Raw genomic sequence first — 124,335 nt, forward strand, 5'->3', positions numbered from 1 at the left:
GGTGTCGTGGTAAAAAAATTTCTATAGGCTTGGTAATTCAAACATGGAATCACAGAATGTTAGAGCTGAGATGATCTTAGAAATAATAAAGTCCCATGATTCTCAAGTCAAGGAGATTTAAAATAAAATGCAGATTTTCCAGTTTAATCCCCAGAAGTTAGGACCCCCTAGCCCTAAGGTGGAGGAACAACTGATACAGTCCAAATAATTTATTTTGCCAATGAAAAAACTGAAGTGCAGAGAGAGGCTAACTAGAGACACACAGCAAGTTAATGGTTAAACTTAGGTTGATATGCATTTATTTTGATTTCTCCTGAATTCTTTTGCATTTATTTGAACAACAGAATTGATTACAATGTATGCGTGAAGCTTTTCCTAGGATTTGGAGATAAGATTCCTGAAACAGGATCCCTGCTCTTAAGGAGCTCCCAACCTAGTGAGAGGACATGGTATGTGAAATAGCAATTTCACTATGGTGTGGATGAATTCTGAACAAGGACTTACCAAACTCCTGTGTGAGTCACACCCTATTCCTTGAGAGAGTGTGCAGGCTGCAAGACAGTCTCAGTTCTGCTGGCATGGAGCTTTGGTTCTCGTTGGGGGAGAAGTTTATAAAACAAGATATTTTCCAGACAGTAGTGTGCGCTAAGACAAAGTAATATAACATGAGTAATAAGAGAGCTCGTTGCTGGCTGGTGCAGTGGTGAATAGAGAGGAGCAATGTCATTATGTACATGGTCAGTGGTGGTCTCTCTGGGGATGAAACACAAGATAAATCATGAGGGAGCCATATCGGGTCATACGGGGTTTTGCATCTGATGCTTAGGAATGGACTTTTTATTTAGTGGGCAGTGGGGCTGGTGAGGTTATCAGCACAGAAAGGACATCCTCAGGCTTGATTTTTAGGAAGGTGCTTCCAGTGGCCGGAGATGGGGAGATTGTCCCTTCAGGGGCTTTGTGGGCAAAGAAAGGGTGAGCAGGGGGTGGGGGGAGGTAGACCACATCTGAAAGGCAGTTGCTTATCCTAGGCCCTTGTTCCTAGACAACAGTCTTGGAAAGAAGAGCTACCCATTGTCACCAGTGGGGATAAGTGATGCAGTGACTCTGGTCCCCGTCCGTGGCACTCTAGGTCCTCCATCATCTCATGAAGCCCTTTCTTGGCTGAGCACACCCTCCTCTCAGTGGGTCAGCATCCAAGTGGAAACATCCTGTACTTCTGGCCCCACCTGGGTACACCGGTCTGGAGAGACCTCGCAGAGTGTACGACTCGGTCCGCCTCTGTCCAAGACAATGTCTCTGTGGTTTTTGGGGTTTGTCTTTTCCCGCCTCCTCAGAGAAGTTGGTCCACACATCCTCTTCTCACTCTCACTTGCATTTGGCCTGCTACCCTGCCGGCTCATTCCCCTGGATTCGCTTATGGAATCAAGGCAGCACAGGAGGAAACGCCTCCCCGTCTTGTCTTCCGTGTGCAGTGTAGCCTGGGGAGGGTGTGGCTCTTCCCCACTCCCCACCTTCCTTCCCGAATCGCTCGTCTCCATCACCTTAAACCCTCTGCACGTGCTGGTCTGATCTATCAGTGGCCAGACCTGATGGAAACTAAGTCCTTCTTGTGCCCGACTTCTCTGCTTAGTGTCAGGGTGGTCTTTCTGTTCTGTTTCTTCTCTTCCCTTTGGGTTTATCCTTTTGAATTTTCCCTTGGCCCTGACTCACCCTTCCAGGCTGGTGTTCCTCCGGGAAGTCTATCTGCTGTCTCCTCGCAGCCTCCTGACTTCTCTCGCTGGAACTCTCCCCTGTGGATCCCCAAAGGCACCTCAAGCTCAATGTTTCTGTTAGAGAAACATACTTGTTGATCATTTATAAATATTAAAATTACTCCTTTCTGCATCTGAAGATGTTGGAGACATGGAGTGCTGTGTGTGTGTGTGTGTGTGTGTGTGTGTGTGTGTGTGTGTGTAAATGTTTGGAGATGAAGAATTTTATAAGTTGAGGACAGTAAAGTATTTATTTATGGTTAAAGATGGAGGTTCCTGAAGAGAATGGTCCTGGGAAAGTCTGGGTGGAAGGAGCGGCTGCAGGAATGGCCAGTGAGCACAGGGGGCAGTGAAGAGAGGAGTGTGCGTGATGGTTAGATTGTGTGTGTGGGCGCTGAGAGAGAGAGAGACAGGCAGATAGAGACAGAGACAGAAGCAGAGGTTGAGAGAGAGAGAGGGAGAGATAGAGAGAGAGAGAGATTGATTTTTGTCAGCTGCCCAAGAAACAGAGATGTTCTGGGAAGAAGACTTTTAAGGAGAACGTTTAGAGGGACCATATGATAGTAAAATTTCTTTTTCTTTCTTTCTGTCTTTCTTTCTTTCTTTCGCTTTTTCTTTCTTTCTCTTTCTTTCTTTCTTTTTTCTTTCTTTCTTTCTTTCTTTTTTCGTTCTTTCTTTCTCTTTCTTCCCCTTCCTTTCCTTCTCCCTCCCTCCCTCCCTCTCTTTCTCTTTTTTCCTTGAACCACCATGAACACAGTCCAGGGTGACCTTCCCTCCCTTTTGTACTTCAGAGAATTGATAGAAACGCCATCCAGTGACAACTTTTCCTGTCTTATTTGGGGCACAAAGAGTAAAGCATCCTCTGTTCTCTAACAGTTACTACAAATTAGCAATGTGCAGACATTCTCAAGTTTACACACCAGCTACCGCACTAGTTTCCCTAATTGGGGAGAACCTGACATTTTCATTCAACATGGATGATCTTTTCAGGAAAACTTTCACTTAACTCTTTCCAAATTACCCATGAAAATGTACGTACTAGGTCAGAAACTTAGGAAAAGAAAAAGGATTCCATAAAGAAATGGCATCAAAAGACCACACCGTACGGAGTGTAGGTACAAGCAGTACCATGAGTCTGAGATGTCCTTCCTCCTTCAGTTGTGTAAGAAGTGACATATGCAGGACCTGCCACATGCTGTTGAAAATACCACTGTAGTGTGGGCATGTGAAGGCTTGTTGGGTAGGACCTGCCCTTTCAAAGCTTCCTGTGTGACTTGCGTTTTGATCACTGGTTCCGATTTCTTCATTTCCCATTTCTTGATTTACAGAAATGAAGATGATTCTCAGGGTGGAGCCCTGAATTACAATGTCCTCCACTCTGGCAACAGAACAAATGTCCTGAAGCAATGACAAGACCCAGCGAGAACAATGCTTTCCTTGAGCTGGGTATTTCTTTGGCTTATCGCAGGAGGGAAAATTAAAGGATTTAACACTTCAGGTAGGGGTTTTTCACTTTTCATGCTAACCTTATGAGTTTTATGGTCCAAGTTTAAAGTGACAGGTATTCTGGGATACATCGGCAGCAAGCATAATAATATAGAACATTTCCTTTCTACTTTTAAGATGGGGGTAGGAGGAGAAATTATTGGGGTGAACAGCTTTCAGTTGATACCAAGCATCCACGTGGAACCCAGTTACTATATCTGGGTGTTCAGTGGAAGCAGCTGAAGAGGAATTAAAGGTGGGTTGACATGTTTAACAGGAAACCTCCGTTGCTACTGGTGATGCTGAAGACCAGTGGGAGGGAATTAGAACATGAACTTCTTTTCCCCACAGAATGGGAACTGTGAAGGAGAAAGACACCCAAGGGAGCTTAATCCCTTGTGAAACCAAACTCTTTGTAAATATGTTAGAATTCCTCTAATGTGTTTCTGTGCTCCTTTGTTTATTGTGGTTTTCAGATTGCTCCACTGGAAAGCTTCTTAGGACATACTCTGCAAGGTGTGGGGAGGAGTTTGTCTTATTTTGTGATTTTCCAGAGCCACAGAAATCCCATTTCTACCACAGAAGTCAACTCTCGCCAACGCAAAGCTCTGAACACCTGCCCTGCAGTGGTAGTAAGAACCTATCTGATGTCCAATGGTACCTACAACCTCCAAACAGAGATCCACTAGTAGAAATTACACAAAACTATCCTCACGTGATCCAGGACAAGAGCACGCTTCATTTCTTGACCACAGAGATGAATAATGCTGGGTCATATATCTGTAGACCTAGGATTAGGTAAGTCCCAAGTACATTTCTATCTAAGTCCCAAGTACATTTCTATCTGAAAACATTACCAAATCCTTTACTATCTGGATATAACATCAGTGTTCACAGGACCTTGTTAACTTTCCTAGGAGCCCCAAGGATGAGACCTGTTGTGTCAAGATGATCTTAGAAGTTAAACCCAAGACAAATATGTCCTGTGGGAGCTCCATATCACATGAACAACTCCTTCTTCTTGGTAGCATGGGCTCCATTTATTGCCCCGGTCTCAGCCACCAAAGTGATACACAAAGTCCAGAGGTGACCTGGTACCAGGTAAGAATGACTTCACTGAAACTGATACCAGAGTTTAGTTGTTATGGTAGCATCTCCCTATGTAATTTATAGAAATGTGAGTCTGAATCTGAGCTCTAGAGCTTCCCAAAGACTGGCCTCACGCCTACAGAGAAGACCTGACTTTCAAAAGCAGTTTTCCCCTAGGTAGCCACAGAGTCCAATGTTCCAATTATTAGAACCCTCCTTTTGATCAGTGTCAGAAAATTTTCTAAAATTCAAGTCCATTACATGTGAGGTTAAGATATAAACTTATGAACACCCACTCATTCAGAAGACCAGATTTGTTCAATTTTACTGCCTTTGGAAAGCAAAGGGCATTGCTAGGGTGAAAGGAACACCCAACAAGCATGTCTTGAAGGGTTTCTGAAAGAAGGAGGAGACTGGAATACTTTCCAAAGAGGACACCTCTGGGAAGACAGTTAAGGCAAGCACCTGGTGGCCTGGGTGACAGGTGAGTCAGTGGGGAGGGAGGACAGTGCTAAGACAAAAAGGGAACAGGAATCAGGAAAAGACGAGTTTCAGAATGATTCTGAGTTATGAACCACATGTGAGTAAACTTCATAACAAAAACACTTCCATTGTATTTTATAGTTTTTCTAAGTCCTAACAGATATATAAATGCTGTGTAAGCATCTTTTCCAAAGTCTGGGAATGTCAGTTGACCCAGGGTGGTGGAATCTGGGAATAGAATTTAAATCACCTCCTACATTTGTAATAATTGGCTTTTTAAATATTTATTTATTTGGTAGTGTCGGGTCTTTGCTGCGGCAGGTGGGCTCCTCGGACAGGCTCACGGGCTCCTCAGTTGTGGCTCACCCCCTCCTTAGTTGTGGCATGTGAACTCTTAGTTGCGACATGCATGTGGGATCTAGTTCCTGGACCAGGGATCGAACCCAGGCCCACTGTATTGGGAGCATGGAGTCTTAACCACTGCGCCACCAGGGAAGTCCCTATGATAATTGTTTGAAGTTCAATACTTTGCTTTAAGAAATCATGCAAAACTTTAAATTTGACTTCCAAAGATATCTGTTTGTTAATATAAAAATATCATTTTAAATTGTCCCTGATCAAAGTCCAGAAAGTGGCCCATGTTTATCTGTCGGCTTTTTGTACCCCCAAACTTAGCAATCAGAGTCTCCTGGAGGTAAAATTACCAATGGGTGAGACAATATTTCCTCACTTGATTCTCTTGAGATTCAGTGACAACTGGTGTTATTATGTCCCTCGTAGAAAGAACTGTACAGGGAGGGTGAGTGTGTGCTTAAGGTCTCAATTTTATATTTTAAAATGACACAGAAAATGTGCTGCCCTCAATAAAATCCTAATTTAAGAAGCACCTTACTAATTGTTAGAGGAGTGCAATCAAAACTACAACGAGGCACCACCTCACACTGGTCAGAATGGCCATCGTCAAAACGTCTACAAATAACAAATGCTGGAGAGAGCGTGGAGAAAAGGGAACCCTCCACCCTGTGGATGGGCATGTAAATTGGTGCAGCCACTATGGAGAACAGTATGGAGGTTCCTTAAAAAACTACAAATAGAGTTGCCATATGATCCAGCAATCCCACTCTTGGGAAGGTCGGAAAAACCTCTAATTTGAAAAGACACATGCACCCCAATGTTCATTGCAGCACTATTTACAATAGCCAAGATATGGGAGCAACCTAAGTGTCCATCAACAGATGAGTGGATAAAGAAGGTGTGGTATATATATACACAATGGAATATTGCTGAGCCATAAAAAGAATGAAATATTGCCATTTGTAGCAACATGGATGGACCTAGAGATGATCATACTAAATGAAGTAAGTCAGACAAAGACAAATACCATATGATATCACTTATATGTGGAAGCTAAAATATGACACAAATGAACTTATCTACAACAAAGAAACAGACTCACAGACATAGAAAACAAACTTATGACTACCAAAGGGGAAAAGAGGGGAGGGATAAATTAGGAGTTTGGGATTAGTAGATACAAACTACTATATATAAAATAGATAGATGGCAAGATCCTACTGTATAGCACAGGGAACTATGCTGGAAAAGAATATGAAAAAAGGACATATATATATGTAAAGTGAATCATTGTGCTGTAAAGTAGAAACTAACACAACATAGTAAGTCAACATACTTCAATTAAAAAAAAAGAAACACGTTAATTTCATAACCTCTAAAATGAGGTTGGTAAGAATAGCCGATGGTTCTGTTCATTATTTTCAGTTCAGTCTTAAGAACAAAACTTCCCATGGTTCGAAAGTATTTGTAATCTGGGATGACAGATGCCTTACTACGTCAAGGTAGGCTGTTCCCAAACCAGGCTTGCCCCGTTATTTAAAATGAAAATGCATTTGAATTTTCAATGATGGTATCCCTGAAATGAAAGCTATTTTCACTTTCTGGTAAAGCACAGGCCACACGGTAGTCGCCAGCTTTCTGCATGTACTGCTCTTATGAACTAAACCCCGATGTTCTATGACATTCACAAAAGGAAGCTTTATTTCTCTTCTCTGGGGCCTCGACTGCAAATGTCAGGATGTGTTTAATGGTGACTAGGCATCTGTCTTAAAAGTAGGCAAAGAATAGCTGTTGTTAAAATTGTATCTTCCGACGGAGATTTGGACAGGTCATTCTTTAGGTTATGTTTCATGGATTGCATGAAATGCACGTGTGTGTACATGTGCTTACACACACACATGCACACACACAGACAGTATCCTGGAAAGTCACAGACCTCGTGGAAGTATCACTAAAAGTGATGACATTAGGCAGGAAATAATACCCAGTGTTCCTTTTCTTCATGCTAAACCACAGGTACTCAGGTGAAGCGTGGCTCACGCTTAAGATTATCTCAAAACCGACAACACTAACACTGGCTGAGAGGATGAAAACACGGTGGTACTGAATTCACATGAAACTGCTGACCAGGGGTGAACCTGCCAGTTGTATAGAACAACCAAGCGAAATAAATCCACGTGCTGTAGTCTCTGGGGGGGTTCCAAACTATTTTTAATAGACACCTCAAAAAATTTAGACTTGGAGATTCTTAACTGAAATATTGAACGATGAAGAAGTCAGAATAAAGGGAATTATCTGTTTTTCATTCTAATAATATTTTCCTAATTCATAAAAATATAATGGGAATTCCCTGGCGGTCCGGTGGTTAGGACTCTGCGCTTCCACTGCAGGGGGCACGGGTTCGATCCCTGGTCGGGGAGCTAAGATCCCGCAGCACAGCCAAAAATAAGTAAATTAATTAATTAAAATAAAAATATAATGAAAAATAGCTTTGGCATAAGCAGACTTCATCTTAGATGATATTACATTAATGGGAGGGCGTTTTTGGTTCTTTAGCTAAACGAATCTTTGACACCAGGCAGAATTATAACACAGGGCAGCGGGAGAGGCTCTTCTGCGAGGGTCTGGGGCATTGAGACATGGGTGCCTGTGACATGGCTGTGACGTCCTGGCAGTAAGACTGTACCTGAGTGACTTTTCCATTGGTGGTTTAAGTCACCCTCATTCACATGCCACAGTGCTGACATGGCTGCTGGGTCATCTCTGAACCCTGAGTTCCATGGAATTTTCGCACATAGACCTGCCACTTCTTCTCATTTCCTTTGGCCTCGTTCTCCTTGTCCCTGGCACCTGGTGGCATCCTGCGAGCCCAGGGACATGGAGAGCTGGTAAGTATGGTGAGACTTGCCAGACTAAAGGTTGATGCAATTCCTGGTAGGGAAGAGGTAAAAGTCATTTAGATTCGATTTTTGGAAGCTGTTTCCAAGGTCCATACATTGGCCCATTCGATTGTTCTCACTGTGAAATTTCAGAATCCTGGGCAACTTCCTGCGGTGTGTACAATGCTACAATCCACAGGTTGTCACATGTGTCAGTCCTCTGTGGGACTTACTGATGCTCTTTATACAGGATCACACTGATTGATGCTCCTGCTTCTGTATTTGGCTCTTGACTGTTTCACATCTGAGCAAAACAAAGAATTTCCTGTGTGGCCTCATTGGCACTTCTCTCTCCTACTAGGATCATTTGTGATTATGTTATTAGATCAGCTTCCCATCATTCTTGACACAGATTTCTTGCCCCTTATCTCTTTGATGTTTTGTTTGAGTTCCATCCCATAAAGTCTTGATGATACACACTAAGCCATACTTATCTTTTTATTGAAAAAAGTCAGGCCCACTTTGTAATCACTCATCCTCCCTATGGCCCAGCTGCAGCCTGGTTCCAACTCTGCATCCCCTCCTCTGCATTAATTTCTCATGTGCTTTACGACACACCTCCACTCCAATTTCTGTTCTTTGTATGGTATTACCATGTTCTCTCGAAATTTCATCTCTGAATTTTATCCCGTGCCCTGAAGCTTCCTTTTAAAATGTTCTTGATAGATGTTTAACCTTGTCAGTCCCACCTCTTGGCCTTGTTTTACTTCCTACCTGCAGCTGCCCAGCTCTGACCAGTTCTGACCCTCTTCTCAGCTCCTTGACAACCTACTGGAAATTCTTTCTTGGGCCACAGGAACCACACCAGAGACTTCGGGGAGGGGAATTTCTGCTTCTACGAGTCATCAAGCAAAGGGGAAGGGAAATTCCTCAATCAGAACATGAAACTCAGAATCAGAAGAACGTAGATACATTCTCAGGCCTCTCACGAGCTATATGGTATAGAACAAAACACAAACTTCAGAACCTCGGTTTTCTCATCTATATAATTTGGAAGACATAGAATCTGTGCAAACCAAGCCAAAGGATCCTTTTTTTCTTTTTAATCTGTTTTAAAGGGCAGTTATTTCCTTCTGCCTCATTTATTTATTTATTTATTTATTTATTTATTTATTTTTACTTTTGCTGTGTTGGGTCTTCGTTTCTGTGCGAGGGCTTTCTCCAGTTGCGGCGAGCCGGGGCCACTCTTCATCGCGGTGCGCGGGCCTCTCACTATCGCGGCCTCTCTTGTTGCGGAGCACAGGCTCCGGACGCGCAGGCTCAGTAGCTGTGGCTCACGGACCCAGTTGCTCCGCGGCATGTGGGATCCTTCCAGACCAGAACTCGAACCCGTGTCCCCTGCATTGGCAGGCAGATTCTCAACCACTGTGCCACCAGGGAAGCCCCCCAGAGAATCCTTTGAATGTTCATATGAGATACACACGAGAAATAACTTTGTAGTCTACATAGGTAATGAGTTCTTACTATTGATATTTTGTTATTTTTGTTGTTTATCTCTTTTCTTTTGACTGCAGTGGTGAAAGATATATTGCTAGTACTCTTAGTAGGAAATTGGAAAGCCAGGTGCTATCCAGAGGTTAGAGGATTAATGATTATAAGATTAATGATACACTGATACCACATCATTCAATAAATACTACTGTGTCCCTACCACTTCCTAGCCCCTAAAGATACAAGGGTGACTATGATAGTCTTTGCTTAAATTTACAAGAGTTTCCACAGTCACAAAAGAGCTGCCAGTCATTCTTCTAAAAATGTCTGATCATCTGACTCTTATGCTTCCAAACCTTTCTTCCAACTGACTTGCATTTATTCACCCCTTATTTACAAAGACCTTATTCTTGCTGGCCTGCTTGCTGTATCCTGGAGATACAAAGATCAAACACATCTACTCACATCAGCCCTTTCACCTTGGCCTTGTTTCCTACATACAGGCTTTGCTTCAGGTGTTCCTAAAATGTCAATTACTTTCTTCTTTCTTTTTTCTTTTTCAAATTCTTTTCCCATTTAGGTTGCCACATAATATTCAGCAGAGGTCCCTGTGCTATGCAGTAGGTCCTTGTTGGCATTGAGTGATTCCTGCATATACCCTTCAAGTCTCAGCTTAGACTGGGGGGAGAGTCCCTACTTTTCCTATGAGGCAGAGCCGCCTGGGTGTGCCGTACTCTGGCTTACTGCTCAGACATGCATCCTTAGGCTGAGAGCTCGCTCAGAGAGGGGATCTGTGTTTATTCCTTCCAGTGTGTCCAGGACCAGCTAAATGTCTTGGCACAAAGGCTGCCCTCGACAACTCACAGGAGGAGACATCCAAATGCATCATTACTAGAAAAGGGCTATCCTGGGCTTCCCTGGTGGCGCAGTGGTTGAGAGTCCGCCTGCCGATGCAGGGGACACGGGTTCGTGCCCCGGTCCGGGAGCATCCCACGTGCCGTAGAGCGGCTGGGTCCATGAGCCATGGCTGCTGAGCCTGCACATCCGGAGCCTGTGCTCCGCAACGGGAGAGGCCACAACGGTGAGAGGCCCGCGTACTGCAAAAAAAAAAAAAACTTCTCTCCGTGAGAACCACCCCTTGAGTTGGATGTGAAAACTGAGCAACAGCCTTCCCAGTGGGGAAAGGTGGTGGGAGACACGTTGATTGAGAGAGAACGTGGTTATGTAGGGAATGACGGGTGGGTAGAGGGGCAGAAGCAGGAAGTGAGTCGGGGAAGGAATGCCAAGATCAGGCTGTGAAGAATTTTAGCCTTTACCCTCAAGACAAAGGAGTGTCAATGAGAGACTCTAAGTAGGAGAGAGAAATGTTCATAACTGAATTTTAGTTCTCGCTCAACTTTGAGTCCACTAGGAGTTAAATAATTGTTCCGGAATCCCCGTCCTTCTTTGTCAAATTTAGATACATCTGCTTAGTTATTTACTTAATGTTTTCAATTTAACATTTTTTCTTTTATTCGAGTGAAATTTATTTAAAGAAGAAACTTTATGTAAGCCCAATACACAGAAAATCTATATCGATTTCCAGAAATATAAATATACATGTTTTTAAAAAATTCATTTAGGTATCGACCACTTAGACCACTATGAGTTTTCTAGAATCTAGGGGCCTGAATCACACTTTGGGCTTTACCAGGTTAAACAGCTCTTGCTGGGCTGTCTTCATCTCCACATGTCATTGTCTTTGAAAATGCTTCTCGTTTCAAGTAAGAATCTTACAGATATAGTTTTGAGCAGAATCTTTTACAGCTTGGTGGTATTATGTTCTGCGATGTCCTTATATCAGACTGACCTTCCCCCTTCCTTGGTTCAAATTTGTGAAGTTTCGCTATAGGTGAGCTTAATATTAATAGTAATTCTCTGGTTAAATTATTTCATTTTCTTGTCTCTTGGATTAGAATGGAAAACTACTCTCTGAAAAAAGGAGCAACCCAATTGAAGTGGATGACGTTTATGACTATCACCAGGGCACATACGTGTGTGATTACACTCAGTCAGATAATTCAAGTTTATGGACAGTCAGAGCTGTTGTTCGAGTAAAAACCATTGGTAAGTGAGGCTTTTGGTTTCAGTATTTGAGATGTCAACCCCAGTTACCCAGCGAAAGTTATCTTCTTTGGCTCAGTGATATTTTTCTGTGGTGAAGAAGGAGACACTCATAGCCTACAGTCATGTAAAGCCTGGAACGTTGGTGAACATCACTTTTCCATTAACCTAGATTCCATCCTCCAAGGAAGGCCTAGTTCTGGGTCATATTCAAGTTGTCACAGGTTGGGTTTTCTACACATTGATTCTGGTTTGTTTTGTGATAAATTAAAAAACAATATCAAAGGTTCATGTAAAGAAATAAACAAGATTAAAGATTTTACACATAAGAGATGATAAATTAAAAAACAATGCTAAATATTTCACACCCAGAAATAAGTAACACTCGTGTACCTATCACGAGCTTTAATAATGGTTTTTCCATCTCACGGTTTCTTTGTCGAAACAAAACAATACAGATACAACTCGAGGCCTTCCCACTTCCTCTCTTTGCAGATGTAGCCCACTCTTAGGTTATAATCCTTTCCATTTATGTTTTATGCTTTTTCTACATATGTATGTATCCATTAATAAAACAGAATATTGTTTCATGTTATAAAATGTGTTTTGTGTTATAAACACATGGTATTGTTCATAGACATTGTTTTGCTAATTTATACCCGCATCAGCAATGAACAGATTCCCATTATTCCCAAGTAATATTTGGTGGTTTCAGACCTTGGTGTCAAGTGGACTCTCTTCTTTTCATACCAATTTACGTTTCCCTGAGTACTAATGAAGTTGAATATCTTGCCATTTGTTTACTGGCCCATCGAGCTTATTCTTCTGTGACTTGTCTGTTTTTGGCCCAGGCTTTCCCTTGGGTCATTCTTATTAGATTTACAAGTGTAAAGCATGGATAAACTGTATGATGTAATCAATTTAAGCATGGCCTATATCAAAACATAACCGTACAGAATGGTTGACTCCACTCTTAGTAAATATAGTAATCAGTTTTACTTCCTCTTCTTTCATTGCAAGATACAAACCACATGGAGCACGCCGAGACCAAGTCAAATTCCCCTGCTTACTTCCGGGCCCTGGCACTCTGCAATACTTTAGACCTCATCGATTTAAATTTATTTGAGATTGTTGCTTGGATGAGGGGTTAGAAGGCAAATACCCAACTTGGACCACTTGCCCCTCCAGGCATGGTTTTGCTCTTTCCCTCGGGCGTGATAACTCACCCATCAAACTTTCAGTGGCAGAATCTGCTTTTCTCTCTCCCAGAGGATGCTTTGCAACCTCTGTCACATCTTTGTAAGTCTTCTCTGTCATCATTCCTGTCTTCCTCATTTACTCATTCGTTCTTTCATTTGTTCATTCTTACACCAGTATTTGTGGAACATGTGATATGTGTCAGGCACTGGGCTTGGTGCTAAGGTTGTAATAATGAGCGCCTGGACACTTTCTCTGGCCTCCCGGAACTTACCGTCTCGTGGGGCAGACAGAGAGGAAACAGGCTACTACAGTTCGGTGTGATGAGTGGAGAGAAAGGGGAGCAGCGGGGCATGTGGGGGACACACAAACCCAGACCTGGGTACCCCGAGGCTGGGTGAGAACTGAGGGGTGAGGACAAACTAGCCCAGTGAAGGTGGAAAAGATGCCGTTCCAGGCAGAGGGAGCAGCATAGTTAACATCCAGGAGATGAGAGACAGCATGGTGCTTTCCAGGGAGAAAGAGAAGGTCAGTTGAGGGTATCTGGAAGCAGAACAGACATCACACTGTTCAAGTCAGTTTGGACTTTATCCAAGGAAAAATGGGGAGCCATTGAGGGTTCTATGTGGGAGAGTGTCATGAATAGATCTGGATTTGAGATAGATCACTCTTATTATGTAGAACATGGGTTTGGGGGTGGGGCGACAAGGGAGACAGAGAGAAGAATTAGGAGGCTGCTGTGGGTCAAGGAGGCAACTGCGGATGGTGACCTGAACTAGGAGGGGCAGTAGGGATGGGGAGAAGAGAGCAAACTCCAGAAATACTTAGGAAGTTACACGTGAAACGCTTTGGGAATTGGGAGTGAAAAGAGGGAAAAGGAGGGGTACAGTATGAGAGCCAGGTTTTACGCTGGGCAACAAGGTGGACTTTCTATAACATATTGAGAGAAGATGGGATGGGATGGGGTTGGATGGGCTGGGATGGGATGGGATGGGAAGGGGTGGAATAGGATGGGATGGGATGGAAGTGGAAGGGGTAGGATGGGATACATAAGGGCTGGTGTAAGGCACGGGTGGGGGGAGCAGCACATCCGAATCATGTTCTAAAAAGATGTCTCTGGTCACTCTTTGAGTAGACTGAGCAGAGGTGATTAGAAATGGCTTTATGTGTGTGTCAACAGAACATGTTGATGGAGTTTATGTGCAAGAGGAAAGAAGGGAATCAATGACGGATTACTTTTCTGGCATGATGAGTTGGTAAACAGTGGCACCATGTAATGAGACAGAAAAAATACTGAAAGAGAAGCAGGTCTGAGGAAGAAATTCAGTGTTAAGCTTGAAAGGACTTTGATTCATCAAGTCACCATGACAAGTGTGTATTTGGATAAACTAGTCTGGGATACAGGCTACTACATCGGGAGATGTGAATGTGAGGGTGGCCGCCGACACGATATCTAAAGCCGAGGGAGAATGGGGTCATGTGGGGATGGAGTATAGAGAGGAGGGAGCCTAGAACATCCAGCACTGGGAGGCACGGGGGCGGAGAAGCATCTCCACAGGAGATGGAGAAGCGGTGTAAGAACAGAGAGTAGCAGCTATCCCAGGGCTCAGCGATAAAGTGTCCCAAGAAAGAGGGAGTGATGCATGGCCTCATATGGTGAAGCCTGTAAACTGCTCCTTGGATTTGGGAAGAGGGAGGTCATTATTTGCATCAGCAAGTGGGTATCAGTGGCAAGGTGGGGAGGGAGCAGTAAAGGAAGTGAAATTGATGACGTAGGCGAGAGAGCATTTTGAGGGCCAAGATCTTTCATAGGGAAGAGAGGCCTGGAGCGAGAGCTGCCCCACAAGGAGAGTAGGTGGAATGAAGACCACAAGGAGAGACCGGGGAGACGTGATACTCACAAGAGGCGCAGAGGAGGAGAAGCCCATAACGCTCAGGGGAGTGAGTAGAGACGGGAGAGGCGAGCCTCAGAGCACAGAAACGTGCACCCCGAAGAGGAGAGAAGAGCATGCCCAGCAGCATCCAATGCTACTGAGAGGGAAAGCAGATTAAAAACTCAGCCGTGGGCTTCCCTGGTGGCACAGTGGTTGGGAGTCCGCCTGCCGATGCAGGGGACACGGGTTCGTGCCCCGGTCCGGGAAGATCCCCCATGCCGCGGAGCGGCTGGGCCCATGAGCCATGGCCGCTGAGCCTGCGCATCTGGAGCCTGTGCTCTGCAACGGGAGGGGTGAGAGGCCCGCGTACCAAAAAAAAAAAAAAAAGCCGTGCCCAGTGGATTTAGGTGCAAGGAGGGTCACTGGTAACTTTGGCCAAAGCGGTTTCAGTGGAGTGATGGGGGCAGAAATCAGACTTCACGGGAGGGGAAGGGAGGGAGGAAACGAGCACACAGCGCTCTTTCAACAACTTGGCTGGGAAGGGAGGAGAATGAGTGGGGCAGGGGTAAAAGGTGAAGGGTTTTTTCCTCTTTTTTTTAAGATGGAGAGACTGAGAGTGGATAAATGCTGATGGGAAGGAGAGAGAGAGAGAGTCAAAGATACAGGAGGAAGATAATGTAATTGAGGGAAGGAGGTCCCTGAGAATTAAGAGAAGACAATTCCAGAAGAGAGGTGATGAAGTTTCCTTTCTTAGGAGATGGGACATCTTCAGGAAGGAGTTTGACAGTGGAGGCATAGGTGAAAGTTTGTGGCAGGAAGTTGAGGGATAAAATGATTCATGAAGGGCTGAGCTCACCTTTATTTTCAAACAAACCATGAACTTGAGGATGGAGGGAGGGGTGGGCTCCAATCTGGCTAACCTGTGCATTCTCTCAGGTGCGTCCTCCTTCCTGTGGGATTACTCAGCCGGATGTACCAGAAAACAATCTTGGAGGAGAAGATGGGGTGGGGTTTCACGTCTGCAATGGGCCCGCGGGGCTGGCCTGGAAGGAGGTTCCCCCGGGGCGGGTACGGATTTATCAAGGACTCACGTTTCGCTAGCACCTGCAACCTGATGTCACAGTCATTTCTGGAGGCGTGATTTTCACATGGAGACATGAGTCTCTAGCCTTGTACATTATGGATGAAATTTGTGAAGGAAGTTCCAAAACATTTAGATCAAACATTTAGAACATTTAGAAGTTCCAAAACATTTAGATCAAGTTCCAAAATATTTGTGACTGTGTGTTCAAATCTTCAGGAAGCAGGCCTTCAGATTTCCCAGTGCAAATAATAATTTTTGTTTTCATCTTTTAGTGAAAAACACTAATCTCAAACCAGATATTCTGGATCCCATCAAGGACACCCTGGAAGTAGAACTTGGTAAGGTGGGTGGTGTCATCACCCTTGAAGGGTACTTTGCTTCTGGGAGCAGGTCTAAGTGTGTTACAATGAAGAGCCTCGGGATTTCAAATTAAACAGAATTGGGGGTGAATCTAGACTCGGCCACTGACTAGGTTTGTGATCTTATACAGCTATTTAATCTTTTGAAGTCTCAGGTTATAAATCTGTAACTAGACAAAATAAAACTGACCTCGCAAGGTTGCCTTGAGAAATATGGGATGATGTATTGACATATTAGGTGACTTGTATGTTAGACATGATCAGTAGATTTTTTTTTTTTTTAAGATTCTTCCCTACTCCACCCCGGAACAGTGGGTTACACAGATTGGTTAGGTTCATTGATTAAATCTGTACATTTAATCAGTTAACCAACTTAGGTAGCATTAACCTTTACGAATACAGCGTTTGGTCTGGCCTTTAAGATAAATTGTAGGAGAATACTACAACCCTTGCTCAAATAAGTTGTATTCCAAATTAGTGTCTTCTTTGGGGTACAGGAGGAAAGTGACTTCCTGTGGTCCCCTTTGACTTTGTCAGCTTCAATTACATCTTCCCACATAGCCAAATAAGAGCTCTTCTCTTCAAAACCAAGTGCTGGTTGTTCCAATAAAATAAGTGTTCTTTTAAGTGCTAATAAGATATTTATCGTTGTAGAAAGAAAGGTAAAAGTAGATATTATGGTAAAAGACCACTGGGTGGCGGTTTCCTTTAAATGCTAATAAGATGTTTATCATTATAGAAAGAAATGTAAAAAGAGATATTATTAAATCACCACTAGGTGGCGGTAGCGGTGTATCCTGATTATGAAATAGAAATAACAGTACGGGCAAAATCACAAGAATGAAAGGAAGGAGGAAAGAAGCAGGGAAAACATTAATTAATTCAAAAATAGCCAAATTACACGAGGTACCAATGAATTTTAAAGTATTACTGTGGGGAAAGCATTATTAAGGTGCAAAGGTGAGTTTTCAAATGGAGTTCCTAAACATTTCACGTTTAAAATACTGAGTTTGAGGCAGAGCATATCTGGATACCCCTTACAGAGAAAACGGGCAGAAAGAGGGTAGCGTAGTTACATGCATGTCCGTCCGCAGTGTAGTGTTCAAAATACTCAGCTGAATATCTAAATACTTTCTTCTTTAAACTACATGCCGCCCAAACCTCAGGATTTTCATTTAATATGCAAGTACTAGTTAGTATTTCTTTACTGGCACCCTTGTACTACTTCAACAGCGGCGTCGGAAGACAGAGCTGGTCCCTGAAGCTGCTCATTTTCCTGGTGTTTATCCTTAAACCACATCAGAACCCGTAGTGCTGTGACCATGCCTATCTTCATTTGCAGAAATGTAGTAACAGGTTTGAGGTCTAAGAGCTGCCCAGTAGAGACAAACATCCCTGGTTTTACCTGTTTCCGAATGAGAGACAGACAGGTGGACGTTTGGCTTTGTCTGGTACACCTGTTTTACCTGCGAACCTGACTGCCTCAGGGAACAGTTTCCAGATGGTGTCTTCCTCCTGCACAGGACAAAGTGTTCTCACGGGCTTCCTTCCTGTGTTCTGTGGCCCCTTTTTTCAGGAAAGCCTTTAACTCTTAACTGCACGGCCCGATTTGGCTTCGAAATAAACTTTAAGCCTGTGATAAGATGGTACGTCAAAGATTCTGACCAGGAGTGGGAAGTCCCAACACCGGAGGGGAGAAGGTAAGAAGGAAATTAGCGAACTTATTCTTTGCAACTCACACTAAAAGCTTTCACCTTTAGAACCCCCTGAAATGTACACACAGAGCTGAACAAACAGATGGAGTTGGTGTGGCCACTAGCGCCAACTAGTCGTGCAAATAAGAGTATAGAAATGCAAAGCGTGAGTTAATTTTAAACTTGGGGGCCAAATGCAGTTTCACAGAGGGCCATAGAATGAAATATTTCTGTTGTGTTTTTTTTTAATTGCTATTTTTTATTTCATTTTTTATTTTTGGCCACACAGCTTGTGGGATCTTACTTCCCCGAACAGGGATTGAAACCAGGTCCTAGGTAGTGAAAGTACCGAGTCTTAACCACTGGACCACCGGGAAATTCCCCCCACCTTTTTCTAAAATAATCTTTTTATTTTATTTTTTACATTTTTTATCAGTTGTTTTAAAGTTCAATTTGTAGTAACAATTTGATGTGGCTGCTTTGCCCACCAAACTAACAAGCAGACATAACAACCCATGCTGCTTGGATAGACTTGGCACACGGAACGAACGGGAAAGGATTCTGCACCCTAGCCAGCCATTCTCCATTCCCCCCTGTGCCATCCATCCAGAGTGGGCCGAGTCAGGGCCCCAGTGTTGGGGTCCTTAACAGTCCGGAGCGTATGCAGAGAAAATGGCACAATAATAAGCGATCTGACCGAAAATATGAGAAATGAGGAATAGTTGATGCAATCCAACCTGGAAAAGGAGACCCAGAGGTGAGATAGCTGTCTTTTTTTTTTAGGTATATTTACAGCAGCTTTATTTACAATAGTCAAAAATTAAAACACAGTTACATTCATTCATACAATGGATTATTATTCAGCAATAAAAAGAACAAATTAACTAGAGAAGGAAAAACTAATCTAAGGTGAAAAAAATCAGAACTGTTATTCCTTCTGGTAGGCTAGGCGTTGGCTAGAAAGGGATACAAGAGAACTTTCTGGGAAGTTGGAAATGTTCTATACCCTAATAACCATTTGTCAAAAGTATACAGCTAGGGACTTCCCTGGTGGCCCAGTGGTTAAGACTCTACCTTCCGCTGCAGGGGCAAAGGTTCTATCCCTGGTCGGGGAACTAAGATCCCTCATGCCATGCATGAGGGAAAAGAAAAAGTATACACCTAGACATTGTGCACTTCAAGGTAGGTAAATATTACCAAAAAGAACCATATAATGACAATGGAGTAGGTTTAGGGAATTAGTGAAGGCTTAAATGATACAAAAATGGCAGGATATTGATAACTGAGGTATCATTTTATTGTTGTCTGCATATGTTAAACTATAACTTTTAAAGAAATTAAAGAAAGAAGAGATAGTCTTATATTTACCCAGACATTTGCCAATTACAGCCACCCTCGTTCTTTCCCGTAGATCTGATTACTGTTGTAATGTGGGATCTCTGTCTTGAAGTACTTGGAAGCTGTTAAGTTTTATGAGAAACTAGACTTAGTTTGCAACCCAGATTAGTGGGAAGAATTTACTGGGAAGACAGTTTGGCTCAATGGAAAGTAAAACTCTAGACATTTGGAGCTAGAGTCCCTCATTTTCCCAACGTCTGTTCCAAAGTAATAGCCTCTGTATTAAGCACTTCCTCCTGGTTTTCAAAACATTTCAACAGACTAATGTAATATCACTTTGAAGAGCATACATCATTTAAAAGATAAAGGATGGGTTTTGGTAACAGTAATCAAATTTAGAAAGAACTTCTAAGACAAGGGAACTCGTTGGGTCCCATATTAAGATGGCACTGCATCAAACTTGAAGGTAGTCAAGCATGGTAAAGGGAGAATGCACTGACTTTATATGCTCTCGGGTTTGAATCTCTGTTTTCCACCTATTTAGCAATGTGAACCTTAACCTCTGCGAGCCTCCACCATGCCATCTATCATCTATGGATACCAAACTTCACCCCTGGAAGGAGCAGCTACGGTAGAGGTGATATGCTTATCACAGCCTCTGGCAGGCAGGAAGCGTCCAGTGAATAAGAGTGGGTGTTGTAGGCTCCACACAAAACAGCCTAAAACATCATCCACAGAGACTATATTCTTTAATGGGAAGACAGACTGCAGACGGGCAACTTTAGAGAATCCAAACTGCCAATCAGTGCCGAGATTCACACTTGCTGGACAGGGCGGAATGACACAGGCCCAGGAATCACGCTGCCGCTTCCCAGCCGTGTGACCTTGGATTGTCACCCACCTTCTTGCCTGTTCTGAGCTGCTCAAGTCAGGACGACCACACCATTACCTGGTGCGGCTCCTGTGAGGATGGAGGAGATTTGATCCTCTCCTCCGCATTTAGCGCTCGGGGGACCAGAGGACCGTCTGATACACACAGCCCTCAGTAGAAGCTAGTTATTTCTAACATTCTTCTTAAATTGTTGTATCTATTCTCAAGGGGAATTCTTCGAGTAAGGAAGATCAGATGAGCCTCGCAAGTAATTATAGTCTAGCGTAAATGCTTAGAATGGTGCTTAGCTGATTCAATCATTTAATAAAAAACGAGCCACCTCTGAGCATCCTCTTTCTGGTATCTCCTTGTACTATCTGATCCCACAGCTCTTCTGAAAGCCAAACGGTTATCTACTTACACGTGTTCCAAAAACTGCAAATGGGCGTCAATCTGTGTTACTAAAGGGGTGTGGTATTTTCCCTCCTTTCCTAGTGTTAAATCCACCTTAAAGAATGAAGTCATCGAGCGTGTTGTCTTCCTGAAAGAAGTTACTCAGAGCGATCTTCGCAGGAAGTTCATCTGCTTTGCCCAGAACTCCATTGGGAACACTACCCAGTCCATCCAACTGAAAGAAAAGAAAGGAGGTGAGCCTGAAGGTGGCTGCAGAATGCATGCACCTGCTTTCACCTGGGAGGAGAGGAACTTTCCCAAGGAAGTAGCCACAGTGATGGTAGCCACTAACATGCTCTAGATGCCAGACAACATTCTAAGTCAGCAATGCGCTTGTGCTGTTTCATTCAGTACCTTGACCGAGGCCACACAACTAGTAAGTTTCACATTGGTGATCCAGAGCTGGTCCTCTTACGAATGTTCTGCATACGGGAGCTGTGTTCGTTCATTCATTCATTCACTCCTTAGTTCATTCACTTACTCATTCATTCATCCTACAAAGACCTACAGAGCATGCCCTATGTGGCAGGTATCGTACTAGGACCTAGCTCCCTTTCCTATTTTCCTCCCCTGGCTTCCAAATCCAGAGAATGTGATGGTCTGGTGTCAGAGAGTAAAGGAGAAAAAGAGGGGAGAAAGAGTATTCTTGTTCAGTTTAGGAGTGATATGTGTACATCACAGATCATAGCCTCTTAAAGCTAGAGAGGAAATTCCTGGTAAGGAATAGCTCTTAAATTTCTTTAAGAAGACGCTCAGAGATGAAGGTGATATCATCCATTCACTCAGTTAGTAGAGATGAGAGAACAAGCAGGTTCTGAATGCTTGTGAGGCTTAAATAAGACACATTTGGTGGGTGCTTCATAGAGGTGGGTCTAAGGCGCCACGTGTTAGGTACGGTGGAGGTGAGAAAGCCAGTCAGATGTGGCTCTGGGCTTCAGGGAGTTTAGACTTTAGTAGGGTCGATAACACGTGACAGTAGTTTACAGTATGCAATAAGAGGGACAGAAATGGGTTGTGTGGAAGTTTATAGGAGAAAACAATTTAAAAAACAAGTTTTTGTCAGTTTCCCAGCCACCCCAATCAGAAATGACCCATAACCCTGGGTTTTCTTGAGTTCATTTTATGGTAATTCCCTCAAGATGTGATTTAAGATGTGTCCAGATTCAAGAGAAATGTTTCCAGTAGATTTTGATAAAAAATAATAGGGCTGGAAAAGGTGCTGGGCTGGCCTGAATGGGGCCTTATAGGGGAGGTGGGTGTTGGAGGGGACGCGGCCCCTGTACCTGCTCACGGCCGCCGCGTCTCCACAGTGGTGTTCCTCTACATCCTCCTTGGCACCGTCATGGCCCTGGCAGGTGTGCTGACCGCAGGTGCGCTCTTCTACATGTACTGGATCGAAATAGTGCTGCTGTACCGAACCTACCAAAACAAGGATGAGACCCTCGGGGGTAAGATGACCCAACTCGCCTCGGAACTGACTTAGAGGGAGGGGCTTGAGAAATGGATGTTCCACGATGGAGAAAGTCATGACCCTCAGGGTCTGAGACCCTCCTGCAGGTCTGGCGGCTTCACACCTGGGAAGGGCTGGGAGCCCAGGGGAGAAACAAATTCTCTTCATCCCAGTTACTAGGAATCTTGCCAACGATGTTATTGTAGGGCACATTGGACTTGAAAATAACTCTCCACTCACCAACCTGAAGCAAGATGGCGGATGACTTACCATCTCCACGCCTTACTTTTCTCTTCTGTAAAGTAGGGTTGTGATCATAATCACAATGAATGCAATGTGGGCTCTTTGAGTTAAGACATATTGAGCATTTAGAACAGCATGTAGCACATGGTAGGCACTCAGTGATACCGGCTCCAGCTCTCATTACCTCTTGAGGACTGAGTGCACGCCAGGCTTATGTATCAGCTGCTGGAATCGTCACTGAAATCCTGCACGCCAGGCAGAGGCGTGAAGTCTGTGCCCCCAGTGGAACTGCTAGGGGATGCTAGAGGTTGGGATGGAACCCAGGCAGTTAGGTTTAGAGCCCTCATTAGCTATTGCCTCAGTTAACTTCTTCTGTAAAGTGAGGGGCTTGGGGATGTGGAAACGTCCCTAAAAGAGTGAGGTTCTGGAAAATACTAGCAGTGGCACTCTCCATGAAGTATCTGTCAGTTTTCCCATGAGACAGGTTAATAGTGTTTATTAACATTTGCTTCTTTAGACTAGAAGAGCTGCTGGTGTGTTTTTCTAGTCCCGGAAGGCTCAAAGGTTAGAACGCTGGCAGTTTTAGTGAATGATTCCATTGCTTGGAAAGAGCAGAATCCCTTCTGCTGGATTCCAGGGACAATTAAATACTTACCTAATTGGGATGCCCCTTTACACACACACCAGTGGTTTCCCCACACTAGGAACTCAGTGAAGAGCTGTCAGATCACTGGGAAAAAGGGCAGCACAGAAATGCATCAATCACACTTTTCTTTAGACCAATGATTGAGAATACACACTAGAAGCCCTTCAGCCGAGAGTATTTTGAGGTTATATTTTAAATAGCTTTTTAGAATTGAACAAATTATCTAATCACTGTCTTAATTGTTCTCCTAGACAACTTCATACTCCTTTTACTCAAATGCTATTTTTCTTAAGATTCTAGAGCTTGTACAGAAGACTCAATCTACTGTGAAACATCTTATTTTTTGGAGGGATGTTTTTTACCCTAATTTATTTTTTAATTGAAGTATAGTTGATTTACAATGTTGTGTTAGTTTCAGGTGTACAGCAAAGTGATTCAGTTTTATATATATAACTGGATTCTTTTCCGTTATAAGTTATTACAGAATACTGAGTAGAGGTCCCTGTGCTGTACAGTAGGCCCTTGTTGGTTGTCTGTTTTATATATAGCAGTGTGTATATGTTAATCCCAAACTGTGAAGTACTTTAAATGTGTCCTCTCTTGTTTGCACAGGCAACGTTTTAGTAATCTGACAGGGAGGCAGAACCCAGTTTTCAAGCACAGAGATTCATCACACTCTGTGGCCAGTCTAATGTTTTTCAGCAAAAAGACTGTTTCCTGTGACTCTCCCAAAATTTAGAGAGACCTAGGATGTCAGAATTGTGGAGATCGTCTAATTCTCCCACTCTCCAATATTATTACAAAAGAAATTTAACGTTTTCCGGTTATAGAAAAATCCCAGTTTGCTGGAGTGTCACAGGGATGTGGAAGAAATCAGGGTGACTACGGTGTGTCACACAGGAACTGCACAGCTTGTACCTGCTGGCCACGCCCCCTGAGCCGCCGCCTCCCCACCTGGGCAATGAGAAGTATCTTAGATGCACCTCCAGGACCTCGCTCTTTGGCATCCTCCTCTCTTGACGCCAGACCACCTCTGTTTCCCTCTTGCTTTTCTGTTTCTGACACTTCTGTTGCCTAAAGCCTCTTAGGTCCGTGTCGAGCAAACTGCCAAGCTGCATCACTGCTCTTTGCTACTTTGTAACAATACTATTTGTCGGGCATTGTGGAAAGTGCTGGAAGATGAGCCAGCTGTGTGCCACTCCAGAGCTCGTGGGTTAACTTTTGAGATTTTCTATGGCTTCCAGTTGGTTCTTTAGCACATCCCAGAGTCTATGTGCATTTATAATAGTTGAGTCAACAGAGGCACATGAGACCTTAAAAATACCCTAAAACAAGTTCCAAAATATAGTTTTCCATCTAAAAGGGAAAGGAATGCATATTATCTTGTGCCTGCCGTAAGTCAGTCACCAAATCCTTCATATACGTTATCCCAGGCAACCCTGACAGAAGCAAGACGGGGAGTTATCATTATCTCGTTTTACATCTGGGGATTCAAACACAGATACATGTGCTGTCAGCTCGCTCATGCACTGGGTCTCTGCAGTGCTTTGCTCACTGGGTATTATCACGCTTTGATGGAGCAGACTCCACTTTGATGTGTGACTAATGAGACAGCAACGCTGCAGATGCAAAAAGAGCTCAGAGGAACTCCTGAGAACATGTGATTGAATCAGAGAAGGCCCCAGCTGTTTGATCTGACGTCAGTGAAGGTGCAGGAGTGCCTCATCGATTAGACTCTGATTCTGGGTGGATAATCAATACCCCTCAGCAGTGAGATTCTGAAATGGACACAGATGCTGCTTTTCATTTAATAAATCAGTGCAGTAAGGATCCCAAATCTTAATTCTTATCCATTTACCATATGGTTCGAGTGTATGTAGGTATGCCACGAGAGTAAAAAATATGTCAATGGCTTGCATTCTTTTTTTTTTTTTTTTGCGGTACGCAGGCCTCTCACTGTTGTGGCCTCTCCCGTTGTGGAGCACAGGCTCCGGACGGACGCGCAGGCTCAGCGCCCTTGGCTCACGGGCCCAGCCGCTCCGCGGCATGTGGGATCCTCCCGGACCAGGGCACGAACCCACGTCCCCTGCATCGGCAGGCGGACTCTCAACCACTGCGCCACCAGGGAAGCCTCGTGTGGCTTGCATTCTTTATTGTGCTTCTTCCTCAGATAAAAAGGAGTTCGATGCTTTCATATCCTGTGGGAAATGGAGCTCTCTTGAGAGTGAGGCCACTTCATCTCTGAGTGAGGAAAACTTGGCTCTGAGTCTATTCCCTGAAGTTTTGGAAAACAAATATGGATACACCTTGTGTTTGCTTGAAAGAGACGTGGCCCCAGGAGGAGGTAAGTCCTGCACGCCAACAGAAAACGTAGCACAAGAAGGAGAGTTACGTGCAAGCACTCTCTACGTTGTCTTGTCATCTTTTCTGCTGGGCTATTTATCTTCTGGAAGGTTTCATGAGCTTAGAACTCCTGGGGCAACAACACAGAAAAATGTGTGTTGCAGAGACATGCTCCATCATCAAAAAAATCCATCTTCAATGGATATACATATATGTCTAACTGAACCACTTTGCTGTACACCTGAAACTAACACAACACTGTAAATCAACTATACCCCGATATAAAATTAAAATTTAAAATCAAAACAATTGCCACAGGAGGAAAATAATCCATCTTCAGGAAAAAACATTATTGGAGCACAGGGAGCCTTCCAGAATGAAGATCTCTTTTCTGGCTCCTCAACAGAAAGTTATCTCTTGTCCTCCCAAACGGGTGACCCCGCTGCTTTCTGGGACTGTGCCTGACACAAACTCAGGACTGGGTCCAGCAGACTCCCCAGGCCCGGGCCCAGTCCCGGGCACGATCAGATGTGCAGACCTCATCCTGTCCCGCTGATCTCCTCTGCCTGAGATGCGCCACCCAGGAGCCTGGGACATTCCATGCCCCTCTCTTATCCCAGCCAACCTTGTTCCAACGAGCTTTGCTCCTAGAGGAATTGGCAATTTGAGGAGACAGAACACAGGGAGGAATGTGAAACTGACAGTCACTAGACACTGGAACATATCTTCAGCTGTCCACAGAGTTGATTTAGGAGAAGTGATAAAGAAAACCAGGCTTCCTTTCCTCTGCCTCAGAGTGCCCATTGCGAGGAACCCGCTGGGTGGATCTGGGAGATTCAGGGTTATTGTGATTCAGGGTTTAACAGTAACAATGTCATGTAAACACTGATGTGTATAAAATTGATGACTAATGAGAACGTGCTGTATAAAAAAACAAACAAAAAGCGACTAAACTTTCTTTGGGTTATTTGTATGGAAATATGCTAATGTAAATGTTTCAGACATTACATGAAATTTCTAAAAATCTTATATGTTCTGGTATAATGTTATAGGTCATAATTCTAGTTATTACTTTAAAATGTATATCTCAGAAATAACTAAATTTCCTTGTCAATCGCATTATTATGAACTTTTATCAAATCTTTAACCGTGGTCATTAAAAAAAAAAAACAATAACGATGTCGAATAATTAAATCTTTTGTTTCCAGTGTATGCAGAAGACATTGTGAGCATTATTAAGAAAAGTAGAAGAGGAATATTTATCTTGAGCCCCAGCTATGTCAGCGGACCCAGTGTCTTTGAACTACAAGCAGCAGTGAACATTGCCTTGGAGGATCAAACACTGAAACTGATTTTAATTAAGTTCTCTTCCTTCCAAGAGCCGGAGTCTCTACCTCCTCTAGTGAAAAAAGCTCTCAGGGTTTTGCCCACTGTCACTTGGAGAGGCTTCAAATCAGTTCCTCCCAATTCCAGATTCTGGACCCAAATACGCTACCACATGCCTGTGAAAAGCTCTAAAGGATTCACGTGGAATCATCTCAGAATTATCCCAAGGATTTTTTCTCTAGAAAAGACTCAGTAAAACAGAAACTGCTGGGCGGCGCTCCCAGCCTAAAGGACGGTGAAATGGGCCCTGAGCTGCCTCCTCCTACACCCCTCCCGTCCTGTCCCTGGTGAGTAGAGCGAGACCCCGATGGACAGAGCACACGGCGTGGATCAGGCTGATATAGAATGGGAAGCGTTCTGCCAGCCCTGAGCAAGTGTGGCAGGCACTGGAATGACACGAAAACTATTGTGGGCGCCTCAGATTTCCTGGGCTAGACAGAGGGAGAGCGAATTCAGCCCACACGGCCCCTAAGATTTTCCTAGTGGTCTCAGCGGAATCAGCAGATACAGCCACTTGGCTTTGTGGCTATGGACTTGTCATGTCTTCTGTGTATTGTTCACATCACTTTATAGATCTTTGCAGTCAAATAAATATTATTTTATTAGAAACAAGTGATTTAAACTTTGCCTAAACCGTCTCTGTGAAGAAGACAGTTCTTATTCCGTGTTCACCCATTCACTGGAGCACAGAAAGCAAGTCGGAGAGGCAGAGACCAGGGGCCAAGGAGCAGACAGGGCCATGGTTCCTCTCTACCGTGTCCTTGTGAGAGCTAGAAGGAAGAGCCCCTTCCTCGGCACCCGTGTAGCCCTGAGCCAGGACACGGGGCTTGGGGAGAAGAGTGGGGCTAAGTTCAGCTCATCCTTGTTGCCTTGGCCTTTGCGCAGGGCATGAAGTACACAACCTTACTCTGGGCCATAGGAAGTAGGAACCAATTAGGCTAAAATGATTTGGAGGAGACAAGGAACAGACCAGCAGTTATGTGCAAAGTAGAAAGGCAGAAGCCGGGGCAAGAGTCTGGAAAATAAATGTCTACACTGGTTAAAAGACAGCAAGACTGGGGCTTGAACAGCGCTTAAGTCTGAGGCTTTGCCTCTCGAGGCTGGTGGTCCCCATGTGCTTCCTGACTATCTGGTCTCCTTGAGTTCCTCCTAAGTGATGGGCCTTAGGCCAGAGGACCAAGTAGCTGTTCCACGTAGACGAGGCTCCTTTCATTCTCACCAGTGTGTTTTCCTGACACAAGTTCAATGTGCAGTTGACATGGCGTTCTAGTCTCACATGAAGGTACAACACTCATGCTTCATCTTCCCCGATAGAAGGGCGCGATTTATTTGAGCAATAAAGAAAAGCGATTTCTGGACGCATTCACATTTAATGTGTCCCATCCGCTTGTCCGAACGTGATCCAGGTTTGGAGGGGCTCAGAGTCATTGCCATCTGGCCGCTGCTGGGTGCCTGTGTGAAAGGCTTTTGAGGTCTTTTTGTACAGGGACACCCACATCACAAAAACCACTGTGGTTTTGGCACCAAGCAACATCCTTGTTGGGAATTTCAGTGATAAAGTTAAAGATGAGTTAAAGGGTATAAATTATTCCCGGAGGAATTTTATTGTGGGAAAAGCTCATTGTAGGGTCTCAGAAGGGAAGGACCCACACTGTCATCGTGTCCTTGTGTTCTGGTGATGACTAGAAGCCCTGGTTTTCCTGCCAGCCACTCTCAGAGATCTAAGGCTCAGAAACCCCTTTGGGCCAGTGTGTCCAGATTTATTTTATTCTAAAATAAGGATGGCTGTAACTGATATATCCAGAGGTCCAGAGTGTTGTTCTTAGCTTAACCAAACTCAAGATGATCTCCAGATTTATGCACACACAAAAAAAAGAAACTCTCTGGGTCTATCTTTTACAGAATACACTCTTCCAGGTGAGTGGGTATGCTAATAATGACAAATTAACATTTAGGACAAGGGTTTATTTACCGTTCTTACGTGTAAATCAGTCAAAACAAAGCGGACAACCAAAACAAGTTTTCTATACACAGGAGACTGAGGGTACCTAAACAATGGATCTCAGTAGAATACAATGAGAAGGGATCATGGATTCCCACCACGCGTTCTAAACAAGGTGTCCGTATATTCTGATTCCGGCTTTACACTTGTTGTCCAGGTATAATTTTCATAGACCAAGTATAATTTCTTACTCTGAAAATGTATCCTACTTTGGACGGTGGTCGTCTTACCTCTAGTGCACATTGTAGAATAGTCCTTACTGGCCCTAGATGATGTCTCAGGCGATCTCACCAAGAGCTTTCCTGGTCTCTTGTGGGTTTTAGTACCCACATTTACTATCTATATCATTTCCGGATTGAAGCTCCAGGTAAGATGGAGTAAGCGCACAGCCCCCTGCCTCTCCCACTCATTGTAGCTATGAACCCTGAATAAAGTGCATATAAAAATCAGTTCGAGGATTTTGAAAAGTACATCAAAGCAGGAAGATTGGAGAAGACAAGAATTCAAAGTTCCACGATTTTATTTTCCTCCAACATCTCTTGGTTTAGACTCAGCACAGTCCAAAACCCAGGAGTGGACCTTAGTGTTAACACTAGTTCCAGAAGAAGCCCTCTCGTTCTGCCTTGAAGACTGGGAAAGGTGTTTCCTAACACTCCCGTATAGTTTCCTTTCTATATTCTCTTACTTCCTAGCCCCTGTGCAATCCCGTGTTGGCATCAGTGACACCAACAAAAGCAGAGAAAAGAGGGGTCCTCAAGAGCCTATATCTCTCTAGGAGGGAGAATTGTCCATTTTGATACAAGGAGCTGTGGTCTCAAGGTGTGGCAAATCTCTATTGATTTTTTTTTTTTTTTTGTCTCTCTTACTACTTGGCTGGGGAGGTGGAAGCAGTGGGGGGAAGTGCGCTGCAGGGTGGAGTACTTAACGCACCAGCACTCTTGCCAGAGAACTACAGAGAGGAAGACAAGAGACCTATAGAACCTGAAAGTACTCTGCAGAGTGCTGACAGAGAGGAGCTCAGGAAAGCAAACCCGTAAAGCTGCTTACAAACTCCAAGGCTCATCCCCAAGCTGCACGTGCATGAGTCTGACCCTAAATAGAATACCATAAACTCTGAGAATTAAACTATAGGATAGACTGCTCCCTGAGTTCCAGGGACAAGTCTAAATAGAACTGAAGGACAGTGAAATAGAACTGACATTGAAACCACAAGGCTGGTTAGAATTTTGGGCTTGAATCCAACTAGGTCAGTTGCCTGCTTAAACAAAAATAGCATCGTACATAGGATTTCAACAAGATCCAGAGTTGCATGACATAATATTTTAAATATTCGGGATACAATCCATTGAAAGCAAAATGTGATAACCTTTTCTGATGGAATTTTCGATGTAGGTAGGTGTGATATATAAGTCAAGTACAACATAAAAGGGACAGAGTAGGGGAACTTGTGCGGTGGTTAGGTAACTACATCCTACTTGAAATGGTAAAATATTGATTCTAAGAAAAAAGTGAAAGCATACTTTAATCCCTTGAGCAACCACTAAAACAAACAAACAAATGAAAAACAAGTATTGTTAAAACATAATAGATGAATTTAAATGGACTAATAAAAGTGTTTAAATAACCCAAAAGAAGAAAGGAAAAGGAAAATAGAGGAACAAATAACTGAGGAAATAAACAGAAATCAAACAATAAAATGGTAGACATAAACCCAAATATATTAATAATTATATCAAATGTTAAATGTATAAACATAGTAAGTAGAAGACCAAGATTATTAGAACACACTTTTTAAAATGACTCTATTTAAACTACATCCCTCTGTAATAAACACATTTCAAATATAATGATATAAGCAGGTTGAAAGTAAAAGGTTAGATATAAACATATTATAAACAATAATTAAAGGAATTTTAGAGTGCTTATATTAACATCAGCTTAAGGAGACTTCAGAGAAAAGGAAATTACCAGGGATAAAGATGATAAAAGGATGAATTTGCCAAGAAGACATAACAGTCTTCAATGTGTGTGCACCTAACATCAGAGTTTCAAAATACATGCAACAAAAACTGACAGAACTAAATGAAGAAATAGACAAATCCACAACAGATTCTCAAATAAATTCTCCCCAAATTGATTTAGAAGTTTAACATAATTTCCTTCAGTATCCAAGAAGAATTGTTTGTAGATCCAGGCAAACTGATTCTCAAATTTTAATGGAAAAGTAAATAACCTAAAATAAGCAAAGCAGGGACTTCCCTGGTGGCGCAGTGGTTAAGAATCTGCCTGCCAGTGCAGGAGATACGGGTTTCAGCCCTGGTCCGGGAAGATCCCACATGCCGCGGAGCAAGGAAGCCTGTGCGCCACAACTACTGAGCCTGCATTCTAGAGCCCCTGCGAGCCACAAATACTGAGCCCGTGTGTCACAAAAACTGAAGCCCTCATGCCACAACTACTGAAGCCCACGCGCCTAGAGCCCGTGCTCCGCAACAAGAGAAGCCACCGCAGTGAGAAGTCCGTGCACTGCAACAAAGAGTAGCCCCCGCTCGCCGCAACTAGAGAAAGCCCGCATGCAGCAACAAAGACCCAATGCAGCCAAAAACAAAAACAAATAAATAAATTTTTTTTAAAAATCAGAGCAATTTGCAAAAGAAAATAAAGTTGGAGGAATTACACTACCCAACTTTATAAATCAACATAAATTTACAGCAATCAAGACAATGCTATATTGGCTAAGTAATAGATCAATAAAACAAAATCAAGAGTGCAAAAATACACCCATACAGATATGGCCTGTTGAGTCTTGATAAAGTGTGAAAGGTAATTCAATGAAGAAAGGACAGAGTTTTAAACAAAGGGTGTTAAATAATTGGCCATCATATGCAATAAGATGAACTTGAAACCTTACACAAACATTGACTCGAAATGGACCATAGCTCTAGACGTAAAACTAAACCTATAAAAATTTTAGAAGAAAATATGACCTGAGTTTAGGCAGAGTTCTTAGATATGTCACCAAAAGCATGACCTATAAGGAAAAAGATTAGTAAATTGGATTTCAAAAAATTAAAAACATTTGTTATGAGAAAAATACTGTCAAAATAATGAAAAAACAAGCCTTAAACATGTAGAAAATATTTGAAAATCACATATCCAATGAAGGATTTGTAACTAGAATATGTAAAGATCTCTCTAAATTCAATAATAAAAAGCAAACTACCCAATTTAAAAAAAGGAGCAAAAAATTTGAATAGACAATTTACTAAAGAGGATACATGGATGGCAAATAAGCCCATAAAAAGATGTGCAGCATCAATGTCTATTAGGAAAACGTAAATTAAAATAGCCCCCCAAAAAAGAAAAAAAAATTGACAATACCAGATGCAGATGATGACATGGATACCTCGAGCTCTCATATATTCTCATGGAAAGCAAATGGTCCAGCCATTCTACAAAACAGCTTAACACCTCCTTACAGAGTGAAACATCCACTTACTATAGATTCCAGAAATCCCATTCCTAGATAACAGTCCCAGAGAAGTGAAAATTATGTTCACATACATACACATACTCTGTACATGAATGTTTATAGCAGCTCTGGTCAAAATCATCCCTATCTGGAAACAACTCAACGACCTTCAACTAGTGTGTATCAGTTTGGCTCCAATCAGGAGACAGAAACCGCACAGTAATTTTTAAAGGGAATCTTTAATATAAACAATTATTTGGCTATAAGAGAGTGAGTATAGAGATGTCAGTAGAACTCCAGAGTATCTTGGGGCTGAAGGAGAGTAGGGAGACAAACTTGGAAGGAGTCCCCTCCCCAAGTCTGGGGTTCAGACATTGTTAGAGAAGGTGAGATATTGCCCACTGAATGGCAAAGTTCTCTTAGTTGCCTGGGCCAGAGCTAGTCCACAGTTGCTAGAAAGCAGCTAGCAGACTCCCAGGACAGAGCAAGCCATGGCTGGTGGACGGACTCATGGCATGAATGGGGGCACGGCTGTGGGCATGAGGTCTGGAGCACCCGGGTCCGCATTGTGGGAGCTTCAGGGACCAAAGTTTTGGTGTGCAGGTGAGCCAAAGCCGCGGCAGGGGTGCAGGGGGGAATGCGGAGGGCCACGGGGGCCGGAGGCTTGGACTGCATGGTGTCCACGAGAGGCCAGGACTGCAAGGTGCCTAAGAGGTAATTTCCTCTGTGTGCACAGCTTGGGCAGGGCACCAACAGATGTCACGCACCCATGCTGCTGAATGATGGTGCAGCAACAGGAAGAATAACACAAAACACAGCAGCTGGAACCAGGAAGGCCCTCCTGCAAGGCCCCTCCAACTCCCTCCACTGATGGAGCTCAACGTTGTACTCACCGGAAGGGATAAATGCTTCAAAAATCCAGTCTATTCCATGGAGCAGATACTGAATGGTGAATTTGGGGCTCAGAGGTAATCAAGTGATACCAGGCATAGGGTGCATCAATCAATCAATAGTTGTACATGCAAAAATTAAACACTTCATAGAAATAAAAAAGAATGTACTACTGAGACACACAACAGCTTGGCTGAATCTCAAAGCATAAGGCTGAGTGAAAAACATCTAATTTCAAAAGGTTACATTTTTCCATTTATATGACATTTGCAGGAAGCCAAAACCGTGGCAGAGAAGAGATCTGTGGTTTCCAGGGGTTGGGGGTGGAGGAAGGTGTGAAAAGGGGACACACAAAAGGAGAGTGCAAGAAAGTAACCTGCCTTCCTTGGTGATGATGTGAATCTATATGTGTTCAAATTCATACAGCTGTGCACCAGAAAGGCCGATTTTGTTATATGTTAATTTTAAAATAAAAATTTTAAAAGACTACTTTAATCTAATATCAAAACTTTAATCTCCAGTCCAGTTCAAACTTCTCCTTTTACCCCAGCTTAGGTCCAACTGGCAATGGGACAGAGAGTGTGGTCTATTTTCCCCTCCTGTTCTACTTCCTCCTGTCTGCTTCGGCCTTTTCCTTCACTGTGTTTAGAGGGAGGAGAAAGGAGAAGGAGGAAAGAGTTTCTTTAACTCAGATGATGCTCTTTGAAATTCTCTCTTACTGGTGGAATGCCCTTTCTTCTACGTGATGCCAAACGCCTGGCTCCTTCTGTTTGAGGCATTCTTGTGGGTTCTTTGGACACCCTCCCCCAACCCCCAGATCCCACCAGGACCTCCACTGCTCCTGATGCACCTGACTCAGGTCATGCCTTCTCTGGATGCCCCTCATCTCCTACCCCATGCAGTGAAGCCCCTCATGGCCAGTTTTTCCACTGTGATTCACCCACCTCACGGAGAATCAGATGCCCACTTTCCCGCCGCTGCACCTACTGTTTCTCCTCTGCTCCAGCTGGTCTCCTACTTTCAATGATATCCTGCTGAGGGTCAGGCACCAGTCTGATCTTTGAATTCCAAAGGAAAATGAATTCTCAAGAATTTTGGGGGGGAGGTGGGATGAATTGGGAGATTAGGATTGATATACGTACACTACTATGTATAAAATAGATAACTAATGAGAACCTGCTGTAGAGCACAAGGAACTCTACTCAATGCTCTGTGGTGACCTAAATGGAAGGAAATCCAAAAAAGAGGGGTTATATGGATACATATAGCTGATTCACTCTGCTGTACAGCAGAAACTAACACAACACTGTAAAGCAACTGTACTCCAATAAAAAATGTTTTTTTAATTTTTTTAATTAAATTTAATTAAAAAAATTTTTGGCTGCATTGGGTCTTTGTTGCTGCGCGTGGGCTTTCTCTAGTTGCGGCGAGCGGGGGCTACTCTTCATTGAGGTGTGCGGGCTTCTCATTGCGGTGGCTTCTCTTGTTGAGGAGCACGGGCTCTAGGTGTGTGGGCTTCAGTAGCTGTGGTTCGTGGGCTTAATTGCTCCACAGCATGTGGGATCTTCCCAGACCAGGGCTCGAACCGGTGTCCCCTGCATTGGCAGGCAGATTCTTAACCACTGCACCGTGAGGAAAGCCCCTAAACTCCAATAAAAATTAATTTTAAAAAAAGAATCTTTTTTTACTCCTCTACATCCCAGTCCCACAGATGCTGTTGGGATGACACATCTTCAGCTCTGGGAACCTTCAGTCTTCCCAGCCAGCAGACAAGCCCCATCTCTATGAGTTCTTCTCTTGGAGTTCTCACACTTGCATTGAGTCACAGAAAATGGGATTCGTCAGTGGTTTACTAGCATGCAAGTGGGTTCCTTGAGGATGAATTGTGAAAAAAGGTCACAGCTATGCTTTTTCCACATCCATCTGTGTACTTGAAGCCCAATTAGAGGAGAAGGTTGGAAACCTCCTCTGGCCCGTGATATCGCCACATCTCACTAGCTTGTATCTGTCACTTCCACCTAACCAAAATGCCTGAATACCCACCAGCAACTCTCCTGGGCTAACAAAGGCAGCCTCTCCTTGGTGCCACCCACCATCGAGAGGATCAGTGCTCCTTGACATCCAATGTCAAAGCCACCCTAAGGGAATTGAGGAAAGAAAGAAAAGCAGGTGTAATTTCAGAGAGAAGAGAGGGAGAACCGACCTACTAGCCATTCTTAGTACCAGTGATGGTGGCAGTGGATTGGGGGGGGGGGAGGTGACGCTCCTGAAACAGAGAAGAAAGAGGGGGGAAAGTACAGATGCTAGCTCACCACATTAGTCTGGGTTCAGCTAACGTTATGACTCGTCTTCTGAGCATCTGTGACTGGCAATAATGTGTGTAGGTAGAGTAAGATGAAGCATTTCATTTTTAATCACCTGCTGTCTTATTTCCGTCATCCGTTTCATTCATTTAAGGGATGTTGTAGAAAAGAAATTGCTTAGGAACTATGGTGAATACAAAGGGATAGAAGGCTTCTGCCTATATAGAGTTCATAATCTCTTTGAAATAAAATGAATCTAAAATTCATCTGGTATCTAATATGTACTAAGCATTTCCCTCTCTGTCATGTTATGTCACTTGATCGTCACACCATCTTTAAGATAGTCATCATCACCATCACCACCATCATCACGATCACCACCACCACCACCAATATCACCATCACTACCACCACCATCATCACCACCACCACCATCACCACCACCACCATCACCACCACCACCATCACCACCACCACCATCACCACCACCACCATCACCACCACCACCATCACCACCACCACCATCACCACCACCACCATCACCACCACCACCATCACCACCACCACCATCACCACCACCACCATCACCACCACCACCATCACCACCACCACCATCACCACCACCACCATCACCACCACCACCATCACCACCACCACCATCACCACCACCACCATCACCACCACCACCATCACCACCACCACCATCACCACCACCACCATCACCACCACCACCATCACCACCACCACCATCACCACCACCACCATCACCACCACCACCATCACCACCACCACCATCACCACCACCACCATCACCACCACCACCATCACCACCACCACCATCACCACCACCACCATCACCACCACCACCATCACCACCACCACCATCACCACCACCACCATCACCACCACCACCATCACCACCACCACCACCATCACCACCATCACCACCACCACCACCATCACACCATTACCACCACCACCATCACCACCACCACCATTACCATCACCACCACCACCACCACCATCACCATCACCACCACCACCACCACCATTACCATCATCACTATCATCACCATCGCCGTCAATATTATCATCAATAAGGCAGCTGAAGCTTGGAGGTGTTTAGGACACAACCAGGATCGCACAACTTCAAGCTTCTCTCCTCTACACAATCCCTATTCCCTTAGGGAAGCAATCACATTAGAATTGTAAGACCATGACACTAGCCATACTCTGGAGTGAAGACCTGTTCCATTTCAAAGCCCACATTCATGCCCAGTCCCATCCACCTGCACCACCATGGTGCCTCTCCTCTCCTCCTCACAATGCGGAATCTCCCAGAGTTGGTTACACCCTTCTGCAACACCCTCTGAGCAGTAGTAGTTTGACTCTGGGAAACAGAGACAGAGCTTGGCTTTTCTGTCCTGAAAACAGGGTCAAAGCTCTTGACTTCACTCCAGCTCAGGATGCTGGCTTTCAGTTTAGGGGTATGATGTGCCAGACCTTGATCTGAGGTCATCCAACTTAATTGCTAGCTGTGGGCTTGGAAAGCAAGTCATGTTTCTGGACAGCACTGACCAATTCTCTATCATTGCTTTCTTCTTCTTCTTCTTTCTTCCTAAAAAAGGAATAAAATTCAGCCCCCCAAAAGTAACAAGAGCTCAGAGGCAAGCAACAAATACTTCAGTTCCAGAAGTTCTGTGCAGATACCTTCCAGTGAGGTCAATTATACCACATACTATGGGAAGGAAGAAAAGTTGTGCTGATCATTTTGTTTAAAACTATTCTTGGAGGGAGATGATTTTCCACTTCACCATGGGAAGGCACAGAACAGTCAGTTTTGCTCTTGTTTGTTCTGGAACTTTTCTAAGACAGAAGTTGCTTTGGGAAACTGAGGGTAAAAAGGAAAGAAAATCAACCTCCCAAAACTCTACTTCCAGCTGTGCACAGCTGAAGCCCTGGGTAATAGGTGATTCCCTGCTGGGCGCATCACCCCTTAATTAGTCTCATGAGGGTAGACCAGATTTGGTTGCTTAAATTATAAGGGATCCACTGGGGAGAGGATGTCATTCTCTCCCCACCACTGGACTCTGAGTAGACAGGTTTAGAAGAGCAGATGGCAAGGATCACAAGGGTTCTTGGGACCTGGCACCAAAGATGGTCTGAGCAAGCAAGGTTTCTCCTGCTAATACAGTTATCTGGATAATTAGACCAAAAGCTTCAGATAATTCAGTAGCTTCCTGCTGACCTGAAATTCCAGAATAATTCCTTTAATGCTCTGCTTTGCAAGTACAAGCTGAGCTTTTTCCTCCTTCATATTTCAAATCTCTTTTTCTATGTACAATTATAGTCAGGGAAGTGTCAGCAGTTCTGTGGTGCTCTGATGCCTCATGAATTGGTCTTTCCCAAGGAATTCAGTTAACCAATAATTATCATTTGGATCTTATTACCATGTAGACACATCAGGAAGTACTTGTTTCAATTAAACTATGAGGATTGAATTGAAAAGACACCTTCTTATCAATTGCCCTGACTGCTCCCCCAGATGTCTGCATCCTCTTGGTTCTAATCAGGGAATCCTGCACCACGTAAAATTTTTTTTTTTTTTTTTTTCGGTACGCGGGCGTCTCACTGTTGTGGCCTCTTCCGTTGCGGAGCACAGGCTCCGGACGCGCAGGCTCAGCAACCATGGCTCACGGGCCCAGCCGCTCCGCGGCATGTGGGATCCTCCCGGACCGGGGCACGAACCCGTGTCCCCTGCATCGGCAGGCGGACTCTCAACCACTGCGCCACCAGGGAAGCCCTCTCCATGTGCTTTGAGGTTATCTTTCATGACCAGTGATGAGCAGCATCATGTTATTTCATGCAAGAACCTGCAGCTCATCCTCCAGTTCTGACCCCTTGGGTTGCGGTATTGTATGTATATGTGGGGTGGGTTGTATCAATGTCTGCTGCAGGATCAAGCCCTCCATGGTCTTAGCCTGGCTGGACCCGAGGAGGCTATGGCTCTTCCTCCTGCTTCCAGGCCAATGTGAAGCCCCCCATTGCAAGGTGTACTATCAGGCTTCCACAGGTACTCCGTAAACACATCCGGAATATATCAAGTTAATGCCCTGTGGGACAAAGGTGGACCATCAACAGACGGGAGATAGTAAGGACCCTCCGGATAAATCCTTTCTCTTCTTCTGCATCTCCTGTAGAACTTTCTGAAGCATGGTGATTCCACAGGGCTTTCTGGAAGATGCCCCATGTGACCAAGGAACCAATTGCGTTTCCTTGTGAAGCTATGGCTGCTGAGTAATAACAAATGAACCCCCTTCTCTGTCCCACTTCCTAGTTTGTTAAAGGAGATTTATTGAGATACAGTTCACAATCTATACCACACGCCCATTTCAGGTATACAATTCAAATAGTTTTCAGTATACTTGCAGAGCTGTGGCAGCATCATCGCAAGTTTAGAATATTTTATCAACCCAAAGAAAACGTCACAGCCATGAACAGTGGCTCTCCATCCCCCACCTCCACTTCCCTCACCTCAGCCCTAGGCAACAACTAATCTACCTTCTGTCTCTTCAGATTTGCCTGTCTTGGACATGTCATACTAGAAGAGTCTTATGGTCTTTTGTGACTGGCTTCTTTCATTTATCATAATTTTTTCAAAATCATCCACATTGTAGCCTATATCAGCACTTCATTCCATTGTATAGATATTCCACATTTTACTTATCCATTCAACATTTGATAGGCATTTGGGTTGTTTCCACTATTTGGCTGTTGTGAATGGTGCTGCTAAAAATATTCGTGTACGAGTTTTTGACTGGATACATGTTTTCATTTTTCTTGGGTATATATTTATGAGTGGAATTGTTGGGTCATAGGTAACTCGGTGTTTAACGTTTAAGAAACAGCCAAACGGCACCATTTTAGATTTCCAATAGCACTTATTTCCACCACATCCTTGATCCTTGCCAGCACTGACAACACTGGTTATTACTTGTTTTCTGTTTGTTTGGTTGGCTTTCTTTGCCCAGTGTTCTAGTGAATGTGAAGGCTATCTCATTGCGGTTGTGATTTGTATTTCTGTATGTATCTCCCTTAGGACTAATGACGTTGAGTATATCTTTTTTTGAGAGATGTCTTTTCAGATCCTTTGTCCATTTTTAAATTGGATTATTTATCTTTTTATTATTGCATTGTAAGAGCTATTAATAGATTCAGAATACAAGTCTCTAATCAAATATGTGATTTGAAAGTATTTTTTTCCCATTCTGTGAGTTGTCTTTTTTCAATCCCTTGGTAGTATAGTGTTTTTTGTTTTTAAATTTTGATGAAGTCCAATTTATCTACTTTTTTCTTTTGTTGGTTATGGGTTTTGGTGTGTATATAAGAAAGTTTTGTCTAATCCAAGATCATCAAAATTTACTCCTGGTTTTTTCCTATTAATTTTAGGGTATAGCTCTTACATTTAGTCCATGATCCATTTTAAATTAATTTTTGTGTATGGTATTAAAAAGGAGTACATCTTTATTCTTTTATATGTGCATATTCAAGTTTTCCGGTGCCATTTGTTGAAAAAGTCTTTTTTTTTTTTACCTATCAAATTAATTGTCTTAGAACACTTGTCAGAAATCAATTGACCATACATATGAGGGTTTATTTCTGCTTTCTCAATTCTGTTCTATTTATCTATATGTACTTTCTGATGAAAGTGCCACATTATTCTAATTACTGTAGCTTTGTTGGTAGCAAGTTTTTGAAATTGGGAAGTATGAATCTTCCAACTTTGTTTTCTTGTTTCAATATTTTTTTGCCTCTTATAGGCACATTCCATATGAATTTCAGGACCAGTTTGTCAATTTCTAAAATAGAAAAAAGACGCCTAGGATTTTGATAGAGATTGTGTTGAATCTGTAGATCATTTGGGGGAGTATTGCCATGTTAACAATATTGTCTTTTGCCCCATGAACAAGGAGGTCTTTCCCTCCTTATCTGTGGTTTTCCTTTCTGTGGTTTTTGTTACCCTTGCTCAACCTTGGTTCAAAACTATTAAGTGGAAAATTCCAGAAATAAACAATTCATAAGTTTTAAATTGAGCGCTGTTGTAAGTAGCGTGAGGAAATCTTTAGTTGTCCTGCTCAACCCAGCTCAGGAAGTGAATCATCCTTTCTTCCAGTATATATATATCCTGCTGTTGGTCACTAAGTAGCCTTGTCTAGGTTATCGGATTGATCGTCCTGGTATTGCCTACAGTAATTGTGCTCAGGTAACCCTTATTTTGCTTAACAGTGACTCCAAAGTGCAAGAATAGTGATGCTGGCGATTCAGATATGCTAAAGAGAAGCCATGAAGTTCTTCCTTTAAGTGAGAAGGTGAAAGTTCTCAACTTAATAAGAAAGGAGAAAAAAAATCATATACTGAGGTGGCTAAGACCTACAGTAAAAATGAATCTTCTATCTGTGAAATTAGGAAGAAGGAAAAAGAAATTTGTCCTACTTTTGCTGTCACACCTCAAACTGTAAAAGTGCTTAGTTAAGAGGGAAAAAGGCATTAAATTGTACAATAAGATATTTTGAGAGAGAACACATTCACATAACTTTTATTACATTATATTGTTATACTTGTTCTATTTTATTATTAGTCATTGTTGTTAATCTCTTACTGTGCCTAATTTATAATTTAACTTTATCATAAGTAGGTATGTAAGGATAAAAACGCAGTATATATAGGGTTAGGTACCATCGGCTGTTTCAGGCATCCCGTGTGGGTCTTGGAATGTATCTTCCACAGATCAGAAGACTTCTACATTTAAATCTTCTTTGACTGCTTCCAACACTTTGTTTTTCAGAATACAAGTTTTACATCTCTTTTATTGAGAGTATTCTTAATAACTTTAGTTTTTGATGTTATTGTAAATGGCATTGCCTTTTCAATTTTATTCCGTTGTGTTCATTTTACTGTAAAATACAATTTACTTTGGTATGTGTCATATCTTGCAAATTTGCTAAACTTCTATATTAGATCTAACAGTATTTTAGTCAATTATTTAGGATTTTCTATATAAGAGGTCATGTCATATGTAAATAGAGATAGTTTTACTTTTCCCCTTCCCACTTGGACATCCTTCATTTGTCCATTGCCCTGGCTAGAACCTCTACTAGAATGTTGAACAGAAGTGACAAGATTGGACATTCTTATCTGGTTTCTGATCTTATGAGGAATTCATTTAGTCTTCATTATTAAGAATGATGTTGGCTGCAGATTTTTTATAGATGCCCTTTATCATATTGAGGAAGTTCCCTTTTATTCATAGTTTGTTGAGTATTCTTAAAATCAGTGTTAGATTTTGTCAAATGCCTTTGCCTAGTCTATTGAGATGGCCATGTGGTTTTGTCCTTTACTGAGATGATGTATTATATTAAATGACATTTGTATGTTAAAACAGCTTGCATTCCTGGGATTAATCCCACTTGATATAGGTTAGGTTTATAATTGCTATATCCTCTTGATGAACTGACCTTTTTATTTTTATAAAATGTCCCTCTTTATCTCTAGTAACAGTTTTTTCAATCTTCACGTTTATCTTCTCTGTTATTTGTATAGCCACTCTGGCTCTCTTACCATATTGCTTGCGTGGTGTACCATTGTGAACCCTTTTACAGTCAATCTACTTGTATCTTTGAATCTAAAACTGTATCTTCTGTAGACAGCATAGACTATCATTTTTATTATTGTTGCTAACAACTGGACATTTTAGTGATTCTTGATACTGATTCTCCCCCTCCCCTGCCTCCAGGTTTTGTTGTTGTTTGATTATCTGCTTATTTCTTTGTTTAGCAACTTGGATGAACTATTTCAGTAAAGTCTATTTCTCTACGCAGCCATTTTGCCCTCAGCCGGTAGAGCCTTGGCCATTCTCATAATCCCCTTGACCTCTTCCTCTCTCACCCAGGATGACAGTGAAACCAGGGTTCTCTTTTACTCTCACTGATCTCCCAATGAAGCTTCTATCTGGTCTGCTGTCTCTGTTGATATCACTCCGCACCCAGTAATTGCTAGCTGAATGATCTACTGTTTTCTACATGCCTTGGGTCAGAAATTGCTCCACAGTCCGATTCAGTTAAAATGCAGGGTAACTTTCACAGGAGTAGACTTTGAGGCCAGTCTTTGACACTTCTCTGACCCCACAATGGCTCTTCACAGCCATTTATTTCCATAGTTCTTCTTTTAAACTTCTAACTGGTCTACCCTTTCGTGTATAGATATCATGGAGCAGCCAGCTCTTCCTACTTGCTCACTACCTAAATGTCCATTGTTTTTGACAGTGCCCTTAGGCTCGAACTTCCCTACACTCTGTTCCAAATAAAGCAAGTTCCCTTAGTGGTACTTACGGAGTTCTCTGTTCTATGGGCTGCCTCCCACTTTAACAGAACCTCCATTCCACTGCTCTGAAAAGGGATACAGGAAGAGCGACCTGCTTCCCTTAGAGAGACACCCCTGCTTTATGAATCGGGTGCCGAACAGGGGCAGTAGCTCCGACTCTTCTCGGCTTGTCTCCCTTTGCACAGAAACTCAGCCCTATGAGGAAGACGGGGCGAGAGGGTTTGGGGCCCTTTATTCTTGGCCTGCCATGCCTGGGGTAGAATTGCAAGCCTGTGAGGAGGGGCTTCTAGAAGAGGAGATCTCTCAGCCGTACTTGCCTGCAGTAGAGCTTGTGCAACACATTTCTTGAAGCGGGGAAAGGGGGTTGATGACAAATACTGACAGCCTGGTTTTCTGGGTAGAAACAGTAGCCCTGGACAGGGAGCTGGGGTTACAAGGGAGCCCCACGCTCTTGGCTGTGCCCACCTAGAGTAGAGTTTTCCTCACACTGAGCTGGGAAGTAGGAGAAGGAAACAGTCCAGGACACAGACTCTTGCAGGTTTTACCAATATTTAGAAGATTGTCTTCAATTGCTGTATGCTCTCAGTACCATTTCCAGAGACTGAATGGTTGTTTTTGTTTTTTGTTTTTTTTTAATTTTTAACAGTTCTCACCAGTGATGGTTTTCCCACTAGGGAGAGCATCCAGGGCTCTCATGCTGTTATTCTGAAAGTGCTTTTCCCTTGCTTCTCTTTTTCTCTTACTCTTGCTGCCTTTGGTTTACAGAATTCACGTAATCTTTGTCGTACACTGTTTTGTAGGGAACCCGGATTAAGAAGGCACTTTAGAAAGAATATTCAGGCAGCTGTGTGAAAGTACTACTGCATAGGTGGAAGTGATACCAAGAGTTGACCAGGTTGACGAGAAAACCTCATCCTGGAAGAAGATAGCCGGATGCCACAGAATTCTAGTTTTTCTTCTATTACCCTCCCTATAGTGGCATCACTTATCTGACACCATCAGCTATCAATTGATTAAAACATGTTGTTGTGTATTCACAAAAATTCAGAAATTTAGAGCAGGAAAAGGATACCTGGTATAGCATCTTCATTGTAGAGATGACAAAATTGAGGCTTAAACAGGTAAAGTGACTTTCTCAAAGTCAGTCAGATAATGAATGCCTGAGGACGGAGGCTTCCTGGTGCTTAGTTTTGGTCTTTCCACAGAGCACCATGGGAAACGCTCTCTCTCTCTCATTTGTTTTTAGAAGAAACATAAAATAAAATTCAAATAAAAAGATAAAATATCTATTATAAAGAAGTTGTCCATTACAAGGTTATTCATGTAACATTTTCTGTAAAAAAAAATTGACCCAGTATAGTCATCATCTGTGGTCTCGCTTTAGTCATCATCACCTGATAGTCTCGCTTTAGTGACTGGATCTGGTCAATTTTAGAGGCAAACTGTGAAGGAAAGAGAAGAAAAAAAATCCAAATGTGAGCTTTTAATTCTATTGCCTTACTAAGAAGTTACGTCTAGAAGCTAGCTTTCCTCAACATTTTCCACCTCAATTTTCCAGTGATCTTCGCTGAGTGTGGGGCTGAAGTGGGAACCATCTACACGCACTAATATGAATGAAGAAAAAAGCTGCAAATCACCCTGCAGTTTGATATGGAATAGGTGTTGAGATGGTCTATGGATTATGAATAATAATTCTCCTTCTCTGTTGAGCATTGCGACAGAATTCTTATCCTCAGATAGAATAACAGATGTGATTAATAATAGAAACTAACATTTATTAAGCATCAGTTATATGCCAGATACTTTACTTGCTTTATCTCATTTAATGATCCTAGCCACTCGATGAGATAGATAGCATTATTCCGTTCCCTCTTTTTAGACAAGGACGCTTTGAAAGGTAAGTGACTTGGCTACAGTCATCTGGCCAGATGTAGAGGAAATAGGAATAGATTCATGGCATCCATCTCAAAATTCTTCCACAAACAGTCTGTTATACTGCTTCTTTTGAACAAATAGGCCGTAATAACACGATTCTTTAAAATGAAAAGTTTGGATGTGCCACAGAATTTTTCAAAACTGGTTTTTAGAGGTATTTCATGGAGCTTGTTCCTCTGCTTGTTCTTTTTTTTAAATACTGTGTAAAGTTTATGGAGCGCTAGAGCTTCGTGTTTTGAATTACTGTCCAGACATATTCTATGGTGCCGCCTCCTCCTTCCTCTTTTACAGTGACCACATGACACAGTTTTCCAGCACTGTTCTGGTTTCCAGCTGTGGTCTGGTATGATTATTAATAGGTCTCCTGTACTTTCAGAAGTGCCCTGGTTTGGATGAGAATTACGCGGGCATTCATCCTTGAACCGGTCAAGGTGTAGTATTGTGGCCGCCCACTAGGTGTCAGCAGTGTAACCCCCGCCAGAGAACTCAGGGAAAGCATTTCATTACAAAAGTCATATCTGAGCAAATAATTAAGTGTAGTTCAAGAGCTACCTGCAGCCTCGGCCATTCAAAACAAGTGAGGTAGCAGGGGGAGGAGAGAAGGACGGGGTGCAGAACAGGTAGCTCCTTTTCTAGGATCTGGAAAAGAGGGAGGAATTCTCTTCCTGGTTAGAAGGGCTCTAGTGACATCTGGAATGAGCACCGTGGTGCCCTTTTTAATTTTCACTCACGAAGCGAAACCAGTGTGCAGTGAGGTGAGGAAGCAGCTTTGAATGAAGAAGTATTTTTGCTTCATAGATTGCTCTTCAAATCACGGTCGGATGAAGGTCGCACAGGTAGTTCCCTGGGCTTTCTCAAGTCTATTGAATGACTAGATGCGTTTGGGCCAGAGACTGAGTTGCCTGAACACAAATACTTTAAAGGTGATTTTGAAAATATCTATACTCAGAACTCAGTGACGTGCTCGGACTCCTCCCGGAATGACCCACGGACTGTGCGTGTTTCACCTGTGACCCAGGTAGATGCTGCCGCTCTCTGGAAACCCTCCTCACTCCAGAAGTGCAGCACACAAAGGCACACACAGTAAGAGGAGCCCACAGCATGGGTTTTCAGACGCTTGTGCCTTTCGGTCCTTGGAATTGGTTGTTCTTCCTGGTGGCCCTCAAGTGTGGTGGAGCATCTTCTGATCTGAATGAATCCACAAATTCCTCTCCCCAGCATGAGCCTGATGTTCGGTTTGCTGCTGCCAGCTCTGAGCCAGCTGAGACGGTATCTGTTTTCGCACTGGATTACGACTATGTGCAAATTCCTTACGAGGTCACCCTCTGGATACTCCTAGCATCCCTTGCAAAAATAGGTAAGGCCCCAAACATCTACCTGGTTTTGGGAGTTGTTTTCCACGTGAGATAAGGTGTGTGAAAATGCCTTGTAGATGGTGAATTAAGTGGATTTTAACTCTTGTTGCTGTTACATAAAAAATTCTATTCCTGAGTCAAGGGAAAGTCATAACTGATTTTTGTCAAGCCGTTTAATACTTCAGGTTGTGTTTTGAAATTTAAGAACCTACTTCTGTGCTCTCGGTTCTTTTGATTTCCTCTCCTTTCAGGGTAACAACCATGTGACATTATTTGGCATCAAAAAATCTCAAGTTCTATGCTTTAAGAAATAGAGTAAAGTATGTCGAGCTTGGAATGACGCCCGCTGGAAATTTCAGGAACCATAGAATTATTCTTCTGTAAAATGTGCTTCTTTCATTCTCGGCCAAGGAACCATGGGCTTCATCAACGACGCGCATTGTTTATTCTTTAAAAGTGGCATGTGCTCCTTGAAAATTGACAGAAAGCAAGAAACAAGGCAACCAGAAGCAACTCGTATCACTCAGTGATGGGATATGGTGAGATAGAGATGGTATCTGTCAGTAAAATCTTTGTTTACACCTGAGTCAAATGGAACCAGTGAAGCACCCCTGGTTTCCTCTGTGACATAAAGTGGATTCAAGTTAATAGATGAAATTCTAACCAGGGTTCTTTGTGCCCAAACCAAAGTGATGGTTTCCACTCTGTGACCATTTAATTTCCAAGTTCACCCCCTTGTCTCCTTAGAAACAGCTTATTTCAGAGTGGGAAACTAATACGAATATCTTAATTGTCAAGCATAATGTCTCCTTTGCTTTAGTTATGAACTTTGTTATTTGAGTAGATAAGATTGCCTCATTGAAATAGACCCTATGAATCATGTTAGTGCTTGTTTATATGTTTCCTCTGGAACAGCTGTGAAATATGGGGTGAGCCATGAAATCGGGCGGTTAACTCCTTGGCATCAGGATACTGGGCTCTGTCTTTTCATCTAACTCCCTGCCCATGGATGTTGGGGGGCGCTGGCATATTCATTAGGTGCCCGTCATAACTGCTGTCCATTTTGAGCTCATAAGATGTGAAGACAGAATGAAATTCTTAGTTTGAAGAACTCTTGTGCGGTTTATCAAATGACTAAAGGACACAGAGGGTTGCACATTATTTCTGAGAAGGGCTCAAGTAAAAATGGGTTTCCGAAGAGATGGTATTCTCAGTTCAGAGCTAGGGGTCTAACACCTGTCATGCAACCGTGTGAATACTGAGAACGTTCAAGTTGGTCTTATGTGATCTTGAGTTTTCCTTTGTCAAAATGCCAGAGATTCTGACTCCACCCACTCCCTTCCTTTTCACAGTAATGGGTGAAGTTGGTCTGGAATCAGGAAACTAGCTGATTCCACTGACTAGCTCTGTCTTTCTTCATCTCAGTTCGTTCATCTGTGAAATTATTTCTGAGATCTCTTTTTGGTACAGATAAGAATTTTCTAATGGAAAAGAGGCTTCTATTCTATATCAGTGAACATCTCAAGGCGCAAAGTATATGTTTTATATTAGCATAAGACACAGATTTTCCTTTAGAGGTGTTGTGTGTGCCCAGACTACATCCACAAGTTCAGAGTCCTGTAAGGACGCTATTGTTCATAGAATCACTGTTTAAACGTTCTTGATTTTCATGTGGATGCAACTCAACGTACTTTAGAAAAAGAAAATAACTGAAGTAGGTTATCAGTTGGATCGTGGTTATTCAAGCACAATTTCATATTTACTGGCCTTTAAGAATTCAGATTATTTTTATATTGTACATGAAAAGAAGGTCAAATTTACTGAATATATACTGTGATGCAAGTACTGGTCTTGTAGCTTTATATATGGTAGCTTGTTCACCTGGGGCAAAAAAATAATAATAAAGACACAAAACTTGAACACTTAAGGAAACCATATCGCTTTTTTAGATTCTATATTATAAATCTTGAATCAAAATATAATTAATAATCGCTCGTATTCTTTTATTCCGTCATTTTATCAAGACACATTTCTTGAGCACCCAGCAAGGTGTAGGAATGATTGTGGTCCCCAGCCTCAAGGGGGAAGATGGGTGAATCTAGCACTGCCTAATAGGTGCTCCGATAGGGCCATCTTTGACTTTCAGGCTGGACTTTGTTATTCGTGGCCTTTTAAGTTTCAGGCCAGGGAACTAAAACCTCAAAGTGACTGACTCTATTGTCCATTATGGAAGGGGAGAAGAATTTTGAAATGCGAAATTCACATAGCATTTCCCTTAAAGGGCCCTGCTTACAGGTTAAACCCTCTTCCTGCTATCACTGTGTAGATGGAACCTGGCTTCAGGCAGGTGACATTGGATCCATTTCAGGAAACTAGATCCCTGGAAGCAGGGCCAGACTGGGGAGACACAGGGCCTGAGAAAATGACACTATGGGCTCTTCCGCCTACTTTACATATTTCAAAAGTTAAGTGTGGTTAAAATGAGCACTAACTGAAGAAGAAGGAGGAGAGAGGAGAAGAAGGAAGCTGTTATTAGGAAATGGACAGAGCAGGACCTTAGAAGGAGGCCTTAAGCTGGTCTTGAAGCCAGTGGGCTCTGTGGTTTGGAATAACGTCTCTTGATACTCCATTGTATTAACCTGCCTGCTGATGGTGGGTGGAACAGTTCAAAGCTGTGGTGAGGGAAACCCACGTGTTTTTGGATGGCTGAACCTAAAACTTCCTAAGGAGACATTCCATGGCCCCAACACCTATGGGAGGGAGCCTACATCCTTAGCCTTGAATTTCAGGCCCTCCATTGCTTGGTCAAAATCAGTACACTTCCAATAGCCGGGTCATGGAAACAACCTAAATGTCCATCAACAGAGGAATGGATAAAGAAGATGTGGTACATATATGCAATGGAATATTACTCAGCCATAAAAAGGAACGAAATCGAGTCATTTGTAGAGACGTGGATGGACCTAGAGTCTGTCATACAGAGTGAAGTACGTCAGAAAGAGAAAAACAAATATCATATATTAATGCATATGTGTGGAATCTGAAAAAAATGGTATAGATGATCTTATTTACAAAACAGAAATAGAGACACAGACATAGAGAAAAAATGTACGGATACCAAGGGGGAAGGGGGGTTGGGAGGAATTGGGAGATTGGGATTGATATATATACACTATTGTTATTATGTATAAAATAGATAACTAATGAGAACCTACTGTATAGTGCAGGGAGCTCTACTCAATGCTCTGTGGTGACCTACATGGGAAGGAAATCCAAAAAAAGAGGGGATATATGTATACGTATAACTGATTCACTTTGCTGTACAGCAGAAACTAACACAACATTGTAAAGCAACTATACTCCAATAAAATTTGTTTTTAAAAATCAGTACTCTTCCCAATTAAAATTTGCTCTGGCCAGATGAATCTCCTCAGAGAACGTCAAAAATATCTGGCTGGGCCATCCCTGTCTCTCCCTTCTTTCTCCTGGAGTTCTCCCCTCCTAAAATGCCTTCCCTCTGTTGTCCAGCTATGTAAGTCCCACTCATTCTCCAAAACCTGTTCAACTTCTCCTTCCCATGCAAGAGCTTCTCTGATGAACAGCTGACCTGTTCATTCATTCATTTATACACTTAAGAAAGATTCTTTTAGCAATTAGACATGCTGTTATGGACAAGACATCTTGCTAAGCGCTTTGGGGAGATATAAAGATGTGTGCCATCCTGCCTGAGTTGGAGGAGTTTAGAGATTAGTAGGGGAGAAAAGTCATGGACCAAAAATGGTAGAAAGGGATCGTTGTTGAACAGGTACAGGTAAAATGTTACAATAATTCAAAGGAGGACATATTATTTCCTTGGGAAGAGATTGGGAGAAGCTTAGCCTCAAGGACTGAGCAGAGGACCAAAATAGGGTGGAGAGAAGGACAATGCAAGCAACGATAATAATACGTAAAGACAAGAAAGGAGGCCTCCAGGATGAAAAGGCGTGAGCTTGGCTATAAGGTAGGATGCATGAAGACAGTGCAGGGTGTGTGGGATACGGACTCGGGGAGAGCCCCAGGTGGCCTGCTGTACCTGGATCTCTTGTCATATTTGTTGATATATTCAATATACACTTCTCTGTATACTTGTACATTATATTGGCTTTATCTTCTTATTCGTTAAGAACGTTTCTAAAATTTCATCAGTAGCTGGAATTGTAGAAAACATGTTTGGTCCCTCCCCCTCCCAGGACATACAGTGGGTTGTTCTCGTCACAGGGATGCTTAACAAATATTCTGTTTAAATTCCATGAGACGCATTGTGTGGAGTCTTAGGTGGGGAATTGAACAATCAGATAACGTGGTGTAGAATAGTCATCTGGTAGCAGGGTGTGGAATAGACCGGGAGGGGGAGGGAGAGGGAGGAAATCAGGAAGACACCGCAGTAAGTAGGATGAGAAGTGGGGCGGTCCTCAGTGAAGACAGTGGCTGCAGGAGTGGACAGAAGGAGACGGACTTCCGGGGCAGCTAGTGGGAGACGTAACTGATGAAACAGGTTGCCAATTGCACGAAGGGGCAAAGGTGACGGGGTCCCCACAGGAATGCGACTTGATTTCCTCTCAAGTGGCCGACTGGGTGGCAGTGTCATTGGTTAAATAAAGGAAACAAAATAAAGACTTTTCATTTGTATTCATTTGTTTGTGGTGGAGAAGGAAGTGAGGTGAGGTAAGTTTGGAAGAAGCTGGGGTTTACGTCACTGTGATAGACTCTTGCAGGAGCTTCAAAGGTGGGTTTTGCATGAGAGCAGAAGAGTTCCACCGCTCAGATCCCTCAGGATGGGGAAAACAGGAGGGCACGGCTGGCTGAGAAGATGCTGGAACATTCACTGAGCATGGAAAGCACTTCCTCACACCAAGCCACAGCCACACTTGCAGCTCCTGCTACAAATGGGTGCCGAGGCTGGGCCCGGAGATGCCGCCATCTGTGTGGCTTTGAAAGGCCTCTCGCACACCCCTCCCCTGGTGTCCTGGGGGCCAGAGCCGGGTTATTTGCCAACATCTAAACGTGGTTCTCCGCTCTCCGCAGGCTTCCACCTCTACCACCGGCTGCCGGGCCTCATGCCTGAGAGCTGCCTGCTCATCCTGGTTGGGGCCCTGGTGGGCGCCATCATCTTCGGCACCGACCACAAATCACCTCCGGTCATGGATTCGAGCATCTACTTCCTGTACCTCCTCCCGCCCATCGTCCTGGAGGGCGGGTACTTCATGCCCACCCGGCCCTTCTTCGAGAACATCGGATCCATCCTGTGGTGGGCAGGGCTGGGGGCCCTGATCAATGCCTTCGGCATTGGCCTCTCGCTCTACCTCGTCTGCCAGGTCCAGGCCTTTGGCCTGAGTGACGTCAACCTGCTTCAGAACCTGCTGTTCGGGAGCCTGATCTCGGCGGTGGACCCCGTGGCCGTGCTGGCCGTGTTCGAAGAGGCGCGGGTGAATCAGCAGCTGTACCTGATGATCTTTGGGGAGGCGCTCCTCAACGACGGCATCAGCGTGGTGAGATGCGGCCCCCCACCGTCCCCAGGGAGACTAGGGGCCTGGCGGGTGGAGAAGGCCAGGCAGGCCTGGGCCTCAGCAGGACAGAGATGGGCCAGGGCAGCGTGGCCTCAGGTCTGGCCACTGCCCTTGGGATCTGCACAGTGGCCATGCTTACTCACTACGCTGCTTGCCATCCACTGGCTTCTTTAAAGGAGAGAGGAAGTATGATTCTTTAGTGAATTCGGTGTTTCACGGAGCAAGCAGAAACTATGGCCAAAGGCTCTTCTGGGTTTAAGGCCCTTCTGGGCTTTCGCACTAGGACAAGCAGTACTTGTGTCTTATTTTCTCTCAGTCATGGGACCTCACCCTCCTTCCCTTTATATGCTTCCTTTTTAAGCTCTGTTTTAGATGATGAAGTTAAATAAAAGGTAGGGGTAGGGAGAGAGATGATGGAGGATTTGCACAAATGCATTGGCTTGTATATCAGTCTCAATTCCGTGACTCCCACGGAGAATGTGACGGAGCACCTTTGATTAGGAGTCCTTCCAGAGAGAGGCTGAGAAGCGTTTACAGGCCAGATCAGCGCAGAGCATTAAGGCCCAGAATGACTTTGGCTAGAGGTGCTGAACTATTCCTGATTGGCTGCCGCATTGCCCAGTTTCCTTACATTACTGCAAACCTTCACCAGGAGTTAGTCTATGTGATTTTATATAAATTTTGATGTACTTTTCTTATTCTTACATTTATATCACGTCACATAAGGAATACTAGAATGCATTTTCAGTGTAAAAGACTTAAATAGTACAGAATTATACAGCATAAAGCACAAAAGCCTCCGCCTGACCCTCTTCCCTCCGCCTTGGATCCAGTTAGCGTTTCTCTCCCCATTTTTATCATGGACACGTGCATATACGTACGCAGATACAGATGTATTGATATATCATTCTACATAAAGTGGGTGGCATTAAATCATACGTACTGCTTAGATGTAACAAATCTTGGACTTCTTTCTAGGTCTTTTCCACTGTTGCAGAGTATTTCATAGATTACGTTCATAAAGATTTATTTAACCAGTTCTTGATGGGTGAATATTCAGGTGATTGTCAAGTTTTCACTTTTAAAAACAGTGTTGCAATAAGTATTCTTGTTTCTGCATGCATCTCTTTTCGTACTTGTGAGTCTTTTTATAGGATATATTCTTGGAAGTGAAATTTTGGGGTTAAAAGTAGGTATACTTAAAAATTTGAGAGATGCTGCTATAATCACCTCCTCTTCATTCAAATGATGAAGGAGGGATTCCCACCAGAAGGTTATAGAGTGACACCGATGCTAAACAGATGAGACTAATGACAAGTGTGTTCGTCACCTATACTCACAGCCCGGGGTAGGAGACCACCGCACACCATGCCGGGCCACATGGGTGCTGCACCGGGGAACCGAGTGAGCTATCAGGGACTGCGGGAGGAACTAGTAGAAGGATGGGGTACCTCCTGGTTCCTAGGGGATGATGTGATTGACTTATTAGTTTTTATTTAACAAACTTTCATTTGGTACCTATTGTGTTCTGGGCACAGTGCTAACTGCTTGGGTGGCAATGATGATGAACGAGACGAGGTCCCCTGCTCTCTTTTGTGTAAATGTTTATTTTATATTGGAACATAGTTGATTAACAATGTTGTATTAGTTTCAGATGTACAGCAAAATGATTCAGTTATGTATATATACGTACCTATTCTTTTTCAAAGTCTTTTTTTTTTTTTTTTTTTGCTGCATTGAGTCTTTGTTGCTGCACGCGGGCTTTCTCTAGTTGCGGTGCATGGGCTTCTCGTTCCGGTGACTTCTCTTGTTGCGGAGCATGGGCTCTAGGCACGTGGGCCTCAGTAGTTGTGGCGTGCGGGCTCAGTAGTTGTAGCCTGCGGGCTCTAGAGCGCAGGCTCAGTAGTTGTGGCACACGAGTTTAGTTGCTCCGCGGCATGTGGAATCTTCCCAGACCAGGGCTCAAACCCGTGTCCCGTGCATTGGCAGGCGGATTCTTAACCACTGCACCAGCAGGGAAGCCCATCAAAGTCTTTTGAGTAATTCCACAGGCTGTCAGGGAAGTGATCCCCAGTACACGTGGATATACGAGTACCGTGCCTGGTCCCTTGATAAGGAGGGTAATTGGGCTGGGGGACCTTACCGTGGGGTCAGATTGCAGGAGGAACTTGCAGTAGAGCCATTCAGAACCCTTCTCACTTTACCAAATATATTAAACCTTAATTTTAGTTTTTATGTATACGGCTGCCAAGGTTTTCCAGAAATCTTTATGGGCTTGCATTTCCACACACGGTGTATTAAGTGCATATTTCCTTGTATCATTGTCAACAAGGGGCATTGCTTTCTTAATGTTTTCCCATCTAATGAGCAAAAAAGGATGACACATGTTTGCTATAATCTGCATGATGATACTAAGCACCTTTTCAAAGATTAGTGTTTCTCACGCTATGAATTGGAAGTTCACGTCCTTTCAGGGTTGCCAGACTTAAAAAAAAAATACAGGTTACCAGTTAAATTTGAATTTCCTATAAACAATGAGTAATTTTTTATCAGCATGTCCCAATTATTGTATGCAAATATCGCTTCTTGTCAATTTTTCTTTGAGACCAGTTGCTGTTTTTTTTCTTTTTTAATTGATTTGTAGACTCATTAAATTATCTAAACTTTAAGCTTTAGATAAACTTTAAATTAGCTAAACTTGAATGTTACATAAAAAGCAAACATTTTCTCCTATTCTGTCACTTAAATTTTTTTTTTTTTTTTTTTAATTTTTTTTAAGTCATGTATCTTCGATCTGTAAAAATTTTAAATATGTATGTAGTCAAACCGACTAACGTATTCTTTTATTGCCCTGGGTTTCACATTTTGTTTTCCAAGACTGTGCCTATAACCGAAGAACACGCACACACGTTTTGTTTTTTAATTTTTCTCCCTTTTACAATTAATTATTTAATTCACCTGGCACACAATTCTTTTAGTGTTGTTATTCATAATTTTCTTTATTTTTTCTTTTTAAATTTTAATTTATTTATTTTATTGAAGTACAGTTGATTTCCGTTGTGTTAATTTCTGCTGTACAGCAAAGTGACCTAGTAATACACATATATACATTGTCTTTAAAATTCTTTTCCATTATGGTTTATCCCAGGGTATTGAATGTCATTCCCTGTGCTGTGTATCAATAGTAGGACCTTGTTGTTCATCGTGGCACACAATGTTTTATCACGAGGACTTTATGCCAAAATGGATAGTACTGGGGGAAAAAGCATTTGAAAATAATCCAAGATATCCGGGGTGGATTCACCAAGTGGAGGAGACCCACACTTGAAGTCAGAAGCCAGGTTATTCATTCATAATGAGAATCTCTAACTATTGAGCGAGATACTAGGCTCATCAGACCTGCCTGTTCTTCCCTGCTGGGCGAGCATCTCAGAAAGCCAAGTTGTCTGCCGGTTGCCAGGGGAGCCTGGACTCCAGCCTGCCATCCCATTTACGTATCTCATTTCTCAGTGTGTGGCCCTCAAGCCACCTGCCTCAGAATCCCCCAGGTGGGCTTGGTGAGCACTCAGATGGCCAAAGAGCAATGACTCTCTGGGAATAGAGCCTGGGAATCTGTATTTTTAACCAGCACCTCAGAGGATGGCTGATGTTTGGGAACTACTTGTTCATGGCCTTTAGATGGTGAGAGCTGATATATCTTGATCTAAAACGATGCTACGTCTGGGAAAGGTCTGGGCTAGATTTGTCTCCACCCATTCTTTCTTCAGTTGCTTTCGTCCTTTGGGTTTTGTTACAGCGGAATAAGTCCCCTTGGCTGGGAACCAATTCCACCTCCTAAGGCACCCCTCTGAGCCACGATGCCTCCGTTTCACAGTTTATCCAGAGAGCATCTCATTTTACTCGTATCCAAGTTCTTTGGGGTCCCTTGCTGACTGTAACCCCACGAAAGCAATGCCCTTGAGGGTGCTCATCTGTGTCAACATCAAGGCCACCTCCTGGCAGCCCATTCTGAGATAATTATCCAAATTTCCCTTCCTAAATGGTTACGGAAATTTAGCAATGACGATATCACCTCACTTAATTTTCACAGACCAAAAAGCTCTTTCTTGATACAACCTACAAACATTGTTGCCGAGTTGCCGAGACATAGTCTTTGTTAATGACCCACGAAAACATGTGGCTCTGTTCCCTCTGTGGTGTTGCCTCTGAACTTGAGACTCACTTCAGCCTGAGTTTTCTCTAGACTTTACATCTAGAGCCAATCACAGCCTGGGGTTTCTTTGCTAACTGCATTTGTTTGGCTTTCCCAAAGTTTAATTGTTTCCACTTGGACTTTCTTTTTGAAATGATAATTTCCCAATAAAATTGTAATTCTCAGCTGACCAGAGTATTTGCTTGAGGGCACTGCTGTGACCTCCACGTGGTGAAGCTGCTGCGGTGCTGGCTGGCTCCGGGGTGGGGATGGAGGTGTCCACACGTCACTCGGGGTCACCCTGGGGTCACCCACAGCACAGTGATATTAAGTGTGTGCTGGGGCACTTCTGCGTCCCTGCGTGAAACTGGAGAAGCTCGGGGCCGGATTTAGAAAGCAGTTTGAGAGCAACTGGTATTTAATGCAGTGCAGTTGTCTTTTGAGCCAAGGGCCTTGGACTCACCCTTTCACTGAGGAGGGAGCCTTCCCGAGGGCAGCCGTCACAAGCGGGCTCTTTCAGCAGAAAGTCTGAGTCATCCAGAGAGAGACCTGTGATTAGTGGGTTACATGTGACAACTTTGCAGATCCTTGTCCCACGAAAAGAGCTGCCTCTCACTAAAGAGGAGATGCTCCAGAGGAGATGCAACCATCGAGAGAGCAATGAACCTGACCCTCCAGGTCTCTTGTCCACTTAATTCTCCCTCTCGCTGAATATTTTAGGTTATGACTCCAATCATGAGAACTTCCTTAATGGTGGGCAAAGAGAGAAGAGACAAAACCCCAGTAGCTTTCAAATAATAACTAGTATCCCCAGTTGAAATCTCATGGCCAGCATCATAGCAATAAGAGAGATGCAGCCGCTATACCCAGGCCCTGTATGGGGTCACTTGTACATTTATTATTTTATTAAATCCTTAGAGTTTACTGTGAGGCTGAATTAATAGTCACATTTCACAGATGAAGAAAATAAGGCAAAGGGAGTACAATAGATTACACAAGGGGATCCTGCCTGGCCATGACAGAGCGGACATGGGTGCCCACGTCTGTCTCTTCCCAATCTCTTTTCTTTTACTCTCACCTTTTGAATTTTCAACTCACGGAGCTGAGAGGAACAGGAGAGAACCAATCTGTTACCTCTGAGGAGACTGGGCTCATGTCCAGTTGGTAGGGAATCCAGTGCTTTCTCCAAAACAGGACTGGCTTGTTTGGCCAAGTCCAGTATGTGGCTCCGGGCGAGATTCTGGTCATCTCTGTGCCTAACTCCTGTAAAATTGGGGTGGTGGTATTACTTAGCTCGTAGGGTCACTGCAGAATTCCCATTAAGCTGTTAGAGTAGTGAGTGTTCAGCATGCAGTGAGAACCCCAGGCATCTTAGCTATTACTTTTCATCACACCAACTCAGGGACATGCATGGTGGTTGGCTCCCTCTTAATAAGCATTTGGTTTTTGGTTTTGGGGTTTTTTTTTTGCAGTACGCGGGCCTCTCACTGTTGTGGAGAGGAGCACAGGCTCCGGATGCACAGGCTCAGCGGCCATGGCTCATGGGCCCAGCTGCTCCGCGGCACGTGGGATCTTCCCGGACCGGGGCACGAACCCGCGTCTCCTGCATCGGCAGGCGGACTCTCCACCCCTGCGCCACCAGGGAAGCCCGAGCATTTGGTTTTAAACACGGCACTGCTTCATGTCTTGTAGGCAGATCGTTCTTATATTTGTGTTCCTCCCGGGTTTTCCTGCATCAATTTGCTGAGTAAGCAGCAAGGTGATGCCACCACGGTTTGTATCATCTTTTTGCCCCATGTCCCCTCCTCCACTTCACCTGGGAGGTGCCGGCATCCCCCACTGAGGTTGGAACCCAGGCAGCCTGGCTCCAGAGCATCTCTGCTCCTAACTCCTACTTCATGCTGGTTCTTCGCCCCTCCCTCTCTCCCCACCACTTTCTTTCCCTCCTTCCTCTGGTGATGTCTTCATTTCACATCTTGCTGCCACTGTAGTCCACTCTCTAGGCATAAGGTGGACGAGAGAGTGGTAGAGGGAGCTGCAGTGCAAAAGTTTCTGAGCAGGACCCTTGGGCTCGTCACACTGGCAGGCATTTTATCTGCTTTTTCTTCTTAGAGCTTTGTAACAACCTACTGTGGCAGGATTGCTGTCCCCGTTTTGTGAAGGAGCAGTGGTGCTTAAGAGCAGAGGACCCCCCTGTCCCCAGATGTCTATCCACTGAAAAAACTTGCACAACGTGAAAGTCGTGAGTTAAGTTGTCTGGGGCAAAATGTGGACCATAGCCTGGGAGACAGCCTCTCAGAGAGCTTGGATGCCCTTCTCCAAAGAGGTCAGAGGGGGGATCACATATATGTGATATTGGTGAAGGGGGTTCGTGGAGTCAAAGCGCACACTTTGGCAGAAGGTTGCCGCTAGTCACGAAGAGCAGATGTCACCGTTAATGATTTTAGTGTTTTTCTAGATATGAGAAGATGCAAGAAATTGGGCTCATAAAATCTTCTCCTGAAACTATCTACCTGGGGCACAGAGAGCCTCATTCCTGATCTCTGCCCTGAACTCCTTTCAGGGGGTGTTTGAGGTCAGCGACTGTAGAGGCCGTTGGTTTCATCCTTGTAGAACCCGCCGGCGAGCAACAATTTTCAGTTGGCACGTCTGTACTGGCCCTTCTTGGTCCTTTGAGCCTCTCAGGTGAATTACCAGATCTCCAGGTGCTTACGTTTCTTCATTGTTACTTTTATTATAAACACACAGACTGTCAAGGAAGTCATTTATTGAATATAATTTATTCTATGCAGCTCAGTATCCAAAAGATATAGTCCCACTGCTTTTCCCAGCCCACAATCAGTAACAGTTTCTTAGCATTGACCTTATACCTTTCATTCAATTTGCCCCTCTATTTATTATGTGTTCTTATTGCTGGCATTAGAGCCTGAATTTCCTGATCCCTTATTCTAGAATTCCTTTGACCTCTTCTCACTCCTCTTTGCATCCCTTTATCAGCCCAGCTTTGCTGACTAGTTCCTTGTCGACCCTCATGATTTTTCTCCTAAGGCCTCCCGCCATCATCGTAGGACCCAGCAGGGAGCTCTGCGCATCACAGATGCTGAGGCTGCCTAGGAAAGGCTGTGCCCTAGCTGTGCTGTGACCGCAGCCCTCCTCCTCTGATTCCCAAGAGTGACACTCCGCTTGAATTGGGATTTGTCAGGGAAGCTGCCAGCAAACCAGGGGGCTCCCCCTCTGACCAGCTCCCATCACGGAACTTTGGAATTGCTCCCTGAGACTAAAGGGTAGAGGTGGGATGCAACCACGGGTAGGCACGCAGGGAGAGAAGAGTCTCAGTGTCCTTCCTTGCCGCACCTTCATGGAGTCTGTGGACGCTGTCCTGGGCACTGTGCGCACGGAGATGAGCTGAGCGCCTCTGCCCATCACTCAGTGATGGGGGATGGTCATGGACCCTGCCGGTATGAGGATGCCATGGCGAGTTCAAACCAAGCTAGATGGCAGGGAACAGCTTGCCAGAGGAAGCTGCGTCTAATCCGGAAAAGACTTTTTAAAACGTTCATTTGAGGGTGAATTTTCCTCCAGGATTCTCCCTGGTTTATATTTTCCTACCTCAAAGAAGTCCTAGCTCCAGGAACATCCCATTCAAGAGGCAGTAAATTGTGCCCAAGAACATGGACAGTGAGGCCAAATGCCTTGGTTCTAGTCCTGGCTCCTTTACTAGTAAGCTGTGTGACTTCAGATGAGTGGCTTAACCTCTCTGGGCCTCAGTTTCCTTTCCTTTCCTTTCCTTTCCTTTCTCCAGTTCTGTAAACTGGAGATCAGGTTGTTTGAGGGTTAAAGTGAGTTGTTACAGGTAAGCATTTAAAACAGTGCCTGGCACAGGGTTCAGTACAAAGTGTTTCTAATATTATGATTTATAAGAAGAAATATATATTTGGGCTTTGTCCCCATCCAGGGCACAGAGCTCATTAAAACCCTTGAAATTTCCTAAGTGAAGAGAGCTGCCTTTTGTTATGCTAATGAGGCGAATTTTGGAAAGCCCCTAAGTAACCTAAGGAAGGGGCCTGGTTGCCAGTGGAATGGACTTTGTGAGTAGGGGGTTGGAGCTTTCAGTCTCCCTCCCTAAACCACCCACAATCCCCGCCTCCAGGAAAGGAGCTGGAGATTGAATTCGGTGACCCATGGCCAGTGATTTAATCAACCAACCGCAAGTAATGAGGCCTCCATAAAAACTCTAGGGGATTGGGTTTGGAGAATTTCCAGGTTGGTGGAGATTCGGGGAGGGTGGAGCTCCTGGAAAGGGCATGGAAGCGCCTCACCCCTGCCCCAGAACTTGCCCTTGGCCCAGAACTTGTCCTAAGCATCTCTCCCACCTGGCAGTTCCTTTTTCTTTTCTTAATTAAAAAAAAAAAAAGTTTTATTGGAGTCTAGTTGATTTACAATGTTGTGTTAGTTTCAGGTGTACAGCAAAGTGAATCAGTTCTACATGTACAGATAGGTCATTACAGAGTACTGAGTAGAGTTCCCTGTGCTCTACAGGAGGTCCTTATTAGTTGTCTATTTTACATACAGGAGTGTGCATCCCAGCCTCCCAATTTATCCTTCCGCCCCTTAACTCCTGGTAACCATAAATTTGTTTTCTACATCTCTGTAACTCTACTTCTGTTTTGTAGATAAGTTCATTGGTACCCTTTTTTCTAGATTCCACATATAAGCGATATCATTTGATCCCTTTGTAGTAAACCGGTCATCTAGTGAGTAAAATGTTTCTCTGAGTTCTGTGAGCCATTCTAGCAAATTAATCGAACCCAAGGTGGGGTTGTTGGAACCTCTCAACTATGGCAGGTGGGTTAGAAGCCCAGGTGACATCCTGGACCTGCGATGGGCATCTGAAGCCGGGGGAGAGGTTGTCCTGTGGGGCTGAGCCCTCAACCTGTGGAATCCGACCCTGTCTCCAAGTAGATGGTGTCAAATTGAGTTAATTGTTTGATGGTGTGAGAAAGAAGCACACACGTTGGAACCTGTGTCAGGGTCGGTGTGTTATTTATAGAAGTCTACCTCCATGAGTGCCTGAGAGCCACAGAGCCTTCCTTACAGCCTAAGCGATGCCCCATCTGTCTGGACTTGGCAGTCTCAGCTTTTCCGCGAGAAGCGCTGCACACAGACCTGAACAGACTCTCTCTGGGGGAGTGTCGGGCGATGTTTTTCTTGGCCTCTTTTTATCTCCTTATTTACCTTCAATTTTTGCATGTTCCTAGGAAAGGAGGAGAGAGGCTGCAGATACCTTTACAAGTAGACAGTTTCCTCTGGCCAAGAATGTGGGTATATACAAGGGAGGCGTGAACCCAACAAGTGTGGTCTTGAGCAAATGACTCCATCCTTTTGTGCCTCCGCTTCCTCATGTGTAAAATGGGAATGTTTAGTCTGACCCCAGAGGGTGTTTCTGTGGAGGCTGTGAAATCAGACACACAGACGCCGGCACCTGGTAGGTGAAGAATCAGAGTCCCGTTGCCCTTCCCGGTTTCGAGGGGAGGTTCCACGCAAGATGGACCATCTGGTTGGTGTCTGTCGGCCTGGAAATGGGGATCAGGCCTCAACCCCAGATGGACACTAGGCGCGCCACCCTCCTAGCACCAACAGGGAAGCGCCCACCCGGCCCAGGGCCCAGGCATCTTCCTTCTGGCCTGACTCTCATCAAAGCCGCTGGAGGTCTGCCTGGTGAGCTTCCCCTCAGATCACAGCTGCCATTGATCATCAGTTACGGTACTGGCCGTGGAGCCCGCGGGGGTGTGTGTGATGCAACACATACTTGGACCAGGTTGGGCAGTGGGAGGGGCTGGGAGAAATGAAGGGCAGAGGGCAGCCCAGGGTTGGCCCCAGCAAACAAGGATGTTCGGGGGGGTCAGATGTTCACCAACAGAGAAGCCAAATTTGACTCCTAAGCTTTCCCAGCTGGGAGACACCTTTACATTCCCGTGCCTGGGGTTTCAGCTGTAGGCTCTTGTTAACCAGAAGCCTGAAAGATCTGCTCCTTGGGCCCGTATAAATAATTCAGAGATGCGCTCAGGCCGTCGCAGAGGGACACTTCAACCATAGGTCACTGGAATTCCTCAAATCTGTTTCAGAAACACTGGTTTGGTTTGTTGTCTTCTGGTTGAAGAAACAGATGAATTGAAGTCTGAGGGGTACAAGTGAGTTTTCCAGCAGCCTGAGCTGTGAGCCCCTGGTGGGTGGTTAGAACTAACTCCAGTTTGCAAGGGCAACAAGAAGAACTGATCCTCGCTGGTTACCAAGGTGTCCTTCCTTTGTCAGGAGGTAGGGTTGAGCAGCTATGGAAATGGATTTGGAAAAGAAACACTTCTCGGTAGAAAAGCAAACTCTAAACCGGGGACTCCAGACAGCCAAGAGAGTTTCCGAGTTCAGTGGTTTTCAAGAGACTCTCCCACCCCAAAGAGCACGCCTGCATGCGTCCTCAAGGGTGTGTCAGGTGTGTCAGGCTTTGGTGTGGAAAAAAATCTGCTCAGGGTCATGTGAGCAGTGCCACGAGCTGGCCGTTTGGAAGAGGTGGTGAGCAGCTAGTCTGTTCCCCCGTGGCTTCCTCGATGATTACGTAAAACGAACAGTCTCTGGCAGAACCTGTCCTGCGGCGGGCTCTGTCACATCACATCCAGGTGATGGGTCAGAGACGGAGCCGTTGGTTCTGTCCCCAGGCTGTGGTTTGCCCCAGTTTCCTCCTACTCACCTGGGATCACGTAAGCGAGCATTACAGTAGCAGCACGGGAGAAAACGGAGAGCTCACGAAATCCAACTACTTTATTTCAAAGTTTAGCCCTGTTTGATGGAGACAGAGTTCCCTTGAGTCTGAATCTTTCATTTATTCATTCGTCATTCATTCATTCATGAAAAAAAATGACTGAGCAGTACTTTTTCTCAGAAACTGCTCCTTCTGTAACAGAGAAGGGCCAAATCTGACTCCATGTTGGCTCTGATTTTTTAACTTTAATCTTTGCTTTCTGCTGCTTTTGTTCACTAAAAGGACACTGTCTATACACAATGGCCTGCCTCGGGGAACCCCGCCCCTCTGCCTGAAGGTTAAACCAAAGTGCCTTTGTTCAGGGAAGCATCCGGACCCTGTCCACCTGCGAATGGCTGCAAGAAAGAAGAAATGAACACATCCCCTCCCCGAGGTTGGCCATTCCAGGGGGTATTTGCAAATCTTATGGCCTTTTTACTCTACTTCCTCATCTCCTCCCTCTCTCTGTGCTATAAAAGAAACTGGCATCCAAACCGTGAAAAGATGGATATTTTGAGACACTAGTCTGCCATCTTCTCAGTCTGCCCAGCACCTCATCTCCAGTTTATTAGCCTGTCGTGCGCCCAGCAGAGCAAACTTGGACTCGGTAACATTTCCACTGTGCCAGACTGACCCTCTCAGAAGAAGCAAATCACTGAGCTAGTCTTCAGTGAATTGACATCTACTGGTCACAACTGATGTTCGCTTTTATAGTTTAAAAAGTTTGGAGGTTAAACAGCCTTAAAATGTCTTTTCCTGTCCTGCAGGTGTACTAGCACCAGATGGTGAAAGTCAGTCCTCTGGGCGTTTGCATGGAGGTGATGGGAGGGGAAGATCGCTCAGACTCAGAGGGGCCAGGCTGGGCGGTTCCTTGAAGAGGTCATGGCTGAGGAACAGGGGTGGGTGTGGGTGTATGATTGCTATTAGCTCTGAACTGCTAAGTTGCATTTACCTACAGGCCACTGAAAAGAAATTTGACATAGTTTTAGAGATAGAAGTCTAGAGCCTGGGGGAAAGATTGGAGGGAGATATGTAGGAGCCCTTGGCAGGTAGGTGGGAATAGCAGCTATGAAATACGGCCTGTCCTCTCCCCTGCTGTTCTTCAGGCTGAGGAGAATGTTCAGACTTTTTAAATTGAAAAGAATTTCCATAAAGAAACATCTTTGCTGCGCCCTAAATCAATAAAATCCAACTGCTTACTTCTCTTTGGTAAATTTTCTGACCTCCGCTTAGGTCATCTTCCTGGCCTTTCTGAGATTATAAGCAGCTAATGATCAAGGATGTCAGTCCTAAGAGAGTCGGGAGATCCCATGTTTAATCTCCTGTCCTGAGTTTCAGATCTTTTTTCCCTTCCTTTAAGGAGTGAAGTATAAAAGCTTTCTGTCCCTTTTTTTAAGCTTTTTTTTAAAAATTGAAGCATAGTTGATTAACAACGTTGTGTTAGTTTCGGGTGTACAGCAGTGATTCAGTTATATATATACTTTTCCAGATTCTTTTCCCATATACAAAATGTTGAGTATAGTTTCCTGCTATGAAGTAAGTCCCTGTCGGTTGTCTATTTTATACACAGTAGTATGTATATGTTAATCCCAAACTTCTAATTTTTCTCTCCACCCCCCTTCCCCTTCGGTAACCAGAACTTTGTTTTCTATGTCTGTGGGTCTGTTTCTGTTTGGCAAATAAGTTCATTTGTATCATTTTTTTTTCAGATTCCAAATATAAGTGGTATCATATGCTATTTGTCTTTTTCTGGCTCTATCATTCTGGAGACTGCTACGTAACTGCTGGGTTTCTTATTTCTTAGTTAATTTCCTTTAATAGTCAAAGAAAGTGGTTGCCAAGGAACTGCTCTATGACAACTTATCGTGCCAGTGCCCTTTCATACAAAATGGAAACTTAACGGGATTCATTATTTAATTTCCTGTGTCAGGCTGATGAATACAATTTGTGTGTGTGTGTGTGTTATTCTCTGTACCTTTCCAGCATCTGATGTACAGTGAAGATCATTTCTGCTGTGCGGTGCTGTGACTCTGAACTTACAATGTTTTTTTTTTTAATAGATCGTTATTGGAGTCTAATTGCTTCACAATACTGTGTTAGTTTCTGTGGCAGAACAAAGCGAATCAGCCACATGCAGACACCAATGCTTTTTTACAGGTGTAGAGTCAGTACTTAGTTAGGCTGTTTTTTTAAGGAACTGGGTTTATGGCAAGCTCAAGCAATAATGAGTAATTTAAAAGATACACAAGACAATCAGGAAGATATAGATCTTCTATTAGTCCACTAAGGCTGCCATAACAAAATACCACAAGCTGGGTGTCTTCAACAACAGAAATGTGTTTTCTCACAGTTCTGGAGGCTGGAGCCTTTCTTCCTGGCTTGTGGCCAATCACTTGCTTTGTCCTCACAGTGGCCTTTGCTCTGTGTGCACTTGTGGTGTCTCCTCCTTTTCCTTGTAAAGACACCAGTCCTATTGGATTAATGGCCCCACCCTTAAGACCTCATTTTAACTTAATCACCTCTTTACAGACCCTATTTCCAAATCCAGTAACATTCTGCAATTACGACTTTATGAATTTTCTTTTATAATTTAAAAAATTATTTATTTATTTATTTTTGACTGTGTTGGGTCTTCGTTGCTGCGCGCGGGCTTTCCCTAGTTGCGACGATCAGGGGCTACTCTTCGTTGTGGTGTGCTGGCTTCTCACTGCAGTGGCTTCTCTTGTTGTGAAGCACGGTCTCTAGGGGCGCGGGCTTCCGTAGTTGTGGCGCGTGGGCTCAGTAGTTGTGGCTCAAGGGCTCTAGAGCGCAGGCTCAGTAGTTGTGGCGCATGGGCTCAGTTGCTCCACTGCATGACCAGGGCTCGAACCCGTGTCCCCTGCATTGGCAGGCGGATTCTTAACCACTGAGCCATCAGGGAAGCCCAAGACTTCAACATATGAATTTTGAGGGACATAATTCATCCCATAGAAGACCCCACAGTAACCCAGGAATAGGAAGTTCTTTATGAGGGGTCTCACAGAGGCTGTAACTAGAACCTAGCTGGTTTTAGTGATTTCAGATCTTATCTTACAGTCAGCATGGACCAGGTTATGTTCTGGTAATAAACCTCCCTCCAAACCTCAGTGACCTACAGCAACAAAGGTATATTTCTTACCTACACTTCTTGTCTTCTATTGGCCAACAGAACCCTCTATCTATTCTATTCTATTCATTCCATTCCATTCCATTCCATTCCATTCTATTCTTCAGGATCTGGGCTTATAGAGCAGCCATTGTACTGAGCACTGCCGGTCTCTGTGCCAGAGGGAAGGAGAGGAGATTCATGGAAAGCCTCACCTCTGCAAACAAATGCCCAATCCCGTAAAGGACATATCGCTTCTGCTCAAAACTCATTTAAACACAAAATTTGGCCAGGCAGAGTCACGTGGTAGAGGCTGGACATGCAGTCCTATCAGATGTCTTGAAGGAAAAGCAACACTGGGTGAACAGTGCGAATATCGATCGTATTCTCACCCCAGGGCCCCTCCATAGATGCAACTTGGCCACTTGTTCAGACTGCTGCATTTTTGTAGATCTTTGCATTTCTCTTCTCTCTCCAAGTAGCTTCCACATAATCTCCTCCATCATCTGTCCTCTACTCCTTAGCTGTTATTATTCACAGTTTTGTGTGCTCAAAACCCATCCCTCCTTATGGCCTCTCATAATCTCTTCATCTGCCTCATTAGACTTCTCTGTTCATCCACACCTGGTCCATTATCTCCAGACTTCTCAGAAGACATGGTTGCTACAGCTCATAACTGAACAGAGGGTTTCACCTCAAGCTACTTCACGGTCCCTAGTCTATGAACACATTTCTCAAGGGTCTGTCAACTCCTGTTCTTGAATGAGAGGTCTCTGGTTGAAAGTACTGTAGCCACACAAGTCCCCTCCCCCTCAGATGCTTTGTCATAGATGTTACCCTTACAAGGAGCCATGAGCATGGTGGTGACTGTGGTGATCAAGTCTAGGGGGATTGGTAGTCAAAAGTATGCAGTCAGTTATCATTAAGCTATCAGCTCTCAGTGTCAAAGAAATCCAGGAGATTTAATATTGTGAAGAGCTTTTCCACTCCAGTTCTTAAGGACAGTTAAACGTCAGTACGTTTAATGAACCTACATGGTTATAAGTTTTCTTTATTTATGTGAAGTGGTATAGTGTTAGCCCGGAGCGTCCTGTAAAAAGTTAAGAAAGTTATATTGTAGAGTGCCAGTGAACATGACGCAAAGAGGCATGGCCAATAATGAAATTAGAGAAGAATTCTAAAAAGTATTCAGATAATCAAAATGAATGCAGGAAAAGAACAAAACCAGAGGAGGAGGAGAGAAAACAGGTAATAAAATGGTAGCTCTAAATCCAAGCATGACAATAATTATACTAAATCTTAGCAGGCTAAACACTCCAATTAAAGGTCAGAGATGATCAGAACTGATTATAAAGCAAGACCCAAGTACATCCTATTTGCAGGAAACACAACTATAAAGATGCAGACAAGCTGAAAATAAACGGATGCAAAGCTACACCAGACGTATGGTAGACCAGGCATTAGAATGCTGGTGTGGTTACATTAATGTCAATTAAAATAGACGCAAAGGTAGAAAATTTTACAAAGATAAAGAGGGACGTTTCATAATGACAAAAAAATGTCCATTCATCAAGAACACCTAACAGTGATGCACGTGTACGCACCCAGTACTAGGGCATGAAGTAAAAATGGGCAAATTTAAAGGAAGGAAATGACAATTCCACAATCACAGCAAGAGTTTTACTACTTTTCATTTAGAAAATGATAGAACAGATGGGCAAAATGGCAGCAACACACTGAGAAGCTGAGCGCCATCAACCACCTTCTTCTAACGGATATTCGTAGAGCGCTGTGCCCAGCAACTACAACACATACTTTTTTTTTTTTTTTTCCCGGTACGCGGGCCTCTCACTGTTGTGGCCTCTCCCCTTGTGGAGCACAGGCTCCGGACGAGCAGGCTCAGTGGCCATGGCTCACGGGCCCAGCCACTCCGCAGCATGTGGGATCCTCCCGGACCGGGGCACGAACCCGTGTCCCCTGCATCGGCAGGTGGACTCTCAACCACTGCGCCACCAGGGAAGCCCCATACATTTTTTTCAAGTTCAAATACCATGCTCATCAAAAAAGACCACATATTTGACTGTAAAAAAAAAGCCTCAATAGATTTAGAAGCCACGCAATCAGTGTGCACTCTGTCCCCAGCAGAAGTAAATTAAAGATAAATTACATTAAGGAATATCCCAATATTTGGATATTAAACAATACACTTCTAAATAATCCACGATTCAAACAAGAAATTACAAGGGAAATTAAAAAATACATTTAACATAATGGAAAATGTATGGCTTTAAATGCTTAGAGTAAAGATTTTAAAGTTCTAAAATTAATGACATATGTTCTACTTCTTCAGGTAATTTCTTCAAACTAAAGAAAGGAGAGCAAGGTAAATCTGAAGTAAGTAAAATAAAGGCAATAGTAAAAATAATAATAAATGACAATAATAGAATAAATGATAAATTAAAAGCTATAAGACATCTTGCCTGTATCTTAAGGAAAAACTTATTCTTCATAAACGCTTTCAAAAATAGGAGTGATCGGGGCTTCCCTGGTGGCGCAGTGGTTGAGAGTCCGCCTATCAGAGTGGCTAGAGTTGATGGGATATGGAACTACTGGAAATCTCATACATTCCTGGCGGGAATGGAAAACGATCCAATGTCTTTGGAAAACAATTTGGTAGTTGCTACAGACTGAACGTCTGTGTCCCGGGGAAATTCATATGTTGAAATCTAATCCCCAAAGTGATGGTATTTGGAGGTGGGGCCTGTGGGAGGCGGTTAGGTCATGAGAGTGGAGCCCTCATGAATGGGATTAGTGTCTTCATAAAAGAGACACCAGAGAGCTCCCTTGCCCCTTCTGCCATGTGAGAACACAGTGAGAAGACAGCTATCTAAGAACCAGGCTTTCACCACTGAATCGCTTTCACCACTGAATCTGCTGGTGCTTTTATCTTGGACTTGGCAGCCACCAGAATTGTGAGAAATAAATTTCTGTTGTTTATAAGCCACCCAGTCTATGGTATTCTAGCCGCTTGTATAGATGTAGAGAGCAGTTTCTTACATTTTTAACTTGTATCTACAGCGCTGCCTACCCATTCTACTCCTGTATATCCAAGGGAAATGAAAACATAAGCAATATCCCAAGAGCAAAAGCTGGGTGGTGGGCAGAAGCAGGAAACCAATGTCCTTCAACAACTGAATGGATGGACAAATTGTGCTTTAGCCATATAGTGGAATACTACTCAGTAATAAAAAGGAATGAACCACTGATCCCTGTAACAACTGCTGAGTTGAAGAAGCCAAACACAGAAGGGTCTGTACTTTATTATTCAATTTATATAAATAAAAATTAATCTATGGTGACAACAGGAGAACGGTGGTTTCCTGGTGTCAGGGTTGGAGGGAGGGATGGACTTTTAAAAAGGAATGAAGAACCTTTCGGGGTTTGTGGAATTGTTCTAGATCTTGACTGTGGTTATCTTACGGGCGTATACAGTGGCCAGAGTTCATTTGTTTTAGATGCAGCTTACCATATGTAAATCATTCCTCAATAAAATTGATCAAGAAAAATATATCAGCACGTTTGAAATCGACTCTCCACCTCTGCTAAGGCTTGGGTGGTGGGCTGCTGTCGTTGGCCATCATTCTGTGTGTTGAAAGGTCTTTGCAAACTTTTACAGTGGTATCCATAAAGGGTTACCAGTACTATGATCTTGGGAGGTTGGTGAGCTTGTTACAAGTAACAGGAAAGGGCCATTTTCTGAGACTTCTCTGAACTGTTTGTTTTTTTTTTTTTACAGCATCACGTCTGACACCAAATGTGTGTGTGTTTTTTCCCATACCAACTAGTTCTCCAACTCTCCAGTTACCAGCTTGGTGTCTTACAATTTAATTCAGTTCTGACACTAACCACGCAGAATTAGCACAAACCCCAAAACCCCACAGGCTTAAGGACTCAGTCCCATGAGTCTCCCCAGCTTCAGACACCAGTTCCGAGACTGGACCTCTCATATGTCTGACTGACTGGTTGTAAAATTGGGGGTTCTCACAACCCCTCCTCAGGTTTGACAGTTTGCTAGAGCAGCTCACAGAACTCAGAAAACCCGTTTACTTTCTATGGCCCGTTTCTTGGGAAAGATGCAACTCAGGAAGAGCCGAATGAAAGGGATGCATAGGGTGAGGCAGGTGGGAAGGGGTGCAGAGCTTCCGTGTCCTTGCCAGGGGCACCACCCTCCTAGCGCCAACCTGGAAGCGTTCTGAACCCCGTTGCTTAGGTTTTCATGGAGGTTCTATTGCGTAGACATGACTAATTTATTAGCCACTGATTATGTTTTTAACTTTTTATTTTATATTAGAATACAGCCGATTAACAATGTTGTGGTAGTTTCAGGTGCACGGCAAAGGGACTCAGCCGTACCTATGCATGTATCCATTGTCCCCCATGGCCACTGTTTATTGAAATCAAGCTCCAGCCCTTCTCCCCTTCCTGGAGGTTAGGGGATGGGGATGAAAGTTACAACCCTTTACTCACTTGGCTGGTTCCTATGGCAACAAGTCCCCCTCCTTGGGGCGGGGTGTGGGTGGGGTGAAACCCAGGCAAGAGTCACCTCATTAGCATAAACTCAGGAGTGGTTGGAAGGGGCTCATTACAAATAACAAAGATGCTCCTCTCATCCGTACCACTTAGGGAATTACAAGATTTTTAGGACCTCTGTGCCGGCTACTGGGGACAAAGACAAAATATATATTTCTTACTATGTCCCAATATTGCTCCTCCCCACTGAGCGAAGAGGGTAAATCTAATCTTGTTTTCCCTTAGTGCCAAGGACGTGTTTGAGCTTTAGCATCGGCTGAGTTTTTCCTTTCAATATGTAAAAAATACACACACATGATTGTGATTTGAAAGAAGTCCAAAGAAAATCTTTCACAACCGTAATGACATCCAGAGCTGTATAATTTGAAAGATAAGAATTGTTTTTCATGCAGTCATATAGATTGTGTCTGTAAACGTAGTCTTCTTAATTATATGTACTACTTTAGCTTCTGAAACTGCCATGGCCTCTTCCTGGCAAGGTGCACTGGTGTCCGGGGACAGGGCTGACCCCGTTGACTTTCCCAGGCCCTAGGAACAGACGGGGTAGCTACTTATAATCTGGAGAGCTATGCAAAAGAGTTTTCGTTTGTGGCCTCAACATGCAAATCTTTGAGTCTCAATCATATTCCCTGAGTTTCCTCTGGGTCTGAGAGTCAAATAAACTCCCAGGTCCCAATTTAACTCATTCAAACTCGTCTTTTTTGAGTCTTGTGCAAGCACCTGGCTCCTTGGAACATGAGCACAGCTCCAAAGGGGCAACACCTAGGGCTTCTAAGTCCCATATGTGGGTTGCTCCGAGGTCAGGCAGAAGGTGAAATTGAAATAAACAAACTCACTGAGTTGGGATACAACCACTAGACTTCTTTGGGATTTGTTTTGAAACCATAAATCACAATTTTCTTGCAAACACTCAGCCAAGATTTTTCTTAGAACATGGCTTCACTTTGCTTAAATAAACTAGACCCATATTACAGCAGTTTTGTAAAATATGGTTGATACACAATGAGACAGCTAGATATTGTTCAGGCCGTCCATGCGTCAGACACACAGAGGGTGTTAGATGTGCGAGAGATTTATAGGGGACACTCTTGCCAGAGAAAATGGGGATAGAGTTCAGGGAGAAGGGAGAGCAGAGTGACCCCAGGGGAAAGAGAGGGATGGAGGGAAACTGGATGCATTTCTACAAGAGTTTGTCAAGCCCATCCGGAGTCTTCAGGCCAAGAACACCCATCAGAGGAGTCCCGCACCTTCCAGAAATGGACCCGCGTTAGTAACCCTGCCACACTAGGTCTTTGGCTGAGATATTTTATTATATATGATATTGTATATATATGTATATATACATATATGTGTGTGTGTGTGTATATATACACACACACACAAAGTTTATAGTGGTTTTCTCAGGAAATAGTAACATTTTTGTATGGTGGGAGGTTCCTTTGTACTTTTATATCTTCCAAAATTTCTGCACTTCAGTATGTGTATTCTTAAATCTGGTTTGAGATTTCGACAAGTCTCTCTCTCTCTCTTTTAAAGTAATCCCTTTCCTAATTTCAGAAATTGGCAATGCTCATGGCGCGAGTGCGTGTGTGTGTGTCCTTGCTTGCGCCAATTTGCACCAAGCTTCCTGATTCTTCTTTTTCACCTTCCCCAGATTCTCCTTCTTCCAGAAAGTTCACTGGAAACATCTCTTTGGCATAAGAGACAAACCTGTTTATAACCTTCTGTCCACTTTCCCTTACCTAAGTGAGTTTGTAGGTTACTGGCTGATAATTATTCTACACTAACAATTGGGAACTAATCCAGGCACAGAAAAACATGTGTCCTGGGCTCTCCAAAGAAGCATAATGAATCCATTTGGAGGACAAGCCCCAGATTAGGGTCTTATGAAATTCAAAATGAAGTTGTGCCCTGAAAGGATATATAACTAAGATCTTCTAGCCTATTTTCCAAGTTAACTGCATTGTAAGGTCATTTTGGCTACAAAAGCTGCATTGGGTTCAATAGAGTCCCTTCCAAAATTCATGTCCACCCAGAACCTCAGGATATGATCTTATTTGGAAACAGTTCTTTGCAGATATAACTAGTTAAGATGAGCTCATTTTGGATTAAGGTGGGCTCTAAATCCAATGACTGTTGTCCTTATAAGAAGGCAATGTGAAGACGCAGGGGTGACATATCCAAGGAAGACTATAGGAAGACAGGAGCAGAGATGGGATTGATGTGTCCACAAGCCAAGGCATGCTTTCCAGATTGCGTCCCCCCCAGCACCTTCAGAGGAGGCATGATCCCGTCCACCCCTTGATTCTAGACTTCTATCCCCCAGAGCAGTGAGAAAATAAATGTTTGCTGAATTAAGCCACCCAGTTTGTGGTACTTTGTCACAGCAGCCCTAGGGAACTAACGTAGAAGGCAATGTGACAAAGCTGCTCTGGAGAGGGGCACGAGGACCGAGAACTCGTGAGCAGAGGGGTCATTGCATGCCTTCCTCACTCACGTTCCCTCCCCTCCATCAACAAAGTTCACTAGATGAAGCATCCTAGATGGGGATTGGTAATACCTGAGCTACGCTGAGGACTGGTCCTCTCCGCCTACTCACATTCCAAAGCCAAATGCTGGGCTGGATACGATTCTTCATCTTCATGTACAAACAGATAGCAAAAAGTGTATAAAGAGTTTCCTTCATGGCTCCGGGTCACCCAAGAGCAGAGATGCTCATCCCCACAGACTAGCTGGTTCTTCTGCTTCTCTCTGTTGACTAGAGAGTGCAAATGAGATGAAGGGGGGGCTTTGTTTTAAATGCACCCTGACAGTTTATGATCATGACCATGAACGAGGTAGCAGCCTAGGGACCATTTGCAAGTGATGGTTCATTGCCAGCCTCTCCGTGGGAAAACATCGATCTTCAATCACAAAGGTGATGTCATGGAAAGTCAGCAGAGGCCATGCACCAAGGGGACCTGGAGGGGCCAGGACTGGGAAGGGGACCTGGGAAGAAATGGCTGCAGCTGTGTGCAGGTAGCAGACCGTGGCTGAGGGGTCAGCATGAACACAGGGCAGCTAGCAGTTTGGTAAGCCCTGGGGGTGAAGCCAAAGCAGAATCCAGACGCTGTGAGGGCACCCTGAAGAACAGAGGGGCCGCTAGTGTCTTTGTCAGGAAAGATGAGTTGGGGATGGAGAGGGAGTTAGCAGGAGGCAGAGTGTGGGATGACGCCCAGAGGTGAGGGGAGAGCAGAGTGTGAGGGAGGAGAGGGAATGAATGGGACATAGACCTGCCCGTGCTGGAGGGCCCGCAGCACTGCTGCAGTTCTTCAGCGCACAGAATACCATCACGGACATGGTTTCCTGGAGTTTAACTTCTCCCCCTGCTCTGATTTTGTCTCGGTGTAAGCAAAGTTGATAGGTGTGTGCTGTGGTTTAGCAGGACCCTTCAGGGTCTGGGGGTCTCAAAGGTCTTCATGTCCTGCACTGACCTTACTTTACCTGTTTATGTGTCTCACTGTGTGGCAGGCGGCCACTTTTCAGAAGTTCAGTCCAAGTTGTGGGTTCCCAAGTGGCATGAAATAGCAATAAATCGATCCCTGCATCTTCATATGAATGTGGAAACAAGCAGAGAGATAGTAGGGAAATGGGGAGTGTGTATCACGCCGACTGGAGCCGTCTGGGGGACTCTAATGAGATACAGTGTATGGAAAGCAGGTGGGGTCCAACCAAGAAAGAGAAAGCACACCGTAGGTTAAACAGAGAAATTTTAACATCGAAATTATTAACTATATGGGCTTCCCTGGTGGCGCAGTGGTTGGGAGTCCGCCTGCCGATGCAGGGGACGCGGGTTCGTGCCCCGGTCCGGGAGGATCCCACATGCCGCGGAGGGGCTGGGCCCGTGAGCCATGGCCGCTGAGCCTGCGCGTCCGGAGCCTGTGCTCCGCAACGGGAGAGGCCACAACAGTGAGAGGCCTGCGTACCACAAAAAAAAAAAAAAAGTTATTAACTATAATAAAGGAATAGCTACGAGACATAAGAGAACTTTTTAGGGTACCCTAGGGCTGAGGGATGGCCCCCAAAGGAGGACAAACTTGGAAGGGGTTCTGAGCTCCCTGGAGAAGGTGTGGATGGGCCACTGGACAGCAGAGAAGCTGGCTGATTTAGCCAAGCTAGAGCTGGTCTGGACTTGATGGGCGAGCAAGGAGGGCAGACAGGTAGCAGTCTTCTGCAGTCAGTGGCGCTGGGCAGTGGGAGCCTGGGCTCAAGAGGGGCCAGGGGGCCTTCAGAGGAGCAGACTGCATGGCTGGGTTCACAGAGCGAAGCCTGCGGAGGTGGACCCCTGGCCACAGGCATGCTGCACCAGTGCCATGCTGGGGCTTTTTTGTCCTGTGTCAGGAGGTGTGTGGAGAGTTCATCAGTCAGCTGGAGGATGCAGGGTGGCAGAGGGACCACTTACAGGACCTGTGGCCCTGACAGGACCCCCCGGAAGTTCTCACGCACACATGGCTGACTCTCATCCCTCCCACGGAAGTTGCAGGAAGCCCCTACCTCCTGCAATGCCCGTCAGTTGAGCAAGCTTAACATGGTGCTCTTTTTAAAGGAGAAATAAAGGAATGTCATTGTATATTACCAAGCCTATGTTGGAGGGTGCATCTGGAGCCAGAGGAAATCAATTGATAATGACACAGAGCTTAGTGAAGAGACTGGCACGTAGTAGGTGCTCAGTGATTGAAAGCTGTGAGTGTTATACTTCTTACTTGGAGAAACTGAATAAACTTAAATTATCTGGAAGGCATTTAAATGTTAGGCAGCCGTGTTAATATTTCTTGTTCTGTAATTTTTGTGGTGTATTATTTAACTTTAACAAAGTTAAGAATCTGTGTGTAAGCTGTTTCTCATTTCTAATTCATGTTTACTTTTGTTTTCATTTTCTTTTTGTCTAGGTCTTATATAACATCTTAATCGCCTTCACAAAGATGCATAAATTTGAAGACATAGAACCTGTGGACATTTTGGCCGGATGTGCCCGATTCATTATCGTGGGGTGCGGGGGAGTATTTTTCGGCGTCATTTTTGGATTCATTTCTGCGTTTATCACACGTTTCACTCAGAACATCTCAGCGATTGAACCCCTCATCGTCTTCATGTTCAGCTACTTGTCCTACTTAGTGGCTGAGACGCTCTATCTCTCTGGCATCCTGGCGTGAGTACAAACCAAGGACCAATTCTCATAAGAGAGTTTAGGACCACATCTGGTGGACCAGCCTTTGAGAAAGGCCTGACTTCTAATGCCAATCTTCAAAAGCATTTCAGGATCCAGGTTTTTTGAACTTTTGTAAAATCCAATTCAGGTCCTTTGCCAAACAAATGTTCTCTCCAGCATTTGCTTTTGCTCTGTTCTGGTGATTTTCCTGCATAGCAATTATAAGGTCAATTTATAACTCTCAGAAAAGCTGGTGCAGAGAGGAGCTGGGGGAGGTTCAAGGTTAAAGTCTCACTTCAGTCGTTATTTTTTTTCCTTGAAAAATGCGTTATTTTAAAGTTAAAGGGAAGCATGCCGTGAGCTACTATCATTCCTGGGCTCTGCCTTCTGCTATTTCCCTCAAATCACATCACAGCTCCAGGACTGGTCAGTGTGGAGTGAAACTGGGTAGATGGGATAAGACTAGAAATTCAGATTCTTTTTCCTAATGAAAATATCTTTGAAATGTTTATCCTTGTGTAGATCTTGGAATGAGGCTTCTCAACTTGGCTTATTGTATCTGATCATGTTGCCTTCTTTATGACATCATCCTCATACCCAGCCACTTGGACACAATGTTATTGTACAGATATATTTATCTTAATTAAATACAGTAGTGTAAAGTCTAGGCACTCATCATTTTCCCACCTTAGAAGTGAGCAAACTACTAAGACAAGGCAAAGTCCTTTCTTTCCCATCCAGACTTGCTAAGTGGCTCTAGAACAAAACATTTTAAAGGAAAAATTTCTCATTAAAATTTTGTAGGAAACATTACAACGTGAGGGGGTCTCGCTGAAGTATCCTTTCTAGGTAACTGCACTGGGTTATTTTGGTTTAAGGCAGGTGAAGTAGAGAGTACGAGGTGGGGCTGACAGAGCTCATGATGGGGGTGGAGGGAGCAAAATAAAAACAGTCCTGCTTCTGGCTCGTGCATGAATTGTGTGCCATTTTGTTGCGGGAAAACCATGTCATGCCCACCTTCTCTACCACACTCAACTTGTGCAAGACCCCTTAGGGAGGAAGAAGAGGACGAAAGAAAATCTCAGGAAAAACCTGCAGCCAGAAAGAGGACTGGAGAAGATGTTCTCTCTGGATAAAAACTGGATTTGTGTCTCTGTGCCATCACCAATAGGGAGGACTTTCCAATGAGGGGCAAGGTCTTGTGGCTTCTCCCTGAGACTCTTTTCCTTTTGCAGAATCACAGCCTGTGCAGTGACCATGAAAAAGTACGTCGAAGAAAACGTGTCCCAGACATCCTACACGACCATCAAGTATTTCATGAAGATGCTGAGCAGCGTCAGCGAGACCCTGATCTTCATGTTCATGGGCGTGTCCACCGTGGGGAAGAACCACGAGTGGAACTGGGCCTTCGTCTGCTTCACCCTGGCCTTCTGCCAGATCTGGAGAGCCATCAGTAAGACACAGCAGGGCCCGAAGAGTCCCACCTGCTTATTTTTAATTTTTCTTATTCCTTCAAGCAAGGTTAAAGCATAAGCAGTGGGGTGATGCCAACTGGTTTTACTGGTTAGGGGGGTTTGGGTACCTTGTGGTGACCAGGAATGTTCTCCGTTTGCTTCCTCAATCAGTTCAGAATAATCACTGGCCAATAAGGTTCTGCACTGAAGCAAGGCTGAGGCAGGAGCACTTTTTCTTAATTGAGAGAAAACTCTCACATCTACACATTTAAATATAACTCAGTACATTCATCCCTTGCCCTTCACTTCTTTGCCAGCTTATGAGTTCTTGCACCTTAAATCAGGTATAGGTTATAAACTGCGGGCTTTCTTTTATACTTTTGTTACAGGAAAAGTGAGATCTCACAAACTGTAAGGCAAGTACTGTTAGAAAACCGTAACAGTAATCCTAAACATTAAATCCTAAATATTACAGGTGGTTTTAGTGAAGGGTTGAGTGTGATATACAGAAAACAAAGGAAGTGAATCTCTATTTTTGAAAAGTGCTTAGTAAAGGCAACTCTACAGTGTAACTGGTGTCACCCCTATAAAATATGCCTAACTTAAAAACACGAGGTGTCTTGACTAACGGCTTTTAATTTAACTTGTATATTTATGTTTCTGGAGCTAGAAAGAACACTCAGTACTGAACTACAAGATATGCTTTACCTTTTGATTAGAAGAGATTATATTTTTAAATGACTTCAACCAATATTTGAAGCATTTTTTTATGTGACTTTGACCAGTATTTTCAAGCCAATTGCTCAAAGAGAAATTAGGAGAAATGGCTCAGAATTCATCTTGAACATATCCATTCTAAATTTAGAATGGTTTTTAGGATTTAGGCAAGAATAACAAGAATGTAGAAATATTAAAAATATTCATAAAAATAGCTCTGAATATATGTGCCTATTGGGTCTCCAGGGGAGAAAAGAATTAAGGATTCTGTGATATAAATTTATAATCTCACAAGTCCTATCAGTATTACTAACTAGCTACTTGACCTTGGACAGATAGTTAACTACTCAAAGGCTTCTTCCCCAACCACAAAATGGTGGGTCTGGACAAATTTCGTAGGTCCCTTTCAGTTCTAATACTGTAGGGATCTACAGGAGAGTAGGGGTAATGTCAAGAGGAGTACCACCTCAGAGCTTCTGCCCAGCCAACAAGCACAGAAACCAGCTGGGAGATTAATGTTGGGGACACCTAACGATGCTTCACCCTTGGTGACCCGCCACCCAGCTCCTTCATTTTCCATCTGAGGGAAATGATGTAACAGTTCCCAGGAGAATGACTTGGCCACATCACAGCGAGGGACAGAGCCAGGTGTCGGAGTCCAGCTCTCCCACTTCTGCCTGACTCATCGTAGCTAAGAATCGTTCACACTCATGAAGGCTTATAACATAGAAGGTCGTGCTTTATGTTATTCATAGATATTAAATTATTAAACCTTACGTCCACCTTCTGGTGTAAGTACTCAGTACCTCCAGAAAGCAGATGAGGAGAATGCGTACGTGAAAAGATTGACTTTTGCCCAAGGTCATAGGACTAGCCCGTGGAGGAGCCGAGACAAACAAAACAAAATGAGAAAAATTCAATTTTACTATCTCCTGCACTGTCAGCGTCTCTACTATCAGAGGATGCTAGGAAAGAATAACAAGAATGTAGAAATATTAAAAAGATTCATAGAAGTAACTCTGAATATATGTGCCTGTTGGGTCTTCAGGAGAGAAAAGAATTAAGGGTGCTCTGGTATAAATTTATAATGTCACATCAAGTCCTATCCCTGTTACTAACTAGCTATCTGACCTTGGACGGAGGGTTAACTACTCAAAAGCTTCTTCCCCAGCCACAAAACAGTGGGTGTGGACAAATGTGTTAGGTCCCTTTCGGTTCTAGTACTGTGGGGGTCTACAGGGCGTAGAGTTACTGTCAGTGATGCTGGCTGTGATGTCCGTGCAATTAGAAGCCACATGAGGTTACAGAGAGGTTTACTGTTCTCCAGGGAGACCTCTGCTTTGATGAGTCAGAACATCAGTGAAGGGACCTTTCTCACTAGGAACCACTGCATGGGTGGCAGCTCAGCCACATGGGGATGAAAAACCGATGTGGTAGAAAACACCTCTGTGTTTTCAGCAAGCTCTCCTGCCCTCCACCTTCCACTTACTGACAGTAAGAAGCGCCCCCCTTGGACCCCTTGCCAACCTCCTTTCTTTTTCGCATTGAGCCTCAAGAACCAAACCAACCACAAAAGATCTGCTCACATGCACAGACCCCAGGCACTGTGAGGGCTAATCTCACCTTCAAAATCACACACCTCCTCTGCTGACCCAGTGAGAGTATGAGCTGATAAAAATGCTTCTACCCTCCAAGTGATACCCTTGCTTTTCTTAGTTTTGAAAGGCTGAGCAAAATTTATAAAATAGATTAGAAAATATATACCATTTCGTATATCAAAAGTATCAAGATTTATTACTTTAAGTACACACACACACACGCACGCACGCACGCGTGCACGCACAGAGGCAGTCATGCTGGGAAACTACCAGAGAACACTTCTGACTTGAGGCACTGCTGTCTCACAACTACCCAAGAAGTAAACAGTTTTGTAAGCTGTTCTGTTTGGGACAGACTGCCGTGGGTGTGATGGAATTAGGTTGCCTTGTTTTGTGGGCACATGCACACGACTTGGGTTCACTAACGCTGCTGTGTCTGCTCATTCGTGACCCTCTGCTCTAATACGTATTTCCCCCCTTCTAGGCGTGTTTGCTCTCTTCTATATCAGTAACCAGTTTCGGACTTTCCCCTTCTCCATCAAGGACCAGTGCATAATTTTCTACAGTGGTGTCCGAGGAGCTGGAAGTTTTTCACTTGCATTTTTGCTTCCTCTATCTCTTTTTCCTAGGAAGAAAATGTTTGTCACTGCTACTCTAGTAGTTATATATTTTACTGTATTTATTCAGGTTGGTAGATTTCTTTCATATTTGAAATAAGTCGATTCTTCTCAGGATTATGTATTAAATTAGTAAAATACCAAGAAAGGGACACTTTATCTGATTTTCAGACAAGTGTCCAAACTAAATTCCCAAATATTTCTAGATCATGTTTTTGGTCATCCTGTAACCTCGACATTTTGTGACCTTTTAATTGATAAAACATATCAATCAAAATATCCCTTTGTACAGGTGAATGATAGCTCGCCTGATGTCTATTGCTGAAAATGAGATAACAATTGGTACTAAATAGTTTTTATTATAGCTGGTATTAGCTCTCAGCAAACTAATGGGAGGTTGTTTTAAGGAATGAAATGAAATCCCTGCTTTAAATTATAGACATCAGGCCTGTTTTTATTGCAGAGTGTAAAGGTATTAAGTAAGAACTAAAGTAAACACTGGAGCATTTATCCAGGAGAAACTAGTACAAAACAAAGACATTAAAATTGGAAGTTCTAAATTTGCAATAGATTTGCTCTCTATCCTGACAGTCTTCACTACAACAAAATGCTTTATTTTGTGGTTTATGATCTAGGGAATCACAATTGGCCCTCTGGTCAGGTACCTGGATGTTAGAAAGACCAATAAAAAAGAATCCATCAACGAAGAGCTTCATACCCGTGTAAGTTATCTCTTGGTCATAATTAATAAGTTGATAAGACTTTCCCTCTTTGTCACCTATGGGAGTGATTTAGAACTTTGAGGAGGTGTGTATATGTCACTAGACATGGCCTCTTTCCTCTCCAGCTCCACCAACAGTGACTGTACTAGTTCCCTAGGGCTGCTGTAGGAAATTATCGTAGACTTAGTAGCTTACATCTTACAGTTATTATCTTACAGTTCTGGAAGTCAGAAGTTCACAATGGGTTTCACCGGGATAAAATCAAGATGTAGCAGGGCTGCATTTCTTTCTGGGTGTTCTAGGAAAGGGTCTGTTTTCTTGCCTCTTCCAGCTTCTAGAGGTTCTTGGCATTCCTCGGCTTTTGGACCCGTCCTGTCTTCAGAGCCAACAATGACCAGCCAGGGCTTTTCTCATGCTGCATCACTCTGATACTGCCTTCCTGTTCCACATTAAAAATCTTTATGGTTATACTGGGCCTATGTGGGTAAATTAGGGTATTCTCTCTATCATAAGGTCAGCTGAATAGCAAGCCTAAATTCATCTGCTATCCTAATTCCTCTTTGAATAAAAACTAACGTGCTTGCAGGCCCTGGGGATTAGGACCCTGGACGTCTTTGGGGACCATATATTCTGCCTATCGCATCTGTCCTTTGCCCTTCAAAGACTCATGTCTGTTCCACATGCAAAATACATTAACCGATCCCAACATCTCAAAAGCCTCAATCCACTATAGAATGAACTCAGAGACCAAAAATCTCACCTACATCTTGTGAGTTCAAAAGACCCAACTCTCAGCATCTCAACCATCTAAATCAAGGATGGGTGAGGCTCTGGGTATAATCCGTCCTGAGACACAGTTCCTCTTCACTCTGAACCTGTGAAACTCAAGAAACAAGTCATCTTCTCCCAAAACGCACTGGTAGGACAGTCATCAGATAACGGCTATAGATATTCCCTTTCCAAAAGGGGGAAATATGGAAGGAAAAAAGGAGTCATCTACCCCAAGCAAATTTCCAAGTCTGCCTGGGTTTCCAGTCCTGGTTTCCAGTCCTGGGAACAATCTTCTATGATTCTTTGCTCCACCTTCTGTGTTCTCCCCTCCACCCACTGAGTCATAGTTCTTTTTTCATGAACAGTAGCAGGTGTTTGTGACTTATTAGTTTTGTTTTGTTTTGTGATTTTTATTGGGGTATAGTTGATTTACAATGTTGTGTTAGGTCCAGGTGTACAGCAAGGTGAATCAGTTATATGTATACATATACATCAGTTATATGTACATCAGTTATATATATATGATGTATATGTATACATATACATCAGTTATATGTATACATATATGTATACACACATACATATATGTGTATGTATACACATCTACATATACACACGTGTGTGTATATATATGTATACACATATACATATATGTGTGTACACATATATGTATACATATATCCACTCTGTTTTAGATTCTTTTCCCATATAGGCCATTATAGGCCATTACAGAGTACAGAGTACCCTGTGCTGTACAGTAGGTCCTTACTAGCTATTTATTTTATGTATAGTAGTGTGTATATGTCAGTCTCATTCTCCCAATATATCCCTGTCCCGCTTGCCCCCTGGTAACCATAAGTATGTTTTCTACATCTGTAACTCTAGTGGCTTATTAGTTTGTTCAGCCTGCTTCTTGCCTGTAAAATGTGGGGCCCAGTAGCTTTCTTTCATTTCATCTTCTCTCTCTCCCTTTTGGGTCCAAGCTAGCATTGTTTCGGTCAGGGTTCAACAAGGGGGGAAGAACTAGTAGGAGATATATATTAAGAGCTTTGTTGTAAGGAATTGGCTCACCTACTACGGCTGCTGGGTAGACAGATCCAAAATCTGTAGGACAGGCCATCAGGAAGGGTGGACTGGAACTCTCGGGCAAAAGCAAGTGGAATTTTCTTCTGCTTTATTCTTCAGGCCTTTCGAATGATCACATCAGACCCACCCAGATTAGCTAGGATAATATCCCTTACTTAAAGGCAACTGATCAGTGACCTTTAATCCTATCTACCAAATACTTCCACAGCAACATCTCAATGGGTATTAATAATAACAGGGGAGTAGCCTAGCCAAGTTGACACCTCAGAAAACTATCGTGATGAATAATGTTCAGGGTTGCCTGACTTGCTTCTAAAATTATTGTTCTAAAAAAGAAAGAAAGAAAGAAAGGAAGGAAGGAAGGAAGGAAGAAAGAAAGAAAGAAAGAAAGAAAGAAATCATTATTCTAATGGAACATGGGATTTTCTGCTCTTCCTGAACTTATAATAAAGAAGGGGTAACAGCTTCCAGTTCAGCAGACATGGCCTAGTGGCAGTTTTGGTGAAAACTCTGATAAAAGTGAAAATGAAGTCGATCATGGTCTCTGTTTGTTTTAAGTTTTAAGTCCGACACAGTATTGAAGGGATGGCGTTTCATGTGGCTACAGGAAATAGAAATGAGAACTAATGTATGGAAAACATAGGGTGAGAGGCTTCAGCTCTGTTAATGAAGAGTGTTTGGACAGTTGCTTGTATGGCTCACCCAAAGGTGAAGTGGATGTGTGCAAGCAACAACCGGAAACACTTGGCATAGTTGCTGTACAAGAGATTCAGGCTTGGAGGGGATGATTGACCCACATAATTTGGAGGTTTCTTTCATGCCTGAAAGTTCATAACTTTAATGCTGGAGAAACTGATGAAGTCTTTCAAAATCAGACCTGAATTTCATGGCCAAAGTCACCTAAGGAAATAAAGTAATTTTAATTCCAGGAAACGCAAATGAAAAATTTTCAAGGCCATTCGAAACTATTCAACAGATGGGGATAGGGAGTGAGCATTTTATAATCAGTAGTGCTTTAACCCGACTGAAGATTTTTGTCTCTATCTTCATCCCCTGTGTTCATTATTTTAAGAAATTAGATATATACCTAAGACAATAGAACTTGAATATTTCACCCCTTTCTTATTTTTCTTTTTCTCAAAAAAAGGTATAATTATTGGTAGAGAGTACATAATTATTTCAGAATTAATTTAGTATTTTAGTTTATTTTGCAAAAAAATTTTAGAAGCCATGTTAAACTTCAATGATTACAAATTTAAATTATTTGTAAAGTAATAAATTATGAAGAGACTGTGTTTTTTCCTTAATTCCTATAAACAATTTGGATAAGGCAAATGTAGTATAATTGGCTTGGATGGTGAGATGTAAATACTGAGACAAAATGATCAGATAAAAACTGAGGCGTTGGGGCTTCCCTGGTGGCGCAGTGGTTGGGAGTCTGCCTGCCGATGCAGGGGACGTGGGTTCGTGCCCCGGTCCGGGAAGATCCCACATGCCGCGGAGAGGCTGGGTCCGTGAGCCCTGGCCGCTGAGCCTGCGGGTCCGGAGCCTGTGCTCTGCAGCGGGAGAGGCCACAGCAGTGAGAGGCCCGCGTACCGCAAAAAAAAAAAAAAGTGAGGCGTGGGAATTCCCTGGTGATCCAGTGGTTAGGACTTTGTGCTTTCGCTACTGAGGGCGCAGGTTCAGTCCCTGGTGGGGGAACTAGGGTCCCACAAGCCATGTGGCACGGCCCAAAAGAAAAAAAACAAACAAAGCAAAACAAAAACTGAGGCATATAGATAAATTTTGTTGTTATATGTTGCTATTATAATAGAATACCTGTAGAATTATATTTTCAGGAGTCGTATAAATTGGATACTGGCATATTCTTTTCTTTCTCAATGAAATTAAAAGAATTAAAAGTTAATTATTAGGCTTTATATCCATTTGATTTCAGTAATGCAAAATTTCCTAGATCATTCTAGAAAAATAGTATTCAAAGCAAAGCAGGTACCTTGTTTTCATTGCAAGTTATGTGCTTTATTAAAGAAATTATCTATAGAGGCTTTGTATCACGAAACTAAGTGGTGTTACTGGGAAAGGCATTATAAGCGTCAGTTACATGAACAGTGATAGAAAAGAGGGTATGCTCCTGGAAAGTAAAACCCCCTTTGTTTTCCAAGGTGTATTAATCCTCCTTGTGTGTCTTGTAGGGTTAACGTTTCATCAGCAATCATTTTCCTGTGTTTGGTTTGGCAGCTGATGGATCACTTGAAGGCTGGAATTGAAGATGTGTGTGGGCAGTGGAGCCACTACCAAGTGAGAGACAAGTAAGGAGGCAGAGGTTTCACCACTGAGGAGGGATATATGTGACATGAGGAACCTCAGAAGGTTCCACTGGAAACTAGGTAGATGGGATAAGATAAAAGTAGAAGGAATCCTGAGGAAGGTGGCCAGGAAGATAAAGGGCCTGGGAGCCATGCCATACAGGAAGCAGGCAGAAATCCTGGTAAATGGAGAGCTACCAGGTGGAGGAAGCAGTGAACTTGGGCTTGGTTGCTTTAGAGGAAACTTGTACAACTGACAGGTGGAAATTAGAGACGCCAGATTTAAGTTTAAAACAAGGACAAGTTTCCCAGTGATACGAGAAGCACAACCAGGGAATGACAGGCTTCAAGAGGCTGCAAAGGAGGGTTGGCGAGTCATCAGGGATCCTAGGGAAGAGATTCCTCCATCGTGGGGGAGGCTCTTCCCGCATAACAATTCTGTAAGGATGCCGGGGGCCCTCTTCTCCACCACATCTCACATTTCAGAACTCATCCTCTTCTGGATTTAGTCTACAGACATATTTCTTAATGGCGTGGCCCTGAGGAGAGTTTATTGAGGATGAGGAAGACGAGATATTTGAAGTTTTACACTGCTGTTTGGAGGACGTTGGCGTTAGCAGTAGTTCAATTAACCAAATGGTAGACATTTCCAACATATTGACGTTGGTGATGCCAAGAGAGACTAGATCTTAAAAATTCAGGCTCTTGCAGGGTGGTGGCACAGAAACTGAGAGCTTTTGAGTGGGATTTTTTTTTTTAAGATTATTTGATGTGGACCATTTTTTAAAGTCTTCATTGAATTTGTTACAATATTGCTTCTGTTTTATGTTTTGGTTTTCTGGCTAAGATCATGTGGGATCTTAGCTCCCCGACCAGGGATCAAACCTGTACCCCCTGCATTAGAAGGTGAAGTCTTAACCACTGGACCACCAGAGAAGTCTCCTGAGTGGGCTTTTTTTTTATGAGGTAGAAAGAAGCATTGTTTTAGCGGTCCTTACAGTGTAAAAATAGAATTTAAATTCTGTGACTATCCACTGATCTAGAATTTAGGCCATGGATTTTTTTTTAAGATCAAATGCCATAGTTATTCCAACGAAGCATTATTAAATATTCTTCCATTTAGCCGAATCTATACCTAACTTTCTAAACTGCGTCAAGAGCAGTAAGACACCCTCACTGTGTTCTAGGTCTTCACACTGTAGTACGTGTGGTCCTGGGGGTGGGGTGGGGGAGAAGAGAGAGAGCCTGAACAAGTGATTATGGTCAATATGGCGCATGTTATAACAGAGGCAAATGCATAGAACTACAGCAATACAGAAATGGGAGTGGGTTTGGAAAATAAATGAGTTCTCCAGGCCAAGAAGAATGGAAAGCCTGCCAAGCAGCCACGGTAGCAGCAGTGTATTTCCATCTGCAAAGGCAAGGGAGAGCATGTCATGGTTTGGATATGGGAGAGTGACAAGTTGGGAAAAAGGTGAGAAAAAAGGAGGACATGACTGGAAAGACAGGGACACGCTTTTATGGTACAGAGCTAAGGAGCTCTCTACAGCCATTAACACTATAAAGTTCTATTTGACCTTTAAAACTCATACCAAAAGGCTATTAAGGGCTTCCCTGGTGGCGCAGTGGTTGAGAGTCCGCCTGCCGATGCAGGGGACACGGGTTCATGCCGCGGTCCGGGAAGATCCCACAAGCCGCGGAGCGCCTGGGCCCGTGAGCCGTGGCCGCTAAGCCAGCACGTCTGGAGCCTGTGCTCCGCAACGGGAGAGGCCACAACAGTGAGAGGCCTGCGTGCCGCGAAAAAAAAAAAAAAGGCTATTAAATAAGAGAGTGGCATGGCCATACTTGACTTTTGGAAGGCAAACTACAACAGCCATAAGGAAGCTGGATTAGAAAGAGAGGAATTATCTTTCACATGATCTCCTTAACTCTCCTGTGTTATCACTATTCGTCTCATTTTATTTTATTTATTTATTTTAAACTTATTTATTTATTTACTTTTGGCTGCATCGGGTCTTAGTTGCAGCACGCGGGATCTTTCGCTGCAGCACGGGCTTCTCTCTAGTTGTGGTGTGCAGGTTTTCTCTCTCTAGTTGTGGCGTGCGGGCTTCTCTCTAGTTGTAGCATGTGGATTTTCTCTCTCTAGTTGTGGCGTGTGGGTTCCAGAGCGCCTTGGCTCTGTAGTTTGCGGCACGCAGGCTCGGTAGTTGTGGCCCGCGGGCTTAGTTGACCCGCGGCACGTGGGAAGTTAGTTCCCTGACCAGGGATCAGACCCATGTCTCCTGCATTGGAAGGCGGATTCTTTACCACTGGACCACCAGGGAAGCCCCTAGTCTCATTTTAAAGATGAGCAACCCTGATTACAGCTTGTCCCTTCCTTTTGTTTGGTTGATTTTCAATGTATTCAGGTCCCTAGGCCATTCTTTCTTTATTTAAAAAAATGTATAAATGCTATGATTATTTTTTTTTAAAATGTGTTCAAAGTCACATGTGTTTCAGGCACTGTCGTGGTGTTTTTCAGAATAAAGTTAAGTGTAGTTTGTTTCTAGAAAAAGTATATACTTACAGAACACATACAGAGATTGAAGTTTTCCAAACTGTTGGTTTCTGTTTTTAGGTTTAAGAAGTTTGATCATAAGTATTTACGGAAAATCCTAATCCGAGAGAACCTGCCAAAATCGAGCATCGTTTCTTTGTACAAGAAGCTGGAAATGAAACAAGCTATTGAGATGGCAGAGACCGGGCTACTAAGTTCTACAGCCTTTTCCATGCCCCATCAGTAAGTGACATCTGCCCTCGATCTAGACTTTCAATGTCAGAATTACAAGGGGCACTAACTCATTGTTCCATTTAAAGGTACTATTAGGAGTGAAGAGGCAGAGATATGACAAAGGAAAAATGGAAGAAATAAGATCTAAGTCTTGGCATCTTATAGCTTGGTCCATGCTCGATCCGTTTCACCTAGTTTCTGAAAATTACTTTCTAGCAAAAAGATGAGAGTTTTTTGACATCTTTCTTTGGGAGGACGAGGCAAATTAATTTATAGAAGATCTTTAGCATATGTTACAAGTCCTCCTGCTCAGACATGTCTACCCTCTAACCCGTGCTCATTTGCTTCTGCTAATCTTGCTGTTGTCTTTGTCCCACAAGCCATCTCTCTTCCTGTCTTCCATGAGGAGAGACCAGGTCGGCATCCTAGGATGCTAACTTGGATTTGGGCATGAGTGGTATAGGGGCAAGAGGTGCGGCGATTGGTGAGGTACTTAAAGAGAAGGCCGTGTTTGTAATTGTGTCTCAGGCAAAGATCTGTGTGCAGTTGGGAGAATGCCGCGTCTGTGTGAGACCAGCTGTGAACAGGAGCAAGGAGGGAACTGGCTACCAGTGGAACAGAGGGTGGGGTAAGACCGATACATACCCCATCATTACAGGATGATGCCCTGTGAAGCCTGGTGCTCCAGTTGGAGCATCTGGAAACCAGTTGTCCCAAGAGCTGGTTAGACATTTTTTAAAGCTGCTTTAAGTCTCTGACATTTACCGAGAACTCCTTGAATGTCATAAGAATGAATTCACCCCCTCCCTAAAGATGCCCAGTTTTCTCCCAAGAAATGGTTTACGAATTGGGGAAATTAGTCAGAACATGTATTTAGCCTAAGGAACACCAGCCCCTCCATCCTGACATCCTCAGAAGATAATGAGTTTCAATTATCTCCCCACATCCTCACCTTTGAAAAGCAAGTTGAGAGACGAGCTAAGAATAGATAGCAATGAAATTGTCATTAACACCTGAGTGTTACTTCTCATCCCTTGCTTGCCAATGAATCAGAAACACCGTCACCTTTTTTACGTGGGGAACATTTCCAGGAGCGTCCCTGAGGGCACCTTTGTATAAACAGAAAGTTTTCTGCCGTATTTCTCAGCGAGCCTGTTTTCGTGGTTGGTTGGTTGGTTGGCGTGCTGCCCACTACATGGCTTTAAGGAAATTTCTGGTCCTAAAATGGGAATGTGCTAACAAATGTTTATTGGCAACACCGTGCCGAGCCATATGAGAGCCTGAGGCAGAAGAAATAATCGGGGATACTGATCTCGTCTTTATTTAAAATGTTGATAAATCACTCATCATGGATAATTTTGCATTCTTTTATTTTCTACAACATTGCCTTCAAATCCTACTTCACTTGATTCCTGAACTTTGGGGCATCCCCTTAGCGAAGGGGAGTACTAGGGCACCTGTTATGTGCCACGGCCTGTGGAAGCAGACGGTCCCTGCCCTCAGGGAGCGCACCCCTGGAGCAGAGTCTCGATAGTAATAAAACAGGGCACACAAACATACGATCATAAAGCCCAGGGAGCTGTGAGAGGGTGAGAGGGAACCTCATCCGGTCCCCAGGCATTTGACCTGCTCACTGAAGGATGGATGAGAATTAACTCAACGCTCAGCAGGAGGGCTGGACCCGGACGGATGCAGGCAGTTTAGACCCTGAGGAACTTCCTCAACCTTCTGCTCACTAGTGATGTAAGCACTTGGTCTAGGAATGTAGGGGCACTTATCTCAAATGAGAATCAGTCTCTCATGTGCTAAAATATATTTCGAATCTCTGTACATTACGTTGCACTGGTCATAAGCAGGTTTCCCAGTTCCTAACCTCAAGGCAATTTTTAAGCCAGTTTCATTTAGAGGATGCCCTTGTGTTGAGTCAGTTATTTTTCAGACATTGACTCAAGATTGGTAAGAGAGCCTTCTAGGTTGGAGACATTTTTTCCCCCATAGCCCAAACCGGTTAGTTAACCGAGGTGGGAGAGGAGATTTTTTAAACCGATATTTACTACAAGTTTAGTATTTAAGTTGCATTCATTTGATCTCATCAGAAATCTGTAGGACGTCAAGCAAAAAGGAATTCCTCTCCTAAGATCAAAGCAGTAATTTCTTAAAAAACAAACCTTCATACAATAATAGGAAAAAGAAGTGTGTACTCAGCTCACTTTTTGTGACTCCGTATGAAAGGATAACAACAAAACGCACATATATTTTTTTTCTTTAGAAGTTTAAGCAATTGTTCTACAAGAGGTTTAGATTTCCAAACTCTGTGACCTTCAGGAGAACACTACCCCTAGAAGCTGTCTGTGGCACACGGCAGACACTGCTGATTCTAGGGAATTCCTTGACTTTTACATACATTATTTTATTTGACTCTCAAAACAACCCTATGGAATAAATAGACTGTGGACTTGGATTATTATTCTAACTCTGAGGTACCTTGCTTTACCCATGAGTAGGAAGTTCTTAGAAACATCAGTGGGTAGAGGCTCAAGCCGATTAAAAAATATTTGGTTACTATTAAAGAGAAGAGATATTAAAATATTTATAATAAAGATGTTAAAAAAGAAGAAAGTGAAAGATAAAAAATATTTATAGTAAACGTATAGGCATAACACACTAAGCTGTGCGACTTCAAGATATTGTCTTTAGAAATTCCCAAATAGTTACAATGTCATTTATTAAAAAGCACAAATTAATTTATTGCAGTTGAAGAACTTTTAAATTGATCACATAATGACAGGTATAAGTTCACAGTCATGCATTCTGACACCAAAGACACTAGTACGAAGATTCTGATGCCACGTTCACTTCCATGATGGAACGTTGCCTTGTAGGGAGCCGGGCCCACAGCTCTGCATTCTTCACTCGTTCTCAGTGTTGGTCACCTTGGTGACCTTTCTAAGAAGACACAAGGCAACCACATACACAGAAGAGCTGTTAGTACCATTGTTTACTTAGTGGGCACATCCTTCAGTCAACATGCATTTCCCTGGATTTCATGTATAAAGCTACTAAAAGAGGATGGATTCTTCCAAATAAATCAGGAAATAAATAGTTGATCTTTTGGGACTTCGTCTTATGGCATGAAGATAACATCTACTAGATTTCACATCTCTATTGCTGTGTTTAGAACTGAAACCTCTTTTTACAGCATTATAGCATCTGATTTTTTTTAAAAAGTTAAGGAAAATGTGAGCTTTTTATTCAAATACATTTAGATTCAGATTTCCCCAGTTTGATTTCAATGGCCATGAAATTACCAGTGGTCTTTTATTTAAGGTAATAGAGGCTTCTTTTATATCTTGTTCCAGTGACGAGACTTGCACTTTATAATTTTACTTTTTTGCCCTGGAGATGACTAGCATTCAGTTTTTCTGAGGATTGTATCTTTCCTGTACTCATGATATCATTTCAGGAGTGATTTTGCTAACAAAGTAGCAGGTAGGAAAGTCCATACATCAGTGATTGCCCGAATCAATCATTCATCTTTCTGATTCTATCGCTGCAGCTTCTCAGTGTGAATAAATACGAGGCAATGCTGCGGGGAACCCTGTACTGCCCATCCAGCCAGCAGGCTAAATGGGCTTGAACTGAGTCTGGTCCTTCCCAGAGTGGTTCATTATAAACTGGGGAGAATGCCAAGTTAGGTTTCCTATCTCAGGTTTAACTTTACCATTTCCTTTACCCATAGTTTTTTCCTATTTGGTCATTTTATTATGAACACACAACGTGGAACTATTTGATTAGCTGTTGTTTCTGTTTAGCAATAGATTCCTTCCACCATAATGAAGGAATGTGTTCAGATTGTGGGAGTGCGTGGGTGTATCTAAATCAGAATAAATTTTATTTGGAGGACATTTAAACAGTTAGGTTGAAATGCCCTGATAATAATGTTTAAATCACCGAGGGTGGTAACTGAATATCAATGGTGTTGACGTTTGCAGCTCCGCGATATGGAAACTGGTTTCAGTGATTTTGTAGGAAGGGCATTAGTCAGTCGACAGATCGCATTGCTAAGTAAATGCTGGCGTCCTGTGATATCCAGTATCCAAGCCCTTAAAAATCTTTTACCCATTGTGCATTACTTACAAAAATATCCTTTGCTATTTATGACGATATCGCTACTAATGTTTGGGGAAAGGGACTTAAAAAGTGGCCTGTCTTGAAGCCAATAACTTCTTGTCTCTGTGGTCAATTATCCTAAGACCTGTGCAAGCAGGTAACAGCACATCAGCACACGTGTGCTTTTCAAAAAGCTGCAGCCAGAAAAGAAAAAGCATCACAGCTCTGTAAGGGTTTATACCAATATGTCAAGGGAGGTAATGGTACTGAAAGATGGGTTTAATTTTCTTTAGTTCTCCTTGTTTTGTTGTTCCTATGTTCTACAGGGAGCGTATATTATTCATACAATAAGTTTTTAGAAATTACCACCACTAGACCGAAGTGATTGAAATCAAAGATGTGTGTCACATGGGAATTCTGTACATAGCGATGTCATGACTGAAATCCTCGGAGGACAAATGTTCATTGACTGCTAACCTGGCCGTGACTTGGCTTTTGAGCCCTTTTTTTTTGGGGGGGGGCGGGGAGGGAGGGGTGCTTATGGTGAAGAAGGCTGAAAGAAGTCAACCGCTTCTAGAATCTCAGAGGATCCAGTGTCTCTGAGCTGGCCTGATTTTCATGGTGGTAATGGTCTAATTCTCGTAAGATATGACTTTAGTTTCTTACCATTATTCTTTAACCAGAGATAAAGTCCCTAAAGGGACAATTCCAAGATAAATGTACTTATAAAGGTGCTCGTAAAAATTTAGTACCGCATAGATTACTGCTATTCAAAATGTGGTTACTACATGGTGTTGTCCGTGAACCTTGAAGGAATAATCTTATTTCTGTTGAATCTAACAGTGAAACATTTGGTTTGCCCTTTGTGGTATCCTTTCCAAAAATGTATTTCCTAATCATTGATTTTTATTGTTTTTTACAAACGTGTCTGTTCCTAATAGATACGGAGGGAAAAAGTAACTGGTTTGCCGTGACTTTAAACTCCTTTTTAAAAATGGGTTAGAGAAATTCCCATATACAAGCTATAGGCAAAGAAGTCACATGTTCAAAATGTAAGTCAAGACACACATGCTGACATTTCATATGAATTTACTAAAACAACAGGAAAAGTTATGTTAAAAACATAACCTTTATGTTTATCAATTAGAGCTCCTGAAAGTAAATTCATGCTTTTGTGGTCCCCTTGCCAAGATGGAAGAATAATGCTTGGCTTCCCTCCAATGATGTTTCCAGGGCCCAGAGGATACAAGAAACCAAAAGACTCTCCCCTGAAGATGTGGAGTCCATGAGGGACATTCTGACACACAACATGTACCAAGTTCGACAGAGGGTGTGTATAAGACGTGTCCCTGTTTCCTGTCCTGGGATCCAGTCCTCCAGGAATCAGTTCTTGTTCATGTTATTCTCTCCAAAGCAGTCTTCTTGATGAACAATTTCTCTCTGCTTAGTTTGGAGAACAGAAAGTTAATTGTTATGTTTCTGCAGCAAAATTGGCACCCATGGTATAAAGAGAAATGCAAATCCAGTTGCAGGCCCTAGGGGTCAGGCTGCCCTAGCCCTGCAGCCCCAGAGTTTTCCAGAACCAGCAGGGCTCCCTCCCCCTCCAGAGACAGAAAAGCAGTGACATTCATCCACCACGGAAGAAAGATGGCCCCAGGATGCCTGTGATGGTGGAGTTGTCTCAGCGTGGTTGACTGTAATAGAGCTTAGAAAACTGAGATGGTTTAGATTAGAATAGCGAAACCACATTGCTGAAAGCCTAAGATAAAAAAGGAGACATTTCAGGGACTTCCCTGACGGTCCAGTGGTTAAGATTCCAAGCTTCCACTGCAGGGGTCATGGGTTCGATCCCTGGTCCAGAACTAAGGTCCCACATGCCGCTAGGCCAAAAAATATATATATATATACACACACACACACACACACACACACACACACACACACATCCACAAAAAGGAGACATGCCAGGCATAGTATTTTTCAATTTTGGAAAAGGGTATGGAGGCTATACTAGCACTTGGGACCTGGCCCAAAGTTCACAGCAAGAACATTTCAGGGACAGTAAGTGAATCCTCCTGAAACTTTGATTTAATCAAACAGTATTTTCATTTGTGTCCTCTAATTAGGAGTTCTTTAAGTTTGAGGATTCAATGGAACATCCCAATTGTTGACTAGGGTTATAAGTGAGTTAACTGTGAGGGCCTCGGTTTTGGTGACCAGGTCATGGGACTCCAAAAACTCATCTGGTCAAAACTCATCTTCTCAAGTAGAAGATGCTGAGGTCAGAGGAGTTGTTTTTCTGACTTGTTTAAGATCTCAAAACGAATCTGCGTTAAGAACCCAGGTCTGCCAACTACCCACCCACAGCTCTTTCCACGACTTCAGAATTACATGATCCAGGGCAAGGGAATGTTTTCTGGCTGCTGTTCCGAGAAGGTCAGTGATGAAGGGGAATGTGTCAGCAAAAAGGCCCTGCACCTGCTGGAGGAACCCAGGTCAGCAACACTCATAGCACGCTTCGAGTACATTCAGCAGCTTTCAAATCATTCCAGGTGAAACTGTTTCAGCAAGACTATCGCATTCCACCTTAGATAAGTAGTTAAGAGCTTCCTGGTTTGAAGAATGCTGGCCAGCTTAGTGAGGGCTGGAGTCCAGAGGGTGCCTGGTACTCAGACTTGCCCCGTGGTGGTGGAGGTTGAGTTTAGGGAAAGTCCAGAAATAGAGAGAGAGATTCTGGAACTCCAGGCCAAAAATGAGGCTAACCGTCCATTCTCTCTTTTTTATCAGGTTCCTAAATAATCACCTTTCTTCTTCTTTTATCAGTGCCTACTCAGACTGACCTCCAGGTTTCTCCCTTCTAAGCTGTGCAGGATCTCCCTTCCTTGTTGATCACGTAGAGCCAGTAGGTGATAAAAACTCCCACGGGGAGAACGTACATAGTAAACAGAGGGGGACTCCACCCCTGAGATGGCTTTTGCTTCCTCTTTTATTACTTGGGAGAATGAGACTCACCAGTCCTACCCTTTCTGTCTTTCCTTTCTCATCCTAACCTTTAAAAAAATTTTTTATTATATATTTTATTTAAACCACTATATCAAAAATATTATTTCAACACATCATAAGTTTTAAAAATTACCAATGAGATATTTTATACTCTTTTCTTTTAAATTAATGTCTTCAAAATCAGTGTATAGCTTATTCTTACAGCACATTACAATTCGGACTAGCCACGTTTTTTTTCCTTAAAGCCTCCTTTATTTTTCTTATTTAAAAAATTTTTTTATTTTATATTGGAGTATAGTTGATTAACAGTGTTGTTGATTGACAAAGGTGTACAGCAAAGTGATTCAGTTATATATATACAATATATCTATTCTTTCTCAAATTCTCTTCCCACTTAGGTTATTACAGAGTATTGAGCAGAGTTCCCTGTGCTACACAGTAGGTCTTGGTTGGTTATCATCCTGTCTTTTTTTTTTTTGCGGTGCGTGGGCCTCTCACTGTTGTGGCCTCTCCCGTTGCAGAGCACAGGCTCCGGACGCGCAGGCTCAGTGGCCATGGCTCACGGGCCCAGCCGCTCCGCGGCATGTGGGATCTTCCCGGACCGGGACACGAACCCGCGTCCCCTGCATCAGCAGGTGGACTCTCAACCACTGCGCCACCAGGGAAGCCCTATCATCCTGTCTTTACGTAGTTCTTATGGCTCCTCTCCTCTGCCATGGTCCTCTTGCTCTCTTGAAGGAAAAACCAAAGGTGCAATCCAGGACAACTGTCTGTCTGCTTTGTTGCTAGTGGGAAGTCTACAGTTTTGAGGCTTGTCACAAAAGGTGACATCTGTAGTCCTCTAGTTTGGGTGAAAGAGATTCCCGTTAAGCACTTCGTAAACATCTGAGGACCATGCTGGTCTGTGGTTCAAGACAAATTTTCACTGGACTCTGTGAAGATAAGGAAGACATTTTTCATAAAACTAAACTGATTCAATTTGAAAAACTGTTCTGTATCGAAGATCATGCCCGTCCTACTACTTTGGTTAAAAGACTTTTTCCTTTTTGAACTGATGATGGTGATACTAATGGGCTGATTTTTTTGTGCATATCTTTGATTGGCAACATTTTAAAATAGCAACCATCTAGAAATTGCCAAAGTCATTTTTAAATTCCCTAAAGACTCAGTAACCGCTGGCCTAGCATAACAAACGTGACCTGGGAAAGAGAGTGTGTGTTGGCTGGGGGGGCACCGAAGTCTGTGGGTACCTCGGGGGTGATCACTGTGGGAGGGTCACAGGGGACAGCGCAGCTGGGGGGCACTAGCCTGTGAGCCAGAGGCAAGGCTCCCACCGCAGCTTGGTCCTGATGCGCTAGCCCCGAGCACAGACCTTTCCTCCGGGGCCACAGCTTGTGCCTGTGTAATTGAGGCAAGTGCTCAGAGGACCTGAGCACCACCTGCTTGCTCTACTAGTCTTTGTTCTTGGTTTTTCCATGGTCTCCTGAGGCTGGAAGTTGTGCTGAGATGTCTGTACATGTTTGACATCCCCTTCTTTCTACAGACCCTGTCCTACAACAAATACAACCTCAAACCCCAGACGAGTGAGAAGCAGGCGAAAGAAATTCTGATACGCCACCAGAACACCTTCAGGGAGAGCGCGAGGAAAGGCCACAGCCTGCCCTGGGGAAAGCCGGTAAGGCGGAGACACTGACTCACCTGAGCTGGGCCGGCCCGGAGCAGGGCCTTGTCAGGTGACTACCTCAGTATTTAAACAAACAAACAAAACCACTACCTCGTTGACAGAAAAAGACAAAACTAAGGGGGTACAGGACACCAGACACCCCCTTCTCTGGGCCTGGGCCCTTTGGAGCCCAAAGCATCGGTCCACAGGGTATGTGGCAGCAGACTGCCCTCCAGGATGGGTCAGTGACTGGAACACACTCCCTGGGCTGTGAGGCTAGACTAGCTCCCACGGTGGCCAGGGACTGGACATTCCAGGGGACCGTCCGTGGATGGGGACCCTGGCTCTAGGAAGCTTACTCCTCCCCCAGGGAGATACAGGGAGGAATTTGTTCTCCCCACGTCTCTTGGACCCTATCTTCACGGCAACCACTGTGCATTTGAACTGCTCCATCTGAGGCCATATCCAAGCAATCTTACTGGGACTCTGAATGGAGGTTGGGTCTGAAGTAGCCCCTAATCTCTACCCTAATGTCAGTGGGGCTGCAGGAGAAACTTTGAGAGGTTTATCACGGTCTATTTTATCATGAGAGGGAAAGGACACATACTGAAGGCGGAGACATTTTGTTGTCCTTAAACTGAACTGAAAGGCAGTGATCCAAACACGATGTTCCAGAGTGGGTCTGCATCTCTCACTTTGTCGTGTGAAGCTGTCAGTTGCGTGGCTAACTCTGCTTTTTGTTTCTCCTTGTTACCCACAGGCTGGTACCAAAAATGTCCGCTACCTCTCCTGTCCTTATAGCCCTCCTCAGCCAGCAGGCAGAGATGTGAGGGTAGCTGAGTTCACAGGTAACCTGCATCCCTGGCCGCTTCTCTTTTCTGGAAAGGTTCAGATGGTAAACTGTTTCAGGCTCGTGGGCCAAAAGGCAAAATCAAGAATATTATGTAAGTACATATATGACAAGAAAAAGAGGACACAGGTGTTTTATTAGTTGAATTCAGAACTATAGTGATGAACACTGAAATTTGAAATTCATATAATTTTTACTTAACAGGAAATATTCTTTAAAAAAATTTTTTTCAGCCATTTAAAAGTGTAACAACCATTCTTAGCTCAGGGGCCATACCAAAAGATGCATCAGAGGGATACACCTGGGGGTCATCAATTGCTGACCCCTGTCTTAGGGAAACATAAAACGGGCACTTCTTTGAAGTGGTGGGATTCTCCTGTGTTTTATAAATTAGCAGAATTCTCCAAAGTTGGCTAAATTTTACTAAAATAACTTCACCAAATTTACTGATTGGATGTTTCCCATTCAATACCTATTACTTAAATAGAATCCTTAGAGTTATTGAAACTGGCTATTGTGCTCATAAAAGCTATTATTTTTTAAACGTGTATATAAAATGATTTTCTATTAGCATAAAGTGGTGTACAATATATATGATATGCCATGTTCTCTAGTTTAATATTCCTAAATTTTTAAGACTTGGAATCACATTGGAAATTTGAATAAACTAAACACATAGGATTTGAGAATTAAATCTTTGAAGAGGGAATATAATTATTCCTTACAATGAAACTTTATTTTTGCTTGATATAAAATCAAAGTCAGCCAGTGGAGAAAAGCATACAAAAATATTTTAAAGCACTCGAAACTCCAACACCCAAGATAATCACTATAGAACATTTTGGTAAGCATCCTTCTATAATTCTATCTGTATCATCCTGATGTCTACCCTACCTGGACCTGATACAAACAAACAAACAAAAAAATCACAAACACACAGCAAGGTATTATACATAAACTCATAATACAGTCATTGTTTTTCAATATTTATAAATTGTCTAGTTCACTCAACCATATGTTGTGGACATATTTTAGTATCAATAGATATGAACCTAGTAATCATTTCATGACTTAATAATAGTCAATTATATGAAAGCCCCCTAGCTTATTTAGCAAAATCCTTATTAACAAATATTTAAGATGCTTCCAATATTTAATGAATATAAGCAAAGATATCTAATAATTTCTTTGGATCACTTGTGATTGATGTTTGCTCAAATAACCAACTACTCCCTTAGTATATATTCCTGGAAGCAAAATTTTTAGATAAAAAATTACGTGTATTTAAATTTACCTTCAGATCAACAGTGTGAGAAAGGTGATTTCTGAACGTTTTCAGCATCACTGGGCTATTTTGAGTTAACGTTTGAGTAGTCTACTATATGACAGGATAAAATCTATATACCACAGTTAATTCTCATCTGAGTCTTTTTGATTTTCAGTGAGGTTGAACATCTTTTCATATTTTTAGAGGCAACCATATTTCTTTCGAGGAAGTTTTTGTTTCTGCCGTTGCCCATTTTTTCTGCTTTTTTTTCCTTAAAACGAATTTGAAGAACACCATATAACACGAATATCACCCACTGTTTCATATTTGCTGCCAATAATTGTTCCTAAAGTTTCACATTTATCATTTAGTTTTTAGATATACTTGTCTTCAAATTTTTGCATTCTGATTCACCAAATCGGCTCAATCTTCCACAGAAGCATTAGAAAAATGATTCACCAAGTAATTTAAAATCTAGAACTTTCATAGTTTAATTTTTTCAATTTCAAGCCAAATGGCTAATAGTTATTTTGATAATAAAGATATTTATCTTTGTGTAGGTTAAGACAGAGACACATTTCAAATTGTTTTCAAATGGCCATGCTCCTGCACCAGCACCTTCTTTTCCACTTTTGTTGTGCTAGTCATTTACCCCTAAACTAGAGAGTTCGGACACTTAATTCTGTTTCATAGATCTAGTCACCTATTCCTACGTCACACTCTTCTAAGTAGTATTATTTTATGTTAAAGAGAACTATAATACAAACAAAAGCAAACAAAACAAAAGAACACCAAGCATAGGGTGTATGATAGATTAATTTTTAAAACTCTTCCTGGTACAAGCAGCTGGTGCTATTTATGTTGCTTGAGTGATAGAGAACACGAAAGCCTCACAGTCACTTCTTGAGATGAATGTCAATATCACAAGCTACGGTAGCAAAAAATAACCACACAGCAGCCTCAGCTGAGCACTAATGTACAAACACGTTATAAATAACATGCAACGGGATAGTAAAAGAATACTACACCTTACAAAGTAGGACTTATCCCAGAGGTGGGGTTGTTTAACATTTGGAAAATGCATTTACATTATTCACCAGATTAATAGGTCAAAGCATCCTTTCAATAGATGCCCTAAAACGCATCTCACTCACGCTTTCAATAAAAATCATAAGATCCTAGGAAAACACATATAGGACTTATATGAAGACAACATAAAACTCTCCTTTTCCATGCTTCATTTCCTCTCTGTAAAGAGGAGAATGTTGGTACCTCCCACATACAAAAGTGTTGCCCTGAGTGAAGCCATTTGGTGCAGGTAAGACTCTTAGAACAGTGCCTGCAACCAAGTAAGTGGGCAAGAAATATTAGCCATTATTGATTTTATTACTAGTGAGGGGTATCGAAGAAGACTTGACTTGGGTAGATAGGGGTGTTCTTGAAAAGAAGATGGTACTTTAGAAATGCCAGTTCTGGGCTTCCCTGGTGGCGCAGTGGTTGAGAGTCCGCCTACCGATGCAGGGGTCACGGGTTCGTGCCCCGGTCTGGGAAGATCCCACATGCCGCGGAGCGGCTGCGCCCGTGAGCCATGGCCACTGAGCATGCGCGTTCGGAGCCTGTGCTCCGCAGGAGAGGCCAGTGAGCGGCCCGCGTACCGGAAAAAAAAAAAAAGAAAGAAAGAAATGTCAGTTCTACATGAGTTAATCTAGATGTGGAATGAAATATTAGTCCTAATGAATTTTTTTTTTCTTTCAAATGTGCTCAACTGGTTCTAAATTTCATTAGGTGAGGAGAAACAGTGGGTAACCTGGAAATCTGTGAAGGAAAAGTGAGACTTGTTTTATCAGTTATTCTTAAGTTTTAAAGAATTATAATAATAATCAGGATTAGACTGAGATAGTCCTCCATGGGTATCTGGGCAGAATTATTTGCATCCACCTTCTCTCCAAATCTGAAGCCTTTACGCACAAGGACAAGGTCAGGGAATGGCTGGAGGGGCTCTAGGGGAGGACGTAGAGGGAGGTGTAGCATCCATCAGGCAGCCCCCTGATGTCCCCCGCAGCTAACCAGGCTGTGACGTGCAGAGCACTGTCCCTCTTCACTCTCCCCTTGTCCTCCCGTGTTAGGACACCCCTTCTCTAGATGTCTGGGTGCTCCCTGCTGGATTGCAGGCTCCACACACTCCTCCAAGCTCCTTTGCCTTTGGGGCTCCCTTGGTGTTGTAAGTAGAGAGGTCCTGCCTGGACAACCCTCCTAGAACCCAGGAGCACTGGGGAAGGTGAGCGACTTCTGTGGGTGGAGTGTGGTGATGGTTGCCCTACTATGTGAATGTATCTAATGCCACAGAACTGTACACTTCAAATTCATTAAATGGTAAATGTTATGTTTTATGTATTTTACCACAGTTAAAACGAAACAAAACAAGACCATGGGGAGGGCAAGGTCTGGGTCTCTAAACAGCCTTTGTGGTATCAGGTGTGCGTTAGGCTCAGCCCTGCCCTGAGCAGAAACCCTTTCCCTGTCTCTCCTTCACCCACCCCCCGGTGCCCGTGTCCAGAGGTTAGAGCTCTCAGCCAGGTGGAAGGTAGAGGAACAGACGCTCAGATTTTGCTGCAAAGGTTTCCATTGATCTCTCCCTCGAACTGCACTGCCTGGCGCCAACCTGGAGGAGGATAGGAGAGCCCCCACCCTTCCCCCTTCTGCCTTCCACTTTCCAAGCAACTCCTTCTTCCCGTTTTGGATGGATCTAGTGACTTAAGTTGAGTGGAAGCTTGCAAGTCACCTGCCCAAGCCTCTCCCTAGTTCTAGGACCCCACTTTTCAGTAACCAGAAGGTGGGCAGGAGATGCAGCTGGAATCTGTCCTCTGAGGGGGACCTTAGCTCAGAAGGATGGTTGGAAACCAGGAGGGGGGCTGAGGGGAGACAGAGGAAGGAACGGCTCTTGGGGGAAGAAGGAACAGCTGTTGTTTTCTTAGCGTTTCAAGCGCCAAAGCATCAAGAGGAACTCTGGTTCCAGACCAGATTGTAAAGCGCAAATTAAAGGGAAGTCCTGAAAAAATGGCCAAATATTTTAACTCACTTTTTTCTTTATTCAAAGCAGCTGATTCCCCTCCTCCCACCTCCCACCCCCTCCTGAACTTCCAGACAACCTTCTCAGGACAATTTGGCCAGTTTTGGAAAAATAGAATTGAACAGGATATTTGAAGTTTTTCTGATGTCCCACATTCCAAACACATTTTGTCAAGTATAAACCTGTGTACATATTAGTTCTAGCTGTGAAGTTTTTGTTTTGTTTTTTAGAAGGAAGTAGAGAGTGGGAGAAAGAACCCTATTTCAGATTTAAATATAGATGTCTTAAAGTACCTAAGTTTTCAGGAGAATATTTAAAGGGAAAATACATGTATAAGGTGAGAACTTTGAGAAGAAATGAGATTTCTGAAAAATCCTCCCTTGAAGGCATGTGCACAGTGAAGGAGGGAAAGACGACGTCCCGGACGTGGTTTAGGTATCTGGAGGGGACATGACATAGGTACCCAATGGCTGCCCTGCACTCTTGACGGAGCTGTCCTGACCCACACACAGCTTTTATAAAGGAGACAGGGACAGCCTGAGGAGGAGCAGATGCCAGCTTCTCAGACAGGCTCTGGTCAAACTGCAGCCCCATCCTCACTGTGTGGTACTGAAAGTCACTTAACCTCTTAAAAACCTCAACCTCCCCACCTGCGAGGTGAGGCTCACAATTTTCCTCCTCTCAGAGTGCTGCTGTGAGGATTAAATGGCATAACATGTAACGAGATCAGCACCGTGACAGCACAGAGTAAGTTCTCAGTAAGTGGACGTTCCCATCCTTCTCGTTGCCGTCGTGGGCCAGACGCACCCTGTGCACGCCTCACGTCCTCTGAAAGGAAGGCATCACGGCTGTTTTGCTACTCGTGACTCTGCTATGGTCCTGTCCCATCCCTGTTTCTCTAAGATTAGCTATTTCAAGGTCAAAAGGATGAAACTCAGATTTAATGATTTCTGGTAGCCACCGATTAAAAATCAAACCTAGAGTTAAAAAATGAAAAAAAAATCAAAACAAACCAAAAAACCACAAACAAACCTAGATAAAATCCACCCTTTTCATATCATAGTACCTTGGAACCTTCAGTTTAGCATTGGTCTTTGACAACACAAAGCACCTTTTTGTGCTTTATGGCTAATGGATCTGATTTTGTGAGAAACACTCCCTCAGTTCCCTGGGAGAGACCAGCCGGACGCGCAGGTTTCCGTGCCTTTCTGTTTATTTCTCACACTGTGTCTATAGCTTCTACTCCACCCCACCTTGGGGTAGCAACCTCGGAAAGGGAAAACCATGCTGATGAGAAAGGTGAGTGAGTGTAGGAGCTGGAACAGCAGGAGGACTCTGCTTCCCTCAGTTCTCTCGCCTGGATATGAAGTCTCCACTCTCTGATCTTAAGAACTCTTCTTTCCTCCTTTGATCATCCTTTCCCAGATCACGACGGCAGTGACGCAGAAGTCCCCTCCATCATGTTCAACACACACTCTCCAACGGGGTCACTTCAGGAAGGACGACGGACACAAGAAATAATCCCTATGAAGAACTTACACAGAGGAGGGAAGCCAGCCCACTTGGGCTATCAAAGAAATAGGACCCAAGAAGAACAACTGGGCGGGGGCAGAAGGGTGGTTTTGAGGCCCAAACCGCTCTTTCACGCAGTAGATGAGGACTTCGAATCTGGGGAGGAGAGTGAGGAAGAGGCCTCAGCCATTGGGTCCCGATGGTCAGCTGAGCACAGACCCGGCAGGGACCTCCAGGGATCTCATAGCCCTTTGCTCCAAAGCAAGTAATGTCACGGTCCACAGGATTGTGTTGGGTTTTTCCAGAGTCCATGTTCCGATTACTGTGAAAGAAGGATGTTCAGAGTTCTGAAGAGAGCAATTGAGTTTTGTTCTTGTTTATTTTTATTTTTTTGATGTGGACCATTCTTAAAGTCTTTATTGAATTTGTTACAATATTGCTTCTGTTTTTTTGTTTTTGTTTTTTATAGTTTGGTTTTTTGGCCACATGTGGGATCTTAGCTCCCTGACCAGGGATCAAACCCGCACCCCCTACATTGGAAGGCAAAGTCTTAACCACTGGACTTCCAGGGAAGTCCCTTGAGTTTTGTGTTTGTTCGTGGTTTTGGGAAGCTATTGTGACTCTCTAAGAGGCAAGGAGATTCTTCAGAGGACTGGGAACCGACTCACAGTCTCTTCCACATTCTTAGCTGTGCTTAGCTGTGCTTTGTAGACGAATTCCCTGTGAGAGACAGACGTCAGTCACCCCAGGGGTTATTCGCTAAATGTGTCATTCATGTAATTTATTGAGATACAAACATGATTGGTCAATAATTCCCCTTGAGGGCTTCCCTGGTGGCGCAGTTGTTGAGAGTCCGCCTGCCGATGCAGGGGACACGGGTTCGTGCCCCGGTCCGGGAAGATCCCACATGCCGCGGAGCGGCTGGGCCCGTGAGCCATGGCTGCTGAGCCTGTGCATCCGGAGCCTGCGCTCTGCAACGAGAGAGGCCACAACAGTGAGAGGCCCTCGTACCGAAAAAAAACAAAAAATCGGACACGCATAACAAACATATGGTTACCAAAGGGGAACGTGGTGGGAAGGGATAAATTAGGAGTTTGGGATTAACATATACATACTACTATATATAAAATAGATAACCAGCAAGGACCTACAGTACAGCACAGGGAACTCTACTCAGTACTCTGTAATAACCTATATGGAAAAGAATCTGAAAAAGAATAGATACATGTATATGAATAACTGAATCACTTAGCTGTACACCTGAAACTAACACAACATTGTAAATCAAATGTACTCTAACGTAAAATTAAATTAAATTAAAAAAAGAGGAAAATGTTAAAAAAAATCCTACAGCTCAAAAAAAAAAAATCGGACAAACCTATTTCTATTGCTTGCCTGAATGGTCTTGGATTTCAGTGAATTCTGAAGTTGGGTAAAGAGGCATTTCCTTGTATTCATCCTATGCAGAGGCTTTCCACCTTAAAAGGGATTCCACATGTTTTCTGGTGTTTGGGATGTGGTAAATGTCCTTATTTATCCTCCCCAAACCTGCCATGGGAGCTCTTCTGTCTTTAGTCAACTGGTAAAAGAGAAACATAGGCTGTAGAAGGGAGTCTGCCATGAAAAAGTGCAGATGAGATTCTAGATACTTTACTGTTCTCCCTTCATGCTTTTCTCTCTCTCATAACAGCCATATACTTCTGTGCTTCTCTTCTTGGAAGAAGTTACAGGGTCACAGGTGGTAGAGCTGTAATGACCACCTGAGTTCAGTGATTAGAATGACCCTTTCTACATAGGGGGTGAGTGCTGTGACAGATGTGTGGCAAAGCTCAGGTCTTCAGCCTGCAGGGAGGTTTACAGAATACTCTTCACCTACTCGGGTGCCTGCCACTCAAATGATTTGGCTTTTTAGATCAATATAGTTAGTTCAGAGCTCTGGCTCCAAAACCAGACCACTTTTAGCTGTGGGACCCTGGGCAACTTAATTATCTTCCCTAAGCGGAAATTTGCCAATTGATAAAATAAGGTAATAATTTTATCTACCTCCCAGAATGATCGAGAGGATTAAATAAGATAATATCTGTAAAGTGCTTAGCTCAGTGCTTGATCATTAACGGCTATAATTATTTAGGCTAAAATATACGTGTTCATGAGAGAGGACATACATTGGTTTAATCACATGAAGAGTGATAACAGACATCTGAGACCTTTCTGAGAGGCAGTTTGATGGACATAACAAAGGATACTTCGGGGCACTGGGAAGAAGATGTGACAGAATTAGAGAGCATTGAAAACCATCACAACTCGACCCGGTCGAGTCTCCAGCCATCCATCAACCAACAGCACAACCAGAAATGAGATCTGGATATGGATTCATGTTTTTCAAGCAAAGCTCATTTATGTTTGTGTCATTACCTCAAAATTACTGCATTTCCTTGCTTTGGAGTTACCCTGGTGTCCAATTCTAATCATCGTTGATTCTCAGAAGTCAGGGAGTTGAGAAGCCCTGTCTCTGCATATTACGACAGGCACCCAGTGAGAAAGGGAAAACTCCTCTTTTTTGGAGAAACATCAATGGGTTTTCATTCTTCAACTTGGAATCTTTCCTATACGGGGATCTGTCCTCCAGAAAAGTGATTCCCTTAACTTATAAATATTAACTAAAGAGATAGGTGTTTAAGAATTTTAAGCACGGGGAAAAAAATACCTTCTAGTCATAACTTTCTAAAATTAGGAAAAGTTCGTTTTTAATAAAAAAAATCAGCGAACGTATTGATGTTGTCTAAAGTTTTTACAAGTATATTTTATCCATGAATAATGCGGGTGGTTTCTTGTAGTTTTTTTTTTTTTTTTTCTTGTAGTTTTTAATTGTTCTTTCCTGACTAAACTCTGTCAAGTATCTTATTTCTAACTCTTCCTGAGAAAACCCAGCCATGCAGACAGAAAGCTCCCCTGTTAGAACATCAGTCACTGTTAATTGTTAATTGGGCCATAAGCCAAGGGGAATAAAAGAGATGCCTGCCTCAGTGCTAGCTACTCCTCTAATTAGCAAGGGATATGTTGTTTCATCTGGCCACAGTATTTGATTTAATAAATTCTTTTTCTTTCTGAGACTCTAACCAGCTTCCAAGCCAGGGATGCTCAAGAAGTATGACAGGTGAGAAGTCACAACTTCCACCCCCCAGGCTTCTTACTCAACAAGGTAACTGGAACCACGTTGTAAAATGAGCCAAGGGGGTCACTACTCTGTTTCCAGGCAGAGTCATACAGATCGCGAATCAGAATGGTTGGTCCTAAAATCAAGGTACATACTTCGTGTGCTAAGAAATCAGGCTTGACTAGAACAGTCATAATAGGCAGCATTTACAGAGCACTTACTACATGTCGGGCACTATTCCAAATGCTTTTTATATGTAAATGCAGCATCACCCCATCTTTGTTGTGTTGCTGTTGTTTGTTTTGGGGGCGCACCGCGTGGCTGGCGGGATCTGAACCTGTGCCCCCTTCAGTGGAAGCTTGGAATCCTAACCACTGGACCCCCAGGGAATTCCCAGCATCAGCCCAACTGAAGTGAAAGGATACAGCTTTAGAGAGATGCAGTAATTTGTCCAAGGTTTCCCTGCTTCCAAGGAAGACCTTGGAAACCAGGTCTGTCTGGTTTATAGTCATTGATGTAAACTTTTTCCCTGAGAAGAATTGATAAGTGTCTCAGATCCACACATCGTTACATTTCTCAGTTGGGAAGGATCCAATGGGAAGAAACAGAAACTCCACCCTGCCAGAAAAGAACTTTGCTTTAAAATGGAAATAAATACAGTGGAAGATGATGTGATTTTGAAAATCTGTTTTTACAAACTTAATAGATGATCTAAAAATCAGATGACAAGCAAGATTGATCATTTGTGTCATTAAGATTATTTTCTGAAGACAAATAAAATGTTTTGTGAGTGATTTAAACCGAGTCTCTTTGGAATATCAATTGTATGTTGTTTCCAAAGACCTTTATTCTTGGTTCCCAAATGAGGTCCCCAACCAGACAATCTCCACAGCCCTGGGCGGCTCTGAAACACTGCACTGTGCTATTTACTTACGATGAAAAGATAATCCGACAACCCACTGAAAGGATGGAAGACGGCAGGGAGAATGACTTTGACTGTATACTATTTAAATAGGAACGTATTCTTGGTAACTGTACCATTTATTGAAAGCGTACTTTGTGCCCTGCTTTTCACTAAGAACAGTACATACACATTGTTAAACACTGAATTCTTAAAACAATCTTTAGAAGTAGTTATATTGTTTCCCCCACTTTGCAGAGAAGACACTAAGTCTCAGAATAGCTTTCACCAAGACACAGAGCTGGTCCAAGTTTTCATGGAAGACACACAAATGGCGGTATATCTACGCTGAGAGCTGTCTGACTCCAGAGCCCCTCCCTCCATCCACTAAGCTGTAGTAACAGCCTCCTAGCTGTTGCAAAGGATACATTGAGTAACCTGAAAAGATGAATATGCCTTCTACCACCACCATATGGATTCTTAAGATCACTTCACAAAATCAAGTAATAGTTTTGGTCTTGTTTATGGACTGGACTACTGCCACTTCCCCAAGGTTCCTTTCTGTCTTACCTGATGCTGAAGTGCTAACTGAAACTGACAGTGGCTATAGCCAAATTATTGATTCGGGAGTCTGCGTTTTGGATTCAGCACAGTGAAGTGGAAACGTGAATTATCCTTTAAGCAATTTTTTATTTCAATGTATTTATTCCTACTGGCATATTATCTTTGAACTAATGGAAACACTAGAAATAGAGCCAGTCAGAAACTTTAAAAATAAGGGGTCACCTAGCACCATGGCCCTGGACCAGTTTAAAAGGAAGGAAGGCCTCACAGGGTTTCATTTATTTTGTTTCCTCACAGGAATTTTTCTGGGTAACTAAGAGCAAGTGAAACTCGGATTCTGGGTTTCGCTGGTATACTGTTTCACGGGTGAAGGCTGCCCTTGTTCTGAGTTTGTGCTTGTCCTGGACCTGGTTCAGGAAGCAGCCCTGTTATCTTACTATGCTATCTTCAAAAGGGGCTGTGTGTATGAGGAGGGGGGCGTCGCCAGTTATAAATGCAGAAGTTAAAAAAAAAACACAACGAATCAGAAAGAGGAAAAGAGGGAAAAATTCTGTCCTCCAAAAAGGGGATATTCTTAAAACAAGAGGACAAAAGGACAGGTCCTCAGCCAGGGACCCACCCACGGGAAAGTCACACAGAGCAGGGCGGTACAAGCCAGCAGTCTTAAGAGCATGGGGTTTAGCAAACAATGCTCGCTGTTCTCCACCCACACCCCCGGAGCTGAATTTCAAGCTCTGAATGTAGACAATACCGCTGGAATTCCTGCAGTCTCACTGCACCACACACACGGGGCTTCAGGCAGCTCTCTGTTAGAAATATCTGGAAAGGTTAGGGAGTTTGGGATTGACGTGTACACACTGCTATATTTAAAATGGATAACCAACAAGGACCTACCATATAGCACAGGAAACTCTGCTCAATATTATGTGACAACCTAAAGGGAAAAGAATTTGAAAAAGAATTTTTAAAAAAGACTGATTCAAACTTGAAAACACTGGAAAAAAAGTCTAGAAAGAATATTCATTACATTTGATTCATTACAAGAATGAAAATGAATATTTTCAAAGTAAAATACATCTATGGTGAATTGAGGTAGTTCTTCCAGGTAGAGTGAGAGAAAATAAGCTCTTTGAAGCGGACCTCACAGACTGGGGTTAGGAATCTCACAATGACTTGAAGAGGGAGGATGAATTTGTCGGAGGAGAAAATGTGTAAATGTGATTACATCTCATTAGAGTCTTCCTAGTGCTTAGGGTAGACTCAGGAAAACTTCTTACCCAGAAAGAGAGTTTTGCATTTGATAAATTATTTTCAAGGCCAGGGATGCTGCCCACTGTCTGCTTTTAGGTTATAAACTCTTTGAATGCCAGATATAAAGAAAGCCCTGGGGAAAGGTTCCTGCATTAATGTCTAATAAGTCCTAAGATCTTTATCCACTCCTCTGTTGATGGACACGTAGGTTGCTTCCATGTCCTGGCTATTGTAAATAGTGCTGCAATGAACATTGTGGTACATGACTCTTTTTGAATTAAGGTTTTCTCAGGGTATATATATGCCCAGGAGTGGGATTGTAGGATGCTATGGTAGTTCTAGTTTTAGTTTCTTAAGGAACCTCCATACTGTTCTCCATAGTGGCTGCACCAATTTACATTCCCACCAACAGTGTACGAAGGTCCCTTTTTCTCCACACCCTCTCCAGCATTTCTTATTTTGTAGACTTTTTGATGATGGCCATTCTGATGATCCATGTGAGGTGGTACCTCATTGTAGTTTTGATTTGCATTTCTCTGATAATTAATGATATTGAGCATCTTTTCATGGCCAAGACATGGAAGCAATCTAAATGTCCATCAACAGAGGAATGGATAAAGACGTGGTATATACATACAACGGGCTATTACTCTGTCATAAAAAAGACTGAAATAATGCCATTTGCAGCACCATGGATGGACCTAGAGATTATCATATTAAGTGAAGTAAGTCAGACAGAGAAAGACAAATACCATATGATATCACTTATATGTGGAATCTAAAAAATGATACAAATGAACTTATTTACAGAATAGGAATAGACTCACAGACATTGAAAACAAACTTCTGGTTACCAAAGGAGATAAGGGGGGAGATAAATTAGGAGTTTGGGATTAACATATACACACTACTATATATAAAATAGATAACCAGCAAGGACCTACTGTATAGCACAGGGAACTATACTTAATATCTTATAATAACCTATAATGGAAAAGAACCTGAATATATATATATATATGTGTGTGTGTGTGTATACATACATATCTGAATCACTTTGCTGTACACTTGAAACTAATACAACATTGTAAATTAGTTATACTTTAAAATTATACTTTAATTTAAAAAAAGGAAAAAAAAATAGTCCTAAGATCTAAGTGTCTTAGAGAAGTGGTCCAAGCCTGGCTGAGCACTCCATGGTCAGTTCTTGCAGAGCTTCGGAACTCTCTCCAGGATGTCATTGAGTGTGGGCACCCGGCGGTAAACCCTTCCTCCCTGGCCTGTCTGGGGGTGACCCCACAGCCTTCTTTTCCAATGGAGCAGCATGGAAGAATTCGGAATCAGAAGGTCCGGGTTGGAGAAGTAGCTCCATCACTTGGAGTTTGTGAGATGTTGCCCGAGTGCTTGAACCTCACGAGTTACTCCATGTAAGTGAATTGAGGGTGATGACAACTACTCTCCCTATGCTGCAAAGGGCTTGTGACTTTGGAATGAGGCCAAGAGATTAGCAAACTCTGAAGTATAGAGCCTGCATCAGTCTCTAGCAAGCAGAAAATTTCTGTGGTTATGAAAGTACTTCAGGAATAAATGTAACACAGCGGTTAACAGCTGGAGCCCAGGAGTAAAGCAAACCCGAATTTGAATCCTTTTTTGTGGCTTTGTAAAACTTTACTTAGGCAACTTGTTTTAACGTCTTCAAGCTTTTAGCAGAGCTCTTGTGATCTACTTATTGCACAGTAAACTTTGCCTATTACCACAGTGAAGGTGTTAGTATATTTTTGCAATTGGGGTGGGCAAATGGAGTCAAACTGCTAGACCCTGTGAAAGGGTAAGGTTTTTTTTTTTTTAAGGTAAAATCATGACTCTCAGAAAAAAAGAAGAATTTGTTAAAGATTATATCTAACTCGTTAATTAATGAGGGAACCAATACGGTGTATCAAAAGAAAATTCAAAACACTCCTCATTTATAGGCAATCAGAAATGCTGAAAAGGAATGACTGATAGATGCAAAATAAGCTTTTAGCACAGAGGAAGAGAAATCAATTGTCTCTCCCCCTGACGGAATCCACTTGCCTGTCTATGGGCAAAGAATACTTGCAATGCTATTAGTTTTCTACAATTTAGCGTTGTAATTAGTTGAAGGACTAAAACAACAGCGCTTATTAGCTGATTAAAGTTAATCTAGGAATAAAAGAAAGTGACCTTTTTTGTACTCTAATGTTGTGAATTTAAATTCCCATTTGCTAAAAACCGACGGGAAATACTATAACCCAGAAAGTTCCTGTTTCTCTGGCAAAGGGGATAAACATCATTCAGATTACAACTATCTCTTGCTTTTAGAAAGTTTAAGCCATTTTGCTTTTATGAAAGACCTGTTTTATTAGGTCCTGTTTTAAACAGTCCTGTTTTATTAGGACCTGTTTTCGCTAACCAGAAGAAATCTGAAGAGGATTTTTGCTTTTATGAAAAAAGCCATTAAGTGAAAACAGCTTTCAGCGTTGGCTTTGCAGCGATCCCATTACAGAGGCAGCGTGCACCCGGAGCACCTCGGAACCACCAAGTTCCTTCCCCAAGAACCACACTCGGCATCTCAGCATCAAGCCCCCATGGTTTTGAACTGTATCTGATCATCTGTGCTTTATCTCGCTTTATTTTAAGCATCCATTAGCAAGAAGTGTCCTAAGGTAATTGCTTCTTTGCTTTACACCATTTTGGCTTAGGAAAATTTCATACTGAAGGCTCTATTTTCAGATACCAGGGGAAACCGGTATTGCCTACTCTTCAAATTTGCAACTAATTCAAATTTGTCTCCTTTGTCTTTTCAGCAGACTTGACACTGTGATTTCAATAGATTTGATACTTAAAGAATCCATGTAAGGGGCTTCCCTGGTGGCGCAGTGGTTGAGAGTCCGCCTGCCAATGCAGGGGACATGGGTTCGTGCCCCAGTCCGGGAAGATCCCACATGCCGCGGAGTGGCTGGGCCCGTGAGCCATGGCTGCTGGGCCTGTGCATCCGGAGCGATGCGAGAGGCCACAGCAGTGAGAGGCCCACGTACCGCAAAAAAAAAAAAAAAAACCCACAAAAAAACCCTGTAGGACTTCCCTGCTGGTGCAGTGGTTAAGAATCCGCCTGCCAATGCAGGGGACACGGATTCAATCCCTGGTCGGGGAAGATCCCACATGCTGCGGAGCAACTAAGCCCGTGCACCACAGCTACTGAGCCCTCGCGCCACAACTACTGAAGCCCGTGCGCCTAGAGCCTGTGCTCCGCAACAAGAGAAGCCACTGCAATGAAAAGCCCGCGCACCGCAAAGAAGAGTAGCCCCCACTTGACACAACTAGAGAAAGCTCGCACGCAGCAACGAAGACCCAACGCAGCCAAAAATTAATAAGTAAATAAATAAAATTAGAAAATAAAAAAAATAATAAATCCATGTAGTGCACTGCTCCAGCTGACCCTCAGATCAGCAGTGCCTTCGTTTGATCGTTGCTGGCTTTGTCAGCAAATACCCTAGGATGCATTTCATTTTAGTTGTCTGTTTAAAACTCTTCCTTACCCTATGAACTGCGTTTACGTTTGTTTTTAAGCTACTCCCGACTTTCACAAAGCTGTCCTAAAAATACAAAGTGTTCTCTTACTCCGTTATTCAGATTGTTCATTTCATTTGGTGCAGCAGTGGTTTGGGGTGTAATTGACGTGGTATGAAATTACAGCTGCGTAACCTTCAAACTGTGGGAACTTAGCCCAGCTACCATAACACTTTGAACCTTGTTTACTGATATATAAAATGAGAATAATACTATTACCACTAATGTGAGAAATAAATGAATTAATACATGTAAAACCCCAGGTAAGGTATCTATCGGGCCCTAATTGAAAAACAGACAGACACAAAATAGTTACACTTATCCTCTATTTATCCAGGAAGAATATGTGTGTGTGTCTGTGTGTTTGAGAGAGAAAGGGAGAGAGACAGAGAAGAAGAGAGAGAAACTAAGGTACTAACGATCATTTCTTCGTGTAACTGGTTTTGGGCACTCTGAGCTCGTCCTTGGACAAGGTTTCTGTGCACGCCCATTTGCCCCATATGGACAATTTTCCCCACACTTCCTAAAGAGAGAGAGCTATTTAATTATTGACAGCACTGATAAAACCGAATCAGTGTTTTTCAATTTGTTTTTGTTAGCTTTCAAAAATAAAAAAAATAAAATAAAATATTTTGGTATAAGGCACCATATGACAACACTTAAATGGAACCACTGGCCTGGTGATGTTTGCCTGTGTATACTTTCCTTCTTGTGGTCACACGAGCTCCCAGCTCTGCATCATTTGCTTAGATGATTTTTTTTTTTTTTCTTTATGATTGGTTATAATTTCTTGTGTGGGTGCTGGGATTAAAAGAAAAAAGTCAAATATCATAAATTGTAATGTATATAAGAGTAGCTAGAAGATTCTGATTATCCCTCATGTGCCCATCACCAGCTTCAACAAATACTAATTCACGGCCAAGCTTATTTCACTCTACCCATACATTGACACCACATCCACATCCATCTGATGGAAATTCTCACACATCAACTGATCTGTAAATATTTCAATATTTATCGATAAAAAATAGTCACGGTAGTATCGTGAAAACAAAACTCCGTTAGCATTTTCTACAAAGATTAACTAGGATTTTATCAGAGTTAAGACAATTTTAAAGATTAAAATAATAATTCTTATCTTTACTGTATAATAATTGATACATAAAAACAATATCTGTAGCCCAATGTAAATTATTAAGCAAAACAGTAAAATAAATGTAGATGAACCAACAACTCACTTGAAGAGCTAGAACAATCCTGATGTCATTGCATGTGTTCTTTCTTTATCCCAATCCCTGCCTCTCCACTCTGTCCTGTGGTGACCAATATTCTAAATTTTACATTTATTTTTCTGTTTCTGGTTTTACCCCAGATGTTTGCCCTGCTGACACCTTGGTTTTAGCCTCATAAGACGTATTTCAGATGTATCACCTCAAGTGTTATAAGAGAATAAATGTGTGTTGCTTGAAGTCACTACTTGTGAGATACTTTGTTGCAGCAGCAACAGTAATCTAATTGTTCATTTTTAAACTATAAAGTTGTGGTATAGCATATTATACTCTTTTGAAACTGACATTTGTTAACTATGTATTAGATTTCTGAGTCCTCTAAGTTATTGTAGCCAGCCACATTCATTGTTACTGATGCATAATTTTCCATTGTGAAAATATACTATGGTATGCCCACTATATATAAAACCTATCAAACATTCTCTAGGAGAAGCTCCTAAAAATACAATTGTTAAATCACAGAGTACGTTAACGGTAAAATTTAAAGATGTTGCCAAATAGTGTACCAATTTACACCACCACCAAAAGTGTTTTAAATGTTCTTGTTATTTCGTATTTATACCATTCTTTGGTATTATTGAACATTTTTTTCCTCTAAAAAAATAGTGTACGGACTATTTTGGAGAAAATTGTAAAACTTTTTGAGGTGATATTAATGAGGACGCAGTTCAAGTGAGAGAATGGATTGGAAGACTCAACATAATAAATATATTAATTCTCCCTGAATGTGTCTGTATATTTAATGAAATCTAAATAGAAATATGAACATGTTTAATACAGGATTTGTCAATATTTAAAAATTTTAAAAGGAGACTTTAAAATTTATATGAAAGTACAAAGTCTCAAGAATAGGCAAGGTGCAGAAGAAGAAGGAGGAACGGGGGGAGGGAGAAGAGGGGGAAAGGAGGAGGGAAAGCAGGGGAAAGGGAACAGGAAGAAGATTTGGAGGACTAGTTAAATTAGATCTCAAGTCTTTTTATAAATCTACAGTAATTAAGACAGCACAGTCTTGGAGAAGGGGTAAATACATTGACAAATAGAACAATGCTGAAGACTCTAGAGATGGACTCACCCATCTATGTAAACATATTATCAATTAATGTTCTTGAGAAAACTGGCTTCCATCAGAAAAAAAATTGAATTGCCATCTTTCATCCTACATAAAAATCAATTCCTAATTATTTAATACTTAAATATGGTAATATGGTAGACTTTTCATTATAAATGAGACCTTTAGGTTTTGTAAAGCCCAATATTAATGTGGTAGGTAGCATTCTAAGGTGGCTCCTGTGCTAGGCTGGCTGGATTGTGACCCCTAAAAGATGTCTATATGCTAATTCTAGGAACATGTGAATGTGTTACCTTATAGGACAAAAGGGATTTTGCAGGTATATTAGCTTAAGGATCTGGAGATGTAGAGGTGATCCCGGGTGACCTGGGTGGGTCCAATGTAATCGCAAGAGTCATTATAAAAGGAGGCAGCAGGGTAGGAGGCAGAGGAGAAGATGCTGTGATGAAGGATGTAGAGATTAGAGTGATATGGTCCTTAGCTAAGGAATGCCAGAGGCCTCTAGAAGGCAGAAAAGACAAGGAACAGAGTCTCCCCTGGAGCCTCCGGAAGGAGCCAGCCCTGCTGACACCTTGACTTTAACCTCATAAGACATATTTCAGATTTATCACCTCACGTATTGATACTATAAGAGAATAAATTCGTGTTGTTTTAAGTCACTACATGTGAGATACTTTGTTACGCAGCAATAGTAAAACAATTCAATCCCTAAGATTTCCTATTAGTGTAATACCCTGAATAATCCATGGGACTGTGAATAAGTTAGATTTTACTTCTGGGATTTGGTTATGTTATGTGACACAATTGACTTTAGGAGATTATCTGGGTGGGGCTTATCTAATCATCTTTGAAAGCAGAGTTTTCTCAGGCTGGTCATAGAAAGGATGCAAGAGAGAGGCATTCAACTAGGGTGAAATTCTCCATTGCTGCCTTGATGATGAAGGGGCCATGGGATGAAGAAAATGTTGAGGTCCAGAAGCTGAGAGTGGCCCCTGGCTGACAGCTAGCAGGGGAACATGAACCTCTATCCTACAATGGCAAGGAGCTGGATTCTGAAAAATAATAATAATAAAAAATGATAATAGTGGGCTTGAATGCAAATTTTTCACCAGAGTCTCTAGATGAGAATTCAACTTAGCATTATATATATATATATATATTTGCCATCCGCAAACTGGACACCCCAGAAAGCCAATGGTACAGTTCCAGTCTGAGTCCAAAGGCCTAAGAACCAGGAATGCTGATGATGTAAGTCTCAGTCCAAGAGCAAAAGAAAATCAATATCTCAGCTCAAGCTGTCAGACAAAGAGAGAGAATTCAACTTTTCTCTGCCTTTCAGTTCTGTTCAAGCCATCAATGGATTGGTTGATGTCCATCCACAACGGGGAGGGCCATCTGTTTTACTCAGTCCACCAATTCAAATGCGAATGTCTTCCAGAAACAATACCACAAACACACCCAGAAAAAATGTTTAGCCAGATATCTGGGCATCCTATGGTCCAGTCAAGATGATACATAAAATTAACTATCATACTTCTGACCTCAAAAACTGTGAGATAATAAACTTGTGTTGTTTTAAGTCGCTATAATTGTGGTAATATGTTACACAGAAGTTGAAAACTGATGCACTCTATGTTCCAGTTCTATTTGATGGTTGAGTGCTGTTTGGCTTGGTGGTTCAGGTAAAACCCCATTTATGATGGGCAACTCAGACAGCATGGCCACCTGATGTCCCATAAACAGGCACTCTCAAAAGAAATGCAGTTACTTGCTTAAAAGTTATTTGCATGGCTTAACTCCAAACTCTTAGGGGGTTCTTCTATGATTTTTCTACTTGGACTTGCCACAGGCTCTAAAGGGCTCTGATCTTTCATAATATTTTAAGCATCATTGAATCTGTGATAGCATAAGAGTCAAGAAGAAGAGCTGCTTGTTTTATAACCTTAATTATCTGAAGAGCCTTCTGTTTCTCTGTGCCTCACTCAAATTTGGCAGTTTTGTGAATCACCAGGTAAATATATCAGAGAAGCACTTAAAAATGCAGCATACGTTACCTCCACCTCCCAGGGTAAATTATGATGAAGCCCTGGGTCAGCTTGATTGTAGTGTTGCAGAGTTGAAACTCCAGTTAAATGCTCAACCCTATCAGGTCACTTATGCTAAGAACAGGACAAGTGTAGAAACCTGAGGCCTGAGATGGCAAAATCTGGGTAGACAAAAATGAATCTGAGAACCTGAAGCTGCAGAGCATCTTCTGCATCCGTTAATAACAGAAGCAGTCTCTGTATTCTCACTACAAAGAGCCAGCTTTCCCCTGTATAAAAATATGTCAATAACTTTACCAATGTTTATGGTAAACAGAAAAGTGAGGCAGCCACAGCCTTAGAAGGGCATGGTGAGTAGTAACTCAAAGCCATCAGGGATGTGGTATGAGCCATCCCACCAGAAAAGCCACCTAGATGAGCAGAAATGATAGATGACAGTGAGGGGAATCCAGAATGAATAAGGCAGGAGGAAGATGAGGGTATTAATTACAGTCCCAAGACCAGCTAGAGGGTTGGGGGCCACAGTTCATCCTACTAACCTTCCTCTTTTAAGATTCCCTTGGAATCCTGAATTCGCTGTCCCCAGATAGGGGCAACTTATTTTACAAGGCAAGTGGATTCAAGTGTTGCTAAGGGTGGACTATATTGGATCCTGTAGTAAACTGCCCAGATCCCCCTTCAAAATTTTGTACTCATACTGCCAGCTTTCAGGGGTGTTGCTCGTTGATGGCTGAGTCCTTCCCCAGAAACTATCCTCAGGTGAAGAGAGCTGCCTTGTGAACGTTTTCTCCCCTTCCATAGGGGCTGACTGCATCCAATGACTCATCTGTATGGAGACAAAAAGCCATCCCTCCTACATAATTCAGGACATTTCTGAATTTTTCAGCATCTGAACACCCTGTGAAATCAGCCGAAACTTTGTTGCAACTACATTGAATTTAACTTCTCTCTGTGCCCCAAATGGCCTCCACCTGTTTCTCCAGACACCGCTCTCCAAAAAATTTTCTGCACACAAAGCTCCATCTCAGAGATTGTTTCCTGAGGAACCTGACATAAGAAAATGGATCTGGGAAAGTAACAGTGGATTATCATAGGCTTAATCGTGTTGTGTCTTAAATTGCAGCTGCTGTTCCGGACCTGGTAGATTTACCGGAAGAAATTAACAGAAGCCCTGATATTTAGTATGCAGTTATTTAATTCAAAAATACCTTTCTTCTCTATTCCAATAAATAGGGAACACCAGCGGCAGCTTTCTTTTACTTGGAAGGGGTAGTAGTATACTTTCACCATTTTGTTTTAGGTTATAACAACTTCAGTTCTATTCCTTAAATTAGACTGTAAGGACTTTGGTTATTTTATCATCCCAGAGGACATGCTTGTCCACCACACTGATGACATTCTGATAAGGTTTGGTGACCAGGAAATAGCAAGGAGTAATAATGTCTTGCTAAGACATATATGTGTAAGAAAATGGGTACTTCACTCAGTAAAAAAGCCAAAGGTCATCCAAGTAAGTCACAAGACAGTGATAGTTATAAAAAAGCAGGGTAGGTACACCAAAATAAATAGGCTTAACTTATTTGCTTATTTATGTAATTATTGTTTGTTTCTTCTGTCTATAGTGTAAGTTTCATGAGTCCTAGGAGTATCCTGTTCATGAATGTATCTTCTAGCCCTGGCTAAGACAGAGTCTAAACCATAATAAATACTCAGGAAATAGCTATTAAATGACTTAAGAAATAAATGAATAAATACCATCTAGTTGGGCTTCTTGATATATGGCCTGCTATGACGCACACCAATGAGTTCAAGGTTTACTATTGTTTTTTCTAGAGTCTAAAATTAGTGTTTGAAATATAGCAGGTACTCAATTAATGGTAATTATTCTTTTGAAGTAGAACAAATACTATCATTTTACTTTTAGGAAAATAACTTATCTGAGACTACCCAGTTAGTGAAAACATGTGATATTGGTGATAAAAATACAGATTCTGTAGTCAGAATATTTTTAATTGAAAATATGCTTTCATTTCCTCCAGCAGGGTGACCCTGAGCAAGTTACTCTACTTTTCTGTGGCTCATTTTCCTTATCTATAAAATGGGGGTAATAATAGTTAATATCTACTTTCTAAGATTGTGGAGAGTTTTTCAAATTCCACTTAAAGATCCTAACACAATGTCTGCCACATGGTAGGCATTCAACTGCTTTCCTTTTTTTTTAACAAATGACCAATTCATTTGATCATATATGGAGATGTGGTTCCTGCAGTCACAGGGTCTCAGTCTGGAAGTCAGACTGGGTTTTCTTCTCTAGCCTTTCTCTAACCCCACACAGGAGTCTACTAACCAGTCTGCCACTGAATCATTCATTAGTTGCTTGAGGGTAATTACCAGGTTTTCTTTATCTTTATTTCTTCAAAGCCTAGGATGGTACCTAACACATTTAGCAAAATGATTTTCACCTCTACATTACACAAACTCAGATAAAGGAGTCACACATACCAAGTTCTTACTTCAGCAGTGTTGTTTAAATACAAGACTTTTGTAAGTTTTCCGAAAGAGTGTTTGGTTTGGTATGAGATTAGGAAATGAGCATGAGTTTCCCTGAAACCCTGAAATCTCATACAAAGGACAATATGGAAACCAAGAAATAAAAATGGTAAATATGACTCAGAAAGAGAGGTAAGGAATCATACTCAGAAAATGTAGCAATTCATCCCTGCACATACTGGTAACAAGGAAAACAGGTTGAGCACAGGGTGGGGAAATGTTTGTCAAAGGAGGTTGGAAAAAAACGAGACTGATGCTTTTGATATGAACGTGATATCTAGAGCACTTGTGCCTCGGTATTTTGCCAATAATCCAATCACACACAACCTTTGTAGAATACAAATGGAGAGGACATTTGGTAGAATTTTATGAAAGCTTCCTCAAATACATATACCTCATGGCTGCTAAGGCTTATTTTAAAGTAGTATGCCGAGTGGGGAATGAAACAAGAATTGCAAAGATCAAATGTGGGGGAAAATGCCAAGAAAAGGAGGCGTCAAAATGTTCATTTTGGGGGAGTTGATACCAGTGGCTAATTAAGAGTGTAGCTCTGGAGCTTGAATACCTGGTTTTTTATATAAGCTTTTATATTGATTGGTTTTATGATGTTGGGCAAGTAATCTTTGTTTTTCTCATCTCAAAAATGATGATAGTGGTCATGTGAGTTGGGAAATGAATACACTTCTTGGAAAGCATTCAAGATATCCATCAATAGTAACTGCTCAATCCATGTTAATTGCTATGATTATTTTCAAACAAAATATGAACCCCTTTCAAACTTCCTTTAGCCTGTCAATAATACTGATAAACTAGCACACTGTCATTTTTTAAAGTACACTTTAATCTAAACTAGAATGCAATTGACCCTTTTTCTCCAGGAGAATTATAGAACCACTTCCAGTGAAAGTTGTGGTATACTGAGCTAGGGAAGGCATCCTCTGTTGAATAAACTCAGAAAACCTTGGCTTTTCTTGCCTCCCTATCTTCCATCCATTACATGTAAAGACACAGTTGCTTGTCACTAAAACATTTTCACACCTACAAATCTCCGGTGCTTGCGTTTGGGTGCAGCTACCGAAAGTCTGTAGCTTTAAATTTGTAAGTCCAGCCATACAGATTCCACATTGACCTACCTGAACTTGAATAGATAAATCAAAAATCACTATGTATGTATGTGTGGGTCTGTACCTGGACCCTATAATGGAAAAGAATCTGAAAAAGAACACACACACACACACACACACACATACAGTAAGTCCCTTACATACTAACATGTTCCATTCCTAGAGTGCGTCCGTAAGTCCAATTTATTCGTAAGTCCAGCAAAGTTAGCCTAGGTACCCAACTAACACAATTGGCTATATAGTACTGTACTGTAATAGGTTTATAATACTTTTCACACAAATAATACATACAAAACAAACACAAAAAATAAAGAAAACATGTTTAATCTCACAGTACAGTGCCTTGAAAAGTACAGTAGTCCAGTACAACAGCTGGCATCCAGGGGCTGGCATCGAGGGAACAGGCAAGAAGAGCTACTGACAGGAGGAGGGAGAGGAGGTGGGAGATGGTAGAGCTGAAGGATCGTCAGCAACAGGAGACAGAGGGCAAGCTGCCATTTCACTCACGCCTGACGTTGATGGCACAGATTCTGGTTCCTTGCTGGATTCAAGTCTATCTACCCTCTTGAAAAATCAATCCAATGATGTCTGAGTAATAGGTCATTCACATCTTTGAAAGTTCACAATTTGAAGTTTCGTATGTGGGGGACTTACTGTTTATGTAGAACTGAATCACTTTGCTGTACACCTGAAACTAACACAACATTGTAAATCAACTATACTTCAAAAAAATGGCATGGAAAATTTGTTCATCTCTTAGCAAAGGAGCCCTCTAGTCTGTTGTCCACATATGTTGCAGTGAATGAGCCTGAAATAGCTCTCCAGCCAGGCTCTCAACGCTGCTCTCAACTGGATCTCAATGTTAACAGAACAACTGTGAAAACTGTGATCAAGTATTCAAACGAGTCATGAGAGGAGAGTCAAAATTCAAGCAGGTATTATTTGATATCAGTAAGAGAGAGGAAGTATTTGAAAAAAAATGGAGATTCCATCAGTTCTACAGAGCTTCAGGGTTAAATGAAAAAATATTATGTATCTTAAGATCCAATTAAAACTTTGCATTATGGTGCAACTTCTGAGGGTCTTTCCCAAATAGTTAGTCCTTATATAATTAATTGTAAGTCTGGGGCTATCTGATTACTTCCTTTGAATATTGGATTCATGGACCCAGCCACCACATGTAGGGTCAGGTATAATCCATTAGCATCAGGGACAAGGATTGGTCATGTACTGAATGAAATCTCTGGTCATTAAGAAACTCGCCAAGTTGAGAAGGCACCCCCTAAAATTGTATAAGAAAGTGACCCCCAAATTGTGTGAAATGCCATAATTTTTTCCTTAATGGATAAATATCTTTCAATGGTGGGAAAGCTTAACACTAAATATAGAAAATATTTGTGAGATCTAATCTGTGATATTGATATCTTGAATTAAGGAAACTGTGCATGTTTGCGACTATATATTTGCATGGTTTGAGATTTTGAATTGATAGAGACAACAGATTGGCCTTAAATTCCAATATAAAATGAATACTTGAGCACTTGAAACAGTCCCATGATTTTTAAATAGGCATCTTAGCAAGACTACAAATAGCAATGGAAAGTTTAAAAGGATTGAAGTTTCTCGGACTTCCCTGGTGGCTCAGTGGTTAAGAATCCGCCTGCCAATGCAGGGGACACGGGTTCGAGCCCCGGTCCGGAAAGATCTCACATGCCGCGGAGCAACTAAGCCCATGCACCACAACTACTGAGACTGCGGTCTAGAGCCCGCAAGCCACAACTACTGAGCCCACGTGCCACAACTACTGAAGCCCATGCGCCTAGAGCCGGTGCTCTACAACAAGAGAAGACACTGCAGTGAGAAGCCCGCACACCGCAATGAAGAGTAGCCCCCACTCGCCGTAACTAGAGAAAGCCCGCGCGCAGCAACGAAGACCCAACGCAGCCAAAAATAAATAAAAAATTTTTTTAAATCTAATGGGTTTTAAAAAAAAGAAGATTGAAGTTTCTCAATAATTATAAGTTTGATTCGTCAGATGAAGGGCAACCTTAAATGTTTAGAGAAAAAACTGTTTGAATTTGAAATGTGTAACTTTAGTAAATTTATTATCAGCTTTTGAAAAGCAAAGTAAACCTCCAAGTAGCTTTTGCATATGTACAATACTGCCCTGCAGGGCACCAAAGCCCACATATTTAATATGAGCTAATCTCTTGCAATGCTTTCTGCCTGTTTGGCTTTCCATTTGGCTGCTCTGCAGATCCTCCTAGAAAATGCCTTCAGGCTTAAGGATGGCTGTGTGGAGCTGAGGACAGAACCCGGTGGCACATCCCAAGACCGCGAAGACTTACCAGCGGTCACCTAACCTGTACCCTAACCCTAACCCTAAACCCCTACCCTAACCTTAACCCTAACCCTAATCCTAACCCCTACCCTAAACCCTACCCTAAACCCTACTCCTTACCGATAATTATTTTTTTGTGTGTATTTTAAAAAATATTTTTCTGGGGTTAAAAGAAATTAGCAGAACAACAAGATAAAACAGAAAGTAACCTGAGTGTCCCTCAAAAAGATAAGTCTGAAATACTTGGTACTTCTGTTCTATGGACTGTTACGTAGCCTATAAAAAGTGTGAGAGCGAAATCTGCTTTTCTGCAGTGAGAAACATGGCGTTACAGATGTAAGGAACACCTGGATAAAATGAGAAAGCTACACATTATGCTGGTCGTTTCTGGGAGTGGGAAAGGATGGCAAGGGGTAAAGTATTTTCTTTTCCTTTAATCTTTTAAAATTTCACTGTTACAAAGAACTTGAATTATAATTGTGCTCAGCACTGCCAGGCTCTAAGCTGAAGAGAACCAGAGGAGGCTTTAGGAAACACTGGAAAGTTTTCAAGAGACTCCAGATGACCTCTGATTTTTAGTTCGGAGAACACCAACTCGTATGCCTAAGTACGTGCTGTACTCTTCCACCAGAGGGACCCAGTGTTTGGTCTCGGTATCTTCAATGATAAGGGATTAAGGTTTCGAGTGTGTTTCTGAGATTACCTTTTGTTATTCCGTGCTTGTTGGGGTTTTGTCTTTCCCTGAGGGTGAATTCCCTGCATAATGGCCCACTCCCTTCTCTATGTGGATGCTTTAGCTGGCAAAAGAACTGAGGTTGAAATTTGAGATTGGCTTTATGGGTGAGGTTCCTGTTTGTTCAAAGCCACCTCCTATCTTTCCCCTCTGAAGCCACCAAAGAAAACTCAGAAGATCCTGAAGTGACCCTTAATTAGCTCAGCTTGGGGAGAAGGCCCAGAGGAGCTAAAAGAGAATGACTTTCTTTTTCTGTATGGCAAATATAGTCTGGCTGAAAGGCTTTCAAGGATTAATCAGTTCTCCCCAGTTTGATCTATTGTCTGGGTAAAGGGAAACAATCTTTCCTCTGTTCCTTTCAGACCAGGGTCCAGACTTGGAGTTAGTGGTTCCTTTAGCTCCGGTAGCTGTGCTTCTGGTAGTCCCAGATATCACCTTCAAATGGCTGGTCCCTTCTCTTTGGGGGAAGGAAGTGGAAACCAGCAGGGCTGGCCCCGGGGAAAGTAAAGGGGGCAATTTTGTCTAAAGCGGTCCAGCCCGTTGTTTCTCTGCAGGTCCTTCCCTCCTCTGGGCTTCACCCTGCCCCCTTCACTTTATCTAAATATTCCCTTCTCAGGAAGGTTCTGAATGTGCACCTTCCATTTTGGTGTGTTAGATGTCTCAGAGCCCTAACATTTGAGCCTCGCTTGAGAAAAATGAATTTCAGGCATCGAAGTGGTTGAGAACAGGTATATCCCTGGCAGTCCAGTGGTTAAGACTCCATGTTCCCAATTCAGGGGGCACAGGTCCGATCCCTGGTCAGGGAACTAAGATCCTGTGTGCCGCGTGGTGTGGCTAAAAAAAAAAAAAAAAAAAAAAAAAAAAAG

General features: G+C 42.9%; 2 protein-coding genes across 9 annotated transcripts in view; both read left to right on the forward strand.

The window, feature by feature from the left end:
- The window catches only part of IL18RAP (interleukin 18 receptor accessory protein), a 36,294-nt gene extending 9,112 nt beyond the window's left edge, over positions 1-27,182 (forward strand). For 3 of the 8 annotated variants that reach the window (XM_024743868.1, XM_024743870.1, XM_024743869.1), the window contains exons 3-12: positions 3,080-3,249; positions 3,713-4,034; positions 4,154-4,337; positions 11,488-11,638; positions 16,063-16,128; positions 17,726-17,849; positions 20,548-20,699; positions 21,816-21,953; positions 25,015-25,188; positions 26,396-27,182. In XM_024743868.1, the coding sequence (XP_024599636.1) occupies positions 3,180-3,249; positions 3,713-4,034; positions 4,154-4,337; positions 11,488-11,638; positions 16,063-16,128; positions 17,726-17,849; positions 20,548-20,699; positions 21,816-21,953; positions 25,015-25,188; positions 26,396-26,769 (1,755 nt within the window). In that variant the 5' untranslated portion in view covers positions 3,080-3,179 and the 3' untranslated portion in view covers positions 26,770-27,182. Of the gene's footprint in view, positions 1-3,079; positions 3,250-3,712; positions 4,035-4,153; positions 4,338-11,487; positions 11,639-16,062; positions 16,129-17,725; positions 17,850-20,547; positions 20,700-21,815; positions 21,954-23,674; positions 25,189-26,395 lie in introns of those variants that run through there. The other 5 variants (XM_024743873.1, XM_024743876.1, XM_024743875.1 and 2 more) reach the window with 5 other exon arrangements.
- Positions 27,183-45,654: 18,472 nt separating this feature from the next.
- SLC9A4 (solute carrier family 9 member A4) lies at positions 45,655-103,250 on the forward strand. The gene is made up of 12 exons (XM_024743975.1): positions 45,655-45,910; positions 50,973-51,436; positions 75,082-75,341; positions 76,577-76,794; positions 79,595-79,797; positions 80,363-80,449; positions 84,545-84,615; positions 87,230-87,391; positions 92,726-92,822; positions 96,039-96,170; positions 96,919-97,006; positions 102,771-103,250. Exons 1-12 carry the CDS (start codon positions 45,655-45,657, stop codon positions 103,124-103,126), a joined length of 2,394 nt encoding a protein of 797 aa, XP_024599743.1. The 3' UTR covers positions 103,127-103,250.
- Positions 103,251-124,335: the final 21,085 nt, after the last annotated feature.

Source organism: Neophocaena asiaeorientalis, unplaced genomic scaffold, assembly GCF_003031525.2.
Source record: "Neophocaena asiaeorientalis asiaeorientalis breed wild unplaced genomic scaffold, Neophocaena_asiaeorientalis_V1.1 scaffold114, whole genome shotgun sequence".
Classification (NCBI taxonomy): Eukaryota; Metazoa; Chordata; class Mammalia; order Artiodactyla; family Phocoenidae; genus Neophocaena; species Neophocaena asiaeorientalis.

Excerpts from the sequence above, each read along its gene's own strand:
- SLC9A4 (XM_024743975.1), top strand. The coding sequence starts at position 45,655 with ATGGGTTTTCAGACGCTTGTGCCTTTCGGTCCTTGGAATTGGTTGTTC. Across the intron at positions 45,911-50,972 it reads AGCATCCCTTGCAAAAATAG|GCTTCCACCTCTACCACCGG; the intron begins GTAAGGCCCCAA and ends CGCTCTCCGCAG. Across the intron at positions 76,795-79,594 it reads CCAGATCTGGAGAGCCATCA|GCGTGTTTGCTCTCTTCTAT; the intron begins GTAAGACACAGC and ends CCCCCCTTCTAG.